General features: G+C 34.8%; 1 protein-coding gene and 1 pseudogene across 1 annotated transcript; one reads left to right on the forward strand and one right to left on the reverse strand.

The window, feature by feature from the left end:
• Positions 1-13,304: 13,304 nt before the first annotated feature.
• On the reverse strand, positions 13,305-41,657 carry LOC144252434 (1-phosphatidylinositol 3-phosphate 5-kinase-like). The gene is given in 13 exon segments (XM_077794758.1): positions 13,305-13,483; positions 14,021-14,168; positions 15,530-15,641; positions 16,005-16,162; positions 18,452-18,590; positions 26,228-26,317; positions 27,622-27,793; positions 27,796-27,828; positions 34,272-34,443; positions 35,368-35,486; positions 40,004-40,155; positions 41,489-41,570; positions 41,573-41,657. Coding segments are annotated over 13 exon segments (1,641 nt in total).
• Positions 41,658-53,899: 12,242 nt separating this feature from the next.
• LOC144252436 (isocitrate dehydrogenase [NADP] cytoplasmic-like) lies at positions 53,900-70,049 on the forward strand (annotated as a pseudogene).
• The last annotated feature ends 74,130 nt before the right edge of the window (positions 70,050-144,179 follow it).

The raw sequence follows: 144,179 nt of genomic DNA on the forward strand, positions 1-144,179 counted from the left end.
TTTCATTCATCATTCTGAACCATCGATTATGCTTAAAAGAATTTCTGGAGAAATTCCATTATTGTATATATTTTCAAATTCTCCCATTATTAACAAAATCGAATGTCTTTTGTGAAATGTATTAATTTTCTATTCTGATTATTAATTTATAATTTAATAGCATTTAAAGTTATTTATGAAGCTCCAATAAAGCATAATTAAAATAAGTTGATTTTTTAAAAATATTTTGCCTCTCCTACAGGAATGACAAATAAATTTCCTATTCACCCAACTCCAATCAACTACTGTAAGTGTACCTGAAACAGCATTTAAAAAGGGGGTCTGGTCCATGCTCAGCTAGAAAAGAGTAAGAAAAGGTAGACACAAAGGGGAACATAGCAAACCATCAGACCTAGTGTGTTTGGCCTTGTAAAGACAATATAATATCACAGCCTAATTATCTTCTTGCCCTTGTATGTTCCTTTTTCTGACTATCTACCTTTAGGCTTCTTTGATTACTAATTTCATTACTGGAATTGGGAGGGAGGAAGGAGGGGAAAAATCATATCAGCTGGTACTTTATTTCCATCAATTCCAAACTGAAATGTTAGAGGTATCATTAAACTATGTTTAAAAGCATTGATGAAAAGATAAGACACTTTCTGTTATCTGAATCAATCCATGTTTATTAACTACATATTTGTCCAGAGCTTACCTCTCTAACATGAAAAAACTTTAGTTTGTTAATTGGACTGAAAGAATGGAGTACTAAAAACACAGATGAAGCATAAAATTTTTATAAACAATACCTGTTTAGTTTCAATTACACTAGTTCGTTGATCCAAGTCATACAATTCTAGACATCTGAATACGTCTACAATCAGGATACATCCCTATAATCAATAAAATTATGATTATTATCCTGTGAAAGTCATATGACATCTTCTGTGACACCAAAAAGCCTCCGGAGCAGTATCTGGGGCTTTAGCCTGGTGGTAGAGGGTGTGATAAGCAAATGCAAGGCCTGGAGTTTAATCTTCAGCAGCCAAAACCCAACATCAAAGCATCTTGGATTACATGAACAATAATAATTGTGTTTTTTCTTTGAAATCTCAAAAAGTCACAGTAAATTAGAGTTAGAAAGACTGGTATAAATCTAATCAAAACCCCTCCATTTTATTGAAAACATAGCTTAATTCCAAAGATCACAGAGTTCCAGATAACACACTTCATTAAGTAAAAGAGCAGAGTTTCCAAAGCACTGTGTGCTGGGTGTGGTGGCACACATCTCCCAGCAGCTTGGGAGGCTGAGGCAGAAGGATCACAAGTTCACAGTCAGCGTTAGCAACCTAGAGAGGCTGTAACTCAGTGAGACCCTGTCTCTAAATAAAATGTATAAAAGGGCTGGGGTTGTGGCTCAGTGGTTAAGTGCCCTGTATTTAATCAATCTCCATAAAAATAAATAAATAAATAAAAGCACTGTGCCTTTGACCACAATTTACTTCCTCACTTTTTCTGTGATACCTATGAATTTAGAACAAAAGTGATTGTTCCTATGACTCCTGGAAAAATGTGATTATCTATGAATTTTTAAGAAATGCTTTTCCTATGTTTCTTGAATTGAATATAAATGTTTCCCTGTAGTATTATATTTACATTGGTAAAAACTTTCCATTTTGAATGACCACAAACTACAATAGTATTTATGGGAGAAAAGAGTTGGGGCAGAAGACTTAAAACCTATGCAACAGCAATAACAAAATCACTAATTGGAACCTTAACAGAGAACTTGGAAAGACCAGGTACATTGTTCATCATGGCTGGAGGCTGCCTCAAGAGAAATTTTAAATGCACAAAACTATAGCAGTACAAATGGAAATGGAGCTCAGAGCAGCAGAGCTACCAAGAAGCCACCCAGAGCTGGAAGGTGCACCTCGCTGGGGAGAAAGTCCTGCCAACAGATGCTCACTTTCAATTTCTTAAAATAGAGCTGAGAGACTTCTTGCTTATGTGGCAGCCAAAATGAGGGCTATAATCTTACTCCGCTATTCTGGAGCCCCATACTTAGGAACAGCCCCAGAATCAGCAGCTTCCATCTGACACTATTCCCCAAGTTTCTAACTACGTGCTATGTTCTAGAAATGTGTTTTAGTAAAAGTGACTGTATTACAAACTGGAAAGTCTTTTAGAGATCTGAAAAGTTGGTGAAACTCTCTCAGTATATCAATGGTCCAGGGAAAACAATATTTGGATTTTCATTTTTTCTTCCATAAATTCCCAGTCATGTACATTTCCCTTTAACACTCTGAAGCTTTAAAAATAATGAGTGACAGAGATTTTGGTAAGCTATCTGTAAAGTTTAATTCATAGAAGTGTCTTCTATAACTAAATTTTAAATAAAACAAGAGCAACAAGTTTCCTTTCAAAATAATTGAGATAAGCATCATTGTACATAGCCATTCCTTCAAATTACCACTTTCAGTAGTGAGTGCTTACCTGAAGCACAATAGGATCAATGCAAGTAAACTTAGTTTCTTCTCTGTAGAGATACACAATGGAACACTTTAACAGAAGAATCTTGGGGTTTTTAATACAAGAATTCATCTAGAAAAAAAGAACAGACTGTTAAAGCTGTTAAAGGTTTGCACTTTACAGACCTTCTTTAATAATTAAGTTCACATGGTTCCTAATTACCGCTAATTTAAAATATCTCATTATATCAGTATTAATTTAATTCTTCTGGGTTATTCTTTCATTTTTTAAAAAACAAGTAATCTTTTCTGATCAATGAAAAATTCTTTAAAAATTTACTCTTTTGAAACACTAATTGAATCCATTCCTCTATAATCTAACTTTTTTCCCCCTAATGTTGTAAGAAGAGGTAGGAATGGGTCTTACAGATAGGCTATCTTAAAAACTCAAAGAGATCAGCAAATTTGAAAGCATATTTAATTCAAGATAGAAAAGGAAGAAAAGAATTAAAATGTCTCCTGAACATTTATAATGAAATAAATTTCTAAACAATCACAAGTTGGCAAACTGAACTGGGTAACATGAAGTTCATAGAGAAAGTCTTCAAGCATGTTCAAAAACATGTGACTAAAGTCACAGGCAAAAGGGACTGAGTTCTCTAATCAAGATTTCAGACTGACCCATATTAGAGACCCCAAACAGTACTGAGAACAGTGACTCACTAGCTGGGGAATTATATTCAAGGTTCTTTTAGCAAATTAAAGATTCTCTAAATATGGTCAGTAGGACAAGTTGGTCACTCATGCATACATTTCTACCACAGTTACACATGGTTTTCTTCAGTTCCTGAAAACAGCATGATACACTGACCTCTTAATTCAATAACAACCACCAAAAACCCTACTTAATCTGATTGAAAGCACTACTTTAAAAGGTAATGTGCCGCTTTAATAAGTGTCTATATGTAAATACTAACTTTGGACCACTGCTGAAAAATAATACTGAATTCAGGCAACTTTTACTTATCTTTGATCACTAACAATTCTCTAGAGGTAAAATGCCTTACAGTTGAAGCCCTCTGTATCTACAAGGTCCACATCCATGGATTCAACCAATCATAGACAGAAAATATTCATGGGCAGGAGGACTGTACCTAAATAAATATGCAGATTTTTTTCTTGTCACTATTCCCTAAATATACAGTACAGCAACTATTAATCTAGTGTTTATATTGTACTAGCTATTATAAGTAATACAGAGATAATTCAAAGTATGCAAAAACTACACCATTTTATATGAGAGGTTTGAGCACCCTCAGATTTTAGTATCTCTAGGGAAACCTGAAACCTTCCTATATGGAAGACTGAGCCTCCTTCTTCCATCTGGTGAATGCTATTATCCAAATTCCAGTTCATTCATCATCAGCTCTGGGGGACTGTTATGGTTTGGTTATGAGTTGTCCCCCAAAATCTCACATGTGAGACAATGCAAGAAGGTTTGGAGGAGATATGATTGGATTATAACATTAAGCTAATCAGTGAATTAATCCCTGATGAGATTAACTGAATGGTGGCTAGAAGCAGGTGGGATATGGCTGGAGGAACTGGAGTCACACTGGGGGTGTGACTATGGGTTATATATTTGTATATTGCAAATGGATTCTCTCTCTGCTTCCTGATCAAATCATGAGCTGTTTCCCTCTGCCACACTCTTATGCCATGATGTCTTGCCTCACCTGGAGCGGCCCCCTCCCAGAAATGGAGCAGTCTTCTATGGACTAAGACCTCTGAAACTGAGAGCCCTAAAATAAACTTTTCCTCATCTACAGTTGTTCTAGTTGGGTCCTTTAGTCAGAGCAGCGAAAAGGCTGACTAAAACAGGGACCTTCCAAGAAACCTCCAAACTTTCACCCCTGTGACAAACATTACTAGTTGCCCCTCAATGTCTTATTCTCCTTTTTTGCCATGTTTCAGAAAGACTAGTTAACAGAGCACAGAGCCATAGTTCACTGAATTTCACTGTTGAACTAAATCACATTACCTTTTTATGTGCAATGTTCTTGGTACAAACAAAGCCATTGACAACCACAGAATCAAATTTCTTTCCACCTGGGATCTGATGGAATAACTAAAATTAAAAAAAAACAATAAAATTAAGTGATAAATCCTTAGTATCCAGCCAGATGGTGCTAACATTTTCTACTATACATCCAAATAAAGACAAGAAATTCCAGGATATAAATCTTCCTATCAACCAATGATTAATGGCATCTCAGCATGATTATCATCCTACTCCCAATTTTCTTATACAGTGTTGGTACTCTAACATACTCACTGATTGAATAAATTAGTTGCTTTGGCAATTAAAACTATTATTTTAAATATCATAGTAAAAAATACAAAGTATTCCATTACTATCTAATTAAATTAATTACCCACTGTTTTCCTCAGAATGGTGACAGTAATCTGAAACAAGATTTTCTCATAACTGATTTCTTTCTTAAGAAGAGGAAGCAAGAAAGGAGAAACTATTTTGGGGGATTATCCACCCAACTCACACCTTCTGTCCACCTCTCACTTCCTCTGAGTGGCTCTCATGACCCCTAAGTGCACTGCTAACAGAGCAGACACCAAACTTCCCACACTCAGCAACCCTCAGGGTAATGACTCTTTTTACATTTCCATTAAGTCACAAATGCTACCAGGCCTGCCTCACTGATTCCTAGCATAGGCAGAGTATTAGCAGAGCTCACCTTTTTAATGTGTACAAATTGACGAATATCCATATCATCATCCTGGTTCTTGACATCAGGTCGCACTGTCTGAACAACCTGGCAGACCAGTGACACGATGATGTCCCTCCAAGATGGTGACAATGAGTCACTATGGAGCAACTGCTGGAGTAGTGCCATCATGTGGTTATGATTAGCTGAACTATGAAAATGTCAGAAGAAAGAAATGTGCATAGTTAATATAACCAAACACATAATTCTCAAGATATAAGCAGTCTACAATGGAATAAACATTTCAATTACACCTCACAGATGAATCTTCTAGGTCAATTTATATTTTCTCGGTGTATCTGTACTTTAATGATTTTGTATATAAATAAAATCTGTGAATAAATCCAACCAACATTCCCCATTAATTTGCTAAAATGAAATTTCAGTACATAAATGCAAATGTGAACAGACAAGTCCCTTTTTAATAAGATATTTCATCAGAAATCAGAATAGGCTTTATTTTCTAAGTAATCTTTGTATTTTTTGCATTATAAGGAAGAGGAACTACACATATGCCTAAGTCATTGAACATAAAAATGGACATTTAAAATTTAAAAGCTCTCTGCCTTACAGCAATCTCTCCATAGCTTGTTTTTCCCCATTCTCCTCCCTTAGGAGCTCCAGGTTGTTATGATGCCAGCCCAAAGGTGTGAAAGGCAACTCTTTGGATTTTTCCTCCACCTGATGATTAAATAAGGATTCTAAGTAAACATAAAATATGAAGTCAGTATTTTATTGCCATGTTTTAATGCCATCTACTCACATATTTAGAAATTACCAACTTTTCTTTTGAAATTTTTTTAAGTTAGCCAATATAAAATACAGGTATGAAAGGGCAAAGATGTAAAATAAATACATAAATTATATAAAATATATATAATAATAAACATGTACATATATAAATACATTAAAAATATAGAAGCAGAGATTGACAGTGTATAGCTCAGTGGTAGAGCACGTGTCTAGCATGTGCAAGACCCTGGGTTTGATTCCCAGCACCACAAAAGAGAGAGAGTTGTGTATGCTAATTTCACCTACAAAATTACAAACTGACTGCATTCAACTGAAATCTGAATGCTGGCAGAATAATATATAATAGTGGGGGTACTGAACTTTCAAGAAAGAAGCTCAACTCAGATATCCCAAAACAGAAGGTGACAATGTAGAAATCTATATAGACAATCCTTTATGGAGTTTCTTTTTCAATATTAGCAGAGACTTTTAAAGAAACTTGTTAACAAGATAGACCTGAAAATAAACTACAAAGAAATATTAAAACATGATACATAGCAAATTATACAAAGTTTTATAAAATCATTGAAATATTTTAAAGGGTAAAAATGAATCAAGACAAATTCAACAGATAATAAATGTTTTGTAGAAAAGATGCTTATTCTAAATAACTGAAGTGACTAAATAAATGGAAAGAAAGGAGATAGGTAATGCTTAGAAAAATCCTCTAATCCTTTCCCTTTTAAAGCATACTAATCTAGCAAAAAACTTACACTAAACAGTCCAACAGTCATTACATAAAATATGTGTGCATGATGTGGGAGGTACAAGACCTGCACATTTCAATCATATAAACTGCCAGTCTACAAACTTCCAGTTGAACCAGATGCTTAGAAATGAATTTAGAAGGATTGCCAAGTGATCAGTTCCCTTGCACTAACTTGCCCTACCTTCTCTTTTATCCAAAACTCCAGAAGCCAAAAAGACACTGGGAATGGAACTTCTCCCATATTTAAGACCTAAACTAAGAAGTATTGTGAACTAACTGGGTATGTTCTTACTTTACAGTAAGCTAAATAAGGAATGGGTAATAATAGGCTTATATTCTTCTATATTCCTGTTGTCCCCAAGAAACTGATCAGCAAAATTAGTTCTTTAGCCTCTTTTGTCTATTTCTTTTCCCAAGTCTACATGGGAAAGCAGCATCCTCAAATGGATGAAATCTACCTATAGGCTTTTTGATAAAGCTAACAATCCCTGATGATATGTATATCAATATTTAATACTGTATTCATGATGTAAGACACTATCCATGCCTTTAAAAGAATAAAATTCAAATTTTTTTAAAAAGTTTTTAAACAATTACTTTTCAGATCCTTCTCTCAAACCAAATCTAAATTTATATCCTTGTCTTTCAACATTCTCAAAGCCATTATACACATTAAAACTGTGTTAGTAGTACTAATCAAACATATTTTCAGTACTTCTCTGTCAGTCAATGTGCTAAGCCCTAAGGATACCCTCCTGAGCAAAAGAAACACCATCACATGGACAGTTGTTGATAAAATTACCTTTGATGAAGGCGTCACCTATTGAGAGCTGTTGTCCTCCAGCGTCAGATCAAATACTCTGCATACGAAGGAGAGAACGGAGAGGAAGGAAAGACACATGACTATAATGGGCCGGCATAATTATATAGAGAGCACACCCACACACAACAATGTATTACTCATATAAAACCCATCACTGCTTTGTGAACTCAAGAAAGCTTCAGACTAAATTTTTTTATACTTGCACTTCATACTAAACTTAATAACTCAACAGAACCATGAAACAGTTCACCTCAGTTCAAATGTCAGATCATTTTTAACATCATTTTTCCAAATAGTAAATATTCAGATACCAAAACTGAAAGTTTATGAAAACTAAAATCTTTAGTAATTTGCATAAGCCTAAAATATTACATTGCTTTTCTCATATGTAACTGTATTTTAATACATAATGACTTTGTCTATATACAAGGTAGTTCCCAGAGAAGCCATCTGAGAAAACAATGTAAGGTTTTTTAAAATTGCAGAATATAAACTATAAAACAAAGTCATATGAAAGTGACATTGGCAAAAAAAAATAAAGATATAACTTATCAGATTTTTAATAGTTTTGAATTAGATTTTGTTTTTCAAAAATTCTAACCCAACATTGCCATTTGCCAGGAGGTAACTCCTGAACAGGCGCTGAATGCTTTTAAAAATATTAAAGTGAAACTTACTCTTTACTTCCCTTTGAACTTTCCTCTAGGAGGGTGACCAAGCATAGCTCAAGTGGGGTTCTGTATACTATGCAAAGCAAGCCACAACACAATTTAACTCCTTTAAGGTGAATGTTCTCCACAAAATTTTTTCTAAGTTCATTTATAAACAAATGGGCTTTAAAAGGACCTATGAGCCACTATGATCATCTTCCCAACCAGGAAGCAGAGAAAATATTTTATTTAGAAAATTCAAGTGCACCATGCCAAATACAATAAAGACAATGTTATGCTTTATTTTTATATTTCCCTTGCAGAAAATGAATAATGCTAAATTCTGTTAGTTCAACTAATGTATTACAAGTCTTTTACAAGTTTTACTTTTCACCCTAAAGCTTAAATACAAAGGAGACTCCAGAAATTGTGGATTTCCCCAAACATTTATTATGAAAAAATTTCAAGCATACAGAAAATATTGTATACCATCTACCTACATTCAACAATTGCTAAGGACTTGCTGTATCTTTCTCTTCACATATACATATGCTTTTTTCCTTGACCATTTAAAATTACACACATCACATTTTACCAGTACTTCAACATGCATCCTTTTAAAATAAGGGCACGCTTCTTTATAGCCACACCACCAATTACAGACTTAAGAAAACTGTCAATATCTGTTTTTCATTTTTCTGGTACTAAGGATCAAACCCAGGGCCTCATGCAAGTTAGGCTCTGCCACTGAGGTATATCCTCAGCCCCTGACAATACCTTAATATCATAGAACTGGTCCATATTGAAATTTATCCAACTGTTCTCAAAATATCCTCAAACATATAACCAAAAAAGTTCATACATAATATTTGGCCCTATGCTTGCTCATTCTCTTTTAATCTAGAACAGATCTCCTACCTTTATTCTTTTCCATGATAAAGAACTTTTAAGCAACCCAGGCCAAATGTCTTTGTGCAATATCCCACATCTGGATCTGAGCAACTATTCCTTCATGGTATGTTTAATCTGCATCTCTCCCCCATGTTTTCCTGTATATGGGAAATTATATCTGGAGGCTCAAGGAAGCCATTATTTTCTCTTTCTTTTTAGGTCATACTTGCGATAACTTTCCAAGAATGGCTCAGAATTCTGCTTGCACCACATAATAAAACACATTTCAATTGTACAATTCTCTAAGACCAATAGTGAAAAATTAACCAAATCAAATGTCATATTTTAAGTGCAGATATTTCAAAGTTTTTGGTTTTTTGTGGTTGTTTTTTTGTACATGGACACAATATATTTATTTTTATTTGTTTATTTTTATGTGGTGCTGGGGACTGAACCCAGGGTCTCACACATGTGAGGTAAGTGCTTTACCACTGAGCTACAATTCCAGGCCTCAACATATTTTATAAACCCAAATTTCCTCAGTCATAAAAGATAGAGGATAATTGGTAAAGAGCATTGCTTTTAATTCCAATGGAAAAAATCAAACATAGTTAATCCCACTTGTATTTATTTAAAGGGAATGAAAACAGGCAGAAGAACTCTAATCTTTCACATACTCTTTTTTTTTTTCCATACTGGGTCCTGAATCCAGGGCCTTGCACATGCTAGGTAAGTCTAAGATATATATATATATACTCCACTGAGATATATATCTCTAACTCTTTTTATTTTGTTTTAATACAGAGTCTCACTAAGTTGCCCAGGCTGGCCTCAAACTTGAGATTTTCCTGTGTCAGCCTTCCCAGTAGGTGAGATTACAAGCATGCACTACCATTACCAGCTCACTTTAGGAATCTTTACTTTCTGATAGGATAATTTTAACAACAAAGAACAAAATATTTTTATCACATTTCAACTTCATAAAGTAAATGGAAAAAGAATGATTCTTAGTATTTAAAAAAATAGTAAGAAAAGAAGGACACAGAGGCACACTTCTGCAATCCCATCATAGTGTAAACTTAAAATAAGTACTGAACAACAGTAAATACAAATTGACAAAGCCCTACAGTATAATTTAGGATCATCCCTTTCCTGCTGCTATCAAATTATTAATTGCCCTTTTAACATTTTGTCCGACCATTAAAATAAGCTATAAATTACTATGCTAATATTAATTGTGGCACTGCTGAGCTCCTACATTCCTAAACACACCATGCTATTTGTGTGTTTCTCATACAAAAATTCCATAGTACAATGGTGAATATGAAATTCTAGGATGTAAAGAAGATAGTGGTTAAAGAATATAAAGTTTCAGTTAGCCAGGGGAATAATTTTTTGAGATCTATTACACAGAATGATGACTATAATAACTATAATATAATAACAGTTTATGGATCATTTCAAAATTGAGAAGATAGTAAATTTCAAGAGTTCACACCACAAAAAATGATAAATAAATGAGTTGATGAATATGTTAATTAACTTGACTTACATTGTATACATGTTATTAACATCTCTCTGTACCCCATAGACACATACAATTATAATTTGTCAATTTACAATTTTTGAAAAGCTCCAAAACCGGTACTTTAAATAATAAATATGATCACCTCCTTCAACTCCCTCTTTAACAGATTTCTAGTGCAAAATTCATTGTTGTCTAAAATGTTTTTGAGAACCATCAAATGCCTAACATCATATAAAATCGTATATATGATATTCTCCTTATCTTATGACCTCATATTAACATAAGATGAAAATGGAGTTGTTTTCAAAATGACTTATTTTACTAAACCAATGCAGCTGCCCTTTACCACAATCCTTTTCTAAATATTACAGTACACCCAATTCACTAAATTTTCCTACAATTTTTCCAACTCCCAATACCACATCAAGAAACCATCTTAAAAAATGTAACTCATCTATCAATAGTCATCTAGATTCTGTATTACCTTACACAATTCTTACAAAATAATCATCTCTGGCTCCATGACCTCAGACCCAAATTCTTTCAACAATCTTGCATGTGGTCTGCCTAAACCTGGCAACAGACTCACTGAAAATAGCAGGACATTTTCTATCTCTTCTCTCTCTTGGGCTTTGCTTTCCCCTTAACCTTGTGTTCTTTCCTGACAAGATAAATCTTGACAGAGAAAAAGAAAAGTTTCTTTCAATATTATACTGACTTCCCTAAATAACCGTTCTAATTTTTCTTTCTTGCTATGGCAATATCTTTTCTCAGATATCCTTGGCCTTTTCTCCAACCTTTAGTAACATCTCAATCTTTAGTGCCATCTAGACTCCTGCTATCCTGTCATTTTCCTTAAGAGTGCTGGTCCCTCTTTTAGATTCATTATCATAAGAACATTGCCACTCACAACTTTTTTAAAGGTTTGAGATCAAAGAAGTTTCAGAGGAGTATGATGGCTTTTTCAACTTCAGGTGCTTCCCTTTTTATTCTCCCTGAAAAATGTGAGGTTGTGCTGTAAAAAAAGGCATTATTGGAACCTCCTGATCCATTCCCCTCTCAACACTCTGAAGTTAGGTTTCCTAAAATACACGTGTGAATGTGCTCAGTAGTGTGCCCCTTGCCATTATGAATTCTATGATGATAGATCAATTTCTTCAAGATTTTCAAAACTTTCTTAACTTTCCAAGAGGTAAAAGCATCAGCAAGTCACAAATGTATTTTATATTCTGCTTTTAGTGAAATGAAACTGCCAATACATATGTCCAGAACAGATGTCCTCTGTCATGGTATACTCTGCCTCTGATCCACATCTGTAAATTAATACTCAAAAGCATCACAATATCCTCCAGGTGGCAGTTAATTCTCACAAAAGTGTCATGTCTGCTTCACTGTCCTTTCATGCACACCCATATTTTCTCCATCATTCATCCAATTTCTGTTTTGAGGGTTTCCATAAAGATGTATACCTTACTTATGTTCCTTGCTAGTCAAATCTTCTCCTATCCCACACTCTCTAAATTTCTTATTTTTAAATAAAATACAGCTTATTATTTTAACTCTTAAAGACATTCTACCACATCTTGATAATAACTTACATTGACAATTAAGAGAAATTTGGTTTAGAAATGTAAATTTCTTTCAAATTATTTTAATAAAGATATTTAAGTTCAAAATCTTCCCATTTGTTACATTTTTCTTAAGCTCAAAACAGAGAGGAACAAAGAATTAGGAAAGCAGTCCAGATCTAAGTTCAGAGACAATCTGACCTGAGAAAACTAAATGCTTAAAATTCAAACTTCAGGTAAAATCATACAATAAAATACTTTATAATAATGACTTTTCAGTTATTATGACATAATAAACTCCCATAATTATTCATTTAATCATTCATTTTTTTTTTCATTTATGTACTTTTACATAATGCCATGTTAGGGCTATAATTTAAATTGGTTTTGATTATATCCAATAATGTAAATCTCACCATTCATTTTTTTTAAAGGCATTTTATTTTTTATGTACTGCTATCTTAGATTTTAAAAATGATTTATCTAATTTTTCCTTTTACATCAAATGCAATTTGGATATGGCTATTATTATTATTATTATTATTATTATTATTATATAAGTAGACTAATATCAACATAACTAAAAATAACAAATTAATTCACTTTTTATTAGAGAAGAATTTTTTAGTAAATATACTATATGTATAATAGGCCTTTTAAACTCCAGTAGAAAGATGTTTTAAATGTGTGAATAATTTCCCCCAATTTAATTCAATCATCTGAACAGGTTTAAATAAATATGTTATTATAAAATAGCATAGGTGAATAGGCTTTAAAATGTTAAACAAAGAGAAAAGAATAGAGCAGAACATCCATGTTATAAATGCAAAGAAATGCCACCTTGGAAGTTGCACATTATGGGAAAAGCAGTCAGATGTAGGTCCTTTTAAAAGACTACAAGCTTTAAACTGGGCATGGTGATACTGAGGGAGAAAACAAGAAATAAAAAGAACCAACCAAAACGATGTAGGGAGGAGGTATGGGGAAAATGAGAAAGGGTGAAACAAAACCCACATCAAATCCCCTCAGCCATACTGGAACAGAGGAAGCCAGAAGGACAAGCTGGCATGAGAGCCCAGCTCTCCAGCCTATTTGGATTCCAGATGGTGACTACCTCCTACCTTTTTGGTCAGCAGGGTGAGGGGGCACATGTGGGTACTTGGAGGGCTTCTTGATATGGAAGTTGACGTTGTCCAGCTCCACGTTCAGGCTGATAGACGCAGCTGAGTCACTGTCCACTGTGGACTGGAAACTGCTGACTGAGGTGCGCTTGCTAGGACTGGCAGAATCTTTTAGTGTTGGGGAGGGGAAAGAAATATAGGGAGAGGAGGGGAGTAAAAATGGGTTTTATCAGGGTATTAGAGGAAAGTAGAAAAATGTTTTTAATATACAAGCCCAATGTGCAATACCAAAATGGATACAGTATTTTCATGTACTTCTGTGTAGACTTAATAAAATTTGAACAAATTTAAATATAAAATCAATTTTTAAAATGAATAAGTATATTGGAGGTTCTGCAGAAAGAAAGTCTGATATCATAGGGAAGAGGTGAGAAAGTTATCTGCTATGATATTATTTGCTCAGAGTTATTTTTAAGCTGCTGCAAACTATAGACTACGGTAAAATCTGAAAACATACGTTGCCTAACAAGTTAGTATCTCAAGAAAATACTGTATCTAAGACAAGGATTGCTACTAGATGTTTACATCCGGTTGAAGCCATAAATTTTAAAGCAGATTTTTTTTCAACGAAATAAGTAATGCACTCATTTTACCATACACACATAATGATCCATAAAAACTAAAATGTTAGAAAGTAAAACTCACTAGCCAAATTATCGTCACCTTCTTCAGCTATCTGTTCTGTGTCGCTGTCATCAAACTTTATGTCTTTAAACCAGGATGGCTCAGAGTGTCCTTCCACAGAGTTCACGGAGTCACTGTCCGGAGAAGGTGTCTCAGAAAATTCTGTACTCTGAAAGTATCAAGACAGGATCCAAGCAACTGACCCTCAATGTCAACGATGCTGGGGGTATCACACAAGAAATAAATTGTACCCAATATTTTTATAAACATAACTGAGTAAATTTATTTAGAAAAATAAACAAATTAACAAGAACTAAGCTATAAAATATTATCATACAGGCAATTCCATTGTTAAACTGTAATTTTAATTAACTAGAAGTCTTAGGTTAGCATGTTACAAACACAATATTTCTTTGATATAGATTTTACAGGGTTTTATGTCATCCTTTAGTTATCAGAAAAGACTACACAGCATCTAGTCTAACCCTAAACAAACTCTGGGTCACATCCTGAAAAAATAACTGTCATACTTTAACAAATATACACCAGTCTTCAGGGTCATTTCTAACTACTGAGTTTCTCATTTTAGGTGCTAGGGATGTGCCTCAATGGTAGAACACTTGCCTGGCAGGGGTCAGGAAAGACATGCATTTAATCACTAATACCTCAAAAAAAATTTTTTAAAGTTATTTAGTAAACATACACACACAACATATATATTTAGTGTGTGTATGTACTTTATATATATATATATATAAATATACATATATGGTTATATAAATATTTTTAAAATTTTCTATCTTTAAGTAATTTTCATTTCCCTTGAGTTAGAAAAAGATATTATTTTATCATCAGTGCACAGTTTAATAGTACTAAAGAGTCAAAATCTGTTTCTATTTACTTTCCATTTTTCAATCATTTTGTTATACATGCAACTTTTAGTTATAAAAACATAAACAGTAAAAGTGAAAGCTATTAAATGACAAACTATAAGTTAACTATAAAACTAAGCCAAGTTTAAGCAAAACCACACCAAATAAAGTATTTAATCCTAATAGCAGGTTTTCATCTTTATTACCTTACTTTAAAAAAAAATATTTTGGGCTGGGGATGTGGCTCAAGCGGTAGCGCGATCACCTGGCATGCGTGCGGCCCGGGTTCGATCCTCAGCACCACATACAAACAACGATGTTGTGTCCGCCGAGAAATGGAAAATAAATATTAATTCTCTCTCTCTCTCTCTCTCTCTCTCTCTCTCTCTCTCTCTCTCTAAAAAAAAAAAAAAAAAACTTAAAAAAATAAAATAAAATAAAAATTAAAAAAAATATATTTAAAAAGGAGAAAACAGCATTGGGACTAGTGGTATAGCTCAATAAAAAAAAAAGTTGTAACTTTCCTCAAACAGCAAGGAAAATCTATTAGAAAAAAAGTTTCTTTGGTTAATTCAATTACTTTTTATTCTCACTGATGAAGAAAGACTTCAAAACAAGCTTGTTACATTCTCATTAGGAGTAAAAAAATGAAGATTACCTGCAGTGGTCTGTAGAGTGCATACTCATCCCTGAAAAGCTGGTCATGATGACTAACACAATCCAGCCAACGTCCATCAACCATTGCTTGTCCAATTGCTATAGCTTGTGCCCTGAATTAAGAGCAAGAAACATGAAATATTTTAAAAGTCAGTCAGAATAATTTTATAGTATGACATAATCTTTTTTTTTCCAGTTCAGAGTTCGAATTTCAAATTATCCTTGGACAGATAAGGAATAAAACAAGAGACTGGGGAGACTGGATGCAAATTAAAAAATTCGTCTAGATACCATAGTAAAGGATGAGAACCTATGGTAAGGCAGTCCTAAAAACCTTATTTTAATTACAGGAAATACTCAATGCATGCACACACCCCTCTCCATAACGGAAGAGTAAAAACATGCTAAAAACAGCATGCCTCCTACAAAGAACTTACAGTCTTGATGAAAAAACCTCTTTCTTAAGATCACAATACCTGGTAGCAGTATGACCATTTCGGATTAGCCAGTTAACCAATTCCTTTCCTACAATGCAATTGGGATGGGTTCTCAGCCAGTACCGGTGATCCTGAAACTCCATTCCACTACTGTGATGGCAGATTTTTTTCAACAGGTCCTTTAACTGAACACTGTCCTGCAATACATTGAGAGCAAGTGTTACTCATAAGAATGCTATTTACCTGTACAGATGCTTTCCTGTGATTTTCACATTCATAAAAGGAACTTTGATTTGCATTTCTTTAGAGCAACTAATTTTTTTAAAGATTCTTTTTTTATTGGTTGTTCAAAACATTACAAATCTCATGATACATCATCTTTCATACATTTGACTCAATTGGGTTATGAACTCCCATTTTTACCCCAAATACAAATTGCAGAATCACATTGGTTACACACTCACACTTTTACATAATGGCATATTAGTGACTATTGTATTCTGCTACCTTTCCTATCCCCTACTATCCCCCCTCCCCTCCCCTCCCATCTTCCCTCTCTACCTCCTCTGTGTTGTTCAATTCTCTCCCTTGTTTCCCTCCCCCTTTCCCCTCACGACCTCCTATATGTAATTTTGTGTAACATTGAGGGTCTCCTACCATTTCCATATGCTTTCCCTTCTCTCCCCCTTTCTCTCCCCCCACTCGTCTTTGTTTAATATTAATCTTTTCCTCATACTCTTCCTCCCTGTTCTGTTCTTAGTTGCTCTCTTTATATCAAAGAAGACATTTGGCATTTGTTTTTTAGGGATTGGCTGGCTTCACTTAGCATACTCTGCTCTAATGCCATCCATTTCCCTGCAAATTCTATGATTTTGTCATTTTTTAGTGCTGCGTAATACTCCATTGTGTATAGATGCCATATTTTTTTTATCCATTCATCTATTGAAGGGCATCTAGGTTGGTTCCACAGTCTAGCTATTGTGAGTTGTGCCGCTATGATCATTGATGCGGCAGTACCCCTATAGTACACTCTTTTAAGATCCTCAGGGAATAGTCCGAGAAGGGCAATAGCTGGGTCAAATGGTGGATCCATTCCCAGCTTTCCCAGGAATCTCCATACTGCTTTCCAAATTGGCCTCACCAATTTAGAGCAACTAATTTATATGATTTAATATAAATGATGCATACATGAGGAACAACTTGAACTAATTCCAAGCATGACTTTTCTGTTAAAAATCAATGATCCCAAGTACTATATTTTTGGATCAATGGCACATATTATCCATCTCCTAGTTAAGTACAAAATATATTCTTCTTTTTTGGAAACTGGATAACGGTAGAAGATGTGACAACAGGCAAATCACAATAATCTAAGGTAACTGTTCCTGGTAGCCTTTATGCCACCATATTCATTCCACCCTTTTCAGCACCACCCAACTGCTAGATAAATCTTCAAAAAAAAAAAAAAAACTTTATCCATTGCTCAGCAACTACAGATTCAAATCTAAACTTGAGTGACCAAATTCATTGCCTTTCACTGGGTAGTCCCAAATAACTGCACTCTCAATGCCCACACTCTCCAACTTAAATTTTCTCCCAATTAATAAATCCTACTTTATTCCATGGAAATGCCATGCTTATTCTTATCTCTATACCTTTCCTTACATCTATATATAAGATTCACTTTCTTTACTACTTATCCAAATCCATTTCGTCCTTCAAAACATAGAGCTCAATACCTTTTCTGACACCCTAATTAATGATCAATTTTTTAAATTTTATATCATTCGTGACGCTTTTTAGTATTAAGACATATATGTATTTATTTTACCGTTAAAAACATTTCTATTGATTTGATTTCTACCTCCTGAATTAAAAGTTGAGGATAGAAGCCATATCTTTCATTTCTTTGAATCACTCTGTGGATTGAACACATGATTTTATATATAAGCAAATGGAAGAAACTAAATATTATCTCACATAAACTGAATAAACTGTCTCAAAGGCTTCTCCATGTGTATAAGAAACTTGTTTCAGGGGGCTGGGGATGTGGCTCAAGCAGTAACGTGCTCACCTGGCATGTGCAGGGCGCTGGGTTCAATCCTCAGCACCACATAAAAATAAAAGATGTTGTGTCCACCGAAAACTGAAAAATAAATATTAAAAAAAATTCTCTCTATAAAAAAAAGTTAAAAAAATAATGCTTCAAATTTTAAACAGCAAGCTTAACCTAAGAGTTAAGCTCTCTTATATTATGTAGGAAACTGAATTCTGATCTTGCCAGAAGAAAGGGGTAAAAAAAATATTAATGCAATAAGTAGAGAAAGAATACTGACCAGTTTCTCAGGTGATCTGAGTAAAAAGTTAAGCTAATCATTTCTGTTTAACTGATATGCTATTTCATTTATGTTTCTTTAAAAAAAATCAATGAAATAGACATCCTTATGATCAAAACTAGCAATGGGTCAAAGACAGTGTACTAGTACCAGAAGAATTTTGCGTTCATCCTCAGTGGTCTCTGTCCTAACATATGTTCGGTTAGCCTGGGGACTGACAGATGTCTCATATGAAGGTACCATAGGAGAACCAGATCGATCCAATGACAGGTTAGTAATGCTGGCTGATCTGGAAACAAACAAACAAACAAACAAAAAGTAAAATAGCAGTTGTAAATTCATCTATAAATAGAATACAGTAAACATTCATATTTAAATAAATGCTTACTTGCCAATGTTAAGGGCAATTTCATTTTTTTATTGATTCTTTTTAGTTATGTATACAAGACAGTAGAATTTATATTGATATAATTATACAAGCATGGAATATATCTTGTTCTAATTAGGACCCCATTCTTATGGATGTACATAATGTGAGATTCACTGTGGTATGGTCATATACGTATATAATAAAGTTATGTCAGATTCATTCCACTGTCTTTCTTTTTCCTATCCTTCATTCCTCTTTGTCTAATCCAATGAAATTCTATTCTTCCCCTACTCTCTCCTTGTTGTGGCTTATCATCCACATATCAAAGAACTTTGGTTTTGGGGAATAGGTTATTTCAATTAGCATGATAGTGACCAGATGAATCCATTTACTGGCAAATGTCATAAAGTCATTCTTCTTTATGGCTGAGTAATATTCCATTATGTACATGTATCATATTTTCTTTATCCATTCATCTGTTGAAGAGCACATAGGTCGGCTCCATAACTTATCTATTGTGAACTGTGCTTCTATAAACATTAATGTAGCTGCGTCACTATAGTATGCTGATTTTAAGTCCTTTGGGTATAAACCAAGGAGTGAAATAACTGGGTCAAATGATGGTTCCATTTCTGAGGAATCTTCACACTGCTTTCCAGAGTGTGTGCACCAATTTGCAGTTCCACCATCAATGTGGGAGTATATCCTTTTCCCACACCGTTGTCAACATTCATTGTTACTTGAATTCTTGATAACTGCCATTCTTCCTAGAGTTTACTGTATTCTCAGTGTAGTTTTAAGGTGCTAGAGATGTTAAACATTTTTTTCATATATTTGTTGACCATTCATATTTCTTCTTCTGTGAAATGTCTATTCAGTTTTTTGCCCATTTATTAATTGGGTTATTTGATTTTTTGGTATTAAGTTTTTTTGAATTCTTTGTATATCCTGGAAATTAACACCCTGAGGTGCAGGTGACAAAGATTTTCTCCCATTCTATACGCTCCCTCTTCATGCTCTTGATTGTTTCCTTTGCTGTGAAGAAGCTTTTTAGTTTGATTCCATCTCATTTATGGGTGTGAGGACAATCCAGCTGTGACATCTGTTAACCCATTGATTGCCAGAGCTGATTCAGCTGATTTGGCTGCCTAGGTGGGTGCCCCCTTACTCGCTCACCACTTCTTGTATGTCCTCCCACTGTGTGCTCAATTGAAGAGGATGACCTTCTCCAATAGTGGAGGACTGTTCTTTAGTCAAGGGTATATTAGTAGCTGCATTGCCCTCCTAGAACCTCCAAATAAGCTCTCAAAGGCACTTTTAAAAGTAGTTATGATGATTATGTACAATGTCATTATTGGGAAAAACTAGGTGAAAGATACTCAGAAATTGTACTATCTGTGCAATTTCTATGTGAGTCTAAAATCATTTAGAAGTAAGTTTAAAAGAAAGTAGAAAGTAATTATGGAAATATTACAGAAAAATAATTATATAGTTATATATCAGTAATATTTCAAAGGAAGTAGATATAAACACTTGTTAAAAATATTAAAAATTAGGGGGTTTTATAGAGAAATATAAAAAATGGTAAATAAACATAGAAATAATATTACAAATCAGGAAGGAAAAAACTATAGTTCAGAGGTCAAATCCATCCTGTTTTTGTATAGCTCAAGGAACACCAATTCTGAACCCCAACTAAGTGAAATGTTATGTTCAAAAAAAGAATTCCTCTTTTCTTATTAGCAGACCTACATTTAAAATATTGTCCCCAGTTATTATTAAATTTTCATTTCATGAGTTAAAAAAACTAGTGAATATTTGTTTCTTCTGATGACAAAAGTACTTATACATGATTTACTTAAATGATTTATAAGTGTATTATCAACAGCATCAAGCAAGCTATTTAAAAAAAATATGTAGCTAAAAATTTACTTTGCTTCTACCTAGGAAAAATGAAACCGAATTTTAGCTTCCAAACAAAGGATAAAAGGCAGAAGCATCTCTGTGTTAGATACTATGAAACCCATTCATTAGGGCAACACACACACACACACATACCTTATTTAATCCTCACTGTATTCTTTAGAGTAGGTATTTATAGTTCCATGTTATAGATAATGAAAGCCAGAATTAGAGCTTTAGTTAATTTTAGGGCAACTCAGTTAATAAGCATGAGGGCTGCCATTCAAAATTAGGTTTCAGCCGGGTACAGTGGCACACTCCTGTAATCCCAGCAGCTCAGGAGGCTGAGACAGGAGGATCGTGAGTTCAAAGCCAGCCTCAGAAAAAAGTGAGGTGCTAAACAACTCAGTGTAGACCCTGTCTCCAAATAAAATACAAAAAATAGGGCTGGGAATGTGACTTAGTGGTTCAGTGCCCCTGAGTACAATTCCTGGAACCCGCCCCCCCCCAACCAAAAAAAGAAACTAGGTCTCAAATGAAAATCATCTTCTTTCCAATATAAAGATTTAAAAATATTTTTAAATAATTTAAGAAATTATTCAGAGATTTAGCAGAAAGTCACTATTAATGATTAATATATCAAATAACCTTTAAGCAATATTTTTAAAAATAATCAGCTATTCATTTCTTGGCATATTCTTTCAGTTCAAAGATTGCCACTATGTCTTACTCAATTAAAATCTCTTTTCCAGTTGGAGCATTAGTTCATGCATTCTGCTTTGTCTAATGTTCTAACCATCCTGCATTTATGCTATTACAGTGGCAGTAAGAAAAAAGCAAATTGGTTAATTTTGTTGTCAAAAGCGCTAATGAATATGCTAGTGGCAAGAATGCTGATGAAAATTATAAGCATAGGGCTGCCATTCATTGAATAAATTACATCTCTCCTAAAGACCTTCATCAATCTTAGAATTACTTGAAAACACATGAAGATATATTGTAAACACAGCTATCTCTTTGAGTACATGCCCACAGGAATACTACAATTTATCTTATTTTTTAAAAACTTTCCACATCCCTCTGCTGTATTTCCTTCCTTCTCTTTATAGCAAAACTCCCATTTCCAATTATTCCTCCATCCTATTTTAAACCCCAACCAACCCACTGAAATTACCTAGTATGCTTTAACTCATCTTACTTAACATTTCAGCATTTTAATTCCATGAAAACCTTTCTTCACTTGTCTAGTAAGGCAAACACACCTGGCCTGGTTGGCCCCTCCATCTCCTTCTTTATTGGGTCCTCTTCACTTCCCCAATCTCAGTCCTTGGTCCTATCTCCTCTTTTCACACTCACTCTGCTGACGATCCCCATCCAGGTTTATAACCTTAAATACCATTCACATAATAATGAAACCCAAGTTTATATTTCTAGCCTGTACCTCTTCCCTAAATTCTGGACTCATATATCCAACTGTCTATTTGACATCTTCCTTGGATCTCTAGAAGGTGTCTAATTCAGCTTGACACCTGTTAGTCAGAACTGCATATGCCTATAATCCCAGCAACTCCAGAGGCTAAGGCAGAAAGATCACAAGTCCAAGGTCAGCCTCAGCAATTTAGTGAGACCATGTCTCAAAATAAAAAGGGCTAGGAATGCAGCTCAGTGGTAAAGTACCCCTGGGTTCAATCCCCAGTACCAAAATAAATAAATAAAATCAAACTGTTACTCCCTGTCTTCCTCCATCTCAATTAATGGTGATTGCAATTGCTCAAGTCAAAAACCTGAGTCATCTTTGAATTCTCTTCCTGTTGTGGCCTACATTCAATTGACTAGCAAATGTCATTATGTCTATACTCAAAATGTATACAAAGATCATTATTAGGAACATTGATAAAAACAGAATACATACAACACATCAGATGACAGAAATTTCTTACCATTATAATTTCCAGAATTTATACATGATTATGTAAGGGACCTTAATTTTTTGTTCTAAGGGAACACACTTAAATATTAATAAGTAAAAAATAAGACTTCCTGTTTCTGGCCTGACATGTAAGAATCTTAGAAATTTTTACTCTGTCCTAACAACCAAAAAGCTAAAAAAACTGAAAAGTCAGCAATTCTTCATAGATCTGTCAGACAAATGAGATCACAGGACAAACTGCTACTTCAATCATAAGAATGAGACAGGTGTGTACAAAGAATAACAATTTACTGGAGCAGAAACTCACAAGTAGAAACCTCCCTGAAAAACAACTCATTTTAGGTAGAAAAACCTGAACTATAATTGACAAATTACAGATAGCTCAGTGTGAATAAGCCTGAAAACTCTAGGTGGGCCAAGTATTGGGGAGTGGGGCATGTATTTGTGAGTTTCATTTTCAGGAGTGCTACCAGGTCCTATTGGTGAATGTCAAAGAAAAAGGCCCTCCAGCTCCCCACCAAGGGAGGAAAAAAATATAATTTTGAATATGCCAGATCTTTTTAATAAGGCCTTCCCCGAGAAGAAACTATTTTATTAGAGCCTAACCTAGTAAAATAGCAGAGCTAAACACTCCCCCCTCCCCAGGGGAAGAGAAATACCCAATACCAGCCCCCTCTAAACCAACCATGTAGGGGAAGAGAAATACACAACTCTAGCCTCTTCCAACCATCCTGTCCCACCTAAGGAGGGCAAAGGAGTGGGGACAAGGACAGAGGGATAGGGAAGTACTTAAAAAGTTTATAGTCCATGGCACAGGCTCACCAAAAAACTGAGACTTAACCAAAGGAGTCTGAAGATACTTCCCCTCATCCATGCCTTATCATTACATGACTAAAGAAAGGCCTATTTACTGCAGTTTCTTTCACCTACTATATCATGTCTAGTTACCAACCCAGAAGGCATACTAAAAGGAAAAAAACAGTTTGGAGATATAGAACAAATATAAGAAAAAATTGGGTACGGCACAAATGTTGGAATTAACAGTGCAAGAATGTTTAACAAAACTTGTATGAGATCTAAATGAGGAAAACTACAACACATGAATAAAATAAAGAATAAATAGATATTTCATGAATAGGAAAACTCAATATTGTCAAGATGTCAAGTTTCTCCAAACTTGATCTGATTCATTGCAATACCAATCAAAAACCAGCAAGTTACTTTGTAGACATCAAAAAAGTAACTCTAAAGAATATAAGAGGCAGCAAAACATCCCAAATAGTCAACACACTATAAAAGGAGAAAAAGTTGGGGAACTGATACAACCTGACTTTAAGATTTACTATAAAGTCACAATAATCAAGGCAATGGTATTGGTAAAAGAATAGCCAAATACGTCAACAAAACATAAAAGAGCCCAGGAATAGACTCACATAAATTGTCAACTGACCTTTGACAAAGGAATAAAAGTAAAACAAAGGAGCAATTAATCTTTCCAAATAAGTTTCCAATCTGAAAACTCAACTGTCCATCCACATATTAAAAAATAAATAAATCTAGAAAAGAACTGATACCCTTCACAAATTAACTCAAAATGGATCATAGACATAATTGTAAAAGGCAAAACTCCTAGAAAATAACATAACAGAAAATCTAGATGATCCTGGATATGGTAATGAGTTTAAAAATATGACACTCAGGTCACAGTGCATGAAAGAAATAATTGATCATCTGGACTTCATTAAATTCTTCTGCTCTGCAAAAGACAATGTCAAGAAAATGAAAAGACAAGCCATACACTGGGAGAGAATATTTGCAAAAGACACATCTGATAAAGGACTATGATCTAAAACACAACAATATGCTAGGTGTGGTAGTACATGCCTCTAATTCCACCAACACAGGAGGCTGAGGCAGGAGGACACACGTTAGTGAGACTGTCTCAAAATAAAGAATGGAAAAACAGTGGGCATGGGGGCTGATGTTATAACTCAGCAGGAAGGCACCTCAGGAGTCAATGTTCAATGTGAGTAATGCCAAAAAAAATGTTTTTTAATTAACAATGAGAATTAAAAAACAATAAAGTTTTTTGCTGTATTTAAAAAAAAAATAAAACAAAAGTTTTTAAAACTCAATGATGAGAAAATAAACAAACTGATTACAGATGATTAAAGATTTTGACATCTCACCAAAGAAGATATACAAACCACAAGGCAGATAAAAAAGATGTTCAACATCGTATGTCATTAAGAAATGGCAAATTAAAACAATAATGAGATACCAATATACATCTATAACATTGGCCCAAATCCAAAATACTGGAAACACCAATGCTGGTATCATGAGGAGCAAGAGAAACTCTTGCTGGTAGGAATGAAAAATGATATAGACACTTTGAAGAACAGTTTGAAAATATCTTACAAAAATGTTTCTTACCAAATGATCAAGCAATCATGCTCCTTGGTATTTATCTGAATAAAGTGAAAATTACTTGTACACAGGTATTTATAGTAATCTTACTCTTTCAATTGCTAAAACTTGGAAGCAATCAAGATGCCCTTCAGTAGGTAAACAGATACTGTACAACTGGACAATGGAACATTATTCTGCACTAAAAATATCAAGTCATAAAAGATAAAGTGAAAACTTTAATGCCCATTACCAAGTGAAAGAAGCCAATCTTAAAAATCTACATATATTCAGTGAATATAATTCTGGTAAAAAGGAAAACTACAGAGACAATTAAAAAAATCAATGATTATCATGGGTTAGAGGGAGGGATGAACAGACAAAACACAGCAGATTTTTAAGGCAGTGAAACTACTACTCTGTATAGTACAGTGGTAGATACATGTCATTTTGCATTTGTCCAAATCCATACAACCTACAATACCAGGAGACCCTAATGGAAACTACAAACTTTGAATGATAATGTGTCAGTGTAGGTTCTATAATAAATATACCACCATGGTCCCAGATATTCACAGTAGTGAAGGGTTGAGCATATGGAGAACAATGGAAAAGGGCCTCTGTACTTTCTCCTCAATTTTGTTATCACCCTAAAATTGCCATGTAAAATAAATCTGATGAACTAAAGAAATAAAAGATAACAATGCATGAAACATACTCTCAAATGGTTCAGGAAAAAATGTATGTGCATGTGTAAAATGACAGAATAAGCAAAACATAAATAAGTAAATCTTAATGAATATATGGATACTTATTTTCCTATTCTTGCAAATCTTCTGCAAGTTTGAAAGTTTTTTAAAACAATTAAAAATTCAAGAAAAAAACACTCTCCCCATCTCATTCAGAGTAAAAGTCCTGACAATTAACTGTAAAACTGATCTACTTCAGACTCACAGGATTGTTTCTTATTAGTTGCTGGGAACTTGTCATTCCTGTTTTCTTGGTACACTCTTATACAAAAGGTCCACAAGGTTTCATTCTCTCACATCATTCTCTCACATCCTTCAGGTCTTTTTATTAAACTAGAAGACAGAGGATGGTGTAGGTACCAATATCTTAAGCCATTGATGAATACTGGAAAGAGCTACTCAAAGAATGAAAGCAAGAGCTGACCAACAAAAAGAAAATGATAGTTTAATTCAGCTTTTAGAACTGGGATTATAACAAGCAATCACCCTTTTTAATGCTTGTTGTTATTACCATGACAGGAAATAAAAAACAGACACAGAATACAGTGTTTCCATTTAGCATTTACCTATTTCGAGCGGGGGATTTCCCAGCATCCTCCTGAACAGATACAAGTCTTGTTGACAGAGTAGTGTTGGAGGAGTCTGGATGAATCAAACTACAAAGAAAATAGGAAAATATTGAGATCGCTTGGAACAGTAAAAGACAAACCCAATTCCAATGAGATATTTTAACATTTAAAAGCAAATTAAATCTTTTCCCCTGAAATTGGGGGATTATGGGTCACTTTTGCACTTGCTTGGATTAAGGTGAAAACTGTGTGATTATCATATCAAATGTCAAAAGAATGATAAAGTTTTTTAAGTGTACCAAACATTAAGAACACCAATAGTCAAACACGGTGGTGCATGCCGGTAATTCCAGCAACTCAGGAGGCTGTGACAGGAGGACTGTGAGTTCAAAGCCTCAGCAATAGTGAGAAGCTAAGCAATTTAATACAACCCTGCCTCTAAATAAAATATAAAAATAGGGCTGGGGATGCGATTCAGTGGCCATGTGCCCCTGAGTTCAATCCCAAGTACACCCCCCGCAAAATAACAATAAAATAATGAAATTGGTTGGATCAGTGACTTACATGATAATTTCCCAAATCACATATAAGATGGAAATGATTTGGGAAATATGAGTTCTAAAACTTTACTCTCTGTCCCCACAGCCCACTGGAATAGCAAAATAAAAAGCAAACCTAGGTCTAAGAGCAGGTTCCACCTCTTACTAGCTGTGTGACCAAATTCATTATTTAATCTTTCTGAACTTCAGCATCTGCATCTGTCAAAAGGAAAAAACAGTGCCTACCAAAGAGGTATAATGAATAAAAGAGAATGAATATTAAATAATTAGCACAAAGTCTAAAACTATTATTCTACCTTTGACATCTATCAAACACCTCTCAGGAAGCTATCATACCTGGTTTGTTTTATAAAATTTGTTTTATTAAATTGTACCTGCCAATTAAGGGCTCATATAGCCAGATCATACACAATTAAAAGATATTACTAATTAAAATAAAAAATCTAATTTCATTTAGAAATATGAATACAAATCTCATTAGTATTATCCCTAAAAAGACTTCATTAGGAATTATTAATCTCAGTGACTTCTATTGCCTATTCATCAAATATCATGAAGTTTATATACATGCCATGTGCTATTCTTGGTGCCAACAGTAAAACAGTGAGTGAACAATAAAGATATAGTCTCTCGTCTTACTGAGATTATACTCTAATTGGTCAATAACCTCACTACCCATAAACATCTATGATCCTGCTGGAGGTGAACCAAAGAGAAAGGAGAAAATGGTGAATTTGAAATAATTTGAATAAAAGTCAACCGAAAGCACTTATAAGTCAAGAAACTTAGTATTTCTCAAGTTTAAATAAAATTATATTCAAGTGCCAGTACCTTTGCCAGGCCAAATCATCCTCTAAGAATATGTTACGGCTGGCTTTTCTACTCCCAACAGGTGTTCGGGGTTCACTGGGATCAAGTACAGACACAGAGCAAGCAGAATCTGAAAGAGCACTCAAATCTTCCCCAATGGAATTACTGTCTGTGGAATGAGCATAACTTAAGCTATTTTTCTACAAAAGGTGCAAGCTCGGAGGTCTCCTGGGAGGAAAAAAAATTCAATAAGTAAATAAACCAATGTAAATGTAAACAACACAATTTCCCTAGGCAACAAGTGAGGAAATTAAAGTTTCTATTATGAAGCCCTGAAGAGTGGCCTCTAGAAGGGTACACAATTTTGAAATAAACTAATAAAATGGCCTAAACACAATATGATATATTGAGATAAACTTTGCTGAAATTCTTATAACGAACAGTTAAAATAGAAATGAAATGTACTTGGGAGAACAAACAAGATTACTTAATACTTCTATTTTTTTTTTTTTTTTTTAGGATGTAGTCCTGCGCAAAAATAAGTGTTAATTTCTACCTTGTTTTTCTAAAACATTGGTTTGTGATTCCGTAACAATTTGGTGTATTAAAAATGGAGGTGAAATAGTCATATGCCACATAATGTTTTGGTTAACAAGATCACATAATACAATAATTGTCACATAATGGAGCCGAAAAACTCCATTTTGTTCCCCCCACCTGCAGTACTGCGGATCAAACCCAGGGCCTCACACTTCTGAGGCAAGAATACTACCACTTATCTGTAGCTCTGGCCCTTGAAAAATTCTTATCACCTGGTGATGTTGTAGCCATCATAATGTTGTAGGGCAACACATTTCTAATGTTTGTGATGCTGTTATAAATAAATCTACTACTCTGTAGATCTTATAAAAGCATAGCACATACAATTACATATATTACATAAAAGTTGGTAATGATGATAAATGACTATGTCACTGACTTATGTCATTATGATCTACACTTTTTATCATTATTTTAGAATGAACAACCTTTTACTTATAAAAAATTTTACCATAAAACAGTATACCATGTTGGATCAGTAGCAGTCTCTCAATTGTTCAAAATGCTATGTTGATACCCAGAAGGCTAGATAGAAGGAACACCTGAGGCCAGAAGTTCAAAACCAGCCTGGGCAACTGCAAGACCCCAAAAACCCAATCCACCCTACCAAAAAAAAAAAGGGGGGCCATAGGGATCTATTAACCAGCACCATCCAGGTTGGTTTAAGTATATTCCATAATGTTCACACAAAGATAAACTCACCTAAGTGATGCACTTCTCAGAACTTACCCATCATTAAGCAACACAAGACTATATTTAACTTTACATGTAATTTAACAATTCTACCTTAATTATTTATTACCACTACTACTAAAAATCTGAAGTGACAGAAAAGATTTCTAAAAGTTCACTGTACTGCTTTTGCCATAATTTCACCAACTATAATAATACCTCTGTTTTATTTTAAAACTACTATTATATAATACTTAATTTTATTAAACTATACATGTATCTTAATCAAAATAAAATGTCAGTTGTTGATATACTAATTTCTGTCATCACAATTTAAAAGATAAAATCTATTAAAACTATTAAGAAAAATAGATCTGCATCCACTTCAATCAGGACCCCAGAAAACAGTAACAACAAAGTGAACACCAGTCTAGGATAATCAAAGCACTAGGATAATTATCATCAACTGACCAAGGCAGAATTTCAGTGAGGATGTGAAATTACTTCCTTCCTGAAAGACCTACAGTTTACCATTACAAAAGCGGGTTTGTTTCTTACACTATTAAAGGAAATCTCCCTGAACCAGTCAGCTCTCAAAACTAAAGTTATCAAACCAATAAAGACAGTCAAGCCTGACCAGGAAAGTTTCATTTCATTAGAGCATTCATCAGCAAAGGCCACTACACATATAAGTGTATTATATGATGGAAAAATTAAGGCTGATGAGACACAGTCCTGCCACCAGAGAACTCACAGTATACTGGAGATGATGGACATATATAATTTAAAATGCTGCATGATGAATGCATAGATATTACTTTTACTATTACCATAATAATTGCTTAATATTCATGGATCCTTTGATATGTGCCAGACATTGTTCCAGGTATTCTACATTTATTCAGCATCTCAATGTGCAATTGTGCACTAAATATATTATTCCCATTTGTGATGGTTAATCTCGGGTCAACTTGGCTAGACAAGGGGTTTGGTCAAGTAATCTAAACAGTTATCTGGGGTTGAGGGGTGCAGGGAGTATGATTAATATTTACAAATACTGAAGTAAAGCAAATTATTCTCCACAAGGTAGTGAGTCTCATCCAATCAGTTAAAGGTCTGAGGAGGTAAGACTAAAGTTTCCAGAATAAAAAGGAAATACTGCAAGGCAGAAATCCTATAGAAGTTTTCAGCCTGCTAGCCTCCTTGAGAATTTCAGACTTGCCAGCCCTTCACAATCATTAAATCACTTGAGCTGATTCCTTAAAATACAGATAAACTTCTCTCACTCATTTGCTCAGTGTGTGTGCATAACTCCATTCATTCTGTTTCTTTAAAGAATTCTCACTAATGCAGATTTTGGTACTGTTATATTTGAATATGAGATGTCCCTCAAAAGATCCTGTAGTAATGCAGTAATAAGGTGAAATGACTGGATTGTGAGAGCTGTAACCTGATCAGTCTAGCCTAGTTTAAATGGACCTCCTGGTATCTGTAGGTAACTTGTATGTGGCTGAAGGAGGTGGGTCATTAGGTTCATGTCTTTCCTCTCTGCTTCCTGACCCCACCATAAACTAAGCAGCTTTCCTTCACCACTCCCTTCTGCCATGAAGCTCCATCTCATCTCAGGCCCAGAGCAGTGGACTCAATTGACCATGGATTAAACTTCTGGAACCAGGAGCCAAAATAAACTTTCCCTCCTCTATATTGTTTTTGTCAGGTATTTTTTGTCACCAGACACACAAACATAACTAAAACTGGTAAAAAGAATGGTTCCAAAGGAAAAGAATTTTAAGGATAAGGTTCCTGAATGGGCTTTCATGTTTCTAGAACTGGTTCTCTGATTGGACTGAAAGGCACTAATGATTTTATTTCTAACAGCAAAGAGAATATTGATAATCTATGGTGTGCTTAGCAATACAAACATGCAAAATATCACCTATGTATGGATACTCCTAATCAAATACTTATAAGAAGCAAGATTATGAGTTACTATGTATTTAATCTTTGAACATTTTTGTCAAACTAATAAGTATATTAAGATAAACTTATTGTTCCTAATTGCACTACACAAAGTAGAGAAATAAAAGAATAACCTCAGGATTCAAATTCCCAGTTCAAGAACTGAGCTAATTAAAAGTTTCTGTCTTCCCTGAAAGAATCCCTTATCTCCTATGGCCTCAGTGCTAAGATTGCTGAATATCTAACCAATTCTCAAAATACAAGTGGCTGAATTAATACACATAACAACAAAGACAGAGACAGGAGTGATGGTTCTGTTCACAAGCCAAAGAACATGAAGAACTACCAGCAACCACCGGAAAATAGGAGAGAAGCCTGGATGAATTCTCCCTTGGAGCCTCCAGAAGGAAGTAAGACTGCCAACACTTTGATTCCAAGCTTTTGGCCCCCAGAAATGCAGAAACGGGAGAACAAATTTCAGTTGTTTAAAAAAAATACCAAACCCATAACTTCAATTACCAATCTTGCAGTATGTCTGCTAATAAAGTGAGGACACTGATTAGGAAGAAATGGGATCCTGAAAATTAGAATGAAGATATATGGGAAAAGCCAAAAGAAGCTAAGGATATTAAACCCCCAAATCTGAACCTCCTGTCGGAAGTAGCCTTTCCAAGTCATCCGAAATTAACTCTGCTTTGCTTCAGGAATTTGTAATGCCCTCCCTCGAGTTAGGTGCCTTGCAAGACACTTCTAATTCCCCTCAAGATCTATTCCTAGTACCTCCAACCCATAGTCAAGTCCTGTCAGGTCTTAAAGGTAAGGTACAAAGTAAGACCAATGAGGATGTATGTGGTATACCCGAAGAACCAAATGACTATTCCAATTAATATAGACAAAAACCCAAGGAATGTGTGAGATGGCTATTGAGGGTATAGGATAAGAGTGGATAGAAAATTGGCCCAAGTTGAATTTACTGATATGGGTCCATTAAATAGAGATTCCATATTTAATCTTGCAGCTTGAGAAGTTAAAAGAAGCTCTTAAGTCTATTTAGTTGACTGGCTAAAAAATATGAATCTTTAAAAGGTGGCTTATATTAAAAATGAAGATAAAATGCCTGAACTCCCCTAATATACTACAGAGCAAGGAATACATGAGCTTAGGAAACAGGAATGAGTCAATTTTGCACATACATAACCACACTCCCTCTCTCTTATTATGTGATGCTCTGCATGACCTTTGGGCTCTGCTAGCAAGAAAGACATCACCAGAGGAGTACCCTAGACCTTGTACCTCTACAATCAACAAAAACAGGTATTTGGTTTTTTTTCCTGATGCCAATTATGAAACAGGGATTGGTATGTACTGGTTTGGCTAACGTAGCCAAACCTGCAGAGGAATTCAGTACAGCTCAATTCATTGTTCAACAGCTACTGGGTTTATTTGGTCAAGATACTCGTAATATGGAAGCAGAAGCTTCTCATACTTGTTGTATTTGGAGCTATCACCAGGAACTAAAAGCTAAAGTAAACAAAAGATTTTCTTCCTGATAACTTGAATAATCTGGATGTAGACAAAACCACTGGGACCTAGTTATGATTTGATTATTTATAAAGTAATGCTAATTGTGCTAATACTTGGAAAGCATAAAAAATCTAGTTGTAAGTGATAGTAGTGTTTGATTTGACAGAAAACTAAAGTAAACTTTTAATAATAGTCTCTCTTTACATATGACTTAAGGAATTTATCTATGGATATTAGTAACCTTTTTCTATGATTTGCCTATAATAAATCATACTTGGTCACACACATAAAATAGAGTGGATTTGCCATATAAAACCTGCTCCCTTATCCCTGAAAGATATACCATTCAGCACAACCATGAAACATAAATTTGTGAGGGGAGACTCAGAATCCCTGAAGGGCTCTGGCTGCTATTGCTTTTCTTTTTAGATAAGAAATTACTGCTACCACTGAACCAGGAAAACCAAATGCAATTGGGATAACTGGATCCTCAGGTATCAGGGGCCAAAGGGATTTATGGCCTTTGAATACTGTGACTATACAATTAAAGCAAGGAAACAGTCAACTTTTTCAGGGATTACCAGCACTAACTCTAAACTGAAACTAATTCCAAGGACTCAAACATCACTGTTGTTCACCAGTCACAGCAGAGGCTTAGGGAGGCATGGCAACTGATGGGAGTTTTAGCTCAGGTACATGTGACAGTGAGTTTAGTGGATCCCCAAAGCCCATTCTGTGGTTATTTCATCAGTTCTAGAATATATAATTGATATAGACATATTCAGCAACTGGTAAAATCCATACATTGATTCCTTAACCTCTATTATGGTGCTTCTGGCCTCCAGAACTGTAAGACAATAAATTTCTATTGTTCTAAGCCATTCAGCCAGTACTTTGTTATGGTAGTCCTAAGAGACTAAAATGCCAGCCAGGCATGGAACACACACCTAAAATCCCAGTGACACAGGAGGCTGAGGCAGGATGATCACAAGTTCAAGGCCAGCCTCAGCAATTCAGCAAGTCCCTCTTTCAAAATTAAAAAAAAAAAAAAGACCAGGGATCTAGCTCAGTGGTTAAGTGCCTCAATAAAAAGGAAAGAAATCAATCCTAACCGTATGAGATAGATTTTATCCTAAGGGTAATGGTAGCTCTGAAAAGGTATTTATCCTAAGAGTACTAAGCAGGGAAATAACCTGACATGATCAATTGGCATTCTACAAATACTGACTTGAATATGAAAAATGAATTCAAGATAGGGAAAAACTAGGAGTAAGAAAATCTCTTAAAAGCTCTAGTCAATCTGGATGAAAGATAATGAACTCTGTAGCAATTTTAGTTTCTTTTTTTTTTCAAGTGAATGAAAGCAAAAGGAAAATCTATACAATAACAAAAATAACATGAAAGAAGTCAAGAGCATTTTCTTGAGTAATTTTGGTCCACCTTCCACTCCAAATCACTGCATAAATCCACACACCATTGTCAGCTTTCTTCTGTTTCAACAAATAACTTGAATTTTCAGTATTGCTAAAATTTGACTATGTTCCTTATGGAAGAATAAGAGTAAGATACAATTTGCCAAAACATAGTGTCATATAAGTCAAGAAAAAACTTTAAAAATAAGAACTCTCATAATAATATAAATTAGAAATCTACCCTAACCATCTTGTCTGATAAGTTTTAACATCCCTAGAGCTTTCTACTAGTATCTATGATACACTGTCTTTTATTCTAGTTATTTTTTAACTTTCCATCTACTTTATCACTTGACTGTGAAGTGCTGTCGCCCTCACTATTGCATCCCCACGCCTTACACACAAGGCCCAAAATAAAAATTGGCTTATTGTTGGTCCTGTATTATAATTATTTTATACTTATGACCTTTAAAAATTGTAATACTGTCAATAAAATGCATTTACCTGTATAGCCCATAAATTTTCCAGGGATTTCTTGATTACAGCAATGACTGCAGAAAATCTGCCCACATAGTTGGCAATGGTGTCTGCGCCTAAAGGTTGTGAATTTTTCACTACAGTCACAGCACTCTTTACATTGGCTATCTGGCATCCAGTATTGCTTCAGGTCACTATCCTATAACAATAAAAATGTGTGAAGACTTCTTGAAAATACTGATTTTTATATTGTAATGGCAAATAAAATCCTTGAAGATTTTTTTTACAGAAATGAGAAGTTAATTCTAAAATTCATAATAAATGCAAAAGACCAAAATGACCAAGAACAATCCTGAAGAATAAAACAGGATTTACATTACCATCCTTCAAGACTTATTCAAAAGCTATATAATTTTAAATAGTACTGGTGCAAGGACAAAAAAAAATGGAGATATGGAACAGAAAAAAGTAGCTTAGCATACACTAATGTGTACATGATTTTTGTGATAAGATTTACAGCACAATCAATGACAGATGGTCTTTCAAAAACTATGGTGCTATCCTCATGTCCATTATATCCAAATAGACATGAAAATAAAAGGAAACTTGACCCTATTTATTCACACAAATAATAAAGCTTCTTAAAAAGAATCATAGGGGTATATCTACAGATCCTGGCCTGAAACTAGCCTTAAAAGGAGAAAAAAAACACTAGCCTTAAAAGGAGAAAAAAAAACTGATACAATTAACCACATTAAAGTTAAGAACTTACGTTAAAAAAATTGTGGTTTTCACAACTGAAATAAATAATAAATATACTATCATTTTATTCTTTATTTTTGGTACCAGGGATTGAAACCATGGCACTCAACCTCTGAACCACATCCCCAGCCCTTTCTTATATTTCATTTAGAGATAGAGTCTCACTAAGTTGCTGAGGCTGGCTTTGAACTCAAGATTCTACTGCCTCAGCCTCCCAAGCCTCTGGTATTACAGGTCTGCACCACCACACCCAGCTTAACAAATACATTTTCTTTCAAGTCATATTATGTCATTTTTCAGTGGGAATGGTATGATCCCAAAAAGTATGTAAGAAGAAATCTTCCAAAGCACTAATTATTACCTGGCTTTTTCCCTCCATGATTTCTTTGAGACGTTTTAATACTGTGCTGAGGCTTCGAAGCTGAACAGCTGTACGAGGATCATGACCTCCAAAGGTAGGTTCTGCCTTCCTTCTTGTATCTGAGTCATATTAAAAAAAAAAGAGAGAACAACAAAGGCAATCTTGTTAACGGTTCCTTGTGTCTATATAAAACACTGCATCTATGTGATGTGAAGTGCTTTTATTACTTGTATTCTCCCAACCAGTGACATAGGTTGAGAGTTAAGGGTGGTCTTTATAAGGGTAACAGACTGTTGAAAGTATTTCTTATTGCCATGTAAAATACTATTTCACAAGCAAGTAAAAGCCATCTAAGACAAGAACTATCTGAGCTGATGGTTTGGAGGCCTAAAACAGCAGCATTATCTACATGGTCAGAATTCAGTAATGATTTCTTTTGCTCTTTGGTCCCAGCCTATAATAAATACCTGCTGGACATTTAACAGAAGAAAAAGCAACTCCAGAGGATTAAACACTAGCCATAAAAGGAGCAAAAAAAAAAAAAAAAACTAATAAACCACATTAAAGTTAAGAATTTAGGTTAAAAAAATGTGGTTAGTTTAGCTTAGTCTCTATAGTCAAATAGGTAAGCAATAGGATCAAATGGTTCACTTCTGGGGCTAATCATCAAAAAGAAATAACTCACCCCTAAAGATTCTGATAGAGGGCTGGGGTTGTGGGTCATCGATAGAGCACTCACCTAGCATGTTTGATCCTCAGCACCACATAAAAATAAATAAAACAAAGGTATTGTGTCTAGCTACAACTAAAAAATAAATATATTTTTTAAAAAAGATTCTGATAGAATTCAAAACATCTAAGAGAGTAGATTTGACCATGATAAAATCTGACAAATGTCCAAGCATATTATAACTGCCAAAGAATTGCTAAAACTCTAGTCCTATCCTTCTCTATTGCACCCAACCCAATCCTGTAGTTCCAAACTGAAAGGGTCAGGTATTTTGGTCATAGTGACAAAAAGTTAAGATACTCCAGCTGTTTCAAAACCTAAGCGTGAACAGGAGGTGATCTGACAAAAAAGATGAGTTATCTAACTATGGACTGACAACTCTGTAACCATGAACCCAAAATAAACTTTTCTTACAAGTTGTTCCTCTCAGGTATTTTGGTCATACTGACAAAAAGTTAAGACACTCCAGCTGTTTCACTGAAATGGCAATACTAAACATAAATCTATCTATAATAAAACAAGCCCAGATTCTAGCTTTGTAACCAGAATGGTAGATGCCCACCAAAAGTGCCACTAGTAGGTAACTGTACTTTTCTTGTGGACCAAAACTACTGCAGTTTCTATTCCTGGATTAGTGTTATGGTTTTGATATGAGGTGTTCCTGAAAAACTCAAATTAGTTAATACACGAATATTCAGAGATGAAATGTTTAGGCTATGGACACTATAATCTTATCAGTGAATCAATCAATTTAATGGATTAATAATCTGAGTGGATTACTGGGTGGTAATTATAGGCAGCTGGGACATGACTGGAAGAAGGAGGCCAGTAGGGGTATATCCTTAGGCCTTATATTTTGTTCCTAGCTACTCACTCTCTCTACTTCCTAACTGCCAAGAGCTGAGCAGCTTTCCTCTACCATGTCCTTCTATTCTAACATTCTGCCTTGCCTCAGGCCCAGTGTAATGGAGTTGGCTGACTATGGAGTGAAACTTCTGAAACCATGAACCCAAAGTAAACTTTTCTTAAAAGTTGTTCCTATCAGGTATTTTGGTCATAGTGACAAAAAGTTAAGACACTCCAGCTGTTTCAAAATCTAAGGGTGAATAGGAGGTGATTTGACAAAAAAGATGAACATCCAATTAGCTTAAACACTCTAGTCTTATAACCCATGGAGCTCCCACTAACCTAAACAGACTGCAGTTATTTCCAAGGTTTCAAGTACCCACAGGCAACTGCAGTCTAAAATTTTAACATTTGTCTTCATTCTTTCAAGAGAAAGAGACAACAATCACATGATTTTTAACATATTTATTGTCATATTTATTTTTGTTACTCTCTTTCTATGCCTAATTTACAAGTTAAACTTTATCACAGATGTGTACATATGGGGATAAAAAACATAGGGTCTGGTACTATCTGTGTTTTCAAGCCTCTACTGGTACAGAAAAGAAAGGAGGTTTAGAGTATATCCCTGCAGATAATGGGAACTACTATAAAATGGAAAATCTGGGGCTGGGGTTGTAGCTCAGTGGTAAAGCACTTGCCTAGCATGCATCAGACACTGAGCTCGATTCTGAGCACCACAAACAGATAAATAAAATAAAGGTCCATCAACAACAACAACAACAAAATAATAATGATTTAAAAAATAAAATGGAAAATCTGCCTCAAACTCACTATTTGCCAGATTTATATTAGGTGTGCTTTGTTTTAGTTGGGTGGGAAATAAAAGATTGCAAAGAAATGAGAGGTTGATATCTAAATCCAAATTTACAAAGAATTACCTAAAACAATTTAATGAAATAATCACTGTATCTAAACTGCACTTATTTTTAAACACTTTGAAAACTTTTTATCTTAATTTAGCATTAGTAATACCTCAGAGGTGGTACTAAAATGTAAGTATTAGAACGACCAAATTATTCTTGAGTCTCAAAATATAAAGCAACTATCCATGAATTATAAGTTGAAAAAGGAGACAAAGCTGTGAGAATTACAATGGGAATGCTCCGCATACTGGCAATAACAAACTGTGAAGCCCCTTGCATTTAGCTACTTAGAAATACAAGATAGTATTAATAACATCATCCACTGGAAAAGGATGAGTGAGGCTCTTCCTAGAACCATGAGCACTAGTGCCCTTGAATTAAGATGAACAGACACTGAGAAAATCTAGTCTAGCTCTTTGCTCTTAGGCAAATAATCTTAGCTGCTTCTTATAAAAGAGATACCAGGAAATTAAATTATTTTCCTAAGGTCTAAAGCCAGTACATAATTACAGTTCTTTAGTGAAGAAAGGAACTTATTTGGCCAAACAGTCCCAGGCTTTTGAAGTTCGAATGCATCTAAGGTAGAATCCAAGAATAAAGACAATAAAAAAAGGTAGAGGGGCTGGGGTTGTAGCTCAGTGGTAGAGCACTTGCCTGGCACATGTGGGACACTGGGTTCGATCTTTAGCACCACATAAAAAAAAACTAAATTAGTAAAATAAAGATATTTAAAAAATTTTTTTAATATAGAAACTGCAACAAATGAGACATGAGAAGCTCCATCTAAAAATATTTAAATTCAATTGTATCATAACACGACAGGCAAAGTTAGGCAGTCTGTCACTACTAAAAGATGAGTTTCTACTCCAACTCCTCAACTGAACAAGTGAGGAAATCCTATGCTTAAAATGGAGACTGCTGCTCTCCTTGGTCTCCTTTTCTTCTTTCTGTAGCTAAGGAAAGCGTGGTATTTTGAAAAACTAAGATCAATAATTCTGCAAAGAAAAGGTGGTAGGTGAAATTTTCAGACAATAATGTCTTCATTCAATATTATTTAGTCAGAAGGGCTCCCTCAACAAAAACAGGCTGTTGGCCATGGGCCAGGTATAAGAGCTAAGGTTAAAGGTTAAAGTGGAGATGTTTTAAAATAAAAGGAGAGCTCCTTTATTTCTCTTCCCTTGCCCAACTTCCAATTCTTAACCAGGGGTTAAAGCTCACTGCCTTAGAAGTCCTGTAAAGATGACACAGCCAGCTCTGATCCAGTTCTTCAGCAGTACTTCTTCTTGATTTCTCTTGCCTCTTCCAATAAACCAAATCTCAGCTAGAAATAAAATATCCTTCTGCCAAACACCATTGCTTTCATCTATTTTTCATTCTCATGGGGAAGACTGGCCAGGGCCCACAGGATCTGGTATTCAGGGACACTTGATTTCTCAATGCTGTATCCCTTTGCCTCTATTACACCACTTCCCACTGCCTTCTTCTATCACCTTGATAGATGGTTGGGCAAACCATTCTACTGAGTTTAGCAATCTACCAGAAATAAAGCATAAAATATTTACTCTCTCCAGTTTCTTCACTTCACTGATCCCTAGCACGCACTCATTAGAAGAGCATGAAAATGAAGGAGGTGACTGTGTAATAAACCAGGATGGAGAATAAACAGGCAAGAAGAGCTCCGCTTATACAGCCACACTGATAGTTTGCACCCCACAAAGGACACAGGCCAAGAGCAAGTGGCAGCCCAGCAATGGAGTTGAAGAATTCTGCAGCCAGAGGCATGCACATCACATTTCACTAGCACCCAAATACAGACACAGAATTCATTCACAAGACTGAAACTAACCTGTGTTCTCCTGGGGATGCTGCAAATTGTTCTCTGCTGAAACTCAAGCAAGTAATTAATCAAAAAGCAGCCAAGAGGTCTGTTGTTTGCCTAAATCAAAGTTTAGTGACATGTTTAAGAGCTTTTATTCAGATATCAACAAATTCTTTCACTAATTAAGTAATAGTTTTATTTATTCTGGAGAGTACCTGACTATTCCAAACAACAAGAAAGTTAAGTCAGTAAATAACTTGGGAAACAATGACTGTGGAAAAATCTTAGAAGAATGAAATAAGAACACTCTTTTACCTAACACTGAAGAGCGTCGCTGAAGTTCCTCATTAAGCTGTTTTTTATAAGGAACAGGTGACCTCACTGATTGTGTCCTTGAAGGGAGCTGAGGGCTGGACCAAATTCCACTGGGAGAAGGGTGCTCTCCTTGGCTCCCTTCTCCTCTCTCTGTAGAGCAAAAGAAAGGTTGACATTATTTGAAAAATTGAGACACAAGAATTCAGCAAAGAGAAAACATGAAATTTTCCAGACAACTATATTATATATATACATACATACACACACACATACATATATATACTTATATATATGTATGTATATATTACATGCATAATTTAAAATTAGGCTTTTGGATTTTTTTTAAAAGAAAGAAATCCAAAGAGTAGAGCAAAATTATAAGCCAATAATCACACCCTTGGTATATGTGATTTTCTGTTTTACTTTTCATTTGAAATTTGAGGAAACAGAATGCAAGCTTTTTACACAAAGGCCCAGATTTTTTGCTGTGTTTATGGAAGAGATTCCTTGTACTATTGAAACAGCACCCAATATAGTAGCTGCTCAATAAACGTTTACTAAATAAATAGAGTATTATCTTATAAAGAGACTACATAATATAATATCTTAGATGGAATCTTATAACAATAAAAGGACATTATGTAAAAATTTTAAAACTCTGAATAAAATACATACAGTAGTTAGTGAAAATTGTAAAATCTTTACATTAGTGCAGTAATACTGATAGTATAGTAATACTAACCTAAGATGTTAATAATAGCAGAAACTGAATGTAGGGGTAAACTAAGTGCTCTGCATTATCTTTCCAATTTTTCTATAAATCTAATAAAACTGTTTTAAAAATTAAAGCTTATTTTTTAAAAATTATCATCTTAAAAATGTACCAAGTTTTTACAGTACTTTAAACCTAACCATTAATAAACTTAATTAGAACTATCAAAATTTCTACTGAGGGGCTGGGGTTGTGGCTCAGTGATAAAGTGTTTGCCTCCCACATGTGAGGCACTGGGTTCGATCCTCAGCACTACATAAAAACAAGTTAAACAAAATAAAGGTGTTGTATCCACCTACAACTAAAAACAATATTTAAAAAAAAATTCTACCTAGTCTGGGCTCAATGGCACACAATCCCAGCAGCTCAGGAGGCTGACACAGGAAGATCACAAGTTCAAAGCCAGCCTCAGGAAATTAGTGACACTATAAGCAACTCAGCAAGACAAGCTCTTGCCCTGTCTTTAAATAAAATATAAAACAGGGCTGGGGATGTGTTCACTGGTTAAGCACCCCTGGGTTCAACAGTACCCCCCCCCAAAAAAAAAAAGAAATCTAGCTTTTTCTTCTTAAGCAGAAAAATCTGGTGATATATGAATTAAGCATCTTATTAATATTTCACTTTTTCACAAAGATACAACATGAAAGTTGAATAAGGGAACTATAAAGAATCAAAACTGTAAGTTTTCTGATGCTTAAGAGTAAGTCTTCCCTTTGTTAAATCGAAAAAGATTTACAAAAGAACTATATGCTGATTTAAAAGAAGGTTCATCCTGGTCAGGAGTCAAAGGTTTAAGTGTATAAGATGAGAATGACTGGTAGGAGGTCGAGGCAAATCATTAGCAGAGTCCAGTGTTGAGGAAGTCTTATCATCTGTGGCCATTTCATGAGTCTGCAAAAGAAAAAAAAAAGTTACTGTTTCAGAAGCCAAAAGTTAATTTCAAACAATATGCATACATCTGGAAGATCCTATTCTGTGAGAGTTTTTACCTATGAAAACCAAAGAGTCAGTGAATTTAGCTTAGCATACTCAAGTGAAGGTTTAAAAACACTGCTGTCTAAATCAAACCTCAACACCTAAAACTGATGGTCAACCTAATTTCAAACATTACTATTAAAATCATTTTAAAATTTTTAAATTAAAAAATTTGCAGGTAAGGCATAAATGTGAGCAGGCAAAGAAGAAAAATATTTTCGTATCTGTAAAAATTTTGGGAAAAAAGGTACTTAATATTTTTTTAAAGTTATAGGGGGAAACTGGTTTTATGCCAACATATAAATTCCTCCATCTTACTTATTTCAGCTTTTCCCTCTAAAAATATAACAAAAAATTATCTACCTAAAGAAAGGAAATAAAATAAGTCATCCTTTAAACATTTCTATATAAACTCAATAATTAGCTCAAGTTACACCTTATTTGAATATTGACAACTATTCAAATCAATAAGCTATGCTCCATCATGTTTCCTCCCAGGAACATGAACTTGCTATTTTCCCCTTTAACCCTATATAAATATTAAGATAAAGATCTTCCTAAAGGACTTTTTCCCCTAAATTACCAAAAATCATAATTCAGCCAAAGCAGTAAATCTCCACATCAGAGTTTACCAAAAAAGCACCGATTTATATTTTGCTATTCGGAGTTATAGTTCAACCAGAAGAACCATGCATACCTCTAGTTAGTCATTAAAATGCTTTAGTTTCTAATATAATTTACACTTTTAAAAAGAGGACATTACACTCTTGTAAATGCTTTGCTTCTCTGAAATCATATGCACCATCTCATTTTATTTTTACAATCCTGGAAGGTACATAAAGCAGTCCTCATTACATTTTTATCTTCAAGGCAACCAAGGTACTCTGAATCTAAAATAACTTTCCTGGGGGGAGGTCACAAAGATAGTTTGGGAACCTGCATCTAATCTCACCACAAAATTCTTTAGATTGAAATTATTTTTGTAGCTTTTCACAGACCTCCAAGTCTAGCCTATAAGCTATTTTCTAGCTACTCAAGACTACTCAAGACTTTGCTTTATTTATAATTTAATTGACTTTTAATTAAAGCACAAATGAAACCACTAACTTAAACAGAATTTTGGCAATAAATATTTATTAGAAGCTGGGGCAGGGAGGAAAAGAAAAAGAGTAAGGGGGGAAAGTGAGAGAAGAGGAGGAGGAAGGAAAAAGGGAAAAGTCTTTAATATCATCTTCTATTGGGGAAAGTAGTTAATAATCCTTCCAAAGTATCATGACACTCCATATTCCAGCTTCAAGACTTAGAAAATAAGATGGTGACTGATTAAGTACAAACTCAAATTTTTGTCCTGTACTTTTTAAAAGAGTACTAGAGATGAAGGACATGATGACAATAGCAACCTCAGACCTCAGAAAACAACCTATATTCTACTTTCACAAAAGTAATATCAGAAGCAGAGTTAAAAACCTGCATAAAGAGCCTTAGAATTAGCTTGAATTACTTCTAAAGATCAACTAAACATGAAACTTTTATTAGGTTTTGGAGATATGAAGATAAAAAATTACAATATTAAAATATAGCAAGTATTGTCTCTACAACATAAATACAATCACATGGAGTTATCAATAATAATTACATGATATTGGGATCCTGAAAAAACTACATTACAACTCTAATTTTTTGACAACTCAATAACTGCTTATTATAAAAACTAGGACTCCTTCCTGACAGGTAATTAGAAGTATTTATCTACTTACTCAAAGACCTCTGATGTATCACCAGCACTCCACCTCTTTCCATTTCAAGGTTAGTGTAGTATACGCATATTACCTTGTTAGTAAAGCTAATCAGTAGGCTATGGGGTATTAAACGTAGGAAATAAGTTGCTCTATCAGCCAATATCAAAATTTTAGTTAGAATATCCAAGTATCAGCCTAGTCATCTCTAAGTAGTTTTTTTAAAAAAAAAAAATACTCAAATTTTATCTAATAATGCAGGACAGTTTAATACTAGTAGTGTTGGCTTCCACCAACAAAGAGTTTTGTTGTTGTTGTTGTTCAATTTTTGCCAACAAAAATACTAAAGGAATACCAAAACTGATCCATATTACTCTTTCCAGAAAGAAAGAGGCAGTTCCCAGGAAATTAGTCTTGCCTCTCAGAGGAGTCAACCTGCCCAAACTCAAGAAAAAGAAAACTAAGAATATTTTTTGTAAGAATGACAGAGTAGGACCTTTTGGAGAGGCAGAAAATGAGATTCAAATAAATCCGAAATAAAATACTGCAAATATGCCAAAATACTATCTGTATTGTCATTGTACTAATTTTTACTAAATGAATGCACGGAATTAACATCTTAATAATTTAACATATTATACACAGATACACAGAAATAACCGATTCTGCTTGATACAGAATTCTAGCATTTTTCATATTTCTTGAATGTCTTAATAACAACAAACTCTAGGCAGAAGACCCCATATTCCTAAAAGTATCCACCCACTTCATTCTCATCCTTTTGTTGAGAACATTCTTTAAGAAAGGGAAGTACTAATTTGGAAACCAAGTCTTCCCAAAACACTTTGAGTTGAAATAAAATCGCCTTTAATGGCAGAAACAAGCTTTTAAGGAGATATACGCATATTTGAAAGCCCAATGTTGTTACCAGTTCTGTAGCTTATGAACTTTCTTTTCCAGCCTAATGATGTACCTCTGACACATGGACCAGAGCTCGTCCACTCAAAGGGAAGAGGAGTGGGCATTCCTCCTCCTAAATAAGTTCGGGCATGAAGGTTAAAAGAGGTGCAAGGGAACTTCAAATGTTTCAAGGAACCCTCTTCAAGAAGTGCCCTACTCGGCTCCCGTTCCACTCGCCAGACTTAGGGCAGCCTGGAATTAGGAAGACCAGCTAATGCTTGGGACAGGTTCTTGGCCTTTCCTGGCCCAGCCCAGCGAAGGAGCCCCATCTCTCGCCCTCACCTCAGCTTTCCCCCACTGCTCTGGCCCGCACAGCACCCAAGCCGGCCTTCTTCCCACTATCAGCCCCAGCTGGCCACACCCCAGGCCTCTCCTTTATCTGGGCCTCCCGCCCCGGCCCCGCCGGCCTCCCTCCACCCCAACCCCAGCTTCACCCCGCTCAGGTGCAGGGAGCCCGCCCCGGAGCGCAGCGAAGGAGTACTCCAACGCTGGCTGTTGTGGCAGGAAGCGAAGATGCTTACACGGTAGATGCGGCGTCTCCCTTCCCTCCAAGGCTCCGCCCCCCCCCCCGTTCCTCCTCCCCACCAATCCGCAATCTTTCCTGGGGGCCGACTCCGCCCCCTCCTCCCCGCCCGCACGACGTTGGGATCAGACGCTCAGGCAGTAAGAGTCCAGCCCAGAGAGTGTCGTCTGGGACCACTTGGCCAAACGTAGGCCTCCTCCGCCTTTTTTGAGGAAGCCAGGATCACGGCGCACTTGAGCGTCACGCGTGTGGGTCACTGGATGCGTGCTTGGTGTCCTGGGCACCGGACGGGTGCTGGCTGGGCCACGGTTACCGTATGTGTTCGACACCGTGAGCACTCTTAATGGGTTACAGTGCTCGGCGTTCTCGTGACCCGGACTTTGACTTATGTAGCGCTGATCAGTGGGTGAGAGCAAAGACTCCGGTGTCAGACTTGCAGGACTCCGACCATAGCTAGGCATATTCCTGTAGAAAAATTGCTAACTTCTTCAGGCCTCAGACCTCTGGTGTGTAAAATGGAGTTAATAATAGCAGTACCCACTTCACATACTTCTTTTTTTTTAAGATTATGTAAAACAGTTCATGAAAAGCGGTTGGCAGAGTGCCTGACCCAGAGTTAGTGATGTTGGCTCTAAGCTTTTCATTCAGGTTTTGAGTTGCAGATGCTAAGGCTAGCTGGATCGTCACTTTGGTTCGGTAGAAAACATACCAAAACCTGCTGACTGAAATTGTGGGGCTTGGCAGAGGAGCACAGAAAGGAAAGAAATATAAAGGGAGGTTCTATTTTTATTCAATTCTGGGGATTCTTTTCCTCAGAGAGTTTTGGCAAATCCTCATTCAAGCTTTCTTTGAGATGGTCTTTTCAGCTGCTAGAGAGTACCACAGAAATCTGTCCTAGTACAAAACCTGGTCACTACCCTCAACTGGGCCCTTCAGCAATCATTCTAGAGAGTATATTCAGCTTCCCCTTGTCATTCTTCATTACTGCGGTGCCACACACACACACACACACACACACACATTACCTTGACTAGCATTCTTTAGAGAATCTTATCTAACCAAGTGAAAAAGCCAAGGTTACTTTGGGTGCAATCCTTAACAACCTAACCTCCCCTGCCACAGCTTTTTCCTGCATCCACATATCCACTTCTACCCTGGCCTACCTGGATCCCTCCTCTCTGGTAGAGAGAGGTCTGCTCTTTCCCAGTTCAATCCTCCTGGCACCCAATCTACTCTCCTGTTCCTGGTATCTTGCACTGTATCTTCAACCAATCTTTTCCCAGTGACTCTTTGTTCTCAGCCTATGAACATGCTCAAGTCTCTGCCTTCTAGGAAGAAAAACAAAAAAACTTTCTTAAATCAGTCCACCATATATTAATATTTCATAAACCTAAAATAAAGTACAAAATAGACCCAGAGAGCATATGAATAAAGTAGTCATTCTAGACAAGAACACCTTAATGTATATAGAAACTCCATGTATGATTAAAAAAAAATAATAAAACATCTATTCAACAAACTGTTTTTCCCCAGCATAGGGGTGCTTTACCACTGAGCTACACCCCACCCCCAGTCTTTTAATGTTTTTTTTTTTTTTTTTTTTTTTTTTTTTTTTTTTTTTTTTTTAATTCTGAGATAGGAGCTCACTAAGTTGCCCAGGCTGGACTCATTTTCCATCCTTCCACCTCAGCCTCCCAAATACCTAGAATTCTAGGCATGTGCCTCCAGACCCTGTAACAAACATTTTTGAGTCACCAACAATGTGTGTTGTTAAGTAGGCACTACTCTAGGGATCAAACTATGAACATGATTATAGTCCATGACCTCAATAAGTTTTTCAGTCCAATATCTGTATTCACTTACAGTTTAATCTGTGGGGAAAAAAAGATGAAAAACTGGTTACCATTTGGTGGTGGGGAGAGAAATCAGTTTAGATTCTGACCTCATACTAAACATCCAAAGTCATTCCAGATGAATTTTATCTGTAGAGAGATGATTTGTGTAAATATCCTCCCAGAAAACTCATCTGAGCCTCCATTTATAATTCTTGCGAAATTGACTATTGTTATAGTACTATATTTATATTTCTCCCCATATATTAGTTGCATTTTGCTGAAAATACCTTTTTCTTTATATTGATTACTATCAATATGGATGCTAATCAATTTTCTGTGCCTGACTCATTCCACTTAATGTCCTCCAGGTTCATCTTTATTATCACAAAGATTTTTTTAAGACTCACTGATATTCCATTATGCATATATACCACATTTTTTCTTTATCCATCCCTGCCTGATGAACACTTGGATTGATATCAATTTGGGTCATTGTAAATCATGCTACAGTTAACATAGGAATGCAGATATATCTTTGATACACTGATTTCATATACCCCAAAGTGGGGTTGCTGAATCATATGGTAGTTCTATGTTAAATTTTTTGAAGTACTTCCATACTGTTTTCCATAATGAGTGTACTAATTTGCATTCACATTAGTAATATGCAAGCTTCCCTTTTTTACTCATACTCTGCAATGCTTCTTATCTTTTGATAATAGTCATTCTAACAGGTGCAAGGTGGTATCTCTCACTGTGGTTATAATTTGTATTTTTTCTGATAGCTAGTTATATTGAGCATTTTTTTAAAGATTTTATTAGTTGTTGATGTCCCTTTATTTATTTTTATGTGGTGCTGAGAATCAAACCTAGTGCCTCACACATGATAGGCAAGTGCTCTACCACTGAGCCACATCCCCAGCCCCAATATTGAGCATTTTTCATATCTATGGGCCATTTGTATGCTATCTTAGGAAAATTCTATTCACATACATTCCCCATTTTATAGTTGTGTTTTTTATTTTTTTATTATTAAGTTGTTTAAGTTCCTTGTATATTTTGGATAATAGCACCTTATTGGATGCAAGGTTGCAAATATCCTCTCATTCCGTAGCTTGTCTTTTTGTTCTGTTGATTGTTTGCCTAGCTTTGCAGAAGCATTTTGGTTTCATATGTTGCTCATTTGTCTATGTTGCTTTTGTTGCCTAAACTTTGAGGTCATAACCAAAAAAAAATATTGCCCAGGCCAATGACATGGACCTTTTCCCATACATTTACTGCTAGTAGTTTTACATTTTCAGATCTTATATTTGGATATTTAATCCACTTGGCCTACTTTCATTCTTGTGCATATGGACCTCCAGTTTTCCCAATACCATTTATTGAAGACACTGCCCTTTTCCCATAGTGTGTTCTTGGTAACTTTCTGAATAACCCATTTACCATAAATAATACTAAACATCCAAAGTCCTATATTTCTGGTCTACCTATTCTGTTCCATTGGTCTTGTGTCTGCTCCTTTGCCAGTATTATGCTGTTTTGTTACTGCAACTCTGTAGTGTATTTTGAAGTCAGGTAGTGTGAAGCTTCCAGTTTTGTTCTTTTTGCTCAAGATGACTGGCTATTCAGAGCCTTTATGGTTCCATGTTCAATACAAATTTTAGCATTGCTTTGTTTTTCTATTTTTGTTTTTTAAAAAAAGTCATCAAAATTTTGACTGATATAGATTGACTCTATAGATCACTTTAAGTAATATGCACATTTTAACAATATTAAAATCTTTCAATCCATGAACATGGAATGTCTTTCCATTTATTTGTGTCTTCTTTAATTTCTTTCATCAATGTTTTGTAGTTTTCAGTGTGCAGGCCCTTCATCTTCTTAAGTAAATTCATTCCTAAGTATTTAATTTTTTGTAGCTGTCATAAATGAGACTATTTAAATTTTCTTTTCAGGAGGGTTTGTTGTTAGTAAATAGAAATGCTAATGATCATTGTATGTTGATGTATCCTACAATATTGTCAAATTTGTTCATAATTCCTAACAGTTTTTTAATGTCATCTTTAGGGTTTTCTACATGTAAAATCAAGTCATCTGCAAAGAAGGACAATTTAAGTCTTCATTTCCAATTTGGGTGCCTTTTATTCCTTTTTCTTGCCTAATTGCTCTATCATATTATGTTGAATAGAAGTGGCAAGAGTAGGCATTCTTGCTTGATCTTAGAAGAAAAGGTTTGAACTTTCCACCATTGAGTATGATGTCAGCTGTTGTTTGTCATTGAAAGCACTTCCTAATTTTTGACCAGTAGGCTTATCTTGAACTTCCCTGTCCAGTGGCCTGGAGTCGGTCAGTTCTGTACAAAGAGCTCTAACTCACTTCAATAGGTAATGCAAAGATGTTTTTGTTGGTTTTTTGCAGTACTAGGGGTTGAACCTGGAGCCTTGTGCATGCCGGGGAAGTGCAATCATTGAGCTACATCCCCAGCTCCATTTATAATATTTATTTGTTTGTTTGTTTGTTTGTTTTGGGGAGGGCTGAGAAAGGAGAATTGCAAGTTCAAACCCAGCCTCAGCAAAAAGCAAGGCACTAAGCAATTCAATGGGACCCTGTCTCTTTTTATTTTTTTAAATTTTGAGATAGGGTCCCCATAAATTGCAGAGACTGATCTCAAACTTGGGATCCTCCTTCCTCAGCCTCCCAAGTCACTGGAATCACAGGCATGCACCATGGCACCTAGCTGCAAAGATGTTTTTTTTTAAAATTATGAAATTCAGTTCTGGCTAGGATATAATAAAATTAGCTCCCTTTTACCCTTTATATAACTATATAAATTGTTATATCCCTCCTATAGAATGATTTGGTAGATCTAACAAGCCTTAAAAATTCCTTTATCCATTCATTCCAATTCTAGCAATGTAGCCTAAAGAAATGATTCAACTGTTTTTAAAAAGGTAAGTTAAAGATATCTGTCATAGTTATTTAAACAATAAAATGAAGAAATAAAAGGAAACAACACAACTAACATAAATGACAAGAAATTAAGATGATCTAATCTGTTCTAACCAAGACAAATGATATGTAAGTAATATAGGTAACAGAAAATTATGTTTACTAAAACTTTATAAAGCATTTTGAATAGAAGTGGCACAATCAACTTCCTTGAAAAGTTTTTTGTGTCTCCTTTTTTATACCTCCCATTCATACTTTAAACTCTTTTATTATGATTTCTATCTAAATGTGCATTCATGAGGTCCTTCTGCTTGCCAAAATTATTCTCAGACTGTCTTATCTCTTTGTGGTATTTCCTGCTTTTTGCAAACATTGCATGACATGAAAACTCTGCTGATTCTCTTACTGCCCCCCAGATTTTTCTTCCCATTTACTTTGGGAACTCCTTTTCTTCTATATGGCCCTTAAAAATGTGAGTATTCCTCACAGTTCTCACTGAGATAGGCTTTCTTCTGATTCTGTACTCCTGAATGATCTCATATGCTGTTTTCAGCTATTATCAGTATATGCTAAAGATTACCAGATTTCCTTCCCTCTTCAACTCAGACATCCCTCCTGAACTCCAGATACAGATGACTGCCTCCTAGACATCAACATGTTGCTGTCCCACAGGCATTTCAAATTCAAGAAACTTTAAACTTAACTCATTATATTGGTCATCAAATCTGTAACTCTATCTTTATTTCTTCCTTGTTGAAGGGTATCCTGTCACCCAAACTCTAAATCAGGAAGTCACCTTCACTGTTGTCTCTCCCTTAATCTTCATGAATAAGCAGTGATCAAGCCCTACTCATATTCAGATTCTCTAAGATCAGCAAAATGAAAAAATAACAGCTTTTGAATATTTACGAGAATCTCATTATCTTAATGATAGTCTCATAACCAAATCCTAACAGAGATTTCATGACGCAGATTTCAGTTTGTATTTATGACAGTATTTGGCGTTAGATATTATTAAAAGATTTAGATTCTTTTATTGACCAAATGAAAGGCAAATGATGTCAAAGTATGCAATAATAACCAAATTGGGGAAAGTGGTGGGTTAAATTAATCATAATGTGGCATCCAATAGAATAGGCCAGTTCAATTCAAAAGAGCCTGCATGTAAGCAGGGAGCTTCAAATTCACATTTCTATCAGCAATCTAATTTCAGTCAAACATCCATTGTTAAATTTAATTGATTTTATTAATGGTAATTTATTGTTTCATAGTTTTATTTCTAACCATTTTGTCTATAGATTTATTATTTTAAAGTTGTGTAAGAATTATCAGCATATGGTGCATTACATTTAATTTTTTTCAATATATATTTAATAATATTTTAATGTAAGTCAAACTGAAATCTACAAGAAAATAATATTTAAAGTCAACCTGAAATCTACTCATTCCTATATTAGTGGCCTAAGAAACACTGTTTTATGAGATTCCCATGTCATCTTTCCTATCACATTGACTTTGAGACAAATTTGCAGCCCTTCTCTAGCAAATGTTTATGATTTAATGGAATATTTTTATGATTAAACTCATCGTGGTTTTGAATAATATCCTATATTTATTTTATTTTTACCTCATTTTTCTCATATGTTACCAACATTTTTTTAGATACCTTTATTTTTATTTATTTATTTTAAAGAGAGAGAGAGAGAGAGGATTTTTTAATATTTATTTTTCATTTTTCGGTGGACACAACATTTAATTTTTTTTATGTGGTGCTGAGGATGAACCCAGGGCCCCACTCATGCCAGGAGAGCGCATTACCGCTTGAGCCACATCCCCAGCCCTGTTTATTTTTATGTGGTGCTGAGGATGGAACCCAGGGCTTCATGCGTGAGAGGCAAGCACTCTACCACTAAGCCACAACCCCAGCCCATTACCAACATTTTTTATGAAACTATATTTTAGGTAACTTGAAGGATGCCCTGAATAAGAATGGGTATGATTGCTTACTTTTAATAATCAGCAAGGGATAATAAACCACGTGAACCAGATGTGATATGGAGTAAAATTTACAATCTCAGGTGACCAAAGACCTGAGATTTGAGATGCAGATACACCCTTACACTCTTCTATAACCATTTTTTTCAGGAATAAGTAGACGTGGATGCTAATATCCGTTAATCCATATTAAAAAACTAATAAATTGGCTGGGTTTTTGTTTCTTCTCCCTTTTCTCGTGGGAAAAATGCTAGTGCCCTCTAGCGTCCAAAATGCACCTTGAGCATTTTGCCCTGCTTGTCAATTATAATCCAATGAAAGATTATTTTAAAAAATAAAATTTCGAACATTGACTCTTGATCATGCTATTATCCTACAAATAGCAATATAAAATACTGTTTTCCCATGTTTTCTAGACTAAGAAATACACATACAAAAATGAATCTCTGGAGGAAATGGAATTTTTTAAAAAATCCACTGTTTTCTAAGGCTTCACATCTTTAGAGCAGCTACCTTGGAACCCGGATAATCATCTTTTTCATTATGTTTTAATGCAAATTGTAAATGCGGCTTATTATAGTATATGATAATAACTGAAATTATAGGTGCATAAAACCCTAAAGATCTCGTTATTGGTTGTGGTGGAAATTATTTACTGAGGCAGGCAGGGTTGCTTTTATATCTGTTGCATCCTTTGCATTCTGGCATCCCCAAAGCAACCCCATGTTGGCTGGAACACTCTCCTTCCAAAGGCACATTACAATCTACAGACCAACCGGCAGCAGCGGGTAGGGAACCCGCCAAGGTGCTGGTCTGGGTGCCTTTACTGCGGACCTGAAAACACGCTTCACAGTGCTCAAGATTGGTACATGGCCGGGCTGCTGCAGCCTCAGCGCGGCCAGCTCCCCCGCCTGCAGGTGGCATTCACGTTCCTCGGCAGCTGGGCTTGGAGAGGAATCCCAGATGCAAGGAAGCCCCTTCCCCCACCAGGAGGACACGGAGGTCGCCCCAAGTACTGAGCCCCAGCTTCTCTGGGCCCGCCCCTAGGCCCTGGCCCCGCCAAACCCGAGGAGTCGGCGGCGATTGGAGACAGGGGCGGGGCCCCGGGAGGTGAGCTGAGGAGGTGGGGCTTGGGAGGGGACAAAAGTCGGGAAGAGGAAAAGCCCTGACCCGCCCACTGGTCCCTGGATCTGTACAGAGGTGGTGTCACAGGCTGAAACAGCTGGGCCCAGTGAGGATTACCTGTGTGTGAGTGTGAGTTTGAGCGTGTGAATAACTGTGGCGCCTCCGGCTGCTCGCCAACGTACCTTCCCCTTCAGGTAACCTCAGGCTTTGAGGGGCGGCCCAGGTCCCTGGGTGCTGTGGGAGGCTTTAATTCATAAAAGGCTGGAATGTGGAAAAGAAAGAAAGCTCGGGTCTTGGCTATGGAGGGAGTAACTTAGCGGCAAGGCCTAAGTTCAAGTAGGGACAAATCCAGGTATTCAGCATGGGAAAGGGAAAAAAGGAAGAAGAGGGTGCTGGAGGTAGGGAAACCTGCTCTTGGGCATGGGAGAAAGAAATTGGGCGCTGAGGAAGTTGGATGCAGTGACAAGTGGAAGACCAGATCTGCATACGGAAAGGAAAATCTTGCTGTAGGAGGTTTCAAAGATGCTTAGAAGACCGTCTTGGATATAATAGGAAGAAAACATGCGACAGTGGGGAACTGGGTGCAAAGAAGGGTGTAAGCTGAGGACTTGGGCGTGGACAGCGAACTCAGGCTGCGAGGGACTGGCAGTGGCACATAGGCTGCGTCCGCCTGGGGGCGCGAGGGGGCGGAGCTCTGGTTTGAATTCAAAGACTGTTCCCTAGGACACCCCGGGGCGCGGTGGGGGTCGGGAAAGCATTCCTCCCTTGAGACGGGATTTCAAGTTCTAGGAGGGCGTTACTCCGCCAGCTCCAAGTGTCTGGGTGTTAAGGTCCGGGCACCCGATAGGGAACATCAAGAGTGGAAATCTGGAAAGAGGAACCCGTCCAGATTCCTTTGGAGCCATCTTGCACAATGTCCACAGGGACATCTGCAAGCTCACAGCGTCACCCGAGGACTTACAAACCCCTAGGCCAGCTAACAGACTACGGACCAGGGACACACCCTCGGACGCATCCTCAGATGTGTGCACGTAGAAAGATTTGTACTCCCTCGACCTTTATTTGGAAGGTGGACGTGGACCCAAAGCTGCCCTTTGCTCCTCTGGATACTCAGCACTGTACTTTAAACCAGATAAATCAGGCAGCCTGACTGGTATTAAAAACAGCTAAATCCACCTGACGTGTGTGTGTGTGTGTGTGTGTGTGTGTGTTTGTTTTAAGACTTTCTATTCCCGGTTTTGTTGTGTTTTAGGAGATAAACTGCAGTTGAGTCCACAAGATTGAGAGGAGTTGGTGTGACTAGAAGTCCGTTCACTGTAAAGGTGAGAATTCATAATTTCTCTTCTTCTGTACTTTCTTTGATGTGGCGATCCTGCCTTTAATTAGTTTTGAGGGCAAGCTAAGATACTGCAATGGAATGAGTCAAGAATATTTCCAATGATAAATTGAAACCGCTTTATTTCTTTTAGCCTAGCGTCTTCTCTGATCTGCAAGAGACTATATTTGGCCAGCAATTATTGTAGTTCTTAAACATAGCCTTTAAAAATTGGCTAAAAATTTGAGGTTAACAAAAATAAAATAGAGCAAGTGGCTCTTTTTACTTGAACTACCCTGTATTATTATTCCAAGTTTGTTTTCTGGAATTACACCAGTATGTCAGGAGATTGGAATTCAACTACCTTCAGATTCAATAAATGAACTGGTGGCTGTTCATTTATTGGGCTTGAAACAGCCCTTCTTTCAGAAGTTGGGGTTGGATGGAGACAGAAAACCAGAGAGGTATAAGAATTCAGTGAATCCAGTGAGATCTAAAGCCCAGGGCATTAAAATCAAATCCAGAAGAAACACACTAATGCCTTACATTGTAGTAACAATAATTCTTTGTTGTTGTTGTTGTTGTTGTTGTTGAAAGATGGTAAAAATTTAATAGATAATTAATGCAGGGAAAACTTAAATTGTTCAGTAATGCATTATAACACATAGAAAAATTATTGCAGAGAGTATGTTTGCATTCACTGAGAAGGAAACTAAAAAAAAAAAACTGTTACTTAGTTTTGACATTTTAAGAACAGAGTCTGATCTATTAACTGTATTTGCCATTAAGGAAAAATAGCCCAGTCTTAACTATTGCATAATACTGTGTAAGATCATGGCCATGAAAATGTACTATCAAGACCAAGATAAGCTTGCCGCTGCTTTTATTTGTTATGTTTTAAAGCAAAGACAGGTATGAAAGTAGGATTAAGCATGACAGATTCATACACTTAAAGCTATACTATAAAATGTTCTTGAAATTACTGATAGAAGTAATTAACTCATCCTCAAGTTTGCTCATTTCTTTTATTCTAGTTGAGTTCTAAGTTCCCTGGTAAGATATAGGGAGCCTCCTGAATACTAATAAACAGGAATCTAGAACTACAAATTTGAGAAGTGAAAGTGCGCCTGGGGTTGGGATTATATCCTCATTTATCACAAGAAACTAAGGTTTACAGCTTACTAAGTATTAAAATTTTTTATTTAAAGGCCAGAATGCTTTAGCTCAACTGTTCAAGAGAGACTGTTTTTCAGCTTCTGATCTAATCTTCTTATTTATTTTTGTATTTTTTTTTTTTTCAATTGATTTCTCCTGACTTTTCAGTTCTCATTCTAACTTAAGGGGTTAAAAGTAATTTGCAGTTGTGTTGCTGGGCAAAGTTTCTATTAAAGTGTCATGAGAAGGAACAGATTCTTTTAGCAGGCTCAAGGCCTGTGTCTCTTCGGGAATAAGCGTAAACCATGGTCTTCTTTGAAGGCTCACAGTTTCATTTCTTCCAAAGGATCCAGCTTTGTTCTTTATGGAATTAGATTAATTGGTATTTTGTACCCCCACATGCCATTTTTTAAAGGGCCATGCCTCCCTAAAACAATGCTGTTTCCCCCATCCCACCCACTAGTAGCTTATCCTCGCCTGTGAAGGGCTAGAGGAACCATGGAGGAGTTAGGATACTGAAGAACAAGACAGGGACATGCTTGGATCCTAGGCAGGGGACCTTTCCTATTCAGATTTCTCTAATTGAGAAGTCACTTTTGTATTTAGCTTCACATCTCTGAAGCCTGTGTTGTCTCTAGGAAAGCAGAGTTCTACCAGGAATTCTTTATCTTGCACAGTTCCACCAGGAATTCTTTGTCTTGCACTTCTGAAGTTATCTGGAATATGGGTCATAAGAACCAGTTGAATCTCCTCAATGGTATTTTCACCAAAATAGCCTTTTAGGAGAAACACTAGCACTTGCTGTTCTGCTCATCTTATGGGCCCAATAAAATGAGGAATTGAATTGGATAAATATGTTCAACTAGGATGATATTGTGAAAATAATCTCATTTCATAAGACAAACCAATAGTTGAGAATAGTGATTGCATTATTAAGGACATGTACAAGGTCAGACACCCCTACCCTTTAGCAAGGTGGCCTTGGGCAAAGCTAGTTTTCTCTAAAGGTAAAATGGTTAAACAATTTCCATCTTATAGGGCTAATAGGGCTGACACAAACCACATATAAAGAACACAACACAATGCTTTATACAGAGAAAATTCTCGATTCTGATGGTAAATATAATTGTTATTTGCTTTGCATGTAAGAACTATTATGAACTGTTTTTTTAGTAGTCACGTGATTGTTTATATTTCATTTCCACTTTATAATGAAATAATGACAAGGCATATATCCAATCTGTTCTTCTTTTTAGATTTATTGAAGTAAAAATGTCCCAAAAAATCCATGATGGTTCTGTGGTAGAGATGCAAGGAGATGAAATGACACGAATCATTTGGGAACTGATTAAAAAAAACTCATTTTTCCTTATGTGGAATTGGATCTGCATAGGTAAATGAATTATTCGTCCATGAAGCTAGCAGATTCAGAAAGTTTAATCTAAGTTATTTCAGGGTGCAATTGGCTTTTAAAAATAGATGTAGCCATGTTTTGTGATCAGGCTTAAATATACCTAATGAACCTTCTAATTTAACATTCTAGTAGAAAAACTGGATTTATCATTATCTAGAACTCAAGAATCATAAGGGGAACAAATTTTGAGGGCTTTCTTACCTTGATTCCAGTGATGGTTTTATTTGTAATAAATCAGTGCCCATGAGTAGCACAATGTATTACTTGTGGAAGAGAAAAAAACGAGAGGATGTAAAAAATAGTAAAGTAAATTTTATCCTTTCAATCTCAATTTTCTATCATTCTCTTAATCAGTCAGTGGATGTTTCCTTTTCATTCTTGACCTTTCACCCTTTCATACAGCTGCTGCACTGAAAGAACCCTCATGGTTCTCTGAGACACCCACCTCAAGCCCCAGTTCCCTTAGGTCATCTTTGTCTCTTTGCCCCGTCTTTACAGTGTTTGGGGGCAGATGTGAAAGTATGTTCGTAATTCTCTCATTTTTTCCTTGTGTCTTTTATAAGCAGCTCTTGTTTTTGAGCATTCAAACTAAGTAGAGGCAGAATGTTTAAAAAGGTGAAGTGGCTGAAGCCTGGTAGAGTACAATATAGAGCAACACGTTTCAGACAAATTGTTGGCAACAATTAAGTGTCTGCCTCCATCCAGAAGTATTCAGAATGTGTCCTGAGGACCCGTTAACTTGCTTTGGTTTAGACTTTCAGTTCTCATGCTGTCATTAGACGCCCTTTTTAATTGTTCTAAAATTAAGGTGCTGATAATGTCTGTATTGCAGCCACCATGTGGTGTAAAGACTGTGCTTGTAGGAGTCCACAAAACATACAGGGAACAGAGCATAAAAACAGTTTCCAAGTGGGTTGAAGAAGCATTTCACAAACTCTCTCCTTTTTCAGAACTTTGCATGACATTATGTGAACTTGCAGGGGTTTACAGGGTCCAGAATAATAATGCTAGCCTCTTTAGTATAGACTCATAAAGCCTTTTAAAGGGGTGTCTTTATGCCTAGGCAGAAAAAAAAGTCAGTGGCTACAAACTAAAGAATTCTTGCAAGTTCAAATAAGTTTTAAGTTGTTCCAAACTTGCTGTTATTTCTGCTTCTTTTTGAAAGAAGTGTAGTGATTGATTGTTTTTGATTTTGTTTTTTTATTTTTGGTTTTGTTTTTGTTGTTGTTGTTTTTATGAAGACTCAGTAGTGGTCCTGGCTATTTATTTCTTCTTTTCTTTTAGAAATGTTAAGGGAAGCAGGAAATCCACTAATTTTCTGGTAGATTCTTCTGATGAGAATCATACTTAGGAACATGAAAACTGTGGCCATCCATCTTGTGGAGTTGGGATTAGACGTTGTCTATATTCAGCATTTTCTATGCAGGAAGATAAGAAAGTATGTGGCTTTGTTAGATTTATGTGAATTATCTAAAGTTGAAGCATTAGACATTTTTTTTTATTTGCGAATCAATCAAGATTGCTATTTCTGTGTTTGCATCAGCAATTGGGATATCTAAGGAAAGAAGATGTGAAAACTAAGAACAGAAATCTAGCGACTATTTGGTTTAGCAATTTTTGAGAGCTGAAAAACTTTAAATTCTTAGAGAACAAAATAAGTTATTCTATTATTTTGTTTTTACTACTTTCCATAAAATCATGTTTTTGTGTTCCATGAACAGCCAACATTCATTCAGCTCGGCATGACCTGCAGTATGGGTGTTGGTGTACGTTGAGCTAAAACTTTCTGGTGCATATGAAACTGTTGATGGGTTCTACTACTTATCCAATAAACTGCAGGCTTGTTTCCAGAACATAGAGACTTGCCCAAGAATTAGGGGAAGGTTCACCTTATGACTAACTGGCATAAATGAAGCAGTCATTAGTATTTTTTGCACAACAGTAATCTCTATACCCTTCACCACTTTAATGTCAGAATACAAAACATCCTTTAAGCCTTCCACCCCTTTATTTTTCAAGCACAATATTTACTAAGGGAAAATTAGGTAGTGCTTAGGTTTAACTTGTATGCTAATTATATAGAGGGAAGCCATGCCAAAGGGTTGTTCATGTGTTGTTATTGCCTCAAGATGGTGAAAAATAGGGGGCAATTTGGCAGAGTTCATTGTTTTCCATTCAATTTCTAGATAGACAGCTGCCCACTAGCCTAGTTCTCTTGACTCTTTACTTCCTTCTTGAATTGTCAGTCATCTTCTATGTTTAGGATACATCAGTGCTAAAACTTGACAGATTTAGGTGTATTTGAGGCCTTTATGTTCTGCATAGCAACCTCTGACTGTCACCAGTGGGGTCATGGATTATAACTTATTTATTTTCCTGAAGTATTGATACATTTTTCCCTTTCTAGCTATGACTTAGGCATAGAGAATCGTGATGCCACCAATGACCAGGTCACCAAGGATGCTGCAGAAGCTATAAAGAAGTATAATGTTGGCATCAAATGTGCTACTATCACCCCTGACGAGAAGAGGGTTGAGGAGTTCAAGTTGAAGCAAATGTGGAAATCACCAAATGGCACTATCCGAAATATTCTGGGTGGCACTGTCTTCAGGGAAGCAATTATCTGCAAAAATATCCCACGACTTGTGAGTGGAATGGATAAAACCCATCATCATAGGCCGTCATGCTTATGGGGACCAAGTAAGTCATTTGGGCATAATTTTCCATATATTTTTACATGACCCAGCAATTCTGATTTATATGGGTTTTTATCCTTATCTTTTGGTGTCTACACCCATTAAGCAAAGTTGCAAAATTTAGAAATTCTAATATGTATAGCTGTATATTTACCCACATTTAGGTAGAGGTAAATACAGATAAACTTACTGTAGATACCCATCTCAACACATGATTTTTGCCAAACATGTTTTTTTCTTTCTTTATCCTTTTGTTAGTTATATCACACAAATGGCCAATTGTTTTTTATTTTTTTTTATTTTTTAGTAGTATCATATGATCCAACCAGATCAGTGGTTTTCAATGCTGGCTGCATAATAAGATCCACTTATGAATGATTCATTGGTTTGGTTAGGTTTAGCTTTACCTTTTTGGTTTTTGTCTAATATCTGAGTCCCATCTCCACCAGCTGAAATCTGAATTCAGGCTTTTGAATCAGTTCCACAAGTGATTCTAATGTACAGATAGGGTTGAGAACCACCAAATATGATATTAAACATGATAACTGGCTTAGTATTCAAAAGCAATCTAGTTAGAACATTTTTTCCTACTTGAAAACCAAAAATGGATTCTGTATTTCTATACAAATAGACTCATTGCCAAGTTAAGCAGAAAAGCTGGCAATTAAACAAATTCCAAATTGTGCTGAGGCAGGTTTCAGATTTTCATAGAAAGAAGCTTATGTCTTACAAGAACCTTAAAAACAGGAATTCCCTAATGCTAAAATCCAAAATCCGCACTTCTATGTAGTCATCCCTGTAAACGGTGTGGCCAGGGAAGATATTTCTGGGGACAGGGTTGCCAGCTCAGTCCCCAAGGAGTTGGTTAACTTTGTTCCACCCTGTGGTTCATACTGTCCCTTCATCCTGGCCAGGCCCCACACAGGTACCAGAGTCCCAAGCAAGGATGCATAGGTGGCAGTTCTTACCAATTCAGTCTGTCTTTTTTTTTAATTGTAGCATCAGTCATTTGTAATAATGGACATTCTGTTGTTTAAAGTCAAGATTAAAATTTTCAAATGCCAGGTTGATTTGCTGTGTAAATGTGCATAAACCCTATGCAAAGCATTTATAGTGCCTTGATGTCTCAGTTCTTCCTTTTGAGAAATGGAAACAAATCAGCAACCCATAGTGAATGACTTTATATGTCATAAGTGTTCTTTGTAGAATAGATATTTAATCTTTTTTTGTTATCTGAATGCTCTTTTACCTACTGTTAGTATTACTATAAACCTATAGGTGTGGCTGGTGCTTGTTAATTCCTAACTCCAAGTCTCCCAATTAACCCAAGTCTTTGAGTAAGTTTCGGTGCACGAATGACTTGTGAACACCTCATGTGTACCAGGCACATTTCTCCACTGGAATGGCTTATGCTCATGAGGGAGGTGAATAGGATTTGGGGGGGGGTCATCAACTGTCACAGCAGCTTCCAGATGATTTTTTTTTCATGTGGACAAGTGATAACTGGAACGACTGAGCCCTGAAAGTCTAAGTAATGATCCCAAGTCTCTGGACTCAGGATGCATTATTTTCATTATATCACACTGACATCTTTGTAAGATTGATGTGAGAATCAAATGACATCATCTTAAAGCATTTGATACATAGTAAGGACAAAGCATCAGCTCTATCATCATTTTCAGCACAAGTAGTATTATAATCCTCCCTGCAGCACAGCTTCCTCAGCCCATGGGCCAGGTAGTATCTCTTCATCACCCTGCAGCGTTTTTATTGATTTATAGGTTTATGACTCTTTCTGACATTTGAAAACTCTCTGTCACTTCTCACTTAGTATTGTCTTTATTAGGTTGGTAAGCTTCCTAAAGAAAGAATCTTGTGTTATTCTCTGTGTTCTCTGTATCAGTGCCCATAAAACTGTCACATACATGGTAACCTTCTAATAAATACTGACTGACTTTTTAATGTGCATTACCACTAACTAGAGGAACTCTGGACTATCTTCGTTTCTATCTCTTTAAAGATCTGCCAGATGTGGTAGCCTGTAATCCCAGCAACTCAGGAAGCTAAGGCAGGAGGATCCCAAGTTCAAGGCCAGCCTCAGCAACTTGGGAGACCCTGTCTCAGAGTAATTAAATAAAAAAGACTGGGAATGTAGTTCAGTGGTTATGCACCCTGAATTCAATCCCTAATAACAACAAAAAAAAAAAGGACAAGCTATATTCTCTTGTTTATCTTGGTGTGCTCTTGTGCTCATGTGTGTTTCTCTATCTCTCTGTCTCTCTCTCAGATATATATATATATATATATATATATATATATATATATATATATATTTCCTTATAATTCCTATTGGGATATTTTTCTTTTCTTAATACCTTTTTCCTACTTATATAGTACAGAGCAACTGATTTTGTCATTCCTGGGCCTGGTAAAGTAGAGATAACCTACACACCAAGTGATGGAACCCAGAAGGTGACATACCTGGTACATAACTTTGAAGGTATGTATGAGTCCATCATAAGCTACATCTTCTTTTTTTAAAAAACAAATGATTTAGAAACATTATTACTGTTTTTTTTTTTCAAAATTAGTATGTGACTGCCTAAAAATATAACCCAATTCTACACTTCTACGGACCAAAAATCTAACTTAAAAAGTAGTTGGTTCCATACCCTCCCATGCCATGAATAAGGCATGAAGGGGTTAGTCACTTAACTGGAAATGCATATAGGCAATGACAAGGAGACATTTATGCATTTGTCTTAAAATATGGAGGGAAGATTTGCAGGAATATCTTATGCACAAATGGTATAAATTAAACATTAATAGCCCCAAATCATCTGTCATGCAATCCTGCCCTTTGCTCTGGTGGGGTTTGTATTTAGAAATGGTTGCATTATTTGCTAAGATTTTCTCCTTGCCCTTCTGGGAATTTATCCTGTGAAAGTGAAACATTTGTTTTTGTTTTTTTTTTTTTCTTCCCTGGCAGCTTCAAAGTTTCATTAGGGCAATCCCACCCAAAGGTTGCTGAAAGTACTCATTGAAACAAACAAATTTAAAAAATTTAAACAAACAAATTTTTAAAAAAGATAACACCTATATATCTTTTTTTTTTCCTTACCTCCTTTAAATAATGTCATCTTAATAGAATCTACTTCTGTGAGTTTCAGCACCCTGGGAGTTGGTATGGGTTCAAGTTTCAGTAATAACAGAGTTCAACTAATAAAAGTTGTGAAACATGAATAATTACATGTAGCGTAATTATTTCCACCAATTGCAGTAGGCATGCTCAGTATCCTTCTGGAAATTACAAGAATTTTCATTTCGTATTTAAAATGCAAATCTTTCTCAATAATTATGGGCTGAGTACACCCTTAAGTTCAAAATACATGTTGGAAATTGTTAAAGTACATAAAAAACAAATTCAAAATTATTTGCCCATTTGTGAGTATATTTCTGTCACATTAGCAGGTTTTTTTAAATATATTTTTAGTTGTTGTTAGACTTTTATTTTATGTATTTTTATATGCAGTGTTGAGAATCGAACCCAGTGTCTCACACATGCCAGGCAAGTGTGCTACCGCTGAGCCATAGCCACAGCCTCCATATTAGTAGTTTTTGGTATTTCAGTATCTTTGGGATCCTGAAGACCATATGTTTTTCTTATTTCCGTGGTCCTTCCAAAACAAGTTAGACTATTCTTATCTAGAACTGATTTTCATCCTATCCTGTCCCTTGAAAACTCCTGAACTGTTCAGTTTGGAAGACTGCCAGGGACTTGAAGTCTAGGCTCAGCCAGGGGAGCCAAGAATTGGTATTTTGGTTGTGGAGATTCCTTTAACCTCGTTCCAGCTATCCCACGTTTACTTTCTTTTTTTCTCTCATTGCTCCCTGCAGTGGGTGGTGGAGTTGCCATGGGAATGTACAATGAAGACAAGTCAATTGAAGATTTTGCACACAGTTCCTTCCAAATGGCTCTGTCTAAGGGTTGGCCTTTGTATCTGAGCACCAAAAACACTATTCTGAAGAAATATGATGGGTGCTTTAAAGACATCTTTCAGGAGATATATGTCAAGTAACTGCCATTCTTTATTCCTTTTTCTTTCTTTTGTTTCCAAGTAAGCTGGCATTTGTGGTATAGAATTTGCATTTCCTTATCCCTTTGATTCTGTGACAAATCAAGTGAAAATCTTCAATAATCCTTAAATTAGATAAGAGCAAAACTAAGATTTAGCAGGAGTGAAATAAAACCACTCTAAATTGCTTTTGGAAAATAAACATGTTCTAAAACAGGGCCCATCCTTAATTTTTCACAGAGCCAGGATTGTTTAGTATTTGACTAAAGAACCCTGTTAGTGATAGAAAGTTCTGATTTGACAAATATGTCAGTTTATGAGTCAGGCCCATTTTCGTCCTTCTAAAAATCATTGTAATGATTGAAACTCTACCTTACATGGTCTTTTGAACTTAAGTATAAATTTATAACAACCTCGGGCCCAACAACCTGTGAGGTGAGCCTGTGTTAACTCTTCAGTTCAGATGCAGTTTTTCTGGATAAAAAAAATCTTTCCAAAGGCATTTTGATTCCCTCTTCCAACTATCCATCTGTACTAAGCCTAGAAACTGTCCCATAGTACATCTAGTTTCCTGAATGATATCATGTCATTGGAATATCTTTTATTCCCTTTGTTATATTATTTTTTCTTTTCAGCACCAAGATTGAACCCAAGGGTGCTTTACTAATAACCTATACCCCAGCCCTTTTTATTTTTTATTTTGAGACAAGGTCTTGCTAAGTTGCTGAGGGTCTTGCTAAATTGCTGAGAAGTTGCAATCCTCCTGCCTAAGCCTCCTGGGTTGCTAGAATTATAGGAATAGACCACTATACTCAGCTTCCTTTGCTACATTCTTAAAAGACTCTAAGTCTCAAGAATATGATCAGTACTATATTGAAAATTAGAAATTAAAGCAATAGTTGGGTCAGCCTACTGTATCACACCTTTCCTGCAAGGTGTGACAGGTGGCCAAATTGGGGTTTCATAGCCAGAGAATGCTTGAGCAGAGATTTAGCCTGTGTTAGAGTCCCACATTTGTGCTCTGTCTACTGAAAAGGCTGCTCCCTGTCCCCTTCTAAGCCTTTGGGAGAAGCAGATGACAGCCCTGAAAAGCCAACTTCTTTTTTAATTGTTCTAATTTTTCTCTTTTTTCTTAGGCAGTACAAATCCCAATTTGAAACCCAAAAGATCTGGTATGAGCATAGGCTCATCGATGACATGGTGGCTCAAGCTATGAAATCAGAGGGAGGCTTCATCTGAGCCTGTAAAAACTATGATGGTGATGTGCAGTCAGACTCCGTGGCCCAAGGTAAGGAGCCAGAGCAGCAGGTGAAGGTAGATGGAGCCTGCTAGCCCTGAGGTCATTCCATGGTAGATCTATAGTTTGGGAAGAGGGATTTCGTAGTCCTTAGTTGTAAAACTATGAAATGGTAGTGCTACAAAGCACCCAGATCCATCATTCATTTTCTGACACATAAAGAAATTAAGTTTAGATGGGGAAGTGGATTATTCAAGGTCACAGAGGAAATAAGCAGGGGTTTAACACTGCTGGCTCCAGTCTTAGGTTAAACTCACCTCATCCTTTTTTTCCTTGAAGTTTTAAAATGTCCAACAGGTAGCCAACTACCTGGTCCAGAAGTCACCCCCTTTTCCTGCATTCATTTTCCCTCCGGTGATATTATGAAAACCGAGTGTACTCAGGCAAGAAGGAACAATAAAGTGAGTGGCCTGGGTTGTCGGGCAACTGTGAGCAGTATCTCCAGGAGCTCATTCACCTGGCAACAGGTCCTGATCATGCCCCTACTGCCAGCCTTGAATCAGGCTGCTTTGTTACTGTGTGTGTGTGTGTGTGTATAAATATATATGTGTATGTGTTTATGTCTCTGTGTGTGTGTGTGTGTGTGTGTGTATATATATATATATATATATATATATATATATATATATATATATATTTTAATTTAAGCTTACTGCTTAGCTTTTAACAAAGGGGATTGTACAAAGAAATATTGAGCAAAGAAGTCCAGGGCCATTCACAGAAATTCCAGGAACCAGGTACTTCATGCCAGGGGAATTGGCCAAATCAACAGAAATTCCCCTTTCCCTGTTTTCCTCAGCACCAAGTTGCTGCTCAGTTTCAGTTACTCTTGGTAGCTGTAGGAACTTGATTCTCCCCAGATGAATTTTTGCATAGGCTTTAATTATGTTTACTTTCTCTCAGGAAGTACTACTTTTTCTCTTTGAAAGTTAAACATCTCTAATCAGTTTGAAAATCAGTAGACCAGACCCAAGATTACTTTTATATCAGATAACTGAATTACACAACTCTTTACCACCACCACTCCCACCTCCTCTGTCTCCAGATCCTTGGTGGTTTGTACTAAGTACATACAGAAAGGTGCACTGCTTAGTGGTGACTCCACAGAAGATGAGGAGAGCTATTCCTTGTCATCGGAGTTCTGGGAGAAGGACCCAAAGTTATTCCATGTTTAAAGGTTCTCATGGCAATAAAAAGAGAGTATCAAAAGAAATATTTCAGATGTAAATGACAAGTTATAAAAGTTTAAAGGACTATGAAGCAAGAGATCTGAAGTACCATGGGCCCTGATAAGAGACCTACTCAAGACCAGAGTCTGGTAGATCAGGTGATCTCAGCTAAATGGATGAAAACCAGCCCAGCTATCTTTTTGTTCATTCTTCTCTAGAGACACAAACTACTTCAGACTCAGGCCATTTCATTTATGTCCTCAGTTTTGACAATGGCATAAGCTTATATCCTAATATTAATAAATAGACAAATTCCCCATGGTAGGGTCCTGAATTCTCTAATCAACTTAATTTGAGTATCTATGAAGCCTCAAAGAAATACAGGGATATGGAAGAAACTATTAATTCCACACAGAAATTTCTTAACTGGGCTTAAAGATGACCAAAAACTAAAATGAAATTAGAGTAGATCCACTTGATCTCTGCCCACACAAAAGTAGCCATTTGTTTATTTATTGGAAGTTTACATTATTAACTTAATGAGAACTCATAGGTGGTGGCACAAATGTGGAAAGGGTCCCTTGAATTCAAGTGAAAAAGTGTACATTAAAAAAAATAAGTGAATTAACTTAACTGCTAGAATATGGTTCTCTGAATAGGAAACCATGGAAAAGAGTTGTTTTGTTGAGGGTATTACAGAGAACAAGGAAGAGCAATTAGAATGTTCTTGGATCTAACCCATCCTGTATTTATGAGCCTTTTTCCCATCCCCATGAGTTAATAGTAAATTGAAGGCAGGAGACAACTCTTTAATCCTTATTCCCTCAGAATAGCAGAGTATCTGCATATAATAACAACAAGATATTGAGCTCTTACTGTGCAGATATTTTTCTAAGAAATATGAATATATATTCACAAATTATATGTATATTCATCTAATCCCACAACAACACAGTAAAGTAGGTCCTTTTATTATTCTCATTTTATAGGTAGGAAAACTGAGTCACAGCAGATATGAAGTCACAGAATAGGGTGAAAAACAGGCAGTCAGACCCCAAACCCTCCATCATGAAGCAGGTACCAGAGATAAATGAGAAACAGCTCAGGTTCTCAAGATCCTTTGACTCTGAGATCTGGATACTTCATTTTCTGAAATGCAGAGGAGCTACCAATGACTTCATGTGCTCATGCTTACTTTGCTTACCAAGACCTGACAAGATTGAGTCTTTTGCTCTCAATGCTGAGAGACCAGTCTTCTCGCAGATGGACCAGTACTTAATGCTCTGCCACCTACAGGTTATGGCTCCCTTGGCATGATGACTAGTGTGCTGATTTGTCCAGATGGCAAGACAGTAGAAGCAGAGGCTGCCCATGGGACAGTAACACGCCACTACCGCATGTACCAGAAAGGACAGGAGACGTCCACCAATCCTATTGGTAAGATGGTGTCTACTCCTACATCGATTTCTGACAAGAGAGTGTTCTCCAAAGGAGATCTCCAGAGGAACTCAGGCACATTCCTTAGGCTACTCAGTGTTTTGTGTGAAAAGTCATCAGCAAGTAGCTAATGAATTCTACTAATAGGAGCTATTTTAACATGCTTAATAATGTTCTCAAAATGTGCTTTTCTATTTTGTAGAAGAGTATACATTACAGAAAAGAATATTATCAACAAGTGTATCAACTGTCCCTAGAGCAGTGAAATGTCACTGGAGGCTACACATCTAAAAGTCACATGGATAGATGCCTCCAACAAGGTGTCAAGGTCAGCACTTTAAAAAGAGATAGCAGCCTAAAAAGAGGAGACCAATGTAGACATGTAGACAAAAGATATAGAGACCTTTTCTAAGACAGAAATGCCTTAAACATCAAGCTCTAGTACCATACCATTAAAATGTAGGTGTTTTTACCCACACTTTTTCTTAGTGCATTATAGTTGCATAATGGTGGGGTTTGTTGTTACATATTGTACGTGCACAAAATATAACAACAAAACTTGGCCAATATCACTTCATAGTACATTCCCCCTCTCTCCTCCCACCACCCCCTGGTCCCTTTCCTCTGGGGTTTGGGGTATTGGGGGGGGTAGTTTCTATTTGGGAAAGTATTTCCAGCTTTCCTAAAACTTCTGCCCTATATGGATATCATCTAATAAAACCCACAACCTAATTTTTTTAAATGTTCTGTTTGGGGGAATTGTGAAAGATTTGGGAATTCTTAGACCTGGGATGGCTGTTTCTCTTTTTTAGCTTCCATTTTTGCTTGGACCAGAGGGTTAGCCCACAGGGCAAAGCTGGATAACAATAATGAACTTGGCATCTTTGCAAAGGTTTTGGAAGAAGTCTGCATTGAGACCATTGAGGCTGGCTTTATGACCAAGGACTTGGCTGCTTGCATTAAAGGTCTACCCAAGTAAGTATAAGATGCCCTGAACTCTGTGGTCAGATTGCCATTTACCCTCACCAGCATCAAAACACCAGTGTTTTTTGTAATTATGTAAATTGATATTCATCATCCTTTTTAGGGGTCACTAGACATTATCTATGTAGTGTCAGACAGTAAACATTTCAGATTGTGTATGTGTGTGGGGGGGTTCTGGTGATTGAACTCAAGAATGCTCCATCATTGAGCTATATCTTTAGGATTTTTTTTTTTGGCAGGGTCTTACTAAGTTGCCCAGGCTAGCCTTGAATTTGTGATCCTCCTGCCTCAATCTTCTGGTAGCTGGGCTTACAAGCTTATGCCACCAAGCCCAGCTACATTTTAGCTTGTGGGACATACAGTCTTTTGGGAACTATGCAAATACTAAACTTGGCATCTACTGTTGTGGCAGGAAGGTGGTCATAGATAATACAAAGATGCATAGATACAGCAACTTGCCAATTATACTTTTGTGTACAAAACCAGACTACAGGCTAAATTTATTCTATGGCTGGGCTATAATTTGCTGATCTAGTTAACAGTAATTGAATGAACAACTTATTTAATTTTAAGAAAATGATAGTCAATTAGGAAAAAAGGGAACTCAGAGTCTAGCTAATTCCATCCCATTATTTTCTTTAATTTACAAATGAGACAAATAAGTAGCGCAAGTATAAGATGTTCATTGATTACTATCACTTCCTTAAGTTCCACTAACCTTCAGTACAGTGGAACTTACTGTGCATTGATTGCCTTGGGCTTTTCTGAGGACATGGTAACCAGTATTCCATTGCATTAGCTGCTAATCAGATAACTCTCTCAAAGTCAGAGTTAGTTACCAGGACTCATCTTAAGAAATTTTAGAAAAAATTAACACTAATACCAAGTCCCAACTGGTATATCCTCAGAGATTTCAGTACACCCAAATAAAGTGCATATACTCAATCACTGCAAATTTCTTAACTTGAATTTCCATCGAGAATACAATGTTTGAAATGTTCCAATCTGTATAGTGTATGTAGTATCTATAGGATCTTTGCAGCCTATTTGATGGGCATGTACCAGCAGGATTATGTCAGTTAATCCATTCTTTTTTGTTTTTCTTAAATAAAACACTGATAGAAACAAGAGAATTTAAGCTTTTTTAAGAACATGTAACGGTGAATGAGAATGTAGGTAAAGGCATGGCTATACTCTCAACAGGTTTTATTATTTCTAAGAATTAAGGAGTAGGATGAGTCTGCTCTCATTGGATTAGTCTAAACTGAAACTTTTGATAGTTTCAACCTCAAAGCTACATGGCATGGAACCTACTGTGAATGTTTTTGAGCCTCCACTGCAGGATGCCCAAGACTGGGTCAGCCCTATGAACTGGAAACATAGCCATTGTCAGTATTCTTGTAGCTTGGTAATATTAATCGGTTGACTTCTAGAAATAGATAGAATACTATGTTAAATAGTGTTTTTAGGAATTTTTTCTCTACCTCCTACAATATTAGAAAAAAACTAAATTTCCATCTTTCCTTTTTTCTCTCCTTTTAGCGTACAGCGTTCTGACTACTTGAATACCTTTGAGTTCATGGACAAACTTGGAGAAAACTTGAAGATAATACTAGCTCAAGCCAAACTTTAATTTCATGTCTGGGCTTAGGAGGATAAGTGGTCTTGGTAACTAGGTCCACAAGTTTACATTTTTTTTTTGTATCACACTCACAGGTTAAAACAAAATCAATTTTATAATTTGTTTGTAAGCTGGAGTTGATCTTTTCTATAAGTATACACCCTTTTTCCTATATATACAGTAATTGCCACCTTCCTGAACGTGGCAGGGAACTCTTTTTAAATTGTGTTTTATTTTCTAGAAGCAGCCTAGGAGTTACTTTCATATTCAATGTTATTCCTTCACATGTTCCAATATAAATGACCAAAATCAAGAGTGCTCAAAAGGGTTAACAATAGCCACAGTATTGTTCCCTAAAATCTGTATAATATAGTACTTTACTCCCTTCCCCTATTGTCCATGACTGTGGGCACTGGGAATTTTGGTGTTACAGATGTCCCAGTATATGAGGTAGCTACACATTGAACGTGCACATGTCTAGAACAAAGAATGTAAGTGTAACTAAAACATGTTGAAGTCACTGCAGTCATTTTATTTCAAGAGCATAGTGAATGTGTCCAAAGTGCTAAATACTTTTGAGGACACTGGAGAGTTCAGAATGCAAAATAAATACTTCCTAGAGGTTTATCTTCTGTATTTGTCTTTTCTTCCTCCTCTTCTGGCCTGAGGATTTTGCTACCCTAAATAGCATTTTATCCACGTGCAATAATGTAAACTGTACCTTTTTTGGACTTCTCCTGGCCTGTTTCATTTGTTTTATATAAATGTGATTTCTCAGAGGTTGATATTAAACACTATTCTAGTCCAGTCTTCATCTGAACTGTTAATTTTAATTAAAATCAAGTGCTAATGACTCTTTTCTGGGTTTTTATTTATGCTTATGCCCAGCACATTCTGCCTCCTTGCCATAGGGATTTGATCTGGGGTTGGGGGGTGGGGAAAATCTCTGCTCTCAAGAATTAACTGGGGGGGAGGGGGGATGGATAAGTAAACAGTGAGAGGTGGATCCCACTACATCGAGAGGAATGAGAATGGCCAAAGGTCATTACTAAAGGAGTAATTAGACAATAGATTCTGTCCATGCACCGCTGAGGAGTTCAGGCATTATCTTAAAGGTTAGTAGCTAGCCAATTAAGCCTTTTAAGAAGGAAGGGACATGATTATATTTTCATTTTTAGAAGTAGCACTTAGGGCAGCTCTTTAAAAAAATAGGTGATGAGGGGTAGAATGGTGAATGAGGGGTAGAAGTCTTAAGAGATTGTACAACTGTTTTTAATTAGAAACCAGAAAATTAGACTGATTAACTTAGAGTTGGAGCTGATATTCCCTTAAAGCCCCTTGATGTCCAAAAAACTGGTGAAACTTAAGTTCCTTCATATTATTGAACCTTTGGCCTTTCAAATTACTTCAACATTTAAAGTTTACATCTAAAAAAATTGTCAAATAAAATATATTTTCACTCTTCTCATCTAAGCCATCATAACTATTAGAGGACCCAGTTCCCCTTCCACTGATATGATTTGAATTAATTTAAAAAGCAGGACTGGGGATGCAACTTAATGGTACAGAGGTTGCCTAGCTTGCATGATGCTTGGGTTTGATCCTCTATTATCCCTTTGCTCTACATAGCAGCCCATGTTTGTTCAGCGTTTCATGGGGAAGGTAAATGGGGCCTTTGATCAAGATTGCAAAATACATTGATATCCACTAGTGCTCAGGAATCTATAACAGATCGGGCTCTTTCCACCATCTGCCTGTTTCAGGTTTGGGTAAAAGAAGAAAATATCGAATGTTTTCTTTTGCCAACAAATGATAGCATGGGATTGGATGATCTTTAAGTCCCTCCATCACTCACAGATCCTGGGAGTTCATGAGTGCTGCTCCATTGGCCACCAGGATCAGCATCTTCCAAAAATACTTAATGTTCTAAAATAATCAGATGAGCAGATGCTGACCAATACCTCCACAGGGTAATGGTTTATTCTGAAACAACTAGAGAGTCCAAATAGTTGACCTGGAAAATGTGCTCTTTAGCAAAACATTGATGGTAGGAAGATCCAGGGACAGAAATGAAGAGAGTTCCAGACTTTGAAATTCTCTAAATGTTGCAGATACTGTTCCTTAGGAGGAATTTTTTACTGAAAATATTTAAGTGTTAATCTTAACAATTAGAATCACAGCTATCCCCTGTGTTCTACATGAAATTTTTCTAAGACACCAACTCATGACTTCCTATTTCCCACTTCAACATTTTTATATAATAAAAATTTCCCTGAAATTAAGAGTTTGGATAAAGAGAGAGGATTAGAAGCTAATCTAAAAATAATAATGAAATCTTGATATTATGTCAACACTCAGTAAAATTGCTATAGACCTATCACTCCTCTCATATTGGAGGTTTTATTCCATAGTCCCTATTTTTTTAATGTTAAGGAAAATAACTTCTGAATTGCTGATTGCTCTGGAAAAAGAAACAACTTTGAATTTCCATGATATCTCAGGCTCTGCAGGAGTAGAAATTCGCAGGCATTGTAGCATTGTTTATAACTTTTAGTTTTGATGCTGTTCCAAACTTACAGAAAAATTCCAAGAATAGTATGAGGACATTTTTACTATTCCACCATTTGATATATCATATTCCCTCCACTGCCCCATGCATGCAAATATGCTCTCCCCCTCCTCCCCCACACTCCCTGAGCTACTTTAGAGTAGTTTGAAGATATTTTAATCATTTGCTCCTAAATACTTCAGTGTGTATTTTTTTAAAAAAACACAAGGATATTCTCTTATACAAACACAGTGAAATTATCCAAATTAGGAAATCTAACATTAATACAATGCAATACAGTATTAATACAATATTAAAATCTCAACAACTGCCCCAGTGATATTTCTGGCTTCCCCTGTTCACCTTCAGGATCATACGTTGCATGTAGTTGTCATGCTTCTAGTCTATCAATTCAAAACCAGAAACTAAAGAATACTTTATTTTGGATCTTAGAATCTGCAATTTGGAAAACAGCTCAGACAGTTCTAAATCATGGTTTCAAAGAAGTAGGGGAAGCAAGGAGCTTTCCTGGGCAAACAGTTCTGAATTATGACACAATGGCAAAAAAATTTTACACAGGAAACTTCTATTGAATACTGGGAAAGAACGGGCGCTGTTAGATAGGTAGAAGATAGAGAAAAGAACATATGTGCTTAGTAAGAATATCTGTGAAACTAGAGCTCAATAACCTCTTAACCCACATCTTGAGTCTCTGAACATGATATAATTATCTGGTCATTTCAGATGCCTGCACTCAAAGAGTGGAGGTGGCCAAAATTGACATTCCCAGGTTCTCAGGCATAATCTGGAGATGCACATGAGTGCTACTTCCTTAATGGTGTGTGCAAACTCGTGTGTTTTGCAGTACTCGGGACTGAACCCTGGACTTCCCATGCTAGGCAAGCTCTACTACTAAGCTACAACCCCAGCCTTCCCTCCACTCCATTTTCAAAAACTCTTCTGGTGTTGCTTTCACCTGATTTTCCTTTTTATTTTCACACTCCACTTGTCTTAAATAGGTCCTCAGCCTTTCTTTGTCTTCCTAAACCTTGACATTTTTTTAATAACATAGGCTAGTGTAAGGTGAAGGAAAATTTTCTCTCTCCTCTTTGAAATTTCACTGAAATAAACAGAAAAAGACAGATTAAATAGGAGAAAAGGCATGCAAACTTGTTAACTTACAAAAGGAGAAAAATCACAGGAATGAGATAAACAACTCGTCCATTATTCAGAAACTTTCCATTATTCAGAAACTTATATACTCCCCTTGTTCTGGTATATAAGGTGATGGAGGTGAAGAATGGGTGATAGTGAAACATCTTTAAAAATCCATGGGCTTAGAGAACATGCAATATCCTGGGACCTAGTCCCTTGGCCCTGCAGAACAGACAATGGGTTGTAAATGATTCTCTGTGGGTCCAAAGTAGAGGACAATGCAGTGTGACAGAAGTCTGCCCAAGTGTGTTGACAGACTTTAATCTTTATACCCACCATATGTGTTTAGTTTTTTCTGGTTAATATTTCTGTAAAAGGACTGAAGACAATTATTGTGCTCTTCTTTTGGATGATCAGGTGAGGTAGATAAAGGAACTTTCAGAGTGCACCAAAGCAATATTGCACCCTTAGTGTGTAATAGTGGGGAGAAAGGGGGAAGTGTGCATGGTGTTGGTTTGCACCAATACTGGTGAAGTTATCTTTGCTCGATTGGTTAAGGTAGTTCTTGTTTCCTCCACTGTGGATGGACTGTTTTCCCCTTTGTAAACACATAGTAGGCAGAGATGCCATGCATGCATCATCAAACTTCACTCATAATTTACATATGATATAATTATAATCAGTGTTTATATTCCACTGTAATGAACAGATTTTTCTTCCTCTATTTATCCATTTATTCCTTCATTGACATTAGTGTGTACTCACAGATTCTTATTTTATTCCATGGACTATAATCCATCACCATCATTATATATTTTGATGTTTCAATTGCCTCAGAGTTGGCCAGGTGTGAATTTCATCAAGTAGGGTCCTGAGAGAACTGTAACATTAAGTTTTTTGTAAGCAGTTAATTTGACAAGAGAAAAATACTTTCTGTATATATTAGAGCACCTAACATCACCAACCACTTTCTTAATTGACACTTCTTCTGAAAGGGGCTATCACACACAATCTTCTTTTTCTACCAGTAAAATGTCTCTGTCCTTGCCTTCTTTCTAGATCTGACCTCCCACCAGCCCCACCCCAGTGGCTCAGCAAAAATTGTTGTTGGGAGATTGCCATTTTCAAGATGGGATCTCCAGACTACAGACTTAAAAACTTAAAGGTAGCATTAAAAGTCAGGTCTGGATTAGAAACATAAGAGGATACTAAGGTGCTGGGACCACCAGTTCCTAACCCTTTGGAGAGATGTGGAATCTACTTTTTGTTGTTGTTGTTGGTACTGAGAATTGAACCCAGGAGTGCTTAACCACTTAATTATATCTCCATCCCTTTTTATATTTTATTTAGAGACAGGGTCTCATTGAGTTGCTAAGTGTTTTGCTAAGTTGCTGAGGGTGGCGTGATTCTCCTGCCTCAGCTTCCCAAGCCCCTGGTATTACAGGTGTGCACCGCCATGCCAGGCTTGGAATCCACTTTGAAAGTTCTATTTTTAAGAATGAATTAGAGGAGCTAGAGTTGTGGCTCAGTGGCAGAGCGCTTGCCTACCATGTGTGAGGCACTGGGTTTGATTCTCAGCACTGCAGATAAATAAATAAAACAAAGGTCAACTGAAAACTAAAAATATTTAAAAAGAAGAGGAGGAAGACAAAGACGAAGAGGAAGAAGAAGGAGGAGGAGGAGGAGGAGGAGAAGGAGAAGGAGAAGAAGAAGAAGAAGAAGAAGAAGAAGAAACAACTAACATCTGTGGGCTACATGATTAGATGATAATCCATGGAGCAGGGCAAAGTAGGATTGGGACGGGCCCTGGGGGGCTTCAGGGCAGCTATCAGTGTTCTATTTCTTGACAAGGGTCATGATTCCTGGAGTGCCTTGTAGTAATTTACTAAGTTCTACCTTTATTTTGTGTGGTTTACTGTATCTCTTTCTTTTGAACATGAAAAGTTTTTAAAAATGTACCAGGAAACCTATTCTGAATCCCTTTGAGTTAGCTGGCATATGATCATGTTCTCCTGGAACAAAGCCCAGAGCCTTCGCCCCAGCGCTGGCTTACCTTCCTGACAAACCTTTACTTTGCTATCAAGAAAGTGACATCATTTATTTCAGTCACATCATCCTCAATCTTTTCAAACATAAGTCAGAAAGTTGCTCTCTAAGAAAATGTTCTGCCATCCAACTGGAAAATTCCCTAATCTTGATTGGACCATACACCAAGTATTATTTCTAGGGACCTCTGGGGCTTCTTAGTTGGTTTTATGGACCTTGATTTCCTCACCTTGGGGAAGCCTTGATGCTTTCTTGTTAGAAACATTAGGGGTTAAATCTTTCGTTTGGTTTCTGAATAAGAATAATTGTTTTCCTGGTTGGCCTTGCTTTGTTTTGTCTGAAAAAAAAATTGTCTTGAACATTATTTATATGTTCAGAGGTTAAGCTTTAAGATATACTCTAAATGAACTGAATTTTCCTATTTTTCAAGACATGAAATTTTTAGATTGCAAATTTTTCTCATGCTTTTCCTACTGCAAGAATTTTTGAGTCCTACATGGTTTCAATGCTAAAAATGTCCCAGGTACACTACAAAATGTCTAAACTATATGACAGAAACTGATAATTTGCATTTTTGTTCTGGTGTCCTAGAGCAGCTCTTGCCTATTTAAAAATTTCCATGGTTTCCAGTTGCAACTCCTTTTAGTAGAATTACTCAGTGAGTTCTTTTGGTCATATATCTACTGTTTCTTTTGGTCATATATCTATTTGTATTTACATGGACATTGGTGACTTATTTCCTGCAAATTAGTTGCCCTATCCTTGTACTATTCCATGAAGACTTATAACTTGGATCTCAGCCAAACTTTTGAGTATGTTTTTTTCCATCTTTATGGGATGCCCCGACCGGCAGGACACATCAACGTGGGCAGCGAACCTAGATGGGGAGGAATGAAGGGACAAGAGTCACGAAGGGTGACAGCAAGACAAAAGTTCTGATCAAGCTGCAAACTTTTATTGTTCACCCAGGGGTATTTATGGGCTGGGGATGGGGGGAGCTCTCTTATCGGCAGTTGCTAGAAGTCTTCACAAGGTGAAATAGCACAGGATGTTTCAGGAAGACAGATGGCCACAGGATGTCTCAGGGAGATGGATGGCTGCAGGGTGTCTCCCAGGCGAGATGTCTCCTAGGGGGCTGTTTCTTGTAACTGTCAGGCTATTCTTTGAAGGAGAACTCCCTTTTGGTCCCTGGCACTGTCAGGCTATTCTTTGAGGGAGAACTCCCTTTTGGTCCCTGGCACAAATGTTTGGAATAAAAACCTTCATATTATAATATATGATAAAAATTGTTCAAAGATAAACATTAAAATAAAAAAAACATGATATTAAACACTGGATGGGATTGAACTATGTTTTTAAATAATCTGGTCTTATGGAACAGGGATGTAGCTCAGTGGTAAAGCACTTGTCCATCAGCATAAGACTGTGGATTTGACCCAAAGACCACACACACACACACACACACACAAAATTATTATGTAGAATCCACATAATAATTCTAAAAACTCAAAGTTTGCTAAGACATAAAGTAAAAATAATCCATGCTTTATAGAACAACTATTTGTGACTTCACTTTCTAATTGTAGTGTTTTATGTCAAATATGAAAAAAATAGTTCTTTTGAACTAGACAGAAAAATTTAAATTAATGAAAATCATTTCCTCAGGGAAAAGTACTCAACACATGATATAAAACCTGTCCCATCATTCCTGAAATGAAGCACCCTGTAATGTGCATCATACATGTCTAAGTGGGAGGGTGGACCAATAATCAATAGAGGACTCCTACCTTGTGATCTTCTCCTCAACCTATACAGCTTTCTCCTGCTCTATTACTAGCGTTCCTTGCTTTGGATTAGTTGAAATACATGCCTTTTGTGTTTTGTGACAATCCCATCTTTTTGTTAAAAAATGCCTCTCTATATCTAAACATGTATATATAATGTGTGTGTGTGTGTGTGTGTGTGTGTGTGTGTGTGTGTGAGAGAGAGAGAGAGAGAGAGAGAGAGAGAGAGAGAGAGAGAGAGAGAGATCTTTTTTTCCCAAGGAAATATTGAGAGTCTTCATTGAGATTTACATGAATTTAGAAAATTTAGTGTTGTCTGAGATTTCCTACAATCTATTGTATCCTCCTGAGCTGACCATAGTAAAGAGCAAGACGATATCTAACAAGAAGTTTCACATGGTCAAGGATGCATCAGGATCTCAATAGTGATATGCAGTATTATTGAATGAGCCTCCTCTTTGCAACGATAAAAGTTCATGGCTACCAAGCAATTCTTTGTATTTTTAAGGCAGCAGTGCAACAGTAAAAGCATCTGCTAGTTCTGTGTTAGCTAGATTGACATTCCATTCAAAATTAAGCTGGGAAATCTGAGCCTTTACTCTGCTCTTTGTGTTCTCCATCAGAAATAGTAATTGTGAACAATTATCTTGAGTGAAAGTGAAACTTTATGTAAGGTCACTTTGCAAACTGCCCACAAAGGGCAGTCATGCTTCCTCTGCTCTAAAGTATTTTGGGTCCAAATCTCAAAGCAATTTGGGAATGTCAGAGTATCATATGCTAACCTTTGGGGAACTGGAGGTTTGGAGCTAGTCCTGGGGGTTCACAGGGGCCAGATGCCAGTTCTACTCCTGGTAGAGTATACCCACTGGGCAACTAACGAGAGCCTCACTATCAACAGCCTTACCTCACGGTGGTCATGAGCATGATACAGAACAACACACAAAGAGGAAATGATACCCATCAATACTCAATTTGTTGTTCTTTTATCTCACTTCCCTACTAAGAATAAACCCAATTTTGCTAAATCTCTTATTAAAGTAGTATAGGCACTACCTCTTCAAATTTGTTTCTCACTGACTTGACTGCCCATTCGTGCCACATAACCTATCTTCTAATCAAACTTAATTCCTAAAATATGCCTATCTTATAGTATAATTTTCTATTATTTAATTTTCTATTATTTTTATTATGTAGTTTCTTTTGCTAAGACACTCTCCCTGAAATGTCAACTTTATCCCTATTTTACCCATCCTTCCTCATTTGTACAAAATCTACTATTCAAGGAATTTCTTATTTCCAGAAAGATATGAATCTTTCCCCTCTGTTTATAGAAATGTTTTCTATTTCTTTGGAACAATTTTCACATAATAGGTCATGCTGATGTTATTTTTTTTAATTTTTAATTTAAGGACAGGTTTATTTTAATCTTCTACCGTTGATATTCAAAAAAAAAAAGGTGTCTGGGGTAACACTATGTGAAATAAGAACTAAAAACTGTCAGGCATTTCAACCAATATTTATAAAACAAGCAGATACTTAAAGAGCTCCAGAGTATAAAGAATTTGAAAGCCAATGCTTTTTTCTACTTAAATAAGAAGCTAAAGTGTTCTGTGCTAATGTGCCCTTGTCAGAAAAAGGCCAAAAGTATGAAAGTACTAAAATACAAGTATAAAAGTACTAAGAACAACTTTTTGTTCCTGTAACTTTTGCAAATTATTTATCCCTTGAGTCTTTTTATGTAATATTTGATTGCCTTCCTCGTAAAAGAACTTATCTCTCTCTCTTTCCCTGTCCTGCTTATTAAAAATTTTTCCCACACACAAAAAATTCACTGCATGTCCTTGATGCTGTTCTTAACTTGACTGATAAAAGACATAAAGGTGTCATTTTGACAATTGGATTAAATTTAATTAAAATTATCACATACTGTATTATTATTATCTTCTTTAATTTCTGTTCACATTGTAGCAGAAACACGGAGAATAATTGTAAAACTTGATTTCTTCCAGTGCAGTCTTTACCCGAGTTAGTCCTCGTAAGTATATATCAGTTCTATTTCCTTTTACAACTAAAACTATTTCATATCTAATTTTATTTTCTCACAATCACACATGTCTAACTATTCCTTCTGTTGTTAACATATGTGCTCTGACTTTACTAACAGGGCTGATCTTGCTTGATTTTCTATTGAACTCATATCCTTGAGTTTTCTCCATAGATTGTTGGCCTTCTTAAGTCATTTATCAATTCTTATTAGCATAAATGTAGAAGTAATTGAAATTCTGGGTTATCACCAACTAAAGTGACATGAATTCTTCCCTTTGACACTTCTCTCTTTTTATTGTACAATGACTTTTGTCTGGTAATTTATGCATACTTTGAATAATCCAGTTCAGTTTTTTTTGTGATATGAAGCACAAGACAGATTTCTGCAATGCAGCTACAAAATATTTTATATTAAGGAAGTATAATATATGATATCCTTTATACTTAGATGTGCTCCGATGTGTGGAATGTAAGATCATGGAGAGACTGAATAGAAAAGATTCACATTTATCTCTTTCTCTGCCTAAAAATGGAAAAAATGCGTCTAGCTAAACTTACCAAAATATATACCACATGGTATTTTATAGGCATGTTAGGCCTGTCACAGGCATAATAATTCAGTAACAAATAAAACAGAAGAGTTTTTCTCAGTTCAGCAAAAATTTCCTTATACATCCAGGATTTGTACTTCTAAGTACTTTTTCTCTCCTTCTCATCACTCATATAGAAATCATTACGCTTGGGGTTCTGAAGTCTTTAAATGTTGGATTTTCAAGTCCATTTAATTTGATATTATCACAACTTGGGTAGGCCTTTACAAAGAATAAGGGAAAGTTATGTTTATACGTTAGTCTCTTTGAGCTCATGTGTATCTTCTGCACTGCTCATTGGCTAGTTTAGCAGACAACAGAGTAAACACAAATTTAATCCCTATACAATATCTACATTATACTCACCAGTTTGTACATAAGCTGCATCTTTTACCTATATTAGCTCACTCAAAATGTACACTATTTTTCAAATATATGACATTTCATTACACCAAATCATAAAACTAAATAATTTTGAATCTCCTCTATTTTCAGGCATTACTGTTCTCTCAGTCTGTATTCACAAACTCTATCCTAGATAATTACAAGAGCCTACTGACTGTCTCCTCATTCTTATGCCACATGCTTCTGGACTAATGTTTATAAAAGAAAATCTCAGTAATGTAACTTTCATATCTAATGTGTTTAAATGATTCCCCACTAACCACAAATAAGTCCATACTCCATAACATCTCATACATTTTCTTGATTAGAATAACTGTTTTCAGATTCATTTCTTTTTACCACCCTCCTTAAAAATTACCTGCAACTGTTCTTTGTAGATCCCATAATGGAATGTTTACTCTTTAATATCCATATGCATCCAAGGCTTTCCTTCACCTACCATATGGTCAGCTTCTTACTGAAAAATATGATCCTGTTAGTCTCCAGTGTCTTAGACAAAATTAATTAATCTCACACTAAAAGCATTCATTATTATTATCTCTCCTATAACTCTAGTATATGTTTTAATGTGTTTTGAATTAGTGTCTTGAAAGCAATGGATGGTCTGTACTATCTTTGAAATCAAAATCTTGTAAAATCTCCTACACTTAGTGTATATGCCATGAAACTTGAGTGAAATCAATTTGATTTAGCAGATTTTTATGTATGGCCTACTGTAGGATAAGATTTATTTTATGAATATATTACATTTTCAAACCATGGTGTAGTATGGTTATGCAGTGTGGTTAAGAACTTTTATATATCCTGTGTATAATATCATGACATCTAATTTGTGCAGAGCAGCTAATCTCAAGAAATGTTCCCTTTTAGAAAATGCTGCTTATGCTTTAGATCTCTTACAATGGAATTCCTCAGATTTCATCCCATCTTTATCCTTCACAATTGAAGCTCTTTTTTCAGATTTCATTTCTGGCTGATGTTCCCCTTCTCAGAGTTTCTTTCCAATTACTTAATATCAAACTCCTGTTTTATTCTTAGTGTCTCCATTATCAGTTCAAATGGATAATATTAAATTATAGTTTTATTAAATGGATAGCATATTAAATTATTAATGTATTAATTATGTGGGTAATATTAAATAATGGTACCTTCTAAATTATAGTTCTTCTCACTATGAACTTTATTAATGCTTGTTGTTTGAGGAGGAAAAATCGCCTTGAACTCTATTCTTCTATTAATGAAAACATATTTCGAGGGCTGGGGATGTGGCTCAAGCGGTAGCGCGCACGCCTGGCATGCGTGCGGCCCGGGTTCGATCCTCAGCACCACATACCAACAAAGATGTTGTGTCCGCCGAGAACTAAAAAATAAAAAAATTCTCTCTCTCTCTCTCTCTCTCTCTCTCTCTCTCTCTCTCTCTCCTCTCTCACTCTCTCTTTAAAAAAAAAAGAAAACATATTTCGAGTTCTAAACAAGTGATTCACATGAAAACTTATTATCTAAAATAATCTTTAATTCAAATATTGATTTTGCTAAAATTAATGAAGTAGAAATACATTTATAAAACATGGGAAACTGAAGATATCAGAGACCATACATTTTCAACTATGAAGTGTAAAAATAGAAAAACAAAAAATAGGATACAAGTAGGCTAAAAAAATCATGTGGGCAATTAGCAAAGTAACTAGAAAGAAAGGCTTGCTCTCACAAACTCCCAGTGTAGGGTTTTATTTAGCATCACATAGCCTTTCTCAAAAATTAACACCACTTGCAAGCCTGGGAAGGAATCTGATCTGAACTACAGCTAAAAGTGTCCTGTGTCCTAGACATTTGGATGACACCTTCATTCCCATGTGAAATTTGGAAAAAGTCTCATTGCCTCTGTTTCTTAGATCTTGAGTACACCTTACCATGGAAATTAGGTTTGCTTTTGGTTATTCTGAGAAAACAAGTGTCCATTCATACTTATGTTTGTATAGCCTTTGCATATTGAGGAAACTAGATATTGCTTTTTTTAGAAATCAGTATAGTGTGATTTAAGCAATGTATGCTATTGACTTACTTAGATGCAAACTTGCTTCATGTGAATTATGCAATTGCTCTTGGCAACTATCTGAAGCTGAATTTTTATGCTCTGTTAAGCATCCAATCATCAAGACAGCTACTGCTACCCCTGCCATCAGAAAATTATATTTCCCTCTCCTTACATTTAGTGTGTGCTTTAAAACTCACATTTATTCAAGCTTGCTCAGGCCAAGTTTTATATTTCTTCTTAGTGCTGTACTGATTATTCACCCATGTAACTGCACTGAGAATTAGCATCAAAATGGAGATATGAAGACAACCGTAATAAAGATGTTATGAATACTCAAATCTTCAGATCCAAAACTTTCTACTTTAAGAGTGTAGCACATAAATGTCAGAGAAAAGCGCTAACCTTTAGATTTATGAAGAGAACTCTAATGCCATCCGGTGGGCAGTTAAGGAAAATCTCATTTTCCTTTTACTAGGACAGCTATATTTAATGACAAGACCAAAAAGAGAAAGACATATAAAAATTTCATAACTACACCTTTTCAACACAAACATTTAATATAAACAATATATAATTCATATAACAGTAGTGATTACAAAATGCATATATGTAAATGTACCTCAATGAACATATATGTTTATTCACATACATCATGTACACACCTACATAAGAGAAGAGATAGGGAAGTAAATAAAAGGATAAAGCCAAATGTTGACAGCAGTTATATATTACTAGTGGTGTTTTTAATTAAAACATGAATATGAATTACCTTTATATCAGTGAGTGAAAATATCAATTTACATGAAAAATTAGCATAACAAGTGAGGCAACTCAATAGCAACATGTTTTATTTTTTCTGCTTTTATAATAGGTAGATGAATTTGGTATATAATGATAGGTTTTTCTAGTCAAGTTAGATAATCAGGATGTTATGGTTTGGATGTGAGGTATCCCCCAAAAGCTCATGTGTGAGACAATGCAAGGTTTAGAGGAGAAATAATTGGTTTGTGAGGGTCTTAGACCAATCATTAACCCTAACTCCTAATACCCCTATTGGAGTTAACTGAGTAAAAACTGAAGGCAGGAAGGGTGTGCTTGAAGAAAGTTGGGTATTGGGGGCATGCCTTTGGGTATATACTTTTAATCTGGTTTGTGAAGTCTCTTTCTCCACTTTCTGATCATCATTTGAGCTGCTTCCCTCTGCCGCACTATGCCATCCTGATATTCTGCCTCACCTTGAGCCCTGAGGAATGAAGTAGGATGTCTATAGACAAAGAGATCTCTAAAACCGTGAGCCCCTAAATAAACTTTTCTTCCTCTAATTGTTCTTGTAAGCTTTTTAATCACAGCAGTGAAAAAGCTGACCAAAACACAGAAAGAAAGATTTCATACTGAATAAGGACACAAGAGGTCGAAGAGATGTTTCCATGCTATACATTCTCACAGGACTAAAATATTGTCATCCCATTTAATCAGCAAGTATTTATTGGGAGCCAACAATGTGCTAGGTACTCTAAACACAGAAATTAAATATACATCCATCTTCAAGAGACTCACCTATAGGGTTCAGAAACTCAGAGCAGTAAGTACCATGATGAAGATCTACACTGGATGCAAGGACAGTATAGGCATAGCACCAAACTCAGGCAGGATGGGGGGGGGGCAAAATGAGCTACTCAAGTGTCCTCATAGGATATAATTATTGAGCTGAATTTTAGAGATATAAAGGAAAATAAGTATTTAGTCACCAAATGGAAAAAGAGAATGAAGCCAAAGCCTCTTTAGGCAGAACAAATAGGCATGAACTCTCTGAAATACTCATTCCCCAACAAGATATTAATATTCTGTAAGGACAAGGTCTTCTATGACAGTCAAAGTCCCCTTTCCATATGAATTTCTGGGATAAATGGAAAGATGGCAGACCAGTTTAAATCACAGAACCATAAAGTTTTGATATCAGTGGACGATTCTGGGTTGGTCATGTTCATTCCTAGACCAAAGTCCCAAGATGAAATTATGATAAAAAATAAGATAAATTCTTCATCCTAACTATCCAATAACAATCTAATTTCAACCGCCCTAATTTCACCAACTCACTCTAAATTTGAAACATTATTGAGTGAAATCAGCCTCCCAGTTAATCTGACTCTTAAAGATCATTACATCTTATATTATCTATATGCATTATATATCTATAGTTGAAAAAATCTGGATACTTAATTTTTTTCCATGAAGAGTAGAATCAATAGAAGAAATTTACCAGAAACATCATAACAGATGTTATATGTATTCATAGCATCTGTATTTTGGTTGGTCCTCTGAGATATTCATTCTTTACATAACTCCCTGGGGTTGTAAAAACTACTGAGATATCTAGAATACGTGTGTGTGTGTGTGTGTGTGTGTGTGTGTCATATATACACATATACATACATATATATCATATATACACACATACACATAGATATGTGTGTGTATAATTTGCAACACAGATTTGAAAAGTAGAAGAAAATGTTAGCAAAATTCTTTCACTATCTAATTTAGCTATATGAATTCATCAAGAAATTTTGTTATAAGTGGCAGAAACCCAGCTTGGAAAGGGAAACTTTATTGAATCTTTCAATAGATGGGACAATCAAGTGCAGCCTCAGAGACTCAGGGAACAAGAACTTCGGTGCTGTTGGTAATCTATATCTGTGTCTACTCTTTGCAGGTTATTCCACTCAAAACTGGATATATTTTTTCACAAAGTAAGGAATATCTGCCATGAATTGGTTCTGGGCCTGAACCTCATGCATACCACCATGTGAGAATGACAGACTCTATTACTTCCTATTTATAAAAATCACAAACAAATACAATGGACCTAGCAATAGGCAACTGGATGGTATATTATGTAAAAATTCAAGATTCAGATTAAAATTACCACTTTGAAATCTTTAAGGGGGCATGAGAGTTATTTTGGCTAAGTTACCTAATCATTCTTGTCTCAGATTCTTCATTTCTAAAACAAAGACCTCTGCCTTATTAGCACTTTGAAAATTAAAAGTCTATGCAAATGGATAATCTTGTTACTAGTATTAAATGTTACAGGGTTAAGAATTGTTAATGCTTTATGCAGTGTCCTGTCTTCCTTTCTCCAGGGAACATTCTAGAAAGTACATTTGGCCCAAAGTAGTGGAAACTTCAGACAACTAAGAAAGATACCTTGACCTTTAAGTATGTTCATATTTTCTCTAGAGGAAAATTCTTATAATGCTACATGAAAGCTTGTCTTGTGTATGGTTTGTGAAGCTAAGTTTACACACCTCAGTAGAATGGAAGCCCAAATATCTAGAACTAAACATACTGAAAAAAATATCTAAAATCTAACATGAAGACACATGTGGGCCTTTCAAGTAGCATACATATTCAGACTTATCAAATGATTCTTAAAGCCCTTTTAAATAACAATAATTAAATTATTCTTCCAAAGTAAATTTGGAATATAAAAGGAATAAACAATTTTAAAAATGTGTGTACAATATGTATGGCAGTGAAATGTTGACTCAAAAATTAGATTTTAAAAATTTTGATAAACTGCATAGTATAGCTGTCAAGGAAACTTGAGGACCTACTATGTATCCAGTCACATTTCAGGTATGATTTACATAGAGCTGAAAATCAAAAGGCCTGTTTGGTCATAACACTGAGCCCAGCATGGAGCCCAGTGGCCAGCCCTGAACCAATATTCCAAGATGGAAAAAGGGACAGGTCACACCCAGCCTGAAAAATTCAATGATCAGGAATGGAAAGACAAAGATAATCGTAAGAGAGAGGATAACTAAAGTTTGCCCAATATCTTCTAAGCTGCAGTCCAACTAACTATGGCATCTTAAGTGATATTAACAGACATTTGTGGAAGTTTTCATTCATTTATATTTTAATATGCTACTGTGCAGTTGACTATTTTTATTTTGCACACTTTAATTTTAGGTAGCATCTGTTAATGTATCAATGAAAAACAATTTCATGTAGAGCATAATTTAAGAATTCCCCTACCAGATTTATATGAATATCATCTTAAGAGAGTCTATAATCCTTTTCTCATGTTTGAATCTGTCTGGATATTGCAGAGGTGAGATTTTGTAGTAACAGGCAAATGGTAGGTCTAACAGGAAGGAAATAATAATATTATGGCAGGAGTAATGAAAAGATAATTATTGATCACTGACAAGCAAGGATGAGGTTTTCTAATCAAACAATGACATAAAGATTTTAAGTATATGGAAAGGGAAGTCCTGAGGTTAATGGTTAGGAATATTTTGAAGGAAAATACAAGCAGCAGAGTACAACAAGGCAGTTTAGATATCTTCTGGGTGTTTATAATTGTGGTACAGAGTGAGATAGATGTGATGGCCAAGGCTGTTTCATGTATAATGCTGTTCAGCCATGTTCCTGGTAGTGACCAACCCCTGGTCCACTTCGGCTTACTTTCTCTCACTGTCACCAAGTAGCAGCAGATGTGCTTTGGTACAAGGGAGTCATTGTTCATCCTCTATAAAATGTGAATACAGGCATTTGTGACTACAAATCATATGTAGTTGAAGTCCCTAAATCAGGATTGTACACATTAGAAATCAATTAAATTTTAGCCTCTCCTAGGCTTTACTAACATGTTTGCCTGCCTTTCCTTTTCCCCATGGAGTTTTCCATAAATGAACATAACACACAGCATAATTATTATACGTGTGTATGTGTGTACATACTATAGACTGGGCCAATAGGTGAATAAAGCAGAGTCTCTGAAATACTGAACTTCTTAATGTTAATTTGGAATATTCATTCTCAGGACAGATGTCCTAAACTATGAGGATACACAGACTATACCCACCAAAATAGAGGTAACCACTATCTTGATACTATAGTAACTGTGTTCCTTTGTAGTTTAGCTGCCTAATAATATATTTTTAAACATTTAATTTATTTTTTCTCTATTTGAATTTAATAAAAAATGATTTAATCTCTGTGTTATTCTCTTCTCCTTATTCTTGTTTTAATATGCATAGAATAGGAAGACTAATTAGTTAATACATGTTATTACTTTATAGGAAAACTTTGTAAATAGAAACTCAGTATAGAAAAAAAAGACTGCCCTTGCCAAATGGATGAGATTATGTTGGTCTTTTTTTCGTACTACATTAATCTTCCAAATCAGAGTACAGTCTACTTCTACATGGTAGTTGGCTTGAACAGCCCAAATGTCCTTTTCCCTTTTTGTTATCCTTTGAGGATCAAGGCTATATATTTCAGGGCTCGTACTGCCAGCTGGCTTTTAGTACAAATCACTGGCAAGAATGAACACCATGGAACATAAGCCTAGAAACAAACTTTGAAGTAGGTCTCCTTGCTCTGGAGGGCAAATATCAAAGCTGATTTGGTTGGCAACCCAAAGACAGAAAATTTCACATAAGGGTGAGTTCTACTCTATTTGATGTCTAGGATTTCCTCATTTCATCTGAGAAACAGGAGACGGTCAGCAGTAAGTGCTATTAGTAAATTGATGTTAATGTTTGTAAAACTTTGAGTTAAAATATAAATATTTCAGATCTTTGCTCTCATAAGCCCCCAGGAGGTCTCAGTTTTTATATAATAAGAAAATGGCCTATGATGTTCAGCCAGGTAAAAGACTTCCTGCTGTGAGAAAACCCATTCTATTACAAGTTCTGGATCAGTACTATAGACATAGGCATACTGTGGTACAACTTTTGCTTGTCTTCTGTGATGAGTACCTCCATTAGCCTTGGGTACCTGAATAGAGAATTGGTATTGGGAGAAAATCCAATTCTACGTTTGCCCTTTGTCGCGACCCCTTGCCCGCAAGGAAGACGCAACTCGGGAATCTTCTCTCAGCAGTTTATTCAGGTCCTTGATACTTTTTCTTCTCTCTCTCGGATGCCCCTCCCAGCCTTAATAAAGCACCTCAAGCCCCAATGCGAAGCTGCCACGTGGACTTTTCTCATAGGGTGCCAAGTCACAGCGTGCCAACTCATTCTGATAAGGAGTTGTTTGTCACAGACTACAGGGGAAACCAGCGCCATCTTGTAATGGCGGCCACAGTTCACAGAAACGGCTCACCACAGCCCTTAATTATTTGTTTTCTGTTTTTGCTTTCTTTCTCCTTATATCCCATTTCAAAAGAAGCAACCTGTTAAGTGTAATCCTGGCCTTTGCAAGTATTTAGTCTTTTGTTTTTTTATCTGAGTGTATCACCATTAAGTGACAGAGACAAAAAATGGCAAAACCTACCATGAGATGAGAAGAAAACCATTAAAATCACATCATTGGGCAATATTCATTTTGAAATGTGTTACCTTACAAAGGAGTATTATTAGGCTTTCTATCACAATTTGCTACTAAACCTGGAAATATAGGTAGGACTTTGGCATGTTTTTATAATAGTTCTGTAAGACATTAACATTGGTACACTTTTTTTTTCTTTTCTCCCTAACTACATATAGATTAAAACAAGCTATTATTAATTTGCTTATATATATATATATATATATATATATATATATATATATATATTATTAACAAGCTATTATTAATTTGCTTTCCTATATATTTCTTTCTTTTGATTCCCCAAACAACTCTCAGTCAGAAAGGGATTATTCAACAAATATTTGCTGGGTGTTTTTCAACTGAATATATTTCACTATGGTAAAAAGATGGTACAGAGTTTAAACAAACCTTGTCCATACTCTTGTAGTCTAATTTAACAGGGAAGCCTAAGGACAAATTATTTGAATGAATTATAAGCAGCGAGAAGATAGTTATCAAAATGATATGAAAGAGAAATTGAAGAGTTATCACATTGTAAAGCAAGGGGAGAGAACTTTTACTAAGTTTTGACAGTAACATGTCCTTTTTTTATTCCTTCTTCATTCCTCTCCACTTAATTTTAATTTTTTGCATACACTATATTTGTTTTTTTTTCTCTTAAAAGACTCACTCCAGAAGACTTTCTGTTTTTTCCAGGAATAAGTTACGTTTTTTTCACTTGATCCATGGTGTTTAAAAATGAGAGAGACCCCAAGGAACTGGCATCCAGCTTTCTCAGATTTGTCTGCAATGCCTAAATGATAATATTACATTGTTTGCATCATCATGGAAGCAGTCACTGTTATTCTTGTATTTTCCCCACTGCCAATCAGGAAACAAATATTGGATTCATAATGTTTAGAGTCTTCTGAGCCTTTGAGGGATTTTTTAAATCTTTATTTATTCTCTTCTTATCCACCATGACATTTTCCCCACAGATTTTGTTGTTTATTTATTTATTTTTTTATTCTTAATCAATAAAGTTGTAAATAGAGTCTTCCAAAGCCTCTATTTTCCTAAAGAAAAAGAAGAGCAAATTTCAGCACAAAACTCAGAAATTTCCAGTCAAAGTCAAATAACTTGGGTTGAACCCTATCTGGAGGGACTCAACTCAGTAAAGGGAATCGAAAGTTTGAGCACATTCTGACAGGGTTAATAAGAAGTTGATTAGGTGTTACAGCTCATTATAATTTTCACACAAAGTATTACCTTCTGATCGTCTTGATTCTGTATAAAATAGATGTACTATAAGCAACAGCATGAACTGCATAAGGGTCTGAGATTCTCCCCTTGCCAGAAGACAGGGAATGTTGAAAATAATACTCTAGAAAAGCTGACAAACAGAGCACAAAGTGCTTAGAGGAAAGATTTTAGGTTCTAAGGTTGTCTTCCTACCAATGAAAGAATCATATGTTAGGAGAGCAACATCTTTCATATTGAAATACCCAGAAGTCACAGATGCTTTGTTCAATAAAAATGTTCAATTTATGTATTTTTTTAGTAGAGCATAAGAAAATCTACCTTCATATGCATTGCTTACTTCCATGAGCTAGCAATGTCCATTGGGTATTGTAGTTGGTGAAAAAAATGTTTCCAGAATCTCCAGGAATCTTGAGAGCTACAGAACTTCTTAGGACAAAAAATGTACAATTGTAAAGAGGACATAGTGGCCTGTTGGGGGTGGGGATGGAAATAACCTCACACTGTGCCAGAAATGGAAGGCCTCCATAGGTCGAAATCTATGGCTATGACTTGAAACAATGAAGGACAGATCTAAGAGGTCACAGCCATAAGAAGGAAGATCTATATAACAGAAGCAAGGGACTTCATTTCTATTCATAATAGCTAATGATGTCTGGAAACCTCTCCTGTGAGCAAAAGTAGAAGAAAAAAATGAAGCTGTCCACAGATGTCCAGAATCTGCACCTTCATTTGTTGTACAGTCACATAAGAGAAATGACCTCTCCAGAAAGTTCAATATGAATGACTAAAGCTCTCTTTAATGCTACAAACTAATTCCAGAGCTCAGTAGGAACTCCATGCTGCATTTTCAGGGGGTAAAAAAAATCAAGTAAATATTAATATATATTTTTCCTTGCGCCTTATTTTTAAATTTTTACTATATTTTTCTGTATAAAATAGGAATGACTATTTCCTTTCTTCTACCAAATATTATAGACACTACAAGTATGCAATTGAAAACAATAGAGTGCTCAGCTTTAATTATAGCATGTAATCATGATACCTACTCTAAATAAAGGACATGTTTGTTTTCTTATTTTTAATAAGGGTAAAATCTTTTCTTTGTTAAATTGAATATGCCTGTAGCTAAATGAATAGCTTTGCCTTTGCCTGTATGAGCACCAACACTAAGTGCAGGAATTACCAAAGGTGGATGAACACTAGAAAGATAATATATGCATATGTATATATCAAAGATATGCATGCATATATGCATATTTTTATATATGTGCATATAAAGGTTAGGGAGTTACTTTCTCTCCTTTTTTCTAGGAGATTGATATCAGAAAACTTTATTTTTTTCAACAGAAGATCTGAAAGTACTTTGGAAGCTGACTGTGAAATATTTTAGAAGGTATATAAAAACAATAAATCTTTGTGTTTATAGTCTTATTATAAAAATACTGATATCTGGTGATGAAAAAATAGAATTTGAGCATCTATGAATATAAAGATACACTATAGCAGGCATGAAGTTTTTCTCAATTAAAGCAAGTTCTTGTATTTGAATACTATTAAATATTATTTGAATAATATAATCATAACTCAGAGTATATGCTTAATAAATAACTTTTTTAAGATTATAAAAAGGAGAGGTAGATGGAAAGAGAGTGAGAGAAAAAAGTTGAAATAAAATGGAAATAAGACAGAAGTCACCCCTGATCATCATCTCAAAAACTTCTTTGTGCTTTCTTGACCCAAAATTATCGTTGGTACTTCTCTGCTGCTTTTCTTTGCCTTGTCCCTTTCCGAGAAACACAGACTAATTATATATCCATCTTTCTCCACTTTTTATCTTTTAGGTTTTTTTAAATTTTGTAAACCATTACAATCTGGAAAAATTAGTAAAGTCCATTTCTGACCAGGTCATTTATAAATGGCAGCAGCCACTCTGCAAATAATGAGTTTTCAGATCACTTATCAGAACACACATTGGTGGTGTCTGAGTCCTTTGTATGAAAGTACTGAATTAAGGAAAGATCACATGTGGTTCTATGTTTTTTTATGTCCTGTTATCAAATCATGACTTCAAATCAAAAGAATGAAAATCTTTTATATGAGTACAATTCCAGAACCACATCCAAGTTTATGGAATAATCCAGTCGATGAATCCAGTGAGTGCCACAATAACCAGTCATCATTAATAAAGTAGATTTTTTTTCTAGAAAAAGGAGGCTTTTCTGATAAAATTTTCTTTCTGGTAAGGATGAACTAACTTTCATTGTCTAGAGATGAAATAAGCTACTCAGGAACTACATCCATGTGGGTGTGGATGTCTTGGGATCTTATGCTCCTGTGTATAATTAATACATGGTTCTAGATCTGAATTAAGTGTTATCTACTCACCAGTTGCATCTATCATAGCTGAACTTTCCATGTCTCTTTTAGCAACAGCTGAGGAAAATACTCCTTAGGATATGAACTACCTGAAGAAAGGGTAGTCTGAATGCATTAGTTTGCCATTACTTAGCTTGAATGCAGCCCTTCTCCAGTGAAAACAGGAGAAATAGCTGTGTTTTTCTTCATTCATGGCCACAGAGTCAATGCTTCAGTGACCTACATTAAGCCCTACTCAAAGAATAGGGCAAGAACAGAGCTTAATATTATTGTGTGCCAAGTTTATGTTATACTATAAGTTTGTATATCTATGTAACTATATATGTCTATCTGACAATCTAATTCTAACACATCATATATCCCCAAAACGTATATTTTGCCCATGATCACACAACTAAAAAATTCTAGATCTGGGTTTGAATCTGGATCCATTGGACTGAAGAATCTCATGCTATTCTCATTCCAATTTACTGTTCTTATATATAAAATATATATAGCTTGAAGAACTCTGAAGAATGTTTCAATCTGTTTTTTGTTAAATACTAATCAGGCACCAGGCAGAACTTTATTCTCAAATTCTATGAAAAGCAATGTATGACTTTTCCTGATTTCAGAGGCAGTACATTAAATAAAATTCTAAAGATGTTTTTCTATACAGTAAATCCGTTTCAGTCATTCATTCAGCAAATAGGTATTCAATATCACTGCATGCCAAGCTCTGTTCTGAGCACCTAATCTGGAGGTGTACCATTGTGGTGGAGCCTACCTTCTATTTTATGCAGGTGTCTGTGTGTGTTGCCTAGTTATGTCAAAAAAAAAAGGTACGTCTTTGAAAAGGATCTTAGTAGTGAAAGAGTGAAAGGTAAAATTGAGAAAATTTTTGGGTTAAGCTTAACAAACCATGAATTCAACAACATACATCAACTTTCTGTATGCTAATTGTTAAACCCTAGTGACAGAATTCAAACAAAGAGAGAAAGAGAAAGAGAGAGAGAGAGAGAGAGAAAGAGAGAGAGAGACAGAGAAAGAGAATATGTATTATTGAAAGTTTTAAGATTCACATTTGCTTTATATAAAAATAATGTGAATGCCTTTAGTCTAACATAGGGTACAAATAGCATCAATATTTGAATCTCACAATGGGTTTGGCCCTACCTGATTGATATGCAAACTCAACCTCTGTTTTCCATGGTATCCCCAGTAATGTCTGTCTGGTATTTCAGAGAGGATTTCTTACACGTATACATATACTCATTTTTTTTTCAATTAAAACAATCTTTTTCTGTTGGTGGGAAACCTTATTAAATGTAAGGCTATTTAGTTCTTTCAAAATGTAACCATCATATCAATGAGAACTCAATACCCAAGTTTTGTGAGAAACAGACAAATGTCCTATTAGTGCCCTTTACTTTCACTTCTCCCCTTGTTCTCACCAAGCATCTGTACATTAATGTTCAATTTATTCTTTCACAACAATTCCCTCTTTTAATACCCTTAACCCCTTTCTTAATAGGATAAAAAAAAAAACCCTTATGCATGTCAAATCACACAGATACCTGGAAACTCCGTTTACATGCTCAGTCTCATAAATGGAATCCAATTTTCATAAGGCTAGGATGGTCACTGGATTTTTTTAGGCTTCGTGTTTCTCATCATTAAAATGTTAGGTTTCAAAGTTTTATGACTATTTTTCCTATCTTTTAATACAATTTTAAGAATTGCAAAATGTCTGGGTCTTGTGGAAGTAGATCATTAATATCATTGTTTTTTAGAATCTTTGTTTTTATATTCCAGAAATATTTTAACGTGATAAAACTTATGTCTCCCTCCAAATTTATTTGTGATCTCTCTGAGAGTGGCTGAGGAATTCAAAATGGGAAAGAGACAGTGTTATTATAAAGTGTCTGTAAAACAATACAGATTTCAAGAAAAGAGAGATATGTATGTCAACGCTGTAGATTTAAAGAAGGCAAATTCCTCGTTATACAGTTAAGACTTTAAAAAAATTCTGCTATTTCTTTTCCATAGTAAGAAAATAACTGATATGTTTGCTAAAAACTTAATTTGTCACTTAGACAGATGGATCTTTGAATGCTGGGAATACAAGAGTATTATATAAATAAAACATGAAGTATATAACCAAGAACAACATCAAAGAACTGCTAACCAGCACAGATCATAGATTACACATATGATGCAAATATGAATATCAGTCTATAAAAATAATTATAGGAGCTCTGAAAGACTTTTTTTATTGATCTTTCTTTTTAAAATTTTATTATACTTATGTGCCACTTGTATAGCCTAGTGGAAATGAGGTTTATTCCACACATATTCCTCCTTATATTCCCTCTAACCCTTGATTATGGAAATAATACAAGTTAAGTCTGCAAAAATCAGGGAAGCATCCTTTGATATAAGCAATATTTCAAGTAATGAGAAAGCACAAACTACCCAGATTGTTTGTAACTATTTATTTATAAGAAAGTATGAATACTTCTGTGTTTCCATGCATGCTCTCCACTTGTAGACAATCTGATACACAAAGCGTAAATTTAGAATAGGCTGCAGTTGGTATATTGAATGTGCCATTTGTAAAATCTTGGTCCCAGGGAGGTGGTATTAGGAGGTGATATGGACCTTTAGGAGGTGGGACTAGTGGGTGCTCCTTGGGTCACTGAATGCATGCCCTTGAAGTGCATTGTAGGTCCTGGCCCCTTCTGGTTTATAAGGCCAGCCGTTTGCTCTGCCCTATGTTCCAGTCATAATGCAATAATCTGGCCAGAAACCCAAAGCAAAGAAATGACTTTATCTTGGACTAGAACCTCCAAAACCATGAGCCAACATAGACCTTTTGTTTTATAATTGCCTCAAGCATTTTGTTATAATAATGCAACACTGATGAATATTTCCTCTTTCATTGAACAGACTTAAACAATACTCTTAAATCAAATGTTACAGCACATCTGTACTTCCTTGAAACTCTAAACAAACAAACAATAGAGAAAAAAAGATAAAGAACCAATTTGGACTAAAGTCAATTACATTTAGGTCAATTATGATTATAATTTATGATTTGTGGTTATTACCAAAGGTCAAAAGAAAGCCAATGTTTTCCTTCCAGTTAAAAAATAGTTGGCTGGGGACACAGTTCAGTTGGTTGAGTGTTTGCCTTGCATACACAAGGCCCTGGGTTCTAATGCCCAGCACCCCCCTCCTCAAAAAATAAAGCTTAATTGCTGTTTTATCCATTTAATTTTCTAGCAAAACTCCAATGAATTTAGAATCTATAAACGACCAAGATTTCAGGGTTCCTCCTCCCAATCCAGAATACTACATCATTTTTCTTTTCAATAAAAGAGGACAAGATACATTTAGAATTTTGATTATAATTTGTAAACACTATCTTATAAGCTAAAGTTCTGAAAATTTTAATAAACTTCTTGGAAGTTAAATAAATATTACATGTACAAAATGCATTGAATTAATATTCACTTATTCAAACAAATTGCATATTGCTGAGTGACTCATATTATTTTCTACATATTTTGGAAGTGACATGTTTTCTCTTCCTTTACTTTTACTATTTATTGCTAATAGAAATTGGTTTGCCATTTTTGTTATGAAGATGAAGTCTCATATATGGAAACATTTTCTAATACAACACAGAGTAGAAAGGGATTACTGACAAACTAAATTTTCTGTTTATTTAAGTGAAGTGTATTCAAAATGAAATGCCAAAATGAGAATATCTTGCCTGGTATATTATAAACATGCTTGATATGTTAAAAATATTTATTTTATAAACATCGTGATTATTTTTTTCATGTACTTAAAAATATTACCAAAATTCTAAGTATATCTTGTCCTCTTTTATTGAAAAGAAAAATGATATAGTATTCTCTAGTGGGAAAGTGGACCCTGAAATCTTGGTTGTTTATATATTCTAAATTCATTGAAGTTTTGCTAGAAAATTAAATGGATAAAACAGCAATTAAGCTATTTTTTGTGGTGCTGGGTGTTATTTTCATATTTTTTTAGATATGTTAATACTATAAAGTATATTAAAATATTTTATAATATTATTAGTAATATTATATATTGCTGTTGATAAAATTTCTTCACAAAACAATCCAGATGGATTGCCATGGGTAGGTGAAGAAATCATCTGAAACTTTCTTTGAAGGTGTTCACTTTGGACAGTCTACTTCATCTGGTGTCAGTTTTCATAAATTATATATTTCTAAATTATTAAAAATTTTAAATGACATTTTTCAAATTTATTTGTATATAAATTATTAAGAAAGGCTTCTTCTTATTCTATTAATTTCTTAGCCATGTCTTCATTTTTAACTCTATTGGGTCAATTTTCTTTTTCCTTTTCCTTTTATTTTTAATTGACCTTTCAAAATGTAGCTTCAAGCCTTCTCCCCAATAAAAAGTTTTATTTAGTTAAATTACTTAATTTTTGATTTATTTGATTATTATGGTCTTCTTCTTCTCTGAAAAGACCAATTATGTCTCTGTTGGATGCTAAGTCTGCTGAAGTGTGCTGTCTCTGGGCAAGGTTAGTTGTCTGTGGTTCTCAGCTGTCAAGGACACTATTGGGAGGTAGGGCTTTAAATATAGGTCATTAGGTCATAGAGCTTTGTCCTCTTGAATGTATTAATAATGTTACTGTGGGAGTGAGCTACTTGTGGGAAAGCAGGCTTGTTAAAAAAGTGAATCAGGTTCCCTCTTGATCTCTTGCTTGCCCTCTCTTATCCTTCTACCTTCTGTGAGAGGTGACACACACACAGGCACGCCAGGTTCTAGTGTCATCCTTTTGGACTTCTCAGCCTCCAGAGCAGTGAAATAAATAAATTTCTGTTCACTGTAAATTATCTAGTTTTGAGTTTTCTGTTATAAAGGAGAAAACAGGCTGATAAACCATCTGTACATCAAGCATTTGAGAAATATGAAGGATATGCATATATAGTACTAATAATGATAATGGAAATTAATGGTGGTTGCTAGAGATAACTGATGCTTTCAAGAGAGATAATGTAAGGCTAAAAGTGATTAGCTGTCAACTAAAGGCTGATAAGGAAGTCTTTAAGTCTGCTTGACAGCATCTAAACTATGTTTTCTGTAGTTACAAAGGGGGGAAAAAGTAATAAGGACCAGACCCATGACTTAATCACAGCAGTAACAGCTCCAAAGATGTTCTGAGTCCCAACCTAGACAGGTTGGTAAGCCATGTTCAGGACCTTGATAGGAAAATAATTGAACACTGAAAGGGGCCTCTAGGTTGAATAGCATTCAACGATGGCTTTTTAAGGAAGTAATCTTGAAAGTCTGGATGTAATTGGAGATATTTCTGAGCAATCTCTTCTATGGAGTACAAATCCCATTGTCTGCCCTTCCAACAGTATGCCTTAAATTCTATCAGTATCAAGTTGTCTTTTCCAGTGCATTGACCCTGAGTGATGTCCTGTATTCAGTAAGCCCCAGTCATCAAGCACCAAATTTAGTACTAGAAGCTTAGGAGTGATTGGCCTGTCATCAACTGAGAATAAGATACTATTTTTCTCAAGGAGGAAAATAGAGCAGAAATTCAAGAAGGATGAAAACAGAGTTATATCAAAAGCAAACTATGTCAATCTTCTTCCCAATTTTTCTGGCCATTACTGACAACTGAGGGCCCAACAGTGTCTAATAGCAAGTATAGAAACCTTCCCAATTTTTACCATTGACAAATAGCTACATTTTTCTGGGTCTCAATGGCTTTGTCTATAAATCAGGATGATATTATTTTCACCATGCACATTCTCCACAAGTTCATAAAACTACTTGTTTAGTACAAAAGTTATAATGTTAGTACGGTAATAAGGAAAGCTATCATTCAAATATTCACTTACAGCAAGTGGGGGCATGTGTCAGAAGAAAAGTTCAGTCGCCAAGACAAGTTTGGGAGAATGTTTAAAACAGAGGCCAGCAAAGGTTACAGAAAACCGCAAGTAGAAATAGTCTGAAGACCACCAGTGTTGTCCTTCACCACCTGCCCACTTGGAAGATACTTTCACATTTTAGAAACTTATCTGTGCTACTTTTTTTTATTTTGCTCTAATAGAAGAAAGATGTATAGAGAAATGTAAGTTCCAAAATAATCACTACTTGCCATCTCCTAGAAGCAGCCCCCAAGCGATTCTCCAACTCTATTCGTTGAGCTGGGCACCGAGTCCCCAGGACACTCATCTGTTTACTTTACCAAGTCAAAAGTCTTAATCTCACTGGAGAGCCTCACCCCCCGGCCTCTCTTCAAGTTCGTGGTCCAGGCATCTATGAAATTTCACCCCAGGTCACTGTGCTCCTTCTAGTCCCCATCTCAGTGGAGTACCCAGTTGCTCTAAAATTTCCCACTCTTGGCTACTGACTTTTTCCTCCAAAGAATGTCTATTGTACAGAAATCAGTTCCACTTTTTTTTGTACAGTGATAAAAGTAAATGGAGAAAAAAATGGCACTAAATTCCTGTATTAGAACAATCTGAATCACCCAGAGCTGTATTAACTATTCTAATTTTGATCAATAGGTTGTAACTATGTTCACCTGGCCTTCCACCTATCAAGAGCTCAAAGCATTGATAAGCATGGACTCATTATATATTGAAAAAGAAAACTTCTGGATAAATGATTGGGGATTCGAAAAACAAATACATATGAAAGATATTTTGTTACTTGGGCCATGTCCCCCTTTATTTTCAATGTGAAAGAAAGATCTTTTCCCCATCATCTTAATGTCAGTGCTCTTCAAGGTGTGAGGAGAAATTTTTGAGTTAACTGCCTCTTTTAAGGCTTCCATTTTGGTGATTGTATTAGTGTGCTAGGGCCATCACAGAGTATCATGAGCTATAGGAAATGTATTTTCTCACAGTTCCTGAAGCTAGAAGCTGCAGATCAAGATGTCAGAAGGATGGTTATCTTCTTAGGGAGGCATGGGAAGGATCTATTCCAGGCTCTCTCCTTGGCATGTCAATGGGTTGTTTTCTCCTAAGTCTCTTTATTATCTTCCCTGTGTGTCTTTGTGTTCAAATTTCCAATTTTTGTAAGGACACAGATCATACTCTATTAGAAGCTACCCTGCTCCAAGTTGACATCATCCTAACTTAATTGGTTGCATTTACAATGCCTTATTTCCTAATGTCATGTTATGAGGTAGTGGAGGTTGAAATTTCAACATTTAAATTTGGGGGACACACAAGACACTTTCTAAGACTTAATACAAATTTTAGATACTTATCGAGGAAGAAGGAAAAAGAACTTAAAACATATGATAGAAAGGAACTAAGTTGGAACTTTATTATTTTGAATATCTAGCTACTCAATCTTAGAAAACTCCTAAAACAAGAGTAGTCTTTTGGGCAGAGATCTATATACCTTTATGTCAACTCTGGACTGTAAAACACATCAATCATGAAGCAGGATTTGTTTATGAAAGGCTTTTTATCTCTTGTGTTTGTGTTAGGTAACTTCATATTTTAAAATTTATTTTTACTTTTTCTGATTGTTATATAATAATTGTATGTATTTATGGGATAACTGTGATGATTTGATTTATGTATACATATATTGGGTAATAATTAAATCAAGGTAATTAGCATATCTACCACCTTCAGTGACTATCATTTCTTTATGGCAAATACATACAAAATCCTTTTTGCTGGCTATTTTGAGATACACAGTGCATTATTGCTAACTATATTCACCCTTATTGTGCCATGGAGAGTTATCTTACCACAGAATTATACAAAACAGCATCTCTCTACTGTAGTGAGACAGTCTTATATTAGCAATAATAAAAGATATTCAACATTTGCACATGAGACTTCTAACCAAAATTGTAACAAAACCTAATGACTATATCAGTTCTTTCTAACTCATGAAAAATCATAAATCTTTTTCATCAACCACCATATTTTTTAAAATTCATCAATCCTTTGTTTGAACTTATTAATGAGAAATCAACAATTTGAGCCTCATTTCTCACTGACTTAAACCCACTAATTATTTGGATAATATGAAATCATGCAAACTTAATGCATATGCATTTTTAAAATAAAATTTTTTCTTCAGTAAAAAAGCCATCCACTTCCACTTAGACCTGTTCCATGTAACTTATGTAAAGAACAGTCAGGGACTAACTGATAGACATCTGAGTTATTAGTGTGTAATAGAAGATTTAAAGTGTTGCTTTTCAATTTAGACCAAAGCTTCAGAATGCTGATAAGGCTTCCTTTGTGTTTAAAGTGTTAGTGAATTAAATACAATCATGATAGGGAAGTATTCGGGATTTCAATATAGGCTGCTGTCAATTTTAATTAATGATAGGACACTGTTTTCCTTACCCATTCTATTTGTTAAAATTTATTCTGATACCTAAATGCATCATACAACTAATAAAGTAATATTTGCTTTCTTAAATTTCTCAGTTCCACAAGTTGTTTCTTTTAAAACATTTCATTCAACATGTTTTCTAGAATGTAGTCTCTAGTTTAAAGACAATATAAGGTCAAAACTTTTAGCTCATTTCTATGCAGGCTCAAAGAAGCATGTTATTTAAAATATGAGCTTCTTGGACTAATTTTCATAAATATCTGGTTTATTAATAAGCCTATATCCTATGTCTTATTCATTTTCCTTGACACTACAGAGGGATTCTGCCACCCTAAGAGTTATAGTTCCCATGTATAATGTGGAGATTTTATATTCAGCTTTATGGATTTTCTTTAATTCTTAAAAATAACCCTATCAGATATATTCTGAATAAAATAGCAACAATTTAAATCTAAGATGTCTGCAATAAACAAACAATAAGAAGAATAATTGGTTCATGTATGTGGAAAGTCCAGAAAATTTAGGATTTCAGGCCAGTTCAGAATTGCAATTTTAATTTCTGTGGCTCTCTATACTTATTTGTGTGCTGTTTCCATTTGAGAACTGGTTCTCTTCAGCTTTACAGACAGGACTGGGGCCCTCATAGAATGCATGTCTAATCGACTCATCATGATAAGCTGGAGGACTACCCAACTGTTTTCTTCAGCTTCCATGGAAGAGAAGAGAAAAATATTTCCTAAATGCTCCAGAGTTTGTTTCCTTATTTCTTGTTGGTGTAAATACAGTCATGTGCTTCCTATTTCTGGGATGGGCTAATGGGTTTATAGTAGTCTGATCTAGCTACACAACTAAAATTTGAGTACATCTTATCCAAATAATATATCTGAGGACAGAGGAGAGGCTCTTGAAGGAAATGCAAGAGCATCAGAAGGAAGAAATAGATACAGGTAATCAAGCAACAAATGCCTACTATGGTAGGCTTTATGATTACCACTTACTAGACAAATTGAAATATGGAGAATAAGTTTTGCTTGTGTCAAGATTCTTCAGCTACTAAAATATACTTGAAAAATACATAGTTAATCAGAAAAGAGCTTCATCTGCAAAACTAAGTTCTTATACAGAGGTTTAGTAATATTAAACTACTTTGACAGTTGATAAAATCTTGTCTCAACCTCAGTGTATCTGTTTCTATTTTTGAATTAAAAAAGCATTTACTTAGTTTTTATAGCTATGACATAATTAATTATTGACTATCATATATTAGCATCAGTGGCCAAAAAATCATTTATTCCCACATTATACAAAAGCAGTACAATGATTATCACCAAATACCATGAACCAGATACAACTTCTGGTTGTACTAAATATACCTAGGAGGTGCCATTTGTTATCAAGAATTTTAACTGGATAATACAGTAACAGAGTTCCATAAAGGTTATACTCCTGAAAATGCTCTTTACTTAAATAGGTCCATATTTGAAAAGAATGCAGTTATGGGAAGAAAATATGCACTCTGTACATTTCACACAATTGCAATGCCTTCCTGCCTTTGCTAGTATTGCTGCCCTTATAGCCTCTAAGTCATCTGGTTCCAAGTAATTCTACTAAATTTTTACTGTAAACACAATTTCTATCTCTTTATGATTTAAAAAATCTCAAATGCCACATTGCTTTTGTAAACCTGACGTTGCAACATACCCAGGGAAGCTGTTAGGAATGCAAATAAGAAGGTGACTTCGTTATAATATTCAGAATGGTAAAGCCTCATGAAATTGAAAGCACAATTTTTAAGATACCATTAATAACAACTGGTCTCCTCTTGGTGTTCTGAAGCAATGGAGAAACTGACATTGGAGCCCCATGGGAAGGAGAATTACTGCTTGATTAATGGCAACCAAACTGCCCAATACAGCAGAAAGCTAGGGCTAAGATGGAAATCCCTTTGCCCTGTTACATTCCTGAACAATTCATACCCTGGAAATACCTATTGGACTCAACAGACTTGACCAGCCAGCAAAAGAGAAAAGCTTAGAAATTGTAACAGTGGAAGCAAGTGCTGACTCATCTGGGTAAAACAGGAGGCAATCACAAAGGAGGAACCTCCCTGCTTCTTTTCACCACCAGGTATAAGTATACAAGAAAAAGAGCTGAGAAAAAAAATAGCAGAGATTTAACCCAGTTCCCATGAACCAACAAGTAAGAAAAACAAACAACAACAAAAATTCTTAAATTAAAACACATAAATTTTAATTTTAAAAAAATTCCAAAATACATGCCCTACCAAGTTCTTGTTGTATAATTGTTGTATGCAGATCAATAGATTTTTTCCCCCAGTGGTACTGAAAATTAAACCTAGGATCCCTTAACTGCTGAAGCACATCCCCAGCCCTTTTTATTTTTATTTTGAGATAGGGTCTTGATAAATTGCTGGGGTTGGCCTTGGAGTGGTGATCCTCCTGCCTCAGCCACATAAATTGACAAGATTATAGGAATGTGCCACCAAAACCACAAGATAGGATACTAATTAGAACAAGTTATACTCCAAGTACCTATAATATGTCAAAATACACTCTGCTGTCATGTATATCTTAAGAGAACAAATAAAAAAGTTAAAAAAAATAAAAGATACTTTGACTCAAAGGTATTATTTCAGTAAGTAAAACACTGTGACCATGACATCTGCAAGTATCTCAAAATAAATAAAAATAATTTCTGCTAGTAACAAAGGCAGTGAAACAGAAATAAAAAAAAACTTTTTGGTGAAGCTAGACAATGAGGAGAAATGACCAGCAGTATTCAACGAGAGAAGAGTCTCACTGTATGGTGAGGTGATACTCAGGAGAAGCTGAGGAGAGCACAGTTGGCTTTTCATGCCTGCTCAGGTTTGGGGTTAAGCAGAATGCAGGTGCCTATAGGAAAGATCAGCATGAAAAAATCTGACCAAAGTTTGGTAAAGACAAAGCAGGGGGTGAGAAATGGGTCATTATAAACACCGGTCCTCTTCCTAATCCAATTCCAAGTAATTCTCTTCTGGCTTTACCACTGAAGGCCTTTTTGTTGTTCAGATGGGAATCTTCTTGTACCCAAGGCTTTATGCTTGTTTCTGGAAGGTATTGCTGGTAAAATTATCCATTGGTGCTTTGCATAACTGGGGCAACTGTGCTGAAAACCTTCTCTACTGGGTTTGCCACTGGAATTGAAAGAACACAAAAGTCATTGTCTTTACCATCCCACTGAAACCATTTCTACCCTTACTTGGAAATGGTACATTCCTCTAAAAGGTTCCTATTTCAGTTAATGCTTTTCTAGAAGTGAAGTAAGTAATCCTAATCTGTCATGAACCAATAGAGCATTTCAATAATCCAAGTTCTTCTCAATTTTCTCCAGGTAGTTTTCTACTGTTACACTTTACTTCTCAACTTGAGATCTCCCTGCATCTTCTGTAGGATGGGAGAAAGAATTTGTTTAATGGAATACACATCTGAGCAATACAGTCTCCCTTCTTCTACATATTCTACTTCTGGGTTCTCTTACATTTGCCAGGAGCATCAGTTTTCTTATGAGACACTAAATATTCAAACAGATAGCCACATAATAAATAGTCACAGAACTCTGACCCACAATCTCTGTAGCATCTAGACCAGAAATCTAAACTAATCAATGCAGTATAGGCCCATATGATTAGGACTTGGTCAACAATGGTCAACTTCCCCAATTTTTGTCCCTGTTCCAACCCATGAACTAAGAACCAACCAGAGAAAGCCAATTATGCTCTGGGAACCAATCACATAGAAAAATTGACTTCCAGATAGTTGGCTTGCCTTCAGATGCCTCATTCTGCAAAAGAAAAAATTCCTTATACACTTGTTAAAATGGCAAGGAAATTTTTAATCAAGACCATACAAGAAAGGTCAAGACAATCGCAATAATAGATATTGAACTGAATACTGCTGAAATGAAAGGCTGGAGGATTTTTAAGCAGTGGGAAGAAAAAATATTGGAGGACTTTAGAGGGAAGGTAGGTCAATGTGATGAGTCCATCTGGAATTACAGAAGTTAGACTCCTACTCTCTTCAGAGACTGGGAGACATGATCTCTACCTTTCTTGATTACATTTCAAAATATTAGCTCACAGGCCCTTGGAAAAGTTTTCTTAATTGCAGAATATTTATATCTTAAAGGGCCAGAGGAAAAACATGCAACTTTCAGCTTTCTAAAATGAATGCACTAAAAATGGAGGTCAAGGGCTGTGGTCAGAAAGAAGACTATCTATGGTTTAGTTAACCTGAGGGAACACTGTGCTACCTTGGCAGTGCCAGAAGCCTCTAGTCAGAGGGCACTTGAGGACTTCCTGTTCTTTATCAGAAAGTTTTCCCACTCCCATTCCTGTCCTCCAGTCTCTGCTGAACACAGGTGATGGTGACTGGCTCCCTGACTATAGCCACCTCCAAATAAAATAGAGCCCTTTATCCTCACTGGGGTTGTCTTCATTTATTCCTACACTTGGAATATTAAATTCTCCTATAATGATCCTTAGATATTTTTATCCATTTTCATGTATGGTGACTAAAATGAACAAAAAGAAACCAAGTGATAAGTAATGATATCTCCTCATATTTCAAGTCCATAAAGAAGGAATTCTACTAAATTGTAAATTTAAGAACATTAAAAACAACTGTGAATTTTGACCCCATTTCTATCTGGGCTCACATACATACGCATGCAAACACACACACACACACAAAACTTGCAAAATACAGTAATTATGAGTTAATAAATAAATAAGTGCAAAATGATAGAGAGCAAGGTACACAGACTCCATATTGGCAAGGATGGACAGATTTCATAGAGAAAGTGAAATTTGAGCAGAATCTTAAAGGAGGTTTGTCCTGGAGCTTTCTGGGGAAGTATTCTCAAAAACGCTCTGTGTGCTTGGTATGTCTGGGAAATAGCAAGGAAACCAGCAAATAAAAACAGTATTATCTGAAGGAGATGCATGGGAGTGGAGGGAAAATGGGTGAGGTCAAGGAGACAGTGGAGTGGGGGGGGAGTATCAGACGACACAGGACCACAGATTTATAAGGGCAAGTAGAAATGCATTGGCTTTTCCCCTGGATTAAACAGATAGGCATTGGAGGGTTTTAAGCAAAATTATCGTTGCAATAATTTTATGTGACAAAGAGAAAAACACAAGGCAGAGCTAGTCACAGTACTTGGCCTCTCTCTAAGGCCACTCTACCACAAACCTGGAAGAAATTCTCTAACCAGACACTACTAGTGCAGGGTTTATTATGACAAGATGGGGCTGGGGAGCCTTTTATCCTCACTTACCACTCAAAAGAACCTCTATTCTCCTGAAAAATCTATGCCAAGTGGAAAGACTTCCAGTTCCTCAAATGAGTTGGGGATTGACCAATGAGTTGGGGATTGACCAAATGAGTTGGGGATTGACCAAGGCCACTTGTTCTGACAGTTGGAAACTGTCTTAAGTGCTTTCTCCTCTGCTTCCCTGATCTTGACAAATGTTCAACAAGCTTTATCTTTTTGTCTTTTTTTTTTATTTTAAGCCTAATTCTGCTGGAGGTTTCTATTTATCAAAAAAGGACTGCCAAGAGAGAAACTATTACAAAGAAAACACATTTTGGTGGCTTATGTAGGATTATTTCCAAAAGGTAATGTAGATTCCTATGAAAAAGATAGGATCAAAATTCTCCAGGAGCCTAGCTTGCTAAGCCCATTATCACATTCTATGTGCTACTATTAGCAGAACAAAGTCAATCAATGCATTTTGGTCAATAATCCTCTCAACTATTAACAGGGAAAAAATGTGAGACTCTAAATGAAATATCTTGAGTTCGATAAGGTGCTCCTTATACTGAGAGGAGCAATTTGCATGTTAGCACGGAAATACGATAGGGTTTTTAAAAACCCTCTTCAGTCTCCTAGTCAACTTGATTGTAAAGGATATAATCATTGCCTCTTTTCTGTAAATTGCATTTAATAATTCTGCATTTTCCCCACCATTTTCTACTGAAAGACAGAGATAAAGAATAAAAATTGAAAAGAGTAAGCAAGAGTTTCCTCGCATTTAAAATGTTGTCAGTTTTCCATGCTATGTAATGTAGAGGTAGGTGTTTCTCCCTACTGGGGAGCTCCTACTTAAACTTAGTGAAATATCAATGTGGTTGATAAACTGAATTCCCAGAAAAGAGACTACTGTAAAGGCTCAAGGCCAGGAAGCAAAAGTTATGTAAGTCACAGAGAAGAGAACATATCCTTTAAAATATGCCCTCTCTCTTACAAGAGCTGCTAATCAATTGAAAGAGATAAAGGTGTGTGGGGGGCATCAATGGCTGCCACGTCTATAATAAGAAACCTAATTTTATGCTATTATCTGTTTGATGGTTTAAGCAGAGTAAAGTGACACTGATCTGGAAATGTGAGGATGAAGCAGAACAAGAGAGTGTTTGTAACGGGAATAATTTCAGGCACCCATGAGGCTTCACATAAAACTCATTTGCACATAGACAAGGCTCTCTTATGGACGATGGATAAATGTAATTCGTAGTTACCAGAGGAATTTTTTTTTTTAACTTACAAGTAGTCTAAGACAGAATAATGAAATCCAGACTGAAATTGTTTTAAAAATTAAAGCAATTTTAAATGAATTGAATTTCTAAATGATTAGACATTCATGGTGGACAGTTCCTTTAAATAACTAATGCAAATTCACTTAGTTATTATTGTAATATTTAATATTCTTAAACAATACTGCCCAAAGAATCAATATCGCCCAATGGATATTTGCCCATGTGAAAAGGGGTCATGGATTTTTAATAAATATATGAGAGCTTTCAGGTACATTTCACACAATAGAAAACATATATGAACTTTAATCTTTTATCCATGATCTTCCTGACAAGTAGAAAAGGGGATAAAATTTGAAACAAGAAAGATCAAAGCTGATTAAAAATGTACTAGCGCCATCTGGTGTGTGAAATAAAAATCATTATCTACTTTAGCAGCTAAATCAACTCTCTTTTTGTGGGCTTAGTGCAAAGCGGTTATGGCATAATTAAGCCATAATTCTTGCAATGGGATTCCCTTTACGGCTAATGCCCAGATGTGAATATTTACCATTTGGATTGGAACTCAATGAACCTAGGAACGTGAGGCTGGTTCAAACAGTAAGTTGCCATTATACATATATTCAAATGTTTCAGGAAAAAAAATGTGCTTCAACTCAAGAATCCACATAAGTGCTACAGTTTTCCTCTCTATGTTTCTTAAGAAAACCTTGATTGAAACTGGAAAAGTGTTTCTATACTTTTAGAAACAACATCTCTATAAAAACATAGGAGAAGCAGATGGGGAGCATATTTTTAAGGAAGAAACTTTGAGGCTTATAATGCTAATGCACTAAGATAAATTTAGCAATATATATAAAAAATAGAAATCTAAGTAGTGGAATTTAAGTGGCTTGGAAATTTATGCACAAATCTATTAAAAGGACTTGAAAAATAAACTGCACTTCATGCCGTTCCGCAACTGATTTTTAATGTATCTATACATTAAATGCAATAACTCTCCTGTTCCCTGACATTCCTGGTATGCTTTGAGCTACAGACTTCCTTTATTCATTCCTTCTTTTCTTTCTTTCTTTCTTTCTTTCTTTCTTTCTTTCTTTCTTTCTTTCTTTCTTTCTTTCTTCTTTCTTTCTTTCTTTCCTCCCTCCCTCCCTTCTTTCTTTCTTTCTTTCTTTCTTTCTTTCTTTCTTTCTTTCTTTCTTTCTTTCTTTCTTTCTTTCTTTCTTTCTTGGATTATACCCAGAGGTTCTTAACAACTTAGGCACATCATAGCCCTTTTTATATTTTGTTTTGAGATAGGATCTCGCTAAATTGTTTAGGCCACATTTCAACTTGTGATCCTACTGCCTCAGTCTCCCAAGTCACTGGGATCACAGGCATATGCCACTATGCCCAGTGAGCTACAGAGATTTCTGACAATTTCAAAGACCATCAGAATATTCCTACCTAAGAATATGCATACTTACAACTCAGAAGCAGTCAGCCCTCTGGTATCAAGAATTCTTTAGACTTCCTCTTTACGTTTTGGCTACATTAATGAGACCTAATAGCATTGTGCTTGTTTCTTTAAATAAATACATTTTCCAAGTTGTAGCCATGTTCCTTCCGCACAACTAAGTAAGATGCAGCACATAGCCCAGCCATAAAGAACATGAAAACTAAAGTTATAGCTTCTTGTCATATTAAATAAGAATTTTGAAGAGGGTATCCTCTGACTCTTTAGTTATCAAGAAATCAAACTTTTATTAAAAGACAAAAACAATAAAATAGTGAAAATTTTGGGACTTTAAAATGGCAGACTTTTAATATTTGATAACGGATAACTGAGATCATTGCTTCAAAATAAAACAGTTTTACAAGATATCTGCTGGATGTTGGAATCTACTTTCAAGTGATGGTAAGAAATTTTATGTTCTTTCTGTCTGCAGCCCCGAGCAATCATCCCTACCAAAAAAGCAGAGAACAAAGAAACACTAGGGAGCTGGGCAAGCTTATCTTCCTGTCCCACTAGAGAACTGATGGATGTGGCAGAGGAAAAGAGTGGATGCTGGGACTGGGCTGTATCAGCACTGGCCACTTGCTCTCACCTGAGAGGATGCTTCGAGGAGCAGGAGAGGTCTTTAATACAGACATCCAAAAAGATTCAGGAGAAATGATACTGTTTATACCAAGTCATGAATTTCCAAAATGACTAATAGACAACTTACAGTTTGACTTAAAGCAAGATCAATAATTCAGTAACATTTTCCCCTGTAATTTAAGAATAATTATGTTAGATGCACTGCACTAAATGTCTACTGTGTTCTAGGAATAGCTCAGTGATGAAAAAGTTATGTTGCTTGCATAAAATCAGAACCCACATAATTCAAGACTAAATCTCTTGTAGTAATAAACATAAAATACAGGAAATATCTTCCTGGAGTACATAAATTTGCAAGAAGTAAGGAGTATTTTCTGCTTTGAAACATTTGTTTACTGCTTAATAAAAACTCAATGTAAACTTTTTTTCTATTCCTTTTTTGTCCAAGCATCAAGAACTCTGTGTCCTTATACAAAATTTAAATGGTGTGGAACATCAAATTTGCATCAAAATCATGTTTTTCAAATTTCTCCATGATCTGTGCTTGACTATATGTTGATTTTTGCACACTAAAATGTATGCTCTTTAAAAGAATTTTTTAAGTCAACATTTTGTCTTGATGGTATTTTGGAATTCTACTTTAGTATTTTTTCTTCTCTTTCTTTTTTTTTTTTTTTTTTTTTTTTTGGTACCAGGGATTGAACCCAAGGGCACTTAACCACTGAGCTACATCCCGAGCTCTATTTTGTATTTTTATTGAGAGACAAGGTTAACTGAGTTGCTTAGCACCTCACTTTTGCTGAGGCTGGCTTTGAATTTGTGATCCTCCTGCCTGAGTTTCCCAAGCCACTGGGATTACAGGCTTGTGCCAATGCGCAGAGCAGCGTTTTTTTTTTTTTTTTTTTTTTTTTTTTTTTTTTTTTTTCTTTTTTAAATTTCTGATGTTAATTTCAAAAATTCCAATTTTACATTAATAATGTAATATTAATTAATGAGCATCTGGATGAAATTATTATATACTATGAAGAAGACCTTAAATTATAAGGATAATAATTTTAAAAATCCCATAGTGGTAAGATTTACAGCATACTAACAAAGAATGGTAGATATTTGATTACCAATTAGATATGTCATTATACAGCAAGAATAACAAACAACAATTCCCCAGCCATCATAAAAATCTCTAGTACGTTGAATTTTAAACACAAAGTAGAAATATTAAGGTTTCCATATTCTGAAATTTGAAGTTCATATAATCCAAATTAGATAGTGACATGTATAGCAATTACTATCTTATAAACATGAATTCCATTAAATATTTTATGAGCATGAATTCAGTTAAATTGGCAAATGCTATTATGTCCATTAATGCATGAGGGATCTAAAGCTTATACAAATTAAATAATATCTATAAGGAGAAAAAGTTGGTAACTGACAGATCCAAGATTTTAATCTACTTTGCTCATTTCAATAATTTTCAAACATGGCGCACCCTGGGACTATAGACCATGAGCTCTCTGTGACAGTGCCATAGTAACAGCCAAGAAACATCAGATATTTTCTTTAAGAAGATGGTAACCCTAAAGAGATACACACACACAGAATGATACATACTATAGGCAAAGAAAGTTTCAGAGAAGACCATCAGCACTTTGCTGCCCCAACATTCCCCGAACATCTACTACAAGCCAAACATTGTCCAGGTGTGGTGTTTACACACAACTCTGACCTCAGTTCAAAGAGGAAGGAATCCAAGTTAGTGCTAATTATTATGCATAGCAATAAGGGTTTTTAAGGCTTCATGTAAGATCTTGTAAGGACACCAAAGCAGTGATTAATGGATCCTCTCTGGTGGAATGAAATATGTTTTAAGAAAACATATTCTGGAAGAAGTACCTGTAAGAAATATTGTTGGTCTAGCATGAACAATGCAGGTGAGGAGAGTGGTGCAGTTCATGCCCTGCAGGAATTAGCAAGTGGAGGGTTTCTGCTGTAAACCAGGAGGAGCTGGTTGGAGGGACTGCAGTTTATTTCAAGAGGGCTGGACTGGAGGATTGTGCAGCAGTGGCCAGCAGTGGAGGGGACAAAATAAGACTTGGGAACAGAGGCCAGCTCAGAAGCACAGTTTATATTTAAAACAGTTTGGAAGCTTTGGGGTATTTTAATCCAGGAGCTCATGGATCAATTTGACAACAATATAATAAGAGATAAGAGGGGCTTGGCAGAAGAGGCTGAAGAAAAAATTTGTTTTTAAAAATAGCTAGTGAAGAAAATGATGAGTCTTTTAATTAACAGATTAAGACAAATATCCAATATATATGACAACTTGTTATATAATAGTGACCCATTAATGGTAATTACGAAGTGACAGAAATATATTTTATCTGTTGTTTTGAATTTAAAAGATTTCATAATGAAAAGTTAAACATGTAAATACTACCTAAAATAAACAATATGAATTGGTTTATTATATTATAAAATATTATGAAAATATATAGTTATTAATATTAAAATGATTATTGACAAATGCAAAGATTAAAATATGTGCTTACGAAATTATTAACTGGATGATTTCTAGAAGAGTTACAATTATAATTTTCTACAGTATGAATATTTTTATAGTTCTATAAAGAAAAGTTGCAAAACTCTAAAAATTTTTTAGACTGTGATATAGTTAAGAAAGCATGTGGAAACAGAAGTAAAAAAAATCATATCTCATGAACGGGGTTGTACTTAAAGATGTAATCTATTCAAATTTTCTCAATTAGTGAAAAAAAGAAAAAAAAATAACACATAAATATAGTATTTTCATGTTTAATGAGTCTCCAATATATTGAATTTTAAGAAAGTGCATTATAATTTTATTATAATGTTTTGTATCTGTATGTAAGAAAACATTTTTTGGTATAACAACCCTCCTGTTTTCCTACATTTGTACTCTAGAAGTTATCAGAAATATCTTAAGATATATGTATGTCTTATGAGATATATATGTGTATATGTCTTATGATATATATATATATATATATCTTATGATATATATAAGATTAGGATATAATTTTGCATACGTAAAGAAGCTGCAAAGTTTTATGATATAGGAGGTAATACCATATTTTATACAACTAAATTATCGTAGAACAGATAGCATATTTAGTAAACAAAATTAAAAGCCCATGCAAGAATTTAAAGGTGTCATCTTAGCAGTCTGTGATTCTTTTGGCTGCACAGAAATGCATAGATACAATAGCACATAGGATCTGGGAAATCGAGTAGTCACAAAACTGAATTCTCTATATTGTGAAGAGGTGGAATAAAAACTTCAAAATCACTGATTTCATTTCAGTCACACGATTTATGAATATATTTGCTTAAGTAAACAAGTTGTTCAGCTTTAAAGATATAGGAAGAATGCATACAGTATAGCATAATCGGAAAACACAGCACTGAATAATCTATGAAAAAACAAAAAGCTATAAAATGTTCAAGAACCCTGAGTCTTCCAAGAAATTCTTCTAGGGTTTGCATAAAAGAAGTTAAATAGTCTTTAATTCTGTGAGGCAATTAGAAATGTTATTTAATATAATAAGTAAAATATTTGTTTTTTACTATGCATAGTTAATGAAATTTATCAACATATCTTTTAATATTTTGCCTTTATCAATAATCACTTTATGCATACCCCATGGTTATATATAATGGAGATTTCTTATTGTGGTTTTTATTTTCATTTCTCTGTAGATTTTGTGTGTACACACACACACACACAAAAAAAAATCAAAAACAAAAGACTCCCACCTGATTTGAAATTTTGTCCAAGAATACATAAGGCTGAAGTACAACGTAATGTGATAGGAGCGACCCATTCTGGAAGTGTAGAGAAGTTTTTTCAAGGACATAGTACCTGTAATAAATCTTGAAGAAGAAGCTTAAGTTTAATGGAACTCAGACAGTGTAACAGTAAAATAAAAGTTGTATGACTTTTTAAGTTGGACAAACATCCTAAAAAGCATAATTTGCTAGTATTTATTTTGCATTAATTTCATAATTTGATTGTCATCTAATATTTACACCTATTTAGGAGATACAATGTAAAGTTAAGGTTCATATATACATTAGGTACTGATCAAATTAGAGTAATTAGCATATTCATCACCCAATTTTTTAACATGTCTTTTCGCTGAATATATTCAAAATACTCTCTTCTAAACATTTTGAAATATTTGAACTCTATTCATCCTCCTGTGCCACTGAGTACCAGAACATTCTCTTCATAGTTATAATATAGGGCTTACTGGTCAACATCTCTCCTGCTTTCCTCCCCTAATTCCCCAGGCATTTGTGACCACTATGCTTCTCTCTACTAGTATTGGATCAAATCCAAAAGACAAAGTTTTTAAAGCAAGAATAGTAAAGGCAGAGTTTTCCTGCCAGAGATAAAAGTATAAGTTAGATTAGAAGATTATAATATGGCTAAGAACAAACAAAATAATAAATTCAAAACAATTAGTAATCTAGAAATAGACTCGTGAATATATCGAATTTTAGTAGGTGATAAAGGTCTACTTTAAAATAAAAAGGATAGACTTCGCAATTCAAAACACTAAAAGTTGGTTGGTCATGTAGATAAAATAATTTAAAAGCTGTGCATGTAGCATACTTTACAAATATAGAGAAATAAATTCTAGATGGTCAACAATCTAATTTACATTTCAAAAAAGAACTAATTTTAGAAAGAAGTATAGAGAAAATTGTAATTTTGGTGTGAGGACAGCTTTTTATAAACCACCTATATTTAAGAAGTCATAGAGAATGAAAAATCACAAACTTGACCAAAGATAAAATGAAAATCGTACTTAACAAAACTATAAACTTTATGATTTCTGATTTTCTGCAGAGTTAAGAATTGTGTTATGATTAGTAGAAATATTTGATAATGGTATAACATTTAATGGATTAATTTCCAAATTATATTAAATGATCCCACTATTTAATAATAATAATAATAACAACAACAACAACAACAACAACAATAGATCCTTAAGAGAGGCTAATGGAAAATGATCATAAAATATAATACTAAATCTAATTAATAATTCTAATAATAAAATACAAATTTAAACAGAAAAAAATTTGCCTTTCAGATTAAGAAGAAATCATTAAAAATATACAATATTGGTCCATGATATGGAAATGTACATACTCAGAATGTTCTTAAATATATGTATTGGTAGACCATTTTGGAAAATAGTTTTAGCTATCAAAATTTCAATATTGTGAATCCTTTCATTCCATTCTTCCATTTCTAAGGATTTTTATGAGCAAAAATATGAGCAAAAAGGGTAAAGTTTCAATTGTAGCTACTCTATTTTACAATCTCTTATATATTAGTCAAATACAAGAGAGAAATAGGAACTGTAAGTAAAAAATTCTGTAGATCAGTGCTTTTTGGTATGTGAGTCACATACGTCATTTAACACATTCTAGTAGTTGCATCTTGAAAGGTAAACACGAACAGATGGCATTAATTTTTATAACATATTCTATTTGATCCCATATATCCAGAATATTATAATTTTAATTTATAATAGTATAAAAATATTAATAATATACTTTAATTCTTTTTTCTTACTATCTTAAAAATCTGGGTTGTAAATTACAAAATACCATGTAGGACGTGCAACTCAATTAGGAATATCTGAATTTCAAGTATTCAATAGTGATATGTGGCCAATGACTCCCCTATAGGTATGTGGATCTCTACATTGCAGTGGGTCAAGGGTAATTTTTTACTGCTTTCTTCAAATAAATGCTCTTCATTCAGACTTATAAAGCCTGCTTGTGACAAAATCCTCCGTTATCACCTCTAAGTTAATCAGACACTAACATCAAGCCATTTATTATGCTTTTATTAATGCACGATTAGTGCAAAGACCTGAGTGACACCATTACCAACTCATTGTGGTTAGCAAAAGACAGAATTAAATAATGGGAAAAGAATTGACATTTGTGATCAATAATATCTGTTAAGTGAATGTTGAATGAAAGGGAATGGGCTTTAGTAATTGTAGGAAAATTATGCAATTAAGAGCTGTGTGGACTTGATCAAACCATTTTTCATTTCCAATTGTAGGACTTGTGGTTTTAAACTATCTTGTGAGGAATCAATACAATAATTTTCTGAATTTCCTCATTAAACTACTATCTTCCAAAATGAATTAGTCCATGAACGACTTGTAGACATAAGTAGAATTCAAACAATTTAAGTAAATATAACTTAAAAATTGAAATTTGGAAAATTAAGATAGGAAGATAAAATGATAGCACAGATAGAATCAGGGCTCAATATACATAGGAGTTTTTTCCAAGAAATTTTTTAAAAAATCAGAATTTTGTTTTTTTCTTTCTATTTGTTCTTGATGTTTTGCAGTCAGAGTAATGAACAAAAAAGATGATTTGATTTATAAAGCTGAATCTGTAGTGGATAGGTACATTGGTTAAGTTATGCCTGAAAATAAAACCTAGGCATTCCACTTTCAAAGTTTGTGACATTGAGCTTGTCTGCATCTCAGTTTCTTAAATATAAAGGAGAGAGATAAAAATGGCATCCAACTTATAGGGGTTTGAGATTATTAAAGGAATTATCATATGTAAAATTCATGGTAAAATGCCTGCCATGATTAATGTGATGTAAACATTAGCTGCAATTATTTACTCTTGAAGTTAAAAATACAGATATAATATTTGTGTAGCACCCAGCAAAATGCCTGACATAATAGTGACTTAATAAATAAGCTAATTAATATATGTACACACTTTAAAAACCATGGTTGGAATGGTTGGCACATTCTAATAAATAGGAGAAAATCACACGCACACTTGAGGACATAAAAGAAGTTTCCCCAACTAACTAAGAGAGATAAGTTAATCTTTTCCTAAGAGGTCTGGATTGCCATCTCTGTTGATTCTGCTGATGTTGCAGCCATTATCCCTTTGTAAGTGAGCACATAAAAGAAAGAAATAATCTTAAGGAGTAATACATAATGGGGCTCTAAAATGGAATACAGATATGGTATGAACAATTTGAACAAATTTTGTCCGTTCAGTAAGTGACCATTGTAAAATGTGCCACATTGTCAAGGGTAATATGGTTCTCGATGTGTTTCTCTTTGATATGCTACATAAAATTCTATTCTAAAGCATTCCTCTACCTGAAGAAGTAACTATAAACTAAGCCATGCTATCAACTTAAACAAACTCAATAAAGAGCTGTTCATTGAGCTGAATTTACATACACATTGTCAAAATCCATTATGACTTAGAACCTAAAGAAAAACAAAAACATTTGTACTTGCCATGTTTTTTCCCTCAACTTTTCTATCACTTTCAAAGGATAAATTGCTTCTGCATGAAAATGTAATTAATATATATTTATAAACAATTCAGACAGTAATAATTTTGGACTCTAAATTTTATGACTGTGTAGAAGTGTTTGCACATAAAAGGTATGTAATTTAAAACAAGAATGTATAGTTTTCCTGCTTACACGAATTCCATATTCAAGTAGAACTTATACAATAGATTATTGATAGAATTATGCGCTTCTTTTATTTTTCCAGCTCATTAAAATTTTTCTTATTTTAATTTAACTCCCCTGAAGAATCTGCTGGTGCTCTCTGTGTTTGTCAGGCTGATAAGTACTGTGCTGGAACCCTTCACAGTCTCATCTAAAGCAAGGACTATGTGCTCTGCCCCTGGGAAGGAGAATGAGGCTCATTAGTTTGCCTTCGAGTATTGGGACTTTTCCTAGTCAGGGGAAAAAGCTCTAATATTTTTACACAAATTTTTTATTTTAGGGGATAATCATAAATATCCCCATAATAACTTATACCCCTTCCTCAACTTTAAACTTGAATTTTATATTCCCAACATCATGATACTTTATCATTCTTAAAGTCTGTAAAAGCTAATTTTTGGATTCTGTTTGTTTTGCATAATTAATTTATTATTTATAATCAGTAGTAGAAGTTATTCAAATTCAAAACATGTGCTTTATATTACATTAATTCTTTAAAATGCAAGTGAAAGATTCACCAAATTTTCTGCACTATATTCTCAGTATGCTGAAAAGACTCCCAGGTGAGAAATATATTTGTACAGAATTTCTATACTGACATTTTAAAATATGTATTGAACATTCATAATCTTATCATCTTGTGATTCTTTTAGTGTCCCAAATCATTTATGTACATGGGAATTTAAGCAATAATGAAACTAGATGTATTCCAAATTGCTTTTGTATTTGGAAATTAGCCAAAACATTCTTTAAATGGATTCAAATGAGAAATTAAATATACAGTGGTCCATTGCATCTGCCATAGTTCCCACTTCCTGTATTCAATCAACTGTGAGTCAAAAATATTTTGGGAAGAAATTGACTCTGTACTGAACATGTACAGACTTTTTTCTTTTGTCATTATTCCCTTAATTATACAATATGACAACAATTTACATTTAGAAATAATAAGTAATTGTGAGATGACTTGAAGTGTATAGGAACATGTGTCTAGGTTACAGGCAAATACTCTGCATTTTTATATGAGAGCATCTGCAGATTCTGGGATCTTCAGGAACCATTCCTCAGTTGCTACCAATAAGCAATACAAAACCGAGGACAGATTAAATAAATCACAATATGTGCATAGGAAAAAAAAGCACTTTTTCAAAATATTGTAGACAATATTATATATCAATAAACATACGGAAATAATTTGATAATTTGCTAAAATTTTAAAAAGTGTAAATTACAAAAAGAGTCCTGATTATTTATATAATATAGGTGTATATATAATATAAACATAATGTGTGTATAAATATGTGTATATATGTGCATATATGTATATATTCCATAAAATTATAATGTGTGTATATATATATATATATAAAATGTAAATGTGTGCATATATATATTATTTGTATATATATTTGTATTATTTATATATATAAAATATAAATGTGTGCACATTTATATTATTGCTACACATGCAAAATGTTAATTCTTTAGGACTGGTTGGTTACAGTTAATTTTTTTAAATTTTGCTTGTTATTTTTGTACTTTCTAAATTTTCTATCATAAAGATTATTTTCTCTGCAGGGAATAAATAAACACTTTCTAGAGAGAAGAAATTATCCATTAAAGTATCTGGTAAACACATTATGACAGGTTTTAGCAGAAAGAATAAAAAAATAGTTGTATTTACAATACCCAGCTCATATTGTTTACTTTATTTGTTGTGATCTTTTAACCCGGTCCAAATTCAGTAACTTTAGGCATAGCCAGAAGACAAACCGTCCTCTGTAATGTCAGTGTCGCCTAGTGATGGTGAGGCTCCCATAACTGTCCTATCCATCTTGTGTTTATGTACTCAGCATTTCTGTTTGTCCTAGTTTCACTTTACTTTTATAGCTTGAAAATGATAAAACATAGCAATTACACACTCCACCTGTCCTGGATTTTAACCAAGGATAAAATAAATCACAACAGCTTTGTACTCAGTTGAAAATTAATATTCATAGCCCAAGTAATGAAGAAAAGTTATGGAAATATCATGGAAGTCATTAGGTCTGTGGATGTCATTTTTGTACTGTCTAAAAAAATAAATTTATAACAGTCATCATTTTTCTGTCCTTAGTGGGTCCTACAATGGAAACTACAAAAAATATCACAACTTCTCAGAAAGCTGGTGGATGCTGAGAACAATGTTAAGACTCTAAAAGGCCTTGATGTTTAATCTCATCAGGGTCAAGGGAGTATTTGGGAGACTCCATGTAGCAGAATAAAGACAGGCTGTCAGACTTTCTGCCAAATAAAAGTTATAAGGCAAAAGAAAACCTAATTGCTACACTCCCTAAAGAGAATGAGTGAGCAAAGCAAAGCAAAACAAAATGAAAAGCTATAGTAGCATTTCCCTAAAACATCAGTTTACTGTTTACTCTTTTCAAAATGCAAATTCCAAGCATTTAATAACTTACTTACAAAGTTGTTTGCTAATATGTGTGTTTTAATAGTCACATGCATTTAAGGTAAGCATTACCCTATGATGGTTTCTTTTATTTAAGAGTGAAATATTCACTTTGAATCTACATCTGAAAGGAGATAGAATATATAAAGTTCAAACAAAACAAACAGAAATACCTCCCAAAGTCTTGCCTGAAATTAGGATTCAATGTGATATGAAAGAGTGAAATGAAAATATTATATAAAATTCTCAATTTAACCCTATGCAAAAGTTGAAAACAAACTCACATACTTTTTCTACACCTAACCCTCTTTGCTTGTTAGAGTTACCATCCTGCCTAAGTATTTGCAGAAGTGTGAATTATCAACTCTATCCTAATCTGGGTTTTGTTTAATCCTCATATTTTCATCTCACTGTCTTGAATGATTGTCCACAAGCAGTGAAAAGGTTGAATTTAGCTGACAGGAAGTAAGGAAGAAATCCTTTAAAAAGGAAGAAGGGAAGTGGCAACCAACATATATAAAGGCTTTTAATGTATGTAAGAATAATGATAGGCACTTGTACATGCATTACTTCATAAAAGGATAATAATAGTTGTGAAAGTAATGACAGTAGTGACAGCATACCTTATACAAAGAACTCAATAGAGTACTCATTTATTTATAGACAGAGACATGATAGTTATTTTAATAATTTTATATATAAATAAATGCATTTAAAAGCTTTAAGTCATGCATTTATGTTATATATAAATAATTTTATGCCAAATATAACGGAATCCTAAGATGCATCCTAAGATGAAACTTTTGTTATTATGAATGTATCAATGAAAGAAATAGAGAAATTCTAGAGGCTTTTTGTTTCTAGTCTAGGATACGAGGAGCTTACATGTCACTGCTGTGTTCTGACAAGTAAATTGCTGGACAAACTAAAAGTCAACAAATCTTTTTTAGATTTTTAGATTTAGTCAAAAAAATTTTAGATTTAGTCAACAATTTTTTTTTAGAAAGTGAGGTCACAAAGCAATATGCTGCTCCCAAATTATTAGCAGATATATAAAGAGAATCACAACTTACAGAGGCAGAAACCCACCCATCAGCAGAAACCTTTTTGAGAACTTGGGCTTTGCCGAAGAATCAATGTGAGCAAGACTGAGAGCGGAAAACTCACAAAAGAGCACCATGACTTTATGAGCTGTACATCCAGGAGCTATAGGTACTCAGTGAATACAAAAGAAAAAAAATCTCTCATGCTTCCAACAGGTGGGGAGGTAAACATTTGAAAGTACATCAGAGCACTGTGTTCTTATAAGACCTGCCCTCAGGAGAAACTATTTTACCAGAGCCTATCCTTATGGAGTTTATCAGTCACCTAAACAAGCCACAGGAAGGGAAATACCTGACTTCAACCCCTCTAGCAATCCTGTTCTGCTTATGTAGGGGTAAGGGCAGGGAAATGAGACAAACTGGTGAAGATCACAATCCAGAGGCTCAAAGATCAAAATCACAGGCTCATCAATAGACTGAGAATAAATCATAGGACTGTAGAATGCCTTACAACTAATGACCTTTTACTGTAGTTTTAAAATCAGTACAACATATCCTATCAACAAAACTTATAAGTCATTATAAAAAGAAAAAGCATGGTTCAAGGATCCTGAAGAAACACAAAAATGACAGTCAGAAATGGCTGGAATGTTGCCATTATCAGCCTATTAACTTAAAAAAAATTGTTTTTACTAGGCTAAGGACCTTAACAGAAAAAGCAGACAACATGAAAGAACAGATAAATGATGTAAGCAAAGAGATAGAAATTATAAAATGTAAAAGAATTCCTAAAGAATGAAAACATGGTAATAGAAATGAAGGGTGCCTTCAATTAGTAAGTACACTGTCATGACTGTGGAAAAAAAAAAAAAAAAATATATATATATATATATATATATATATATATATATATTAGCTTGAGGATCTGACAACACAAAATTCAGTATGAAAATATAAAGCAGACAAAAACTGAAAAGAAAAAGAATAGAATATCAAACAACCACGGTACAACTTCCAAGGATGTAACATGGGGAATGGGAATTCCAAAAGAGAAGAAAGAGAGAAAAGCAATATTTGGAGGAATAGTGACTGAAAATTTCTCCCAAATTAATGTCATATATCAAAACACAGAATCAAGAAGGTCAGAGAACATCAGACAATGTAAAAGTAACAAACGTTACACCTATATATGTCATATTCAAGCTTCAGGAAATCACAGATAAGGAAGAGATCGTTGAAAGAAGCCAAAGGGGGAAAATGCTTTAACTATAGAGGAAGAAATATAAGAACTTTGTCCAAGATCTCCTCAGAAACCATGCAAGCAAGAAGAGAATGATGTAAAACATTTTAAGTGCTAAGAAAAAAAACCCACTAATAGAGAACTCTGTGTTCTGCAAAATTATACTTCAAAAGTGAAGAAAAATGCATTCTTGAACAAAATAATAATAATAATGATAATAAATAAATTGAGGAATTTTGTTGCTAATAGATCCTGTCTTACAATAAATGTTCAAAGAAGTTGCTTAGGAAGAACAAAAACTCATATATGTCAGAAATTAGGATCTATATAAATAAAAGAATAGCAATGAAGACTGAATAAATAAATGTAAATTTAAAAACTTTTATATTTCTCATTCTTAATTGATCTGGCAGAAAAATAGTCTGTTATAGCAACAATATATCTGATATATATGTTAATAAATAACTCTTGTGCAAATCTAAATATAAGCATTGATATTTGCTTATGTATGCTTATGTGTAAATTGAAATGAATAACAGTAATGATAAGGGAGGGATTAGGAATATTTTGTTATTATAAGAAATTCATGTTATACATAAAAGTTGTGTATTGTTGTTTAAAAGTGGACTTGGATTAGTTGTATTTATTGTAAATATGAGAGTACTAAATATGAGAACACTAAAAAATTTAAAGAAGTTAACAAGTGCTAAGAGAATTGAAATAAAAAAGGCAAATAAATAAATGGAAGACAAAAAAGAAACTAAAAATGACAAATATGGTAGATATTATTAATACCCATTATTTTCTTAAATACCAATGGTCTAAATACACCAATCTCAAACCAATTTTCAGTGTGTGACAAAAAGCTAAACATAACCACATGTTGTCTATAATAAACTCACTTTATATGTAAAATGTAGAATACAGCAAAATGATATAGAAAGATAGAACATGGCAACATGAAACAGAAAGTATGAGTACCTGTATTAATTTTAGACAATGCTTGGGATATTATTAAGAATCGAGGGTCATTATATTATGATAAATATATCAATAGTCCAGGAAGACATAGAAATTCATAATTTGTACACAAATAGTAACAACAGAACCTCAAAGTGTTGTGAGTCAAAACTAACATAATGGCAAAAATATAGATAAATTTACTCTTATAAATGGATAATTTACCCCATGACTCAGAAATGAATAGAATAGATCCATCAGGAAGAAATTTTAAAAAGACAGTTGAACTCAACAACATCATTAATCATTGAATAATGGACATTGGTAGAATCCTACATCCAGCAACAAAGATTACACATTTTTCTCAAGCTTACATGTAACATTACAATAGTCCTTATGCTGCTTTATGAACACATGTTAACACGTTAACAAATTAAAAGTATATATTTTATAAATATATACTTTTATATCTCAGTCCACAGTAATACTAAACTAAAAATCAATAAAAATGAAAGATAATTGGAAAATTCCAGGGTACATGAACACTAAATGATACACTTCTAAATAACACATGAGTCAAGAAAAAAATTATAAGATAAAATTTTAAATAGCTTGAAGTAATTAAACATAAAAATAAACTTATCAAAAATTTTGAGATGTAGTAAAAACTGCTTAAAAGTACATTTCCAACATTAAATTTATATATTGGAAAAGAAAAAAGATCTAAAATCAATCTTCCAACTTACACTTTCAGACACAATAAAATGAACATTACATTAAATCCAAATTATGAAGTATATAGGTAATAAAAATTACCAAAAAAACCTCAATAGAATTGAAAACAGAAAATCAATAGAGAAATTCAGTGAAACTACAAGCTTCTTTATTTTAAAGATCTATAAAATTAATAAGACTTTATAAGATTTTATCCATGTTAAGAAAAACAAAGAAAACAACAGTTACTAATATGGGTAAGGAAAGAGGGGCACCACTGCAGATCCTATGAACATTGAAAGTTTATTAAAAATACATTGTCCACCACCCCTAAGCCCCTAAATTTGATAATCTAGATGAAATAGTCCAATTTCTTGAAATACACAATGTGAAAAATTTACAAGAAGAAATAGATGGCCTGAATAGATTTATATGTAGTAAAGAAACTGAATCAATGATAATATTTCAAAACAGAAATCATCAGACTCAGATAGGTTCAGTGATGACTTCTACCAAATATTTAAATAAAATTTACTAACTTTACAATCTCTTCAGAAGATATGAGTAGAGAAAACACCTTCTAACTTGAAACTATAGATCAATATTGCTCATGAACATTCATATAAAAATCCTCAACATAATATTCCAAATGATATCCAGCAATATGCAAAAATAGTTATATTACATTACCAAGTAGAATTTATCTCAGGTATATGAAACTTTCAACATTTGAAAAATCAATTAGAGATCCAAGATGGTGGGCTAGAGGGAGGCTGTATTCCTTGTCACTCCATGACCTGGAATTCAAGTAGTAGGAATGCTGTTTCACCGCAAGTTATTAGGGTCCCCCCACCAGCTGCTCCTATTCAGGAATTCCAACAACCATGTTGGCATAGCCTCAGCATTCATGCAAGACACCCAGCTGCCTTGCTGAGCAGGACCCCTCGCATCAGCACCCATGCAGGATCCCGGGTCTCTGCTCCCATGTTGACTCCCATCTACTAGGATGGGGTGCCCCAGGTAGCCTCCATCTTGGGACGCTGCAACCACTGACAGTCACATGCACCTGGGGACACTGGAACAGGTCTGGAGACAGCCGCCAGCCAAACCCTACATGCCACAGAGCTGCATCTCTGAATATGCCAGCCAACCCCATTGCCAGCCCACCTTGATACCCCATCTCTGAAATCAGCCAACTCCACTTTGGGACACCATTGTTGCCACCTTGAGTTTTCCTTGCTATCACCAAAACCATATTTATTTGAGGCAACCTCCCTGTTTGGGACACTGGCTGGACCTAGAAGCAATATCAAGATACTTATAGTCCCCCAATTCCCCACTCTCCCTTGCAGCCACTAACCTGACACAGTGTTTGCAGCTACATGGCCAGTAGGTAGCTCACAAAGCCTGGCCCTAACCTGGCCAATACATAACACTCTCTGCAACAGGGTGAGCAGACCCCAGAGCTCAGCCCAAAAGACCTCCATAGAGAGAGGTAGAAAGGGAGGGGGTGAGATACTGTTTCCAGGCTAAAGTATAGACCCAGAATGGTGAAGTCTGCAGGCAATATAAGGAGAAAAGACCAGGCACCCACATCATATGAGCAGGTCCCAAAGGATATCCTTGGGATATAGTCTCACAATGGGGACCTGCAAGTGCTATTCCCTACATTCCCCAAAACCAACCCTCCCACCCTATTAACCTTTACCATCCTGAGACTGGAAATACCAACAAACAACAGACAACCCCACCTATTGGATGAGAAGGGAAGCAGGACAGAAACTAAAATTCAATGGAAACAATCCTTTAATTTTCCTTCGAGATTTTCTTTTCTTTTTCCTTTTCTCTCTCTCTTTTCCCACCCTCACATCTGCAACATTTATGAAACCAAGTACTTTTTATGTATTAAACTACTAAGTATTGGGGTGTCTGAATTGTATATTACATTTGTGTTGTATTATAGTTGTTTTATATATTCTTTTATCTTCTATTTTTACATTTTTTAGATTTCTTAATTTTTATGTTGATTTGTTTTTTGTACTCTCTCTATTGTCTTCCCACTTGTTTCTCCCAAATCACTTTCTTACTTTCCTCCTGCTACTAGCCAACTTCTTTTGATTCCTCTTTCACACTTCCAAGGACCTAATAATTCTATATTCTCACTCCTACCTTCTTAACCTCCTGACCCTACACCCCCAGTTCTCTCTTTATCCACCATCAGAAACTGTACACCATTTTGCAAACCTACTGTTTATATTATAGATAATAATTGAACTCACCATTTCTCTTTATTGTGACAAAACCATGAGTGTCTTAATAGGAGTTATTCCATTTAAGGATGTATGTTGTTTGTATTGAAATCTGTTAATAGTGCTCTCCCCTTTAAAAGAGAGATACTTGAACCCTGAAGGAACACTATAAACCCATAGGGTAAAAACTGTAACACCTCAGATCCACAATGTTAGAATGGAAGACACACAAACAACATGAAAAAACAAGGTAAGAAAGTACCCAAACACATCAAGATACTACATTATTAGAATTCATGGACAGAACAACAGAAGAAGTGTCAGTGAAGGAGCTCAGAATGTACAAAATTAAAATGTTCTGTGAATTAAAAGATGGTATAAGAGAGCAAATACAGGCAGCAAAATATCATTTCAATAAGCAAATATAGGAAGCAAAGGATTACTTCAATTAGGAGATAGTCTCAAAAAAACCCAGAAGTCCTGAAATGGTGAAAACAATAAAAAATTAAAAACTTGATAGAAACCATCACCAATAGATTAGATCACTTGGAAGACAGAACCTCAGACAATGAAGAAAAATATATATAATCTTAAAAATAAAGTTGACTACACAGTGAACATGGCAAGAAATCATGAGCAAAACATTCAAGAATTATGGGAAAACATGGAAAGGCCATTTTTAAGGACTATTGAAATAGAGGAATGCACAAAGATTGAAACCAAAGGAATGAACAATCTATTCAATGAAATAATATCAGAAAAATTTTCAAACATGAAGAATGAACTAGAAAACCAAATACAAGGGGCCTCCAGGACACCAAATGTACAAAATCACAACAGATCTATACCTGGCACATTATAATAAAAATGCCTAGCATACAGAATAAGGAGAGAATTTTAAAAGCCACAATATGGGAAAACCGATTAGGATCTCTGCAGATTTCTCAAACTAGACCCTCAAAGCTAGAAGAGCCTAGAATAACATGTACCCATCTCTGAAAGAAAATGGATGCCAACCAAGAATCTTATATCCAGAAAAATTAAGCTTTATATTTGATGACAAAATAAAAACCTTCCATGATAAACAAAAGTTAAAAGAATTTACAACTAAAAACGCCTACATTATAGAACATCTTTGGTAAAATATTCCATGAGGAGAAAACAAAAAACAACAATGAAAATCAAAAAAGGGAGGTATTACATTAAACAAAATACCAATCAAAGGAGAAACAAAGTCAAGTTAAATTTTAAAAAAATCTATCATCTATCTATCTATCTATCTATCTATCTATCTATCTATTTATCTATACAAATCATGTCTCAATAATAACACTGAATGTTAATGACATAAACTCACCAATCAAAAGACTATACTGGCAGATTGGATTAAAAAAGTAAAAGACCCAAGAATATGCTGCCTTCAACAGACTCATCTAACAGGAAAAGACATCCACAGACTGAAGGTGAAAGGTCGGGAGAAAACATTCCACTCACATGGACTGCAGAAACAAGCACGGGTTTCCACCCTCATATTAAATAAAGTGGACCCCAGGCCAAACAGAACACTAAAGAAAGAAATTAAAGAAGAACTTAGAAGATGGAAAGATCTCCTTTGTTCTTGTATAGGCAAAATTAATATTATCAAAATGACCACGCTACCAAAGGCACTATACAGATTTAATGTAATTCCAGTGAAAATCCCACCAACATTTCTCATAGAAATAGAAAAAGCAATCATGAAATTTATCTGTAAAAATAAGAGACCCTGAATAGCCAAAGCAATCCTTAGCAAGAAGAATGATGCTAGTGGCATCACAATACCAAATCATAAACTAAACTACAGAACAACAGTAACAAAAACATTGGCATCAAAATAAATGTGTAGGTCAATGATACAGAATAGAGGACACAGAGACAAACCGACATAAATACAGTTATTTCATACTAGACAAAGGCACCAAAATATATACTGAAAAATCAATTAATGTAATCTGTCACTTCAAGAGACAAATGGAAAAAAATCACATGATCATATCAATAGATGCAAAAAAGCCTTTTACAATCTAACACAAATTCCTAAATAAAAGTTCTCACAAAAGTAGAAATAAAGAGGAACTTCCTCAATTTGATAAAAAATATTAACAGCAGTTTACATTTAGCATATTACTTAAATGGTTAGAAACAAACACTTCTGCTAAGATCAAGAACAAGACAAAGATGTCCCATCTCATCACTGTTTTTCAATATGATACAGAAAATCCTAATTAAAACAATAAGAAAAGAAGAGGAAATAAAAAGTATATATTCCAAGAAGGAAGAAATCAAACAGGATATTTTTATGGGATATATAATCATCTCTGCAGAAAATCCTAAAACATAAAAAACAACCTTCTTAACCAGAAAGCAAGTCTAGAAGATACAAGATTAATATGCAAAAGTCAATGACTTTCCTGTATGTAAGCAATGAACAAATGGAATATGAAGTTTTAAAACATTAGAATTTACATTAGCACCCCACAAAAAATACTTATGTAAAATCTAACAAATATGAATGATATCTATCTGAGAAAAACCACAAAACTGTCACAGATTGTATAAAAATGAGTTAAACAAATTGAGAGAGATTACGTGTTCATGGATAAGAAGACACAATATTGTCAATATATTAGTTCTTGTCAAAGTGTTCTATATATTTAACACAATGCCAAACAAAGTTTAAAAAATGACTTGTAGATATTGATAAATTGATTCTAAAGTTATAGGAAGAGGCAAAATACTCTTCAGAATAGCCAATTTTATAATCTTGGAGAAGAACAAAATCAGGCTTTAGGACTGATTAAGGAATAGACAAATAGATCAATGAAACAAAATAAAAAGTAAAGAAAGAGACCCATATAATCAACTGATCTTTGATGAATTGAGCAAAAATGACAAGGTGGAGGAAAAATAGTGTTTTAAGTAAATGATAATGGATATCCACATGCTAAAAAAATGAGTTCTGACAGTCATCATATATTGTTACATTGTTCACAAAAATTATGTCTAAAACTATCACAAATCTAAATGTAAAACATAAAATTCTAAAACTACTACAAGATGACATAGGAGTAAACCTCATCTACCTTGAGTACAGCAAAGACTATTTAGATAGCATAAGTGGAAAAATGATAAGATGGACTTCATTACAATTTTAAAAATTCTATTCTGCTCAAAGAAATGGCAAGAGAGTGAGAGGACAAGACACAGACTAGCAAAATATTTCCAAAGATGCACCAGATAAATAACTGCTTTTGAAAATATCTAAAATATATAAAGAAACCTTAAAACTCAACAAAATTGCAATGAACCAAAGACCTGAATAGATAATGCACCAAAGAAGATACACAAATGGCAAATAAAAATTTAAAAAGAGTTTCAATACTATATGTGATTAAAGAATTGTTAATTGAAACATCATTGAGATATCACTACTCATCTATTAGAATGGTCATACTGACGCAATGGGTACTCTCATGCATTACCAACCAAGAAACAAAATTGTGCAGTCACTTGGGAAGACAATTATGTGGTTACCTACAAAACTAAACATACCATATGATCTTAGTATTTAGTGAAACAATTTGAAGGATTATGTCCAAAAAATTTTAGATTATAGTTGTTTGTAAAAATCTTTATTTATGATTATCACAATATGCATGTAGTCAATATGCCTTCATTGAGTGAAGGGATAAATAGATTGTTGTACATTCAATGAAATATATTATTTGGTTCTAAAAGAAATGAACTATTGAGCCATGAAAAGATATAAAGGAACTGTAAATGTATATTACTAAGTAAAAATAAGCCCATATGAAAAGACTACATACTATCTATATATTATTTTTCCAACTATATAACATTTAGAAAAATCACAGAACAATTAAAGAGTCAGTAGTTTCTAGGAGCTAATGAGTAAAGAGGTATTAATATATGAAGTTCGTAAGAGATTTTAAGAGCAAATTTTGGGGGCAAATTTTATATGATACTACAATAAGGCATACATAATATTACACATTTACCAAAATACACAGAATGTACAATGCCAAGAATGAATCCTAGCTGGGTGCAGTGGCACATGCCCAGTGGCTCTTGAGGCTGAGAGAGGAGGATTGGGAGTTCAAAGCCCGAATCAGCAAAAGCTAGGTGCTAAGGAACTCAGTGAGGCCCTGTCTCTAAATAAAATACAAAATAGGGTTGGGGATGTGATTCAGTGGCAGAGTGCCCCTCTGAGTTCAATCTTCCAATACCCATACCCCCCAAAAAAGAATGAATACTAATGTAAACTATGGACTTTTGGATAATAATGATCCATCAATGTAGATCTATTAATTGAAACAACTGCCCTGGGTAGTACAAAATGTTGTTAGAGGAGGAGTTTGAGCATGTGTAGGAACACAGTATATGAAGGCTTTTACTTTCAATTATTCTGTGAACCTAAAACTGCTATACAAATAAATTTTATTATTTATTTTTAAACTTGAATTTGCAGATGTTTTAAGGAATTTTCCCAAATAAAATATTTGGTAGAGAGTTATGTGGGACTTCAAATCAGGTTCATGTTACTCTGATGGTCTCTTTGTAATGCCAAAACATCCATGTGCACTTAAAAAACTAAAGATGAGGTAGTGTCAATTGACATCAAAGACAAGAGATTGTCTCTGAATTAATGGGAAGTTGTTTTAGAAAAAGCAAACTATAAACTAGCTTAAGGAATGAAAATATTTGCAAGTAAATGTGAAAATGCAGGCAAACATAGAGAGTTAGACATTAACAGACCAAGATGAAAAAAGCCAATTGAAAAATTGAGAGAGGAAAACACAGTCACCTCAGAAAAGCAACAATGAGACAACACATTTAGTCCAAATGAGGTGCATAGAAAGATGTCCAACTTTATCAAGAGGCTGAAATTCAAGATTTAATCTCAGAAGATATATTAAGGTGTAACGGAAAAGCAAAAAAATGATTTAGAAGACAGAGTTGAAATTCTGTTAATGAAAAAGACATTATTTTAGGTTACAGAAAGCTTGAAAAAAGGAGGAAGATTTCAAAATATAAGGTTTAAACAGCTGGATTATTTACCATACAGAAATCAACAGTCATGATGACATGACATTCAAACAGTGCCCCTGTACTCAGTTTTTTCTTTCATGGTATTTGTCTACCTAGGGTGATATTTGTTTTAACATTACCTGCGTGTATATGTATTATAGTTTTTACATTATGTGTCCCCCAAAAGCTCATGTATGAGACAATGCAAGGAAGTTTATAGGTGAAATGATAGGATTATGAGAGTTTTAATATAATCAGTGATAGAGAGTAACTGAGTGGTGACCCTAGGCAGGTGGGATGTATTTGGAGGAAGTAGGTCATTGGGGGTGTGCCTTTCACATTTATACTTTATCTCTGACCAGTGGAGTCTCTCTGCTTCCTGGTGCCATGCTGCCAGCTGCTTTCCTCAGCCAAACTTTTCCACCGTGATGTCTTGCCTAACCTCAAGGCCAGAGGAATAGAATTGACCATGTATGGACTGAAACTTCTAAAACTGTGAGCCCCAAAATAAATTTTTCTCTTCTAAAAATTGTTCTTGTCAGGTCTTTTGGTCACCGTGACCAAAAACAAAAAAAAGTGACTAAAACAGAATGTGAGTGCACTCATGCAATTGTATATGCATGCATGTAATTTTAAAGTGTCCAGTTCCTAAAGGTTTTCCTAATGATCCCTACAGTTTTCTTTAGAAAGAATAATTTTTGAAGTTCTTCTGTTTATTATTCTGCACATTTAAACAAATTCATCATTTATTAGCTTTCCATTTTGAGCCTGTACTATGCTGAGTTTCAGATAGATTAAATAGATAGATAGATGCATACATATAAATATATATGTATATGTACATATACATATATATATATATATATATACACACACAGAAATACATAATATATGCTATTTACATAGATCAATTAAAGCTACTTCTATCAAACACATATCACTTTCCCCTTCAGAAGCACACTCTTTTTATTCTTTTCACACTGCAACTTCAATCATATGTTTGCTTAATTTGCTTCTCATATTAGAGTAAAAGCTGTTTTATCAGCAGCCTGTCAACTAGAAATCTCTATTTATGGGTGCTCTTGCTCATTTGCAGTGCTCAGTCACTCTCCAAGTTATGAAATGTGAATCTCTGATATATAAAAATAACCATTTGCACAGTGCTTGCTCCTCTTTCCACTCACTTAAGATTGCTCCATCACAGCCACAATTCATAAACTTTCCCAGTATGAAAACAACACCAAGGGAATTCACTAAGTTGAATTGCTACATCAAGTCAAGAAATGTCAGCATCCACTAAATATATGCTGTGTGTCAGGTTCTGTATTTGGCATAATGGATGTTTTATTGTTTCAAAACTCATAGGCACATATAAAATACAGATATTTTTCTCCATTTAGGAGGGGTCATAATCAGGGGTCAAAGTGGCACTACTGACTGTAGAAGTTCACACGCAGTAGAAATGAAGCCAGTATGTGAGTGAGGTCATGCTTGCTCATGGTTGCATGCCTGAAGGTAGTGTTATTTTATCTGGCTCTGCCAACCGAAGAGACCCAATACAGGACATAAAGGAAAATACCAGGAATTCTATTGTTCTTCCTTAAAAGCAAATGGATTACTTTAATGAATTGAGTCATTTTAATAAGATACTTGGGAATGTAAATTTTCTGTTTACTTAGAAGAAAGAATTCAAAATCTTTTCTACCAAATAGAGCATTATATGATTCATTAAACCATTTCTTCTATTTTTTTCCCTGAGAATACATAAAAGGTCACCTGGCACCCTTTAACTCCCTCCTAAATGTTCATTTTAATTTGAAAGTGCATGCATTTTAATTTCTTATAATTTCATGTCTTAGTGTCAAGCAAGTTCAGCAGAAAAGAAAAAATCTTCTGCAGTGATTCTGATCTATTTTTACTCTATTGTCACTGAAGCCACATATCCTTGTCTGCTCATTGGTCTTTCTTACATATTTTTCATAAATATGTAATAAACATTTAAATGTGTTTTCAAATGAAGGTGAAACACCCAATACTTTATTTAAAACAGTGAAAAGTATATTTTTACCAAATAGAATTGCATTTAGACAAAATAAGTAAACAGATAAATGTTTTCTTTTTTTTTTTTATTTCCAGGGCTTTCTAGACTTTTCTATCAAGAAAATGAATGTCATAATTTATTCATTAAAGATTTTATCTAGAAAAGAGTAAGTATCACCCAGGATGCTAAAAATTGGGGGAAGAAGTAGAGAAAAGTCTGCAGAGCAGACATTGAAAACTTAAAGGAGGAAAAATCTTATAAGAGGAAAATAAAAAGAATAGGCTGCTTTCGTAATAAATAGAGTTACAGCGTCCATATTTCTTCAAAGAATTAACAAATATGAGTTTGGAACTAGAGGGGAAAGTAGTTGGAGTGAAGGAATCTTCCTCTTCAGAGGCTCTCTTTAATAGAATTTTTCAATAAAGATATGTTATTTTAATTCAAAAATAAATGAATAAATGTGGGGAGATCCAATTAGGATCTTTGATAGCATAATGAAACCAGCCAAGATTCATGCAGCTCATCATTTAGTGAGAGACACAAATAACTTTTAGAGAGCATTTCATAAAGAGCAGTGGAATGTGAACTAATAACATAGGAAGGCTAGGAAGTTTCTTTGAATTGCCTTTAAAGAACCATCAAATACCTTGTAGAAAACAACAGGTGTGCTAACCCTGAAAATAAACATGTGCAAAACAAAGTGAGTCAGTAAAGAAATTCATCAAAAAGGAAAGATCAGTGGGGCTAAGTCCTGACAGGGTCTACTCGGGGATCATTGTGAAGTTAGGATTGATGGCCATAGGTTTGTCAACATATTCCAGAATGGAAATTTCATCAATAGTACAGGTGCACTAAGATAAGGTTTGCCCTGTTATTAACATTAACATATGATTAACTTATAGATGGAGCCCCCTCTGAATGGGATGGTCACCAGAACAGTTCCAGAAAGGACCAGCTTGGGTCAAAAACTTGTCTACCCAATATAAAGAAAGATTAAACATCTGATTGGTGAAGATTGCAGAAGGTGAACCCAGTTCTCCTGGTAACTATCAAACAGTAATAAATTTGGAAGGAGCTAGCATTCAACTCCCTTTGTCACTCTCTGTTTGGAGACAACCCAAGCTCTTTCTCTATTGAGAGTGTTTATTTTTTATTTGAGCCTTATCTTCACTTATAAAAAAATTCTCTTGCTAGGTTGTTTTTTTTTTTTTTTTTTTTTTTTTTTTTTTGTGTGTGTGTGTGTGTGTCTGACTCTAAAGTTTCTTTCCTCAGGACACAAGAACCTAGGTCTGGGGAAAGCTGAGAGAAGAAAGACCTTAGCTATAAAAGAGGGAAGACCTCCCCCTTCCACAGATTCCACTCTTTTTCCTCCGGGTGTCCTTTTTCCTCCGGTGAGAAGTCTTTTCTGCTTTCCTTTAATAAAGCTTTTATTTTCCACTCAAAAAAAAAAAAAAAAAAACTAGGTCTGGAACTTCAGCTCCACACTTACCTGTGACATAATCAGTGTTCATAGTGTTTCTTTTAAGAAGTATGGCATTGGAGAAGATAATGCTAAGTGAAGTTAGCCAATTCCCAAAATACCAAATGCTGAATGTTTTCTCTGATATAAGGAGGCTGATTCATCGTGGGGTAGGGAGGGGGAGCATGGGAGGAATAGAAGAACTCTAGATAGTGCAGAGGGGTGGGAGGGAAAAGGAGGGGGCAGGTGGTTAGCAAGGATGGTGGAATGTGATGGACATCATTATCCAAAGTACATGTATGGACACGATTTGGGGTCAACCTACTTTATATACAACCAGAGATATGAAAAATTGTGCTGTATATGTGTAATAAGAATTGTAATGCATTCCTCTGTCATTTATTTTTAAAAAGAATTAAAAATTAATAAATAAGCTATTTTTAAAAAGTACCAAAAACAGAGATTGGTAATTTAAACCAGAAGCTCAGTAAAGTTTTTCTGATATGCCCTACAGATGAAAAATCAGTAGGTATTATAATGATGAGGTGAAAGAGAATTCGAAAACTGTGGGAATCTTCCACAATGAGATTATCAGAAAGTAGAAAACTGCATGAAGAAAAAGCATGATAAGTCCAAGCAACTCTTAATGGATCAATATGACACAGTGATGTTCTTAAAAGTAGTTTTTGGTTGATTTTGTCTTGTTTTGTTTGTGTACTGTGTAAGCCATATGACTTCCTCATTCATAGAAACCCAGATGTACCATCTTCCTGAATCCCACATTTACATCTCCTCTGATTGAACTTGATGTTGTGAGGTGGTCCTGAAGTCTGGTTCTGCCCTATTGCTGCTACTCCTCTAATGCATGCTGAGCGCACAAAGACAGACTCACACTCCCTGAAACATACTGCACACACACACAACCCTAAAAATTTTCTGAAAGTGCTTTGTACAAACCTTTTGTCCTTTAAGGCACAATTTTCACACCATGGAGCTGTAGTCTAGAGTATGAGAGTAAGGGCTCAAAGAAAAGGAGATGAAGTGGTAAATGAACCATGAAGGGCTTGTAAATCACTTTTCAAGTTCATATCTGAGTTCATCTTTGAGGTTAAATATGAGCTTAAAACGCATTGAAGGCAAAGGAGAGATAATAATGACTGAAATGAGAAGGGGGTGAGTGAGGGATCCCATTATGCTTTAAAGAGATTACTCTCAGCCTAGTGCCAAAGAGTTAATTATGAAACCCTTGTGACAACAGGTGAGAAATGATGGACCTCAGCTAAGGTCATGACAATGAAGATAAGTAGAAAGAAGTCAATAGACTTAAGACATGTTTGGGAGGAAAAGCTGTTAGATGTAATGATAACTGGATGGAGTACTCCAAGAAAACAATACTTCTTTCTTGAAAACATTAACAAAATTTATCAAAATAAAGAAAATAGAAAATTAATGAAGGTAATAAATAAACTTTATTGAGATTATGTTCTTTGTGGAAAATTTACCTTATTTAGTAATCTCACAGGGCTGGGGATGTGGCTCAAGTGGTAGCATGCTTGCCTGGAAATGCGTGTGGCCCAGGTTCGATCCTCAGCACCACATACAAACAAAGATGTTGTGTCCACCAAGAACTAAAAAAATAAATATTAAAAATCTCTCTCTCTCTCTCTCTCTCTCTCTCTCTCTCTCTCTCTCTAAAAAAATAATCTCACAAAAATATAAACATAAGCTGGGCATGGTGATGCATACCTGTAATCCTAGCAGCTAGGGAGGCTGAGATAGGAGGATTGCAAGTTCAAAGATTTCAAAGCCAGCCTCAGCAAAAGTGAGGCACTAAACAACTCAGTGAGCGCTTGTCTCTAAATAAAATATACAAAAGTTCTGGGGATTGACTCAGAGGTCAAGTGCCCTGGGATTCAATGCCCAGTACCAAAAAAAAAAAACAACAAATTTATATATATATATATATATATATATATATATATATATATATATATACACACACACATACATACACAAATAAATAAAATAAGAACTTTAAGAGAAATTAAACAAAAATGGCTTTACTAAAATATGTATAGTTAGTGAAGTTTATTGGCATATATTTAATAAATATACTTACATATTTACTGAATAAGAATAAAAACTTACTTTCCAAATATTCTAACCCAGTACTCATTGCTCATTGCCTTTAAACTGCTTGGAATGAAAAAGTATGATAGGCAACTTAACATTTGCAATGAACAATTTCTATACATGCCATTTTTTTGTTCATCTATAACATATTTTACATTTATTATTTGATTCAAGGTTTAGTACTTTCTGAATAATCAAAGCTCCCCAGCCTCATTTGAGACTATTCTCATGAGGCTACTTTTTAAAAAAAGAAAAAGAGAAGAAAACAATTCATTTCTATTATTTTTCAATATACACTGCAGATATGGGAAATAACTACTCAAGTGCAAAAAGGCCCATAGTGGATATAAAGATCTGAATTACTGTTTGTGGTTAAGGCCCTGCTGACTCCAAATACAGAGGGAGGTTGAAACAAGAGGATCCCGAGTTCAAAGAGTTCAAATCCAGCCTCAACAAAAGTGAGGCACTAAGAAACTCACTAAGCAACTCTTTGAGTCTGATCTCTTACTATTATGGTGGCTAATTCCAAACTCTATTTTAAGGCTCATTTTTGGGGACCCACTGACCTTCACCAGAGTCTATATTATCAGGGTTCACATGGAGGAAATGTGACTGCTTCCCTTAACCAGTGTCACCCTGAGCATGTCCATGCCCATGATAAGAATCTGTCTTTTACTTTACTGTAATGCTCAGTTTGTAGCAGAGATGTAGAGAGGGACAGCCAGAACCTGCCTTCAGATCCTTTTTTCACCTTGTCTGAGCTCATGGAACATAGAGATTTGCCGGTGGAAATCTCTCTTAACCTTCTTTTCCTTTTCCCAAATTGCTGTGCCCCTCTGCCCTCTCCCAGAGTTCTTATTTCATATTCCGGTGGCACTGAGAGAACTCAGTGAACAACCAGTTAGAAAAAAAAATGCAGACATATCAAGTTCTTATCTTGGGGTGGCTCCTAATTTGCAGTGAGAAGATTAAGTGTATTGGCTTCTACACATACAAGTTGAAGGATAACAGGAAGTGGAAAATATTGTTCTTGTCTAATGAATTCATCTGTCCCCTACGTTCAACTTTCATTCTATTAGTGGGAAGGAAGAGGGCAGGAATGTACAATACAAGTTCTACAGGAATGTCACCTCTCCCCAAACCACGAGGTGATTTATCTAGGAGTGAGGAGGAAAATTCTCTAATCTTAAAATATGAAATACACCAAAACTTATATTTTTAGCTATGTGGTTAAGGCCTTGCTGACTCCAAACACTGAAGCATCTGTAAGTCTGATCTCCTATTTTTATGGTGGCAAATTTCAAACTCAAGATATCTTAGGTCTCATTCTTTGGGGATCCACTGACCTTTATCAGAGTCTTAATATCAGGGTTCACACAGGAGAGGTGGCATTTTTCCAGGGTAAATTTTACACAGGGCAGTAAACCTGTAGACTAGAAAAGAGAATCAGTTCTTATTTCATATCTTAAGAACAAAGAACCTGCTATAGATACTTTAGAAAGAACTCTATCAGCTTCAATTCAGAAAAGAAAGTTCATTCAGTGGCTCTTAAAGAGACACACATCTGACCATAGCTTTGGTCCCACCTGGTCTAGGAGTTTTAGATCACCATATTCCCAGTACTATTCTAAAGATATTTAAAGTGATTGACATTGTTGATATGAATGTATGCTTGTGGGTGTATTTGTTGCATGTATGTATGTAAAAGTTGAAAGAAAATAATTTTACTTTATAGGGACTAAGATAACTACTAAGGAAAGTAAGCTAGCATTTTCCCAGCTCTTATTAGAATTCAATTCCAAATATAAGCAAAATAATTATAGTATGTAGATCATATTACAAGTTGGGAAAACATGCTTGTTCATTTTTCTAGCAATCATCTTTCCCAAATCCTATAAAGTAAACATTGATCTCTGAGTCCTTATGCAATACCAATTTGTAAACTTGGAGCCACTTAGCTTCTTAAATAGAAACTGTAGTAAACACTGAGGCCAGAGAAATAATACATCTTGTGAAAACCTCAAGGTTTTGGACACCATTGTGCTCTATTCACCAGATGGCATGCCACCTCATCCAGGCTGCTATTCGTTTAATATTTATTACCTAGATGCTAAGCCAATCATGTTTCTCAGATCTTATCTCATCTAACAAAGGCAATATTTGCTATTGGGTTTCCCTCTACTTCAATTATCTTTTTGCATTTTCTGCTAAAGCAAAACGTTTGCAAAGAAGAAATCAGAACTCTCTCTGAAATGCAGCCAGAGGGAGCTGCCAGTGAGCTAGAAACAGAAAAGGAATATGAAACACTATCAACCACTAACAAGAAATGGAAAGACAGGAACCAAAAAAAAAAAGAGGAAAAAGGAATCTCATCACACACACACACACACACACACACCTATACATACAATGTATAAACGCAGCACATCTTTAATGGTGATGTTCATAGCTAGCCAGATCTTTATAACAGGAACTTCTGTTTGCATGTCACTTCATATTTTCAAAGCATCTTTATAAATCACATCATTTGTTTTTTATAACAATCTACCTAGGCAAATCTCTATTAATAATTTTCTAATATCTTCCTTGTTTTACAGAGAGAGAAAAGATGCTAATGCATAATAAATTAAAACTTACTTGAATAAATGCATGTTGTTGCAAAGAGCTTAATAGCTGTTAAAATGCTTGCACTAAAGTAAGATTGGAACAGTATTAAAATCACAAATAATTAAAATATACATTTTGATAAATTTTTCCAAGTGCATACTTGCACAATCATTATGAAAATCAAAATAATGAATTTACCCATTACACACAAGAGTTTCTTCATGCAACTTTGTAATCCCTTTTCAATCTCCATCCTGTCCCTTCATCTTCAGGCAATTATGGATCTGCTTTCTGTTATGATTTTAATTTGCATCTTCTAAGTTCTTCATAAATAGAATCATATGATATGTATTTTCTTTTATCTAGATTTGTTCATTTGCAATAAATATTTTGAGATTCATCTAAATCATGCTATGTATCAATTGTCAATTACCTTTACACAGTGAACAGTATTCCAACACATGGGTACTATTCATATATCACAGTTGATTCATCTATGCACCTATTCATAGATACTTGGTTTGTTTCAAACTTACATATAGTGTATATAAAAGTGCAATGAACACTCATGTACAAGGTTGTGGGTGCACAGAGATCTCCTTTTTCCTTTGGGATCTCTGCTTTTAGACATTTGAAACATCTCTGCTCATGATTATCAAAAATTGGAGGAGAGACCTAAAGAACTATTATAAAAAATTAATGACACTATAAAGGCAAAATATAATGAGTAAATACAAAAAAATATGCCAATTATTTTGACAAATTAGATTAAATGATAAATTCCTTCAGGACAAGATATACCAAAGCTTAATTTTGGAAAAATTTATAACCTCTGTAGCATTATATGAGCTAAAAACTGTATTTATAATTAAAATCTTCTGAAGCAAACCTTATACTCAGATGATTTTATTGGCAACTTTGACCAGAAGTTGAAAGAAAAAAAATTACATAACCATTTTGGAGAATAGAGGAAAAATATTTCAGTTCATTTTATGATGCCACTATGATTGTAAAACAAGAACCAGAAAGACATTATCATGAAAGAAACCCCAGACTTCCATGTTCCACTGAAATATACACAGGATTTTTAATCAAATATTAGCTGACTAAATTCAAAAACATGCTAAAAGAAAAATGTATCATAAACAAGGTAGAGCAATTGCCCAGAAACCATGTGTTTATATTTAAAACTCAAGCAATAGAATTCACCACATTTATAAACTGACAAATAAAGCCATATGGTGATCCCAAAAGATAGTTAAAGAGAATTTGCAAAATCACGAATCCAGTAATGTTAATAATTTCTCAAAGTAGGAATCAAAATTAAATTTATAAAATTGATATGAAAAGTGTAACAACCTGTAGCTAAGTTTACATTTACTTGTCAATGTAGTCCCACTAAATTAGAAACAAGGTAAATATGTATGTAGATAAAATTGTTATGTAGCTTCATACTAAAATTTCCAAGCCAGTGCAATAACCATGATAATTAAATAAAATTAAATAAATAAAAAAATTAAAATATAATTATTTATTCAGTGAATATACAACGTAGATGATTCAGCAAATCATCTACACAGAAAATGCTATGAAGTCTACAAAAATAGCTACCACAAACCATAAGTGAATTCAGTAAGGTATAAGAATATATTTTATATTCAATTCAGTTGTATTTTGCATACTATTAACAAATATTCAGATATTGAAGTTTTAAAATATCATGTAAAGGAGTATCAAAATTTGGAAAAATTTAGTTATACATGTACTTCTATCAATGCCAGAATTCAGCACCATGTTTATGACATACTTATAAAAGAAGTTAAAATTGATCTAATTAAATTGAGAGATATATAATCTTCAGAGATGAGAAATACTAACAGTAAGTTAGAAATAAAGTCAAAATTTCAGGTTTACAATCAATAAATTTACTATAAGTAGACAGTTTTATTATTTACAATAAGTACAACAGAATAAAAATATTAACATAATTATCAGATTACATACTAATAAAAAATGCAGCTACATACAATTTTTATAGATGACTTTAAAGTATAAGGAGAACAAACAGTTGAAAGAAAATGGATTAAAAACTGTTATTGTTCAGATATTAGGTGTCCTCCAAAAGTTCATGTGAGATCATGCAAGAAAATTTAGAAGTGAAATGATCAGGTTATGAGAGGTTTAACCTAATCTATGCATTAATACCCCAATAAGGATTAACTGGGTGGTAATGTAGGCAGGTAGGGTGTGCATCGAGGAGTTGTGTCATGGGGGCGTGGTGTGCCTTTGGAGTAGATATTTTGTTCATGGTGAGGAGAACACTCTGCTTTCTGTTGCCATGTCCTGGGCCAGTTTTTTTTTTTTTTTCTCCCACCATGATGTTCTGCCTCACTTCAGGTCCCCCAAATGGAGTTGGGATGTCTACGGAGTAAGACATCTGATTTTGTGCGCCTCAAATAAACTTGTCCTCCTTTAATTAATGTTCTTGTCAGGATTTTTGGTCACAGAATCAAAAAAGCTGACTAAAATAAAAACATAGATACAAGCATAATCTAACCAAAGAATGCTAGTTTAACATGTAAAATAAACACAGCATATTTTATGTCTAAAGGAACTTAGTATACTCATATATTCTGAAATTATAAAGATAATTTTTCTAGATAATGTCTAGTGGATAATTAACTTCATAAACTTAACAACAAAGCTTTAAGCTAAATAAAGCGGAAAGGAGGCTAAGACAGAAGAGGATGAGAAAAACTAGAATTTCAAGAAGGAAACAACTGCTCGTGCTTAGCTCAGGTTCCAACTTGAAGTGTATATGTGTACATGTATGTATAAGTATATATACATATATATATATATACACACATTGTAATGGTCAATTTAAATTGTCATCTTGATTGGATTAAGAGATGATTAAGAGGTTTATGGGTGTGTCAATGAGGGTGTGTCTAGGAATGATTGGCATGTGGGTTAGCCAACTGAAATGGAGGCCCTCCCTATGTGTGGGCAGCACCACCCAATAGGATGATGGCTTGAAGGGAATAGAAGTTGGAAGAACATGGAAGCAGCAGTAGATGCAGGCTCAATTCTCTTGAATGGGGCCTTCATTGCTGCTGCAATCATTTAAGGATATCAGATTCTTACTTCTTTACTCTTCCAAAGCGGACTCTACCAGTGATTCTCTAGAAGCTTTCAGTCTTGAGCTAGGGTAGCACCATTGATCCTTCTTGTTCTGGGGCTTCAGCCTCTCCAAAGACTGGTCACTTAAGCCAACCTAATAAATACCCTTTTTATAATTATACTTCTTGTTGATTCTCTTCTTCAAGAGAACCTTGACTAACACATACACACACAAGTATACGTATATATTTATATTCACACACATATGCATATATATAATAGCTTTCCATAAAAGAAAAAGATGAATAATAATAGTGACATGTATAATATAATTCAGTGAAGCTCTTTGATGAAATGGATTTAGAAAATCCATTTTTTAAAGTTTAAATTATTTGTGTGACTTTGTTTAATAAAAATGAGATAGTTCTTTAGAAGTTCCGAGTGTTCAGTTATCATTTGTGTTCCTAAAGCTGGATGAGAAAATGGATTTCAAGGACAAAACAAATAAAATATTCAGAGTGAGGGCTGGAGTTGTGACTCAGTTGTAGAATGCTTGCCTAGCATGTGTGTGGCACTAGGTTCAATCCTCACCACCACATAAAAATAAATAAGTAAATAGACAAATAAATAAATAAAATGTCTATCAACGATTTAAAAAAAAAATTAAAAAGAAGCTCTAGCCACAAAAAATATTTAGAATGAATATTTTACATATTCAATAAATGAAATAATAATGCTAATATTGCAATAAAATAAGTCACTTGGATTTTTGGGTATCCCATTGCATATAAAAATTACATTTACACTATAAATGGTAATACTATAAGTGCTGCTTGTCAACTAACTTTATAAAGTATTTGAAATCCTTTTATTAATCATTCCCAGTATATTCATACCATATTCCCAGGAGTAGACTCAGCTGAAGTTTCCACTTTATTTGCTTATCCATAAGAAGTTTCATCATAAGATCTAAATACTAAATACTAAATACTAAATACTAAATACTAAAGTTTCATCATAAGATCCAGCAATTTTGTTCTACCTATAGGCTCCACTTCAAATTCTAGTTCTACTTCTCTCTCCAAAATATCTGTACTTTCTTGGAGTTTTGAACTTCTCAATTTCATCCATGAGTGTTACAATCAGCTTCTTTCAAATTCCTATTGACATCACTGTTTTGACCTCCTTTCTCATTTTCTTGATGGTATGTGAAATGGTGAATTCTTTCCAGAAGGTTTTCAATTCATATTTTTAGGGTTCATTAGAGGAATCACTGATGGCAGCCAGATAGCCTTAAAAATATATATTTCTTAAAAATAGAACTTCAATGGACTTCAGAATGGATATTATGTCAACAGATATGAAAATAACATTAATCTCCTTATTCTCCATCAGAACACTCAGGTAACCAGGTGCATGGTCAATGTATCATGATATTTTGAGACTAAATTTCTGGAACAGCAATGAGTCTGAACTGTGGACTTGAAGTCTTCAGTAAACCATACTATAAACAGTTGTGCTACATCATTTAGGCTTTGTCCTTCCCTTTATGGAGTTCAGGAAGAGTAGATTTAGTATAATTCTAAAAAATCCTAAATTTTCAGAATGGTAAATTGGTATTCACTTCAACTTAAACTAACCAGTTGCATCAGCCCCTTCTAAGAGAGTTACCCAATTCTTTGAAACTTGAAGGCCAGCCATTGACTTCTCCTCTTTAGTTATGAAAGTCCTATATGGCACTTTCTTCCATTATAAGGCTGTTTCTTCCATGTTGAAAGTCCATTGTTTAGTTACTTATGTTCATCAATTATCTTAGCCGAATCTTCTGCATACCTTGCTGCAGCCACTACACAGCATTTGCTGATTCACCTG

This window comes from Urocitellus parryii, unplaced genomic scaffold, assembly GCF_045843805.1.
Source record: "Urocitellus parryii isolate mUroPar1 unplaced genomic scaffold, mUroPar1.hap1 Scaffold_43, whole genome shotgun sequence".
Taxonomy (NCBI): Eukaryota; Metazoa; Chordata; class Mammalia; order Rodentia; family Sciuridae; genus Urocitellus; species Urocitellus parryii.